At 45.6% G+C, this 123,739-nt stretch overlaps 6 protein-coding genes and 2 long non-coding RNA genes across 10 annotated transcripts; 5 read left to right on the top strand and 3 right to left on the bottom strand.

Annotated features, from left to right (window-relative positions):
* Window positions 1-9,129: 9,129 nt before the first annotated feature.
* Window positions 9,130-39,049, top strand: map4l (microtubule associated protein 4 like). The gene is made up of 16 exons (XM_084708449.1): window positions 9,130-9,307; window positions 15,039-15,152; window positions 15,432-15,515; window positions 15,807-16,022; window positions 17,905-19,188; window positions 29,077-29,582; window positions 29,961-30,137; window positions 30,441-30,528; window positions 30,639-30,701; window positions 30,825-31,078; window positions 32,385-32,435; window positions 33,587-33,679; window positions 34,330-34,411; window positions 34,588-34,694; window positions 34,891-35,065; window positions 35,293-39,049. Exons 1-16 carry the CDS (start codon window positions 9,130-9,132, stop codon window positions 35,295-35,297), a joined length of 3,477 nt encoding a protein of 1,158 aa, XP_084564575.1. The 3' UTR covers window positions 35,298-39,049.
* Window positions 39,050-39,883: 834 nt separating this feature from the next.
* LOC146271530 (uncharacterized) lies at window positions 39,884-44,612 on the top strand. 2 transcript variants are annotated; one of them, XR_014767088.1, is made up of 6 exons: window positions 39,884-39,898; window positions 40,373-40,514; window positions 40,667-40,780; window positions 42,629-42,702; window positions 43,720-43,843; window positions 44,226-44,612. It is a non-coding gene; the product is annotated as an uncharacterized LOC146271530 (long non-coding RNA). The 2 variants fall into 2 exon arrangements; XR_014767087.1 differs by lacking the exon at window positions 39,884-39,898 and having other exon boundaries at window positions 40,359-40,514.
* Window positions 44,198-55,486, bottom strand: LOC146271529 (myosin-7-like). Its single transcript, XM_084706648.1, has 39 exons — window positions 55,470-55,486; window positions 55,283-55,322; window positions 54,729-54,941; window positions 54,342-54,485; window positions 54,023-54,179; window positions 53,872-53,899; window positions 53,195-53,300; window positions 52,996-53,088; window positions 52,740-52,803; window positions 52,552-52,650; window positions 52,352-52,455; window positions 52,121-52,259; window positions 51,907-52,025; window positions 51,614-51,763; window positions 51,335-51,505; window positions 50,934-51,243; window positions 50,783-50,853; window positions 50,443-50,648; window positions 50,239-50,362; window positions 50,003-50,139; window positions 49,634-49,889; window positions 49,309-49,551; window positions 49,047-49,223; window positions 48,809-48,954; window positions 48,638-48,728; window positions 48,159-48,548; window positions 47,932-48,058; window positions 47,716-47,834; window positions 47,382-47,578; window positions 46,959-47,142; window positions 46,692-46,857; window positions 46,451-46,575; window positions 46,059-46,367; window positions 45,749-45,952; window positions 45,365-45,661; window positions 45,162-45,266; window positions 44,954-45,049; window positions 44,734-44,868; window positions 44,198-44,316 (listed from the first exon to the last, which is right to left on the bottom strand). The coding sequence occupies exons 3-39, from the start codon at window positions 54,927-54,929 to the stop codon at window positions 44,296-44,298; spliced, it is 5,811 nt and encodes a 1,936-aa protein (XP_084562774.1). The 5' UTR covers window positions 54,930-54,941; window positions 55,283-55,322; window positions 55,470-55,486; the 3' UTR covers window positions 44,198-44,295.
* LOC146271528 (uncharacterized) lies at window positions 49,954-66,492 on the top strand. Of its 2 annotated transcripts, none has more exons than XR_014767090.1 (4): window positions 49,954-50,606; window positions 59,096-59,240; window positions 65,117-65,268; window positions 65,478-66,492. It is a non-coding gene; the product is annotated as an uncharacterized LOC146271528 (long non-coding RNA). The 2 variants fall into 2 exon arrangements; XR_014767089.1 differs by lacking the exon at window positions 49,954-50,606 and adding an exon at window positions 57,587-57,733.
* myh7l (myosin heavy chain 7-like) lies at window positions 59,063-69,317 on the bottom strand. Its single transcript, XM_084706649.1, is given in 39 exon segments — window positions 59,063-59,199; window positions 59,522-59,656; window positions 59,751-59,846; window positions 59,925-59,989; window positions 59,992-60,028; window positions 60,116-60,412; window positions 60,506-60,709; window positions 60,798-61,106; window positions 61,212-61,336; window positions 61,533-61,698; window positions 61,800-61,983; window positions 62,096-62,292; window positions 62,387-62,505; window positions 62,580-62,706; window positions 62,809-63,198; window positions 63,283-63,373; window positions 63,470-63,615; window positions 63,701-63,877; window positions 63,963-64,205; window positions 64,289-64,544; window positions 64,658-64,794; window positions 64,901-65,024; window positions 65,105-65,310; window positions 65,393-65,469; window positions 65,766-66,075; window positions 66,178-66,348; window positions 66,437-66,586; window positions 66,668-66,786; window positions 66,876-67,014; window positions 67,190-67,293; window positions 67,406-67,504; window positions 67,605-67,668; window positions 67,759-67,851; window positions 67,975-68,080; window positions 68,225-68,252; window positions 68,337-68,493; window positions 68,630-68,773; window positions 68,893-69,100; window positions 69,257-69,317. Coding segments are annotated over 38 exon segments (5,814 nt in total). The 5' UTR covers window positions 69,094-69,100; window positions 69,257-69,317; the 3' UTR covers window positions 59,063-59,178.
* A 3,932-nt stretch (window positions 69,318-73,249) lies between these two features.
* fitm1l (fat storage inducing transmembrane protein 1, like) lies at window positions 73,250-75,430 on the top strand. The gene is made up of 2 exons (XM_084706812.1): window positions 73,250-74,142; window positions 74,567-75,430. Exons 1-2 carry the CDS (start codon window positions 73,961-73,963, stop codon window positions 75,231-75,233), a joined length of 849 nt encoding a protein of 282 aa, XP_084562938.1. The 5' UTR covers window positions 73,250-73,960; the 3' UTR covers window positions 75,234-75,430.
* A 209-nt stretch (window positions 75,431-75,639) lies between these two features.
* On the bottom strand, window positions 75,640-79,803 carry trnau1apb (tRNA selenocysteine 1 associated protein 1b). Its single transcript, XM_084706811.1, has 9 exons — window positions 79,630-79,803; window positions 79,097-79,194; window positions 78,835-78,934; window positions 78,297-78,349; window positions 78,012-78,143; window positions 77,426-77,545; window positions 76,844-77,105; window positions 76,569-76,611; window positions 75,640-76,285 (listed from the first exon to the last, which is right to left on the bottom strand). Exons 1-9 carry the CDS (start codon window positions 79,663-79,665, stop codon window positions 76,143-76,145), a joined length of 987 nt encoding a protein of 328 aa, XP_084562937.1. The 5' UTR covers window positions 79,666-79,803; the 3' UTR covers window positions 75,640-76,142.
* Window positions 79,804-80,429: 626 nt separating this feature from the next.
* xrn1 (5'-3' exoribonuclease 1) lies at window positions 80,430-95,109 on the top strand. Its single transcript, XM_084706809.1, is given in 42 exon segments — window positions 80,430-80,623; window positions 81,536-81,768; window positions 81,874-81,971; window positions 82,192-82,301; window positions 82,467-82,577; window positions 82,695-82,780; window positions 82,878-82,965; window positions 83,091-83,259; window positions 83,381-83,448; window positions 83,624-83,767; window positions 83,891-84,060; window positions 84,234-84,323; window positions 84,408-84,564; window positions 84,874-84,993; window positions 85,081-85,250; window positions 85,714-85,831; window positions 86,018-86,113; window positions 86,216-86,319; window positions 86,409-86,540; window positions 86,687-86,849; window positions 86,949-87,062; window positions 87,180-87,278; window positions 87,399-87,514; window positions 87,621-87,767; window positions 87,892-87,981; window positions 88,074-88,209; window positions 88,328-88,384; window positions 88,504-88,636; window positions 88,831-88,900; window positions 89,008-89,197; window positions 89,396-89,488; window positions 89,616-89,702; window positions 89,824-89,883; window positions 90,379-90,450; window positions 90,719-90,853; window positions 91,393-91,525; window positions 91,721-91,779; window positions 91,782-91,901; window positions 91,988-92,101; window positions 92,209-92,314; window positions 93,453-93,613; window positions 93,810-95,109. Coding segments are annotated over 42 exon segments (5,139 nt in total). The 5' UTR covers window positions 80,430-80,548; the 3' UTR covers window positions 94,155-95,109.
* Window positions 95,110-123,739: the final 28,630 nt, after the last annotated feature.

The following is a 123,739-nucleotide window of genomic DNA, read 5'->3' as shown; positions in this document are numbered from 1 at the left end:
ATTACAGTAAATAAAATGTAAAGACTGCCATGGGGAGTGTTACCTATAATGTAGATAATTTTGTTATAGATTTTTAACATATGCTGGTATCATGTTGCATAGAGATGTGTATAAATACAGAATAGATAAGACTTGTTTATCTACATTCGATAATGTACAGTGGATGAATATAGGTAAGGATAATGTCTACATGAGTTCTTTCATAATGTGACTTTGATCCATGTTGTGAAAAGTACTCTAGGTCCTAGGAGATGCATGAAGATACATACATGAATGTTGAATGCTCCTTAGTTCACTGGCGAGGAAAGAACTGAGCAGTGGCATCAGAGCTATTACAATAAAATGGACTATAAACGTCTGAGCCATGTGTAGTAGATGTACAGTAGGATGGATGGACTAAGTTTCAGCGCTCTGCGGACACGGACAGAGAAGGGACCAGCAGCACTCAGTTTTGCACTGCATGGACCCACTCTGAGTTTGGTTTGTCAAGGATTAAACACTCACCAAATCAAATGAGACCCATAATCTGTTCTAATCCTATAGAAAGCTCTACATAGAGCGTCTACAGAATCTGCTTGGTTGGCAGTCAGATGGGAGAACTCTGCCCGTTCGTGATTTTTGACGTTTTAAAAGCTCATTAACTGTTTGTTTATTGTGTTCAATTAGTATCGTCTGGGTCAAGGACACCCGTCTGAAGTTCAGTTGTTCTGAATGTTCAGTTGTTGTTAATGGCATCACCTGCATATGGTGGGGCACAGGGGCGTTGCTAGACATGAAGCTCCACTTAGGCACAGGCCCCTCATTACAGCTCCGCATCACTTTTTTTTTTCTTCCAAGCTTCCTGCATACAAGAAGTGTGCAACACAAGCCACGATACACACTTCCCTTGCTTAATCCACCATATAATTCAGAGGGGTACCCCCTCCTGAGTCCACCACTGCCCTAATACTTTTATGGCGTTGTCACAAAAAAAATGGTGTTATCTGGAGGTGCCTGAGTGAAGACTTAATAAGAGAAAAGCACATTCTCACTGAGCGCGTTACCCCCCGGCCGCTGCTACAACTGTGGGTATTCACATGGCCTGCATTGTCAAGAAACAGACCGCAGTGGACACAGCCTAAAGTACAAAAAGCAAAAGGTCTGTCCCTTTTTGGCATCTGATACTACAGTTCAACGGTCCCGAGTCAGTCATTCTAACACATATCTGTCCTTCTCCAGATGTACACAGACACAAACACTTTCAATCCCGAGTGTAGAATGGAATCTGTGAGGCGCTCGCTACGTGTTGGCTGTGCATAGTGCAATACAGTCTCTGCGTCAAAATCACAGATCCGAGCGTGGTGAAGGGGCGGGGTATCCGTCTGCGGTCGGCGAAGCGCACTGTACGAGAAGGTGGAGCACAGTCGAGCAGAGACATCAGCGACAACCTACTGTACAAACTGATCTAAAAAGAGACAGAAAAAGGTGAGTGCATTATCAAATGTGACTTTTTGGGCTTCTCCGAAGCATTAGGCGAAACCATTCTAAAGGGTGCAAATGCCCATTGTGTTTTCTATGTTGGTTATCTCTTTATCCCTGAAATGTAGCCGTTACATTTTTTATGAAATGATTCAAACGTTGAATGAAGCAACGAGAATAACACTATGCATAGAAAACGGATATAGTCCCACGCAGCGATAACGTTATTGTTGTCACATTCTGTGTAGACACTGATGTTTACATATCCACAGTGGGCGTGTAGGGGACCTCTAGAGATCCCACTACGACCAATGCAGTGAATTCTCTTTGTTATGGTGCCGCATTTTGAGCTGGATTGGGGATGCCGTCGGAGGAACCGGCGGCCAGGTGGACGCAGCAGAACTGATAGGCCGGGTCAAACAAATGTGGCATAGATCAGCGTGTCATAAAAACGGTGAATTTTACCGCCTCCATGTTTGTGAGATTGTTACGAGATTTGGCGTCTGGCCCATGCTTAATTTGAACACAGTTCATGCCTACAAAGACGGTGGCTGATGTGCAGTGATGTGGCCTCCCTCTCATTGCCGTTCAATGGATTAGGACACATTGTTCTTCTCTATCAATGAGAACCCCTCTCTCCCTCTCTCTGCCGACTGCGGTTTTATTATGTATTGTGTTGTACGGGCACGGAACAGCAGTATGAACTCTGGCCTGAGAACTGTCCGCTTTTATCCGTCAGCTGCTCCTTTCTCTCTCTAGCCATACTTGTTTGGTTGGGAATATAGCCCCCGCGAGATTACTGTCACACAAAGATGAATAATGAAACAGACAACCAGGCAGGCAGACAGACAGACAGACAGACAGACAGACACCATTAGAAATGAAATAATGCATTGCATATCATACATGACATGATGTCTCAGTGTCCTATAGACAGGCTCGTGGGATTATGTGCAATCCTACCCAGATTACAGCCATGCACCCAGAGGTGCTGGGAGAGCACAGCAGCCTGGGTTGCCATCATGACTCCCTCAATCTCTCCGACAACCACAGGCCAATCTCTGGGACACCCAACGCACATCTCAGTAACGATCCAATCAGACGCTTCAGGTACATGGTGACAAAGTGCTTCTTGACGTTTGCTTACCCTCTCTTGGGTTAGAGACAGAGGAACCTATTGTCCGGTTCTGGATCCAGGGGGGATTGAACCCGGTTCTCACCTATCAACAGATACTCCTAGATCTGAGGGAAGCTCATGGGCCTGCAAGTCATGCAGTAAGTACGGTCGGGCTAACTCTTTACAAGACCGTGCTTCCTATTCCATACCCCCCTCTACTACATCTTGAACTACCATACTGAGACTGGAATCCAGAGATCCATCCGTTTTCTTTGCTGCCAGTTTGGATGGCCAGGATACTGCTGAGGCTCAGTGAAGCAGCACTGGAGGAGACCTACACTGCTACCATCTATATTACATGACCTGTCACAGAGCAGTGCTTATGGCTCAAGGCTGACATTTACGCGGTCTATTTTCAGTCGGTTTCATTTTCATTCATAGTGAATCTGTTAAAGGTAAGAGTCTCAGGGCTGTTCCATTGTCTCGTCCCAGCCTCAGGGCAGCACTGTTCAGCCTCTCGGTAAACAGACTATTTCAATAAAGGTGAGAAAGGTAAGATAGAAATGTGAAGTGACACCGTAGGATCAGAGAGGGGCAATGAAGGCTGGACAGTGGTGTGGTGTGTTTGCGTGTGTGGCGGTGGCGTCAGGGCAGAGAGCGCTGGTGTGTTTTGATGGCTAGCCCTCCCTGTCAGAAACCATCTTCGTCTCCTCTAGAAGCAATGTTGGCGGTCTCGTCTGAGCCGTCCTCATCCCTCTCCTTCCTCGTCTCTGATCCTGAATCCTCACACCATGCCTCATCTTCCTCACCTCTCACCCTCTGTCCTCTCAACTGCCCTTATCGCTCTTCATCTTCCTCTTCCATAACTCCCTCCCCACTCTCTCTGTGACTGATAGCTAGACTTTGTTTGGAAATGTCTTAAGCGTTGTGCAAAGAAGTGTCATCGTATGTGAAATGGTAGGTTGAAGCCATGTAAATGAGCAGAGAAATGGTTTAGTCAGGGGAATCACAGTGGATGTCGGTTGGCTTTTCCACCCCCTCCAGGTCACAGACAGAACCTGGTTTCATGGCCGCCCCTGGAATTTACCAATGGCTACAATTTACATAGCAACACAAATTACAGAATTCTTGGGGAAGAACCAACAGAGCAAACAGTTGACATATTCACTTTCTTCATTCTCTCTTTTTCTTTCTCTTTCTCTTTCTCTCTTTATCTCTTTCTCTTTATCTCTGTCTCTCACTCTATCTCTGTCTCTCTCTTTTCTCTCTCTCTCTCACACACACACACACACACATTCAGGGACACTCCACGGGCCAGTTGATTTAGCTGAGTGTCCACACATCGGAGGTAAATACAGCGTCCATCACTCCTACTCTGACGGAGTGCTCTGACTAGGTACAACTGGGCCTGTCTTTGTGTCTCCGTGTGTGAGCTTGTGTTTGCGTCTTCACATAATGTGTGTGCGAGCCAGCTTGCGCGAGTACGTGTTCTTGCGTGTGTTCTTGCAGCTTGTGTGTGTGCTTTTGCACGTGTGTCTGTGTGTGTGAGCCTGCCTCTGAACCTGCCTCTCACTGTTGTGAGGCGGCCTCCTGAGAGGAGCAGAGGAGGCGACACAGCGTTCTGTCAGCAGTAACCAGAGCTGGTGCCTATCATGCAGGAGACACAGAGAAACGCAGTGTCATCATGGCTCCTGTTATGCCTACCGGCCACCATGTCTAAAACACATTGGAATATTAACACGTAACACACCCCACTCAGACCAAGCCACAGTCAGTGTTGTTTGGGGTTTCTTGTTTATTTATAATCGAGTCACAGAGTAAAATATAGTTATCTTTGAACATTTTAGTTCCCAGTCTTTCTCCCCACAAAATGAAGACGGCACTTTGGAGCACATTTTCCTGGCTAATCAGAACTGGCAACGCTGTGTCATGTAATGCATTATAGGCTCATCCCAGGCCCACCCTCACACCTCGTGTTAGACCTCAGACCGATTGTCTGGAGGACTTACTAAGACCATTGGCAGCCCACAGTTTATGTCGGTGTATAAACCTGCCTGCCAAGAGTCAAGAAGTCTGCCCACACATTTAAAGAAACAGTGCCTCGATTAAGAAGATGAACTGTTATCGAATCAAAAATGAGACTTGAAGAGTGAAGCTGTCATCCCTCATCTACAGAGCTAGACTAAAACACCACTGGACTCTCTCCCTCAACTCAGCTCTCTGCTCCTTTCATTAGCTCACACACACACACACACGCACACACCCCCCCTCACCCCCCCCTCCAACCCCCCCCCCCCCTCACACACACACACACACACACTCTAAACACTGCATATGAACTCTGAGCCTGAGGAATTAAACCGTCTGCGGAAATAGACCAGATGATAGTTTCTGATGAGCAAATATATCATATGACTGCTGTGGATTTGATATAGAATTCAGAGAGAAAGAGGTGAAGTATTGTTCTGTTCTGTGCCATGTTCTGTCTGTGTTGCAGTACATTGCGTCATGTTGCTTACTGTTACATTGTGTTATGTTGTGGCATGGTTCGTTGTTGAAGCCTACATATTGTGCTTCTAGACTAGACTCTAGGACAGCTGCACCATTGGCACTTACGTTTGGAGGGTTACTGGGTGCTCAAATCAATGTTTGTGTTGTACATGGATTAACATACAGGTTGGTTGGTGAAAGAGTCTTAGTGACTAAGACAGAAAATGACTTAAAATCTGTCTTTAATGTGGGCTCAATCAATGTATTCAACAGTCTACGATGAAACATACCAGCTACTACAGCAATAGAAAGAAGTGTAGCATTTATGGAGGTTCAAAGATCAGCTGTGATATAATATTATTGCTGTATATGACTCATTAATACCTCCTGCTCAAATGAACTGTTCAGGGGACGAAGGTCTGCAGGTAAACTGAGAACTAGCAACAGAGTGGCCTTGAGTCAGTGAAAGCAACGCTTTGGCTTTAAGAAAGAGAAAGATGATCAGATAGAGGGATTATTTTATTCAATAACCATCACATGCAGCATTTTGAATGCTGAACAGGCAGTTGGGAACATACGGTGAACAAATACAGTGGGAAGTTAGTGACAGTGTCGAGTAAGACATGACCCAGCTCAACCTCTCACCATCCATCCTTGTACGGGTTGCAGAGGTCAAAGGTACATTTCAAAAGAGAGGTTCGAGTTAAATCAGCTTATTAGTAGAGTGGTTTTAAGGTGGCTTGTAGAAACCAGCACAGGTAGGTCAAGAGACGTGGCCCATCTGTCCCACTCCCCCCTCCCTTCTGGGGCTGTTTTGGTTTTACAGTAAATCTGGGGATTCCCAGCCAGTTCCTGCTGAGCCATACTTATTGCGTGTGCATGTGCGCACGTACAGTATATATAAGAGGACAGTATACGCTGTGTGCACGTGGGTGTCTGCATGTAGCAGCAGGAGGTCTGTGGTATTGGGATGATTGGGTGACAGACGGTGGGTTGATGATTTCAAAAGTGGAGTACAGAAAGAGAGGACGCTGGGAAGTTGGAGTCCGGCGTTAATCCCCCATCATGCACCAGCTGGAGCACTCCAGCCCTCCATCGCAACATCAGCAGAATGATCCTCCTGTCGTTCTGTTCCCTCTCCGCGCACGTGTGGCGAACTTAAAGACCCCCAGGTCTGAGGACAACACCTTAGGAGAGAGAGAGTGGGGTGAGAGAGCGATGGATTGCTGGGTGCTGATTGAGAAGGCTGGTGGAAGGCTGGTAGCAGATCTCTAACAGGGCCATCTGAAGAATGTGATGAAATATCTGCTCCACTGGTCTGAGGAACTCCTGTTTGCGTGTTTAAATCGCTTTTTCCATTTTCAGAAGCTACATTTCTGGGCTGCTTTGAGCCATTTTACTCACACATGCATACACGCAGACATACACCCCCCCCCCCCCCCCCCTGCTGTTTCCAAGCCTGGATGCGTGTTATTTTGCCAGTTTTAGATGAGAGATTTGTGATGAGTTTTGTATGTGTCACGCAGTCTCTTTTGAGACCAGCCAGTGTCTGCATCAATGTGGTGCTAGTGTGTGTACTGTATGTAGGTGTGTTTGTGTGTGTGTCTAGAGTCTACTGTACTTGGTGTGGCTGCTCCCCACACAAGGGCTCCACACTCTCTAAACTCTCTAAACATCTCAATGGGAGCATGGAAATGTTGTTTGGTGTGTACATGTGTGTGTGTGCATCTGCGTGCGTGTCTGTGTGTGTGTATGGACAATGTTCACTTGTTTATATGGAGGAGGAGTTAGGGTTTATTGGAGGAGAGGACAGGATAGAGAATCACATATCTGTGTGTGTGTGTGTGTGTGTGTGTGTGTGCGTTCATGTGTATGTTGGCTGGGGAAGTCTCTGATAGAGCATTTGTTTGGACCAGCTGAATGTATGTGTGTGTATTGTGGCTGTGTTTCTCCCAAAGATAAACTCATTATGAAGACTGAATGGTGCATAGTGAACAGGGAATGTATTCCTTTATTGATGCTTGGATGCACGTTTGCAGACAAGAATGAATTGCTGCAGGCTAACAAAACAAGGGTTCCCTCAGCCAAGAAGTGAATTGGTTTTATCATACATTAAAATGATCCCTCTCTGTATTTCATCAAATTAATATCTCTGTCTAGACTTCCCAAAGCCTACTTGTGTACAAACACCTCATACATCAATCAACCTCATTGTCTGTCTACTGGCCAGAGCAGGTCCCTGTAAATATTTGAGGCTCCTCTTCTTCCCCCATCTGGGACACAGTGATTGGCTAAATTAGGGTAATGGTTTAGGTAATACGACCTATGGAGTCCCAGGTGTTTAGATTTGTGTGTGTGTGTGTGTTTGTTCTGACCTCTAGTCGTGACCTCTCTTACACCTCTACCTGCTGAGCTCAGCACGTATCCTGCTTCGGTCTGTAAAGCTGCTAGAACTCATACCAAACCTTGGGAGTTGGGGAGATTGTGTTGAGGTATTCTAGAGAAGTAACAGTTCCTCTCATTCCTAGTCGAGGATGAAAGGCCAATACAAGCACTAAAATGTAACACAGTTGTTCTGAGCTCTAAATATTCACTAGAATTCACAGAGTAGAACACTGGGAGCTGTTTACTTTCCCATGCCCAGTGTCGTGGGCACTTCTGTACTGAGCAGGTGAGGACAGGACAGTTGGCTCTTAGTCAGCTGCTACATGCACTGCAGCAACCTTTCATAACATGCCGCATGCAGGCAGACAGAGGAGGCCGAGGAGGCAGAGGAAGGATGGGTGCCAGGGGAGGCAGGGGGCCTGGGGAGGGATGAGTGCTAGGGGAGGCAGGGGAGGGAAAAGGACACAGAGGATTTAGAGTAGGTAGGGGAGGCAGGTGAGGCAGAGTTAGCAGAGAAGATGGAGGAGGCAGAGGAGGCAGGGGAGGCAGAGGAGGCAGGGGAGGCAGAGGAGGCAGGGGAGGCAGAGGAGGCAGGGGACGCAGAGGAGGCAGGTGAGGCAGAGGAGGCAGGGGAGACAGAGGAGGCAGGGGAGGCAGAGGAGGCAGGGGAGGCAGGTGAGGCAGAGGAGGCAGGGGAGGCAGAGGAGGCAGGGGAGGCAGAGGAGGCAGGGGAGGCAGGGGAGCAGGCATGCAGGAAGAACAGGCAGAAATGCAGAAAGGCCAGCAGAGGAAGTGAGCAGGCAGACAGCGTCAGGCTGACAAGCAGGCATAGATCAAGCAGGACTGGACGGTGCAAGCCAGTGTCTGTCCCAGAGATAAAGACATTATGTCAGAGGACAGCTTGTGCTTTACTGACCACTTCGCTCCGTCTTCCTGGAATCCCCGATTTTGTCCAGCATCGTTGGTAGGAGGGGGGTTGATCCATTCAAAACCCCATCCTTCACCACTCCCTACCCACACCATGTAACCCACCTCCGGGGATAAATGACCCTATCATCTCATACTTTCCTGGCAAACACACATCTAGTGTACTAAGTTAGTGCATTACACTATCGGTACATATGTTGTCATCCATTAGTGTAGAGATTAAGAGATCAGGGATTTTAGTGCCGCAATACAACATGATAGTCTATGGAGTTCATGGATTCAGGAGCCATATATTTTTGAAAATGGGGACGATATTGTATCATGGATAGCTAGAATATGTATACGGTCATAGAGTAGAGTAGGCAAGATATTTGTTAGGGGGTTGATTCATGTGGTTGAGCCCTGAGACAGAAGTGGTGCTCCGCATGCCTCACAGCGGCAGACTCCAGATCAGACAGCTGAACCCAGGTGGAACGAGCTGAGGGAGGCAGAGGAAGAGAAAGGCTCTCCTACGCTAAGGGATGGGGCCCGAATACCTGCCATCTCATCGTGAGAGGAGGGCCCGGATCTCTGAGAATGTCATCACGATCGCGGCAAAGGAGGGCGATGGGTACGGCATGAAGAGGGCTTGAGTACAAGCAGGATGTCGATGAACGAAACGGACGTTGTGTTTAACAAGGACGGGGATTGTAGTCATGTGATGGTGATGAAGGTGATGCTGATGTGGCCCCTCCCCCCCCCCGTGCAGGACCATGGACCTGAGCCTGCACGACGCTCTGAGGGACGGGGGGTCCCAGTCGGCTGCTGACGGCTTGCTGAAGAGGGACTTCATGTCCTCCCTGGAGAAGGAGAGCTATGACGACAAGGTGGGCGAGACGGTGGCCAAGTCTGACTATCGCCCCCTGGTGGACGGCAAGGACGGCAAACAGGGTGAGTTGGGGGAGGAGAGGAGAGGAAAGGGGAAGAAGAGAAGGGTACAGTGGGAGGAACATCGAGGGAGGAAGGGGGTTGGGGGAGGGGGGGCGAGTGGGGATTTGAGGTAGGAAGTTGGAGGAGGGGAAGAGGGGTCAAATAAAAAGGGAATTGCTGTGTGAGGCTATGCTGCATCATGCCCTGGGACTTTATGATGTTTAGAGTAGCTACAGTCTTTTGGAGTATACTCTGCAGTCTAGAAACAGTATGTACGTACGGTAATCACATATTTATGTGCCTTTACATAATGCCAAGCTGCAGTATTGCTGGGGGGGGGGAGTGGTGGTAAAGCTTGACTCCAAACCCAGGCACAGATAAACTCATCCCTTAGCTGTGGGGTGGAGACCAGGAGGATAAAACATATGTCAAAATGTACAATTTGTCTGTATAATAAAGGCTAGTATGAAGCGTAATGATCTTTCCTTGAATCAGACACACTTGGAAACTATCCAGCAGGGAAAGGGTTCTGTGTAAGAAAGCTTTTTAAAAGCTTTGCGTTTGCGTGTATTAAGGACGTGCTATGGGCAACACACAAACGGACTTTGTGATTTAAAGATCCACTATACTGTGTCCTACATACAGCAACAGCAAGACTGTTTATCTCTTTGGCCCTGGCCCTAATCCCTCTAAACATCAACAACAGACCTACATCATATAGCTTCATTATTAAAGGATCCAAAGTCCATACAAGTACTGTATAAAATATGGCACTGTTTGAGGTCACTGTTTTTACGTGGGTATGTATGAGTGTATACAGTCCAAGAATGAGTAAGTTAGGTACCAGCCCTGCAGGCTGGGAGGGGCTAAGGTAGAGCCTGAGTCAAAAACAGGAAGAGTGTCCCATGCTGGGTAACATGATGCTGTGTGACTCAGGTCTTTTCTCATGACCTCCCCTGTAACACTCTGACTCAGTAGAAATCTGCTCTGATGAATGTGTGTATGCGTGTGCATGTGTGCTGGGGCTTAGCTCCGTGAGGGTATATTGTGTGTGTGTGTGTGTAAGCTTGTTGCTGTTCTTTTGAGGAGCTGTTTTCTCAACCTTTGTCTTATCCTGGGTGGCAACTTCCCTGACTTTATCTGATCAAACTCTCCCAGTCTCCCAGAATGGCTCTGACTTTCCAGTCTGTTTCGATGTGAGTTTCTGCCAGGAAGGAGCTGTTGTGTTGTACGCCTGACAAGCCCTTCCCTCCGTGGGCGAAAAAAACACGTCACAACTGTTTATACTCACCCTTAATGGTTTATTGTGTTGCCCACACAACACAAGTCAAGCACGGCTGTTTTCACAGCCTCAGTCCTCCACTTAGCTGTGGATGTGCATAGTCATGGACTTCTAGCCTCCAGTAAACTGTACCTAATTAGCAGCGTACATGGTTGACAGAGGAGGAGGAGCAGAAAACTTTCAAACAAACATGTTTTGGCCGAATGCTTGATCCATCATGCCTCCTCACGGTAGACAAGCTGTCATTTGTCCTCCTAGCTAGCAGCACACTTCAGCTAGCGAGAGGTGATACTATTCTCTTGAATTAAACGATCTCTTGATCATTTCATGGTAGACTCCTGCCCTGCAATTCTGTGGAAGATCAGGTTATGCAGAATACGACTATAGTTGTTCTGCAGCAAAGAACTGTAGTATGAAAGCGTTCTGCAGTACTGTAGCATGTGACTGCAGCACAACAACATCAATACCAGCCAGCCAGCCAACTACTGCACTTGTGAGCTCATCAAAAACATAACACACAACAGAAGTGTTGGCAGGTGTCTGTGAGTGGAAGAGTGGATGTGTGTGTTTGTTTGTGTGTGTTTGTGTGTGTGTGTGTGTGTGCTATATTCAGCAGTTATATTGTATATCCTGCTTGGTATGATTGATGCCTGAGCATCTGACCGAGGGAGGGAGAGGGCTGTGGACAGCAGGAGGGAGGGAGAGGGCTGTGGACAGCAGGAGGGAGGGAGAGGGCTGTGGACAGCAGGAGGGAGGGAGAGGGCTGTGGACAGCAGGAGGGAGGGAGAGGGCTGTGGACAGCAGGAGGGAGGGAGAGGGCTGTGGACAGCAGGAGGGAGGGAGAGGGCTGTGGACAGCAGGAGGGAGGGAGAGGGCTGTGGACAGCAGGGTGGAGGGAGAGGGCTGTGGACAGCAGGAGGGAGGGAGAGGGCTGTGGACAGCAGGAGGGAGGGAGAGGGCCGTGGACAGCAGGAGGGAGGGAGAGGGCTGTGGACAGCAGGGTGGAGGGAAAGGGCTGTGGACAGCAGGAGGGAGGGAGAGGGCTGTGGACAGCAGGAGGGAGGGAGAGGGCTGTGGACAGCAGGGTGGAGGGAAAGGGCTCTGGACAGCAGGAGGGAGGGAGAGGGCTGTGGACAGCAGGAGGGAGGGAGAGGGCCGTGGACAGCAGGAGGGAGGGAGAAGGCTGTGGACAGCAGGAGGGAGGGAGAGGGCTGTGGACAGCAGGAGGGAGGGAGAAGGCTGTGGACAGCAGGAGGGAGGGAGAGGGCTGTGGACAGCAGGAGGGAGGGAAAGGGCTGTGGACAGCAGGAGGGAGGGAGAGGGCTGTGGACAGCAGGAGGGAGGGAGAAGGCTGTGGACAGCAGGAGGGAGGGAGAGGGCTGTGGACAGCAGGAGGGAGGGAGAGGGCTGTGGACAGCAGGAGGGAGGGAGAGGGCTGTGGACAGCAGGAGGGAGGGAGAGGGCTGTGGACAGCAGGAGGGAGGGAGAGGGCTGTGGACAGCAGGAGGGAGGGAGAGGGCTGTGGACAGCAGGAGGGAGGGAGAGGGCTGTGGACAGCAGGAGGGAGGAAGAGGGCTGTGGACAGCAGGAGGGAGGGAGAGGGCTGTGGACAGCAAACTAATGCTGTTAGTTAACTGTAAACTAAAACCCAGAGTTAACAGGGTAAACTAATGGTAATACCGTTAATTCATGCAGTGGCGGTCCTAGCACATTTGGCGCCCCGGGGAAGGGGCAAGGTTTACCTCACAATAGCGTCTTTGGGAGTTCTTACTGAAAGAAATGGTTACAATAATAAACAGCACACTGTTACCACAAACACCAATACATGAACACAAGTTACTTTTAGGGCCATCTTAATGGATTCATACCCCTCCTGAAGCCATCAGCTTTTGATTTCTTCTTTTCTTTGTCTTTTCTTCTTGTCTTTCTTCTTTTTCTTTGGGCTCAGACTCTGATGTTTCTGAGCGAAGTGAGCCGGAGCTCAGCTACAGAAACTTGCTGGGATACTGTCGGTGTCTCATGTGGCTCTTCAGCAAGTTGAGTTTTCAGTTTTAGCGCTGTCACATAAAATAGAGATGGCAAGATAATTATATCTGCTGTGAGTCATGAACTGTGAAACCATTAATGTATGCAATTAAGCTGAATTACCTTCTGAGGTATGTATGAACTTATGATGATTCATGCATTAGTTAAAGCATTAATGAACGTTCATTAATGCACCTTTATTGTAAAGTGTTCCCAAAGATAGATAACAAATCATGAAGGGCAGTTCCTCTCAAGCACAATACTGTCACGATACTGTCACGATACTGTCACGATACTGTCACGATACTGTCACGATACTGTCACGATAGTGTGTAGCATGTTCTGTCTGTCGACAACCCTCTATGTTGTCCTCTCCTGTGGGATTAGTTAGACCCTCTACTGTCCCTGTGGGATTCGATGGATATTGTGATCAGCCCAGGTACAAGATGTTATCACAAGATGCTGTCTCATCCATAATCTTCTCTCTGAACTCCAGGCCTTGCCTCCTTGGCCCTTCAAAGTCATTGTGACATTCAACATGAATCATTCACGACCGCCCCACCCACACCCCAGCCATTCTTTCCCTCCTCTCCTCTCCCACCTCCACTCTCTGTATGTCCTCTCTAACTATCTCTTACTCCTGCTCTTCCTACCATCCCTCTGCATCTCCTCCATTATCGCTAAGTGGTTGGCTGATATTTCTGGACCTTGTCAAAGCCATCAGTTGCAAGGCGATACTTTGATTTGACCTGACCTTCCCTGCCCTTGCCGAGAGACATGGAGGCTGTCTCATTAGGATGCCCATGATAAACAGCTGAAGGATATTAACCCCAAACAAGCACACATGGAGATAACATTTTACTGTACTCCACAGTATGAGTCACAAGTTTAAGGTTAATTATTGAGGTATTTTTAGTATTTAATGTGGGAACAGATTGCTACTGTGCCGTACTGAAGTATAAGAAATTAGAGGAGAGCAAGGAAGGGAAAGAAAAAAAGAGGGAGACAGACTGTCTCTGCACTCCTGGCATTGGTGGGGTGGCACCACAGGGGTGATAAACTGAGTGCAGATCAGCTCCACAGGGATAGGTTGATAATGACTTTATAGGAGTTAATTTCCCCCTAAATGACATTACTGGCCCCTCTGTAGCAGAGGTGGTTAGAAACATGATCCCAAAGGCCATGCTCGGAGGCAGAGTCAGTGTTTCCCCAGGCTTAACAGAGGGAGAGACATGGCTTCTGCATGAAGCAGAAGGTTGGCTCTCTGTCCGTCCGTCCGTCTGTCCGTCTGTCTGTCTGTCTGTCCGTCTGTCTGTCTGTCTGTCCGTCTGTCCGTCTGTCCGTCTGTCCGTCTGTCCGTCTGTCTGTCTGTCCGTCTCTCTGACAGACTAAATGATAGTTTTAGTAGTTGATAAACATGATTTACTATAGCCTTACTGTATGTAAAGAAGGAATTAAAAGAAAAAGATGCTTGGTTATATTGAGAATCACAGACTGTAGCAGTGCTCTTCACTTATTCTTACTTCCTGGATACTCTTTCGTCACCGTTAGTTTTCACCAGATTCTTGGTTGGATCCTGAGGCCTCCCCTTTATGCCAAGCAGAAAAGCTGTGGTTGGAAATGATCCAAATCCAAATCACAGTCTAGTTGTCCTATTGAATACATCAGATCAAATCTGTACTGTTTATGTGTGTGTGTGTGTGTGTGTGTGGGGGGGGGGGCAGGGGCTGGGGCAAACTCTCTGATTTTGGCCCATTGCTGTTAAAGCCTGAGGTTTTCATGTCAATCGTCCATGACATGACACCAACCATGGACAGGGTTGCCCGTGGAACCTCAAATGCTCTGGTCTGGTTGTGTAACCATGGTGACACCCCCCCCCCCCCCCCAGGTCTAGTTCTGTCCTCTTCTGTCACTGTCCCCGGAACCACCCCGCCACACACACACGCACGCACACACACTACACACTGAGGATGATTCTAAGGACAGTACCCCAGCTGCCTAAACACATTAAAACCCATTAGACCACTCTAGACGGTAGCCCAGACAAAGCCCCCCTCCCCTCTTCCCAGCTGCTCCTGTAGGATAGGTGTGATGTAACAGGACAGACAGGGAAGCCAAGTGCTTTTTGGATTTTTATCTGCTCATGCCCATGGTTGTGTGCATCTAACTTCCTTCTCTGCTAGCTGTCTCGTCTGGTGACATGCAGCGTCCAATCGAGTCAAATCAAATGACATTGCGCTTTCGTTTTTGTATAGCCCCATCTACACGCAATGTCATAAAGGGCTTTCCTGCTGTCCACCAGAGACGCAGAAACCTTAAGAGAAACAGCCGGAAGGAGGGCTGGTGGGAGGGGTCGGGGTCAGGGATGGGATTGGGGCAGAGAGAGAGAAAGGAGGAACAGTTGTAAGGAGACTGGGGTCCTGATGCGTCCGTGTGTTCTGGCAGGTTCTGGTCTGATGATGTCAGCAGGCCAGACGGGCATGCTGCGCCAGGAGCCCCAGGGAGAGAAACGGCCGTTTCCACCTAGCCAGTCAGCCTTCAGCTCAGACTACATGTCAGGTAAGCTGTCTGCCTGTCTGCTGCCTGCTGCCTGCTGTCTGCTGTCTGCCTGCCTGACGTCTGTCTGTCTGTCTGCTGTCGGTCTGTCTGTCTGTCTGTCTGTCTGCTGCCTGCCTGCCTGCCTGCCTGACGTCTGTCTGTCTGTCTGCTGTCGGTCTGTCTGTCTGTTGGTATGTTGGTCTGTCTGCCTACTGTACTTATCTGTTTATTCATTCGTCTAAAATTATCCACCTCCGCTCTTCCCTTCCTCCTCCCCTCTTCCCTCCCTCCCTCCTCTAGGTCCAGTCTCTATGATGGGCATGTCAGACCAGTGGGGGAACCAAAACAAGATGAAGGACAGCAACATGCCTGAGTCTCTCTTAGGTCTCTGTTCACAATGAATTGCGTTATGGGAACTGTAATCCTTTTCATTTTAAACATACTTTTACCAATACACCAATACAAACGTTGTTGAAAACGATTGACAAATAACAACATGCCGAGTGGATGTTGTTTGTCATTCTTGTGCACTAATGACAATGTATGAGTGCCTGTAAATAGATGGTTATTTCTGTGAGGCACAGTACAGTTTAGACAGGGTGCAAATGTACCATAGCGTTGGTAATCATGGTGGTAAATACATAGTTACATGATGTGACGTGTGTTTCTCTTCAGGTTTCTCCCAGCCAGGGGGGATGATGAACATGAACTTGGGAGGAGGAGGCATGTCTCCCTTCCAGACAGGCCTGTCCTCCAGCATGGCCGACACCCAGAAGACCTCACTTCCGTTCGGGTCTGAGCCCCCCAAACAGACCCCAGCTGCCCCCGCTTTCAAATCAAGCGACCCTTTCCCCTCTGGCCCCACCCACAACCCCTTGGATCAATTCTCAGGTATAGTAAGAGGTGGTCTCAAGCAGAGGAGCATAATCTCTAACTCATAAAAGAGCCTGTATATTTGGAAGTGTTAGTTTGTAGAGGGAAGCCAAATACTAGTCCAGAGGTTAGATTTTCGAAACGTGTTTTGTTTACACTCTAAAAATAGCCTCAAGCTTTGAATGCCAGCTAGTGGGTATTAGTTGGTACTTGCATAACTCAGTTACTATTTTAGAGAAGCGATCAATGGGGCAGAAAGCTTATGCGGCTTTATCATCCTCAACCTGCTTTCATCCTTAACACAAAGGGAGATGGAAACACAACTTTTATTGCCCAGGGGTGTCTACTACTGAAGACCCAACCCTGGTAGAGGCTCAGTCATGCAGCTTGTTTAAACACGTATTAGGTCGAGAAGTTCGGTCATACAAAATAGGGTCAGGTCTCAGAAAGTATACAGTATTTAAAATGTCACAAAGAAACAATTTTTGATCGACCCTTCTCCTTTGCTGAGGTTAGAAACCCTGGTTCACTGAGTAACAAACTGAGTTGTTCGTAAAGTGTGGGGGTATAAAAAGTATATAATCATCAGCTCCTATCACCAAATAAGCAGTTATATTTGACCATAAGGTTCGGCACAGTTATTGTGCAAATCTCAAAAGAACGGAATGGCATAAGACACTTCTCAAACGTCTTCCTCTGCATGGAACACAGAAGATGGCTGCCACAGTCTCCACTGCGGGACTGTTCATGGGAGCGTGATAATAATCGATGACCGAAATTGTAGAAAGTCAATAGAACATCAATCACTGAAGAGGAGGAAGCGCAGGGAGGCCATTTCAATGGAGAATTAAGAGGAGAAAATTCATCAGCATTAACGATTGGTAAAGGAGGAGATTAGAGGAGTGTCAGGGGTATTAGGGAGGAGAGAAGACAGGAAGAGTGGAGGCAATGTGAGGGGAGAGAACGATGTGGGAAATGAAAAGTTAATGTCTTAATGTCTTTTCCTCAGACAGAAATGCATGCAGGGACCTTTGTTGCTATGCCTGCACATTTAATGTCTGTTTGATGGCTTGTTTGTGTTTATTAAAGGTTGGGTGCATGCAGTAGGTTTTCTTTTTTTCCCCTGTATACAAAGATCGCTCGAATGTGTTTGAATGTGCCTTTCTCCATCACATGAACTGCTTGAAATTCATCGTTAATGTGTGTTACACCTGAGCTGTAACAGAGCTCAAACACTGGGGTGTGGTTGATTTAATTTGCTCTGCCCGCTTGGTGGGAAATGTTCATTTTAAACGGTTCCATTGGTTCCCTTCTGCCACAAGCAGGTAAATCAATCACACCTGAAGTGTGTCAGCCATTCAAAGCCATGTCTGGTCTATAGTGAGTATCTGTGTAGTCTGTCTCTCACTCATACTGAACATGAACTCCTCTGCTCATTGGCCCTTGTGAAGAAATGTTAAAAACTGGCCTTTGCCATGAACCCCCAAGCCAGAGAGAATCACACCTGATAGGCTGCCCGACAGACAGCAGTGCAAACTACAAATTGTCATTGGCCAGCATACATATTTACAATCAATACAACCAATGGTAACACATTAATTGTGCATACTAAACGCTCTGGCCTTTTAAATACTGTTGAGGAGCTGATATGCTCAAACTCACATTTCTACCCTAGTCTTTTGTTGTACTATACAGGTACACCACAATTAATTAATAAAATGTCATCTTTTTCAGTCTCTGGATTAAGTTCCATTACAGTAAGCATGACTTGACCGGAATGCATAGAAAAAGTCAACTTGATTTATTTCTAACATCCCCGTAGGGGTTTTAATTGACAAATAACTGGCTTTATAATGACCTGGTCAGTGACTCTCATTCCTCCTCTCTGCACACACTGAAGAGGGCTGCCCCCCATCGCAGTGGGCAGGTGAGTCCAGGCCCCTGGCCCCCCCAGCGCCCCCACTCTCCCCTGGAGACTCCGTGGATGAGAGCTCCCCCTCCTCCACCTCTGAGCCCCTCAGTCCCTCTGGGGAGGCTGTTGAAGAGAAGGGGGGTGGGGGGAAGCAGCAGCAGAAGAGGAAGAAGAAGAAGAGGAGGCCCCGGGACGAGGTCTACAACTTCCTGGACAGACAGGAAGCCCAGGGGGACGGCCAATCAGAGAGCGCTGCCTCTGACAACGCCGCCCTCAGCCCTGCCTCCTCGCCGCAAGAGGAGGAGCCCTGGGAGTGGGAGATCCGAGGGAGGGGGGGCGGTGGCGGGGGGAGGGTGAAGGGCAGGAAGAATAAGAGCAGGATGAAGCTGCCAGAGGAGTGGGGGGCGCCCCAGGAGCCTGCATCTCCTACCCCAGCCTCAGTGGCCCCTGGCTGGGCAACGGCTACTGACACTGGCCCCGTGGCAGCTTTGGCCCTGGAGGACAGCCTTTCTGACCAAGATAACCCCCAGACTGGCCCCTTTAGTCTCGCTGACCGTAAACCCAATGCTGCCCACCAGATAGATTCTTTCCACACCCTCTTGGGAAATTCCGACAGCCTTAGCCCCAGCCCTGGCATGCCCTCTGCCATGTCTAATCCCATCAAGCTTGATCAGGGTCCCACTGAACACACACCCGCCTCCCCACGCCCTTATGAGCCCATGTGTCTGGATGACTTCCCCATGGCCTCTGCTGTATCTAAGGAGGCTCCGCAGCCCCAGGGCCTGGCTGGGACCCTGGCTGACCATGGCCAAGAGACTGGGAAGGAACAGGCTGCCCCAGGCTCACCATGCCTCAGCCCAGTCTCGCAGACCTTTTCTTTCCTGGACTCTGTCCTCCAGACCACCCCTGACACCACCCCTATCTCCCAGGCAATGCCCCTCATGAACCTCTCCACCCCAGCCCCCCTCTCCCAGACCTCTGCACACCCCACCCAGACCTCCCCACCCGTCAACCCCATTTCCCCTACCCCGCAACACTCCTCCTCTGCAAACCTGACGTCATCCTTGTTAAGCTCCACCCCCTTGCCTGACACGCCCCTCCCCGCTACAGCCAGCTTCGGCCTGAACCCTGCGGCCCCGCCCTTTATCCCTTCAGCTCCGCCCTCTCTCCCTGCGGCCACCACCTCTATCCCTGCAGCCCCTCCCTCTCCCTCTCCCCCCGCCCTCACAGAGCACCAGGATCCCAGGGCGCCACAGCTCCCCCCACTGGAAGGTTGGTGACACTGACACTGAAGAGGGGACATGCTAGATAGACAGTATGGGGGTGGATGACTAGTGCATGGCTCTGCGGACTGACTACCCGGTCTGCTGTTTGCCTGGCCGTGTTTCTGTAAATGGCATTGTTAATAATGTTGTCATAACTACACGCCGAGACCTTTGTCTCATTCTGAATGTGTGTGTGTCTTGGCTGGGCCATCTTTCTGCCTGCCTGGCTCTCTGCAGCTCTGTGTTGGCAATCGATGACAATAATAATAACATTCTATGACTATTACGCTCAACCTGATCTGTCTGTCTGCTGCTGTCTGCAGTCTGATTACCTCAGCTCTCTCCTCCTTGTCCTGACTCTTTTAACGATCATTAACGCTGTAATATCAGGCATGTCCCTATACTATTTTGGAGGACTGTGGGATTTCTGACTGATTCTGTTTTGCTCAGTGAGAATGATGCCCAAATCCTAAATTACTCCCAAGCATCTCTCAACCTTTTTCTTGGCATCCCCTAACCCTAAACCCTGTCCCCTAACCCTGGGAAGTTGGTTTGCAGTGTGATTCTCTCTACCTCTCTGTTTGTCTCTGAGGGGACCTCTCTCTTCCTGCTCCACTAAAACAATTCTGTTTTGTTTTTTTCCTCCAATGGGCCTAAAGACTGACCTAGGAGTCACTAACTGTCTCTATGTCACACTACCTCAGACTGGTGTATGCTGATTGCCTTTCAGAACCATTTTGAATGTTCTCAAAATTGTCCTGGAATCCAGGAGGGTAGCAATCAGATGCTAAAGCTCATACACGACTCATATTTTGCTTTGGGACGTTGAAAGTTTCCAATAAGAATTCAGAAGCCTTATGTGTCATTTTTGTTGCTGCTTTAAGTGTGATGAAACAGTGACGTGACGAAAAACTTGTCTCTCTTGTGTTCCCCTCACATGTACTCTCCCTGATGACGTCAACTAAACACTGACTAGGTGAGTCCCATTTGTCAAAACCTTTGAATTCATTTGAATGAAGCTTTCATGATCATGGGGTTGTGTGTTGTTAATGTCAGCTAACTAGGGCGCTCATTCAGTCTTCTTCTCAGTCCAGCATTCTCTCAGTGGTGGAGGTGATGAGTGTTGGAAGGTTTAAATGAGCTGTCCTACTGATGATCTTGGATGACACAACAAGACACTCTACATGGGCTGCTTTAATAACCTATACAGTGTAAATCTATCTGTAGTGCCGTGTTGTTACACAGTGAGGTTCCAGTGGGTTTGTCGTCAGCTTGTGCTCTGCTCAGACCAGTCCGTCAGTGAGCAGTGTGTGTTCAGGAGTTAGATCCACATGACGGTCTGCTTCCAGGGGAGGAGAGGGACATCTGCTGGTGTCTCTGGATTTCCTCAACACCCTCCCTCCATCTGTACATCCATCCATCTGTACATCCATCACTCCCTCCCTCTCCCTCGATCACCATGTTTTTCTGCCCCCTATCGCCTCCAGCCTTTCCCCCTCCCTCCCAGCCTCCTTCAACCTTTCCCCCTCCTCCCTCTCTTTCACCCTCCCTCCCTCTCATCCTTTGGCTACTGCAATATTGATGGCTGGGACTTTTTCGCGGTTACGTAAGCAGGCAAAGTCTGTCTTTTTATAGCTGTCGATTTCTATGTGTGTGCGGTGTATACGTGCATGCACGCGTGTGTGTGTGTGCGTGCGTGTGTGTTAGAGTGTCCGCACGCGGGCTGGTGTGTGCGTGTGGGTAGAGCAGGGTGGTGTTAGTGAATGTGCAGCCGGGGTGGTCACATTGCGCTCTGCTCGCTGGTCCTGCTGCATAGTCATTATTCTGGTAGGGCGAACAGCGACCATCCTGCCACCAGACAAACAAAGGAGCCATCCACAGCAGCCTGTTAGGCTTACAGCCATCCATAGCAGCTCGCCTCGCTGCTAGGCATACGGTACTGACACCATCTATATACAGTGACAGACGCACATATAGACAGGCTCTCTCTCTCTCTCTCTCTCTCTCTCTCTCTCTCTCTCTCTCTCTCTCTCTCTCTCTCTCTCTCTCTCTCTCTTTCTCTCTCTCTGTCTCTGTCTCTGTTTCTGTCTCTCTCTGTTTCTCTGTTTCTCTGTCTGTCTCTCTGTCTCTCTGTCTCTCTGTCTCTCTGTCTCTCTGTCTCTCTGTCTGTCTGTCTGTCTGTCTGTCTCTCTCTCTCTATCTCTCACTCTCTCTCTCTGTATGTCTGTCTCTCTTCAATTAATTGTGTGTTAAGACGACCATATGCAGTACGTGTCCTGGTAAACAGGCGATCTTTACTGTGCATGTATATGCCGTTTAACACATTTTCACATTAAGTATATTCCCTGTGAGACCTGGAGCCACAGCCCTCAGGGGTCCAGGGGTATAGCAGCTTCAGTAAATACTTTATAGTGCTCTTAGTGCATTTCAATGTCAAGGTTAATGCCTCCCCATTGGCTAATCGAAAACCAGGAACTTGAATCTTTGTTGCTTTTAGATTATGTATTACAACTATGGATTCTTGGTATTTGAATGAGGATTACTTATTGATCCACTTCAGAAGATATTTGAGAGACTCAGTCAGGGTGTGGTGCTTGTGTAAGAGGATGAGGAATATTGAGGCGATTTCACAGCCATACTGTATGCAGTACCACTATCAACGCAAAAAAGATGCCTCATGCAATATATCTTCCTGTTTCATCAGGTACAGACTGATCATTGTGATATCCAGACCTGGGATTGAGTCTGAGATCTCATATTGGTAGCATATGTGCCCCGAGGCCAGACGTGAATAATGGATGAGATCAGGATTAGAAGTAGGCCACATCACAAGTGAAGGCTTTCTGATCTGTTTATGAAGCAGCTGTCTGTCTTCTACGGAGACTAGAAGGTCCACTCTCACCATCACCATGCTTTTTGGTTCTGGATGGTTATATTATCCTTTAAGTGAACTACAACTCCCACATCCTTGAAAAGAGATGAGTGTCTCTTTTGGTTTTTCCGTGTTGAAAAGGTTAATTTCCAAATAAATTAATGATTGGTCTTTGGGACTTGGAGACCTACATTAATATATTAGCTCTGGACTAAAACACTCATGAATGTTCTACCGAAGATGTTATTTTAGATTAGAGCGCCGCTCCCAGAAATAGCTGTCTGGAAAATGCTCATCGCCTGCAAGGGGGAGCTGCAAGGACAGACATGCCTCTCACCCACATCCTCCTCCCCCTCCTCTCGCCTCATGTTGATCCCTTCTGATGTCTCCTCTATATCATGTCTATCAAGACTCATTACAGCACATAAGCCCCTGTCAGTCTGTCAGCAGTCTCCACTCATCCCTCCAGCTCTCCACTCCGTCACCCTGTTTTCCTGTTAGGCCCTGATGTGGCATTGTGATTGGCTTTGGGGGTCATTATCGTGTATGCATCAGTCAGTCATCAGTAAGACACAGGGAGATATGGGGCAGGCTGTGGGGAAGAGAAGCTTCTATGTTGAATCTTTCCTTCATGAGTTCTCTCCATCGTTTGATGACCTGCTATCCTGTCCCCATACTTTCTGGTCTCTCTTCTTCCTTCATCTAGGTTATTCTCTTCTAATCTCCTCATCCATCCATCCCTTCCTCCTTCCCTGCCCTTTCTCAGTCCGTCCTTCACTTCATGTTGCAGCCTTTCTCCCAGACTCCCCGGGTCGCCACGGCGACGCATACCGTAATCATAGCTGCCTCCCTGACTGGGAGCTTGTTGCCATGGATATGGGAGACGGTGGTTTCCGTGGAAACGTAGACTCGGAGACTGGGGAGGGAGGAGAAAATGGGGTGTGTCTGTCAGGATGGTTGGATACCAGAAATAGAAACACTCTTGACAGTCTTCCTCCCCTCCTCCTCTCCTCCCCCCGTCTTCCCAGCACCAATGACAACCAGCTGTATCCACCTCTCTCTTCTCTCTCTCTCTCTCTCTCTCTCTCTCTCTCTCTCTCTCTCTCTCTCTCTCTCTCTCTCTCTCTCTCTTTCTCTCTCTTTGACCTTGTCCCCCTTAGCCTGTGTGGTCTAACCTCTTCTGAGGGTTGGTAGCTTTCCTTCCCCTCTCCTCATGCTCCACATTCTGTTACGGTTGGAGCTGGTTGGTCTTGTTAGTTGGATGACTGCTACAAAGTGCCTCCTATTGTAACTGCACCAAGCATCAACACAAGAGCTTGTCCACCATTACTAGAAACACTGAGCAGGGTGTCTTGCTAGATTGAAGTGAACCTGTCATCCATGAGAAGTATTCAGTGTGTGTTCCTCTGTGCGAGCGACCGAGTTTGTTGAGAGTTAAGCATGAGTTTGGGGTTGAGGCTCGGGTTGAATCATCAGTGGTTTATGTAGGTCGGTGTTGGATGGACAACACGGTCCATCACAGTTGCATAATGGCATTCATTCATGAGAAGCCAGCTTGTTCCTTTGGACTGACGTAACTAACGAACACAGATAAAGACAGGTTTTGGAGTGTAGTTGTGATGCCATTGACCCCTGGCCGTCTGTCTGACTCAGGCTGTCTCTCCAAATGCTGTGTAACCTCGAGATTTACCATCACACTGACACGCACCTGACCGAACATGACCCAGCACAGATCAGTTTCAACATTTGGTGCTTTGTGACCAACTCAAAGTTTTCCTGTTTTGGTTTGTTTTCATTGAACCTTTGTGTATCTATTTACAATGACAGCCTGTGTGACCAGGGTCATACAGCGCTTGAAGGTCATACAGGTGAACATGCGTCAAATATAGTGAGCAACAAATGACAGACTTTTCCTAACACCCTCAAGGCAGTCTGAGAGGAAAATCACGTTGAGTGGACCACCTGGAGACACCCCACACTGTACAGTGCCCCCTCCTTGCATAATTCATTCTCCCCTTGTTCTCTTTTTGCACTGTAAAGGGGGGCCTGTTTTGGGGGCGTTACGTAAGCGTCATTCATTTATGTTTAATGAGGTTTTATTTTGGCCCCATTCACAGGGGGATGTGGGGATATTACCAGGAGGGACTAAACGTCCGTCCGCTTGTCTGTCCTTCTGTCCGTCCGTCCGTCCGTCTGTCTGTCTGTCTGTCTGTCTGTCCGTCTGTCTGTGTCTGTCCGTCCGTCTGTCCGTCTGTCCATGCTCTAGTTAGGAGAGAGGACTGTCTGAGACTGGTACATATTGATGGCATGTCATCATACACACTCTCTGTCCCCAAGGCGTCTGATCGATAGCTTCCAAAACAGATGGCAGCACGTGGCGTGAGGAGGAGGGGAACACATTGTTCACGACTCAGAGAGCCAGCATGATAAACAAGGGAAGGCCAGGGCCGGGAGCCAGCGCCCACAGATATACACCGAGGGGGAGATAGGGGAGAGATAGGGGACAAAGGGGAGGTGGAAGGGGCGAGACAGGAGGCGGTAAGGGAAGATGGGGGGAGGGGGGAAGCATTGGGAGGTAAGAGTGACGGACGGCAGGGCGAGGCAAGCATGAGGAGGTGGTGTATGGGATGTGTGGGAAGTGGGCCAGGGGGTGTGGGGGGGGGGGGGGAGTGTGAGTGGGAGGGGGGGGGTTGGAGAGCAGGAGGTTGAGGAGGTTGAGGAGATGAGGTGGGGGGTGGGGGGGTGAGGAGAAGAGAGGAGAGCAGGAAAGGATGTGTTGGGCTGGGTAAAGGAGGTAGGGGGTGAAGGGGTCCTCTCAGAGTAGGTAAGGGGGTGGGAGTGAGGAGAGAAGCAGCAGGGGTGGGGAGGGGGGTGAAGAGGGAAGAGAAGCAGGTGGAGGTAGAGGAGAGGAGTAGGGGAGGGGCAGGGGTTGAGCAGAGGAGCAGGGAATGGTAGAGAAGAGTGAAAGCAAGGTGAGCCAGGGGGTAAACAGAGAGAGGATAAGCCCATTAATAGCAGCAAGCCAGCAGGAGAGCCCTGTATCTGTAATGGATGCTGCTGCACAGAGCACAGAGTCCTTCCTCTGGAATGGCAAACAGAAGCTCTGTTTCCCCCCAGAGCAGGTCTCAGTCTCTCACTGACTCACTACCCCCCCTCTCTGTCTACCCCCCACACCCCCCTTCTCCTCTCTCTTTCTTTCTTTATCTGTCTCTGGGTGTCAACAACTATACATGCCAATCCTGCCTTTCACATGAAAAGACTACACTGTGGTTTAAAGAGCAGCAACAGTGCCTGCGTGTATGTTTTTGTGTGTGTGTGTGTGTGTGTGTGTCTTTATGAGGGTGAGCTACTGCTGGAGGTTGGAACTGAGAATCTTCTGCAGCGAATAGGGATATGTTCTGGGCAGTCATGTGACCAAAGCTATTCTGTTAGGGCTGTGATGTCATGGAGGGGGGAGGGAGGGGGAGAGAGCAGCGTTCAGCTCAGCCCCTCTGCCTCATCTGATCCATTCAGAGCTCAGAGACACCGAGCGAAACACACATAGTCACCCAGCTTGCACACACACACGTCACACACACACACTTCACAGACATTCACACACACACCACACCCACCATATATCCAGGCCACCAGGAGAGGATCTATTTCTCGGCTGTGCAACCATTCAAGGAAGCAGAGAATCCTTCCACAGGAGGAAGAGGAGACAGACCAAGGAGAGGGGAGCAACTGAGAGGAAGAGAGGAGAGAGACTGAGTGGCGGAAGAGAGGGCAGATCCAGAGAGGGGGAGGAAGAGGGAGAGAGAGAGAGGTGAGGATGTCTTCTCTACCCAGTCATGCCCAGCAGGGTAACGTCAGCACTGGTGTTGTCCAGCAGCGCTGTGACTACAGCGATATGGCACTAGGCAAGGTGCCCTCCATGCCCACCCCCCCATGGCAGAGCAGGCAGCATGGCCAGACGGGCGGCTCTGACCTGGGTCCTGGAGACGCCATCCCAGGGGCGCCCCGGCTCACCGATGAGGACAAGCTGTGCCTCTTCGACCGACAGCCGGGGTTCAAGATAGAGGCGGAGCTTAAGGTGCCAGCGGGTCATGTGGGAGGGGGGTCGCTGGGCAGTGCCGGGCAGAGCCCCACCAGCCCCCTCTCCTCCTCGTCCTCGCTCCCTTCACCCGGGAGGACGCCCTCGCTCAGCGCCACCGACAGCCAGGCCAACCGAGCTGGGATGGCCGCCACCCAGACCCACACGGCCCCGTCTCACCTGCAGCCCCAGGGGCCGGCCAGTGAGCACTGTGTCTGGAACCCCTTCTTCTCTGGGCTGCAAGAACCAGGCCAGCACACCCAAGGAGCCCGCAGCACTCCACCTCCAGCCAAGGCTCGTCCCGGCCCAGGGCTACCAGGGCTGGACAAGGAAGGCTGCCCCCAGGGCGGGGGCAGGAACGGAGGCCTGGGGAGAAGCACGGCCGTGGTGATTTTCTCCGAGGACAGTGACGAGGAGGAGGAGGAAGAGGAGCCTTCCTCCTTCAGGGGCGTCCTGGATCACCGCGGGAGCGCCCCGGAGACCGCCCAGCGCACCGCGGTGAGACGCACCATGTCCGACTGCTCTCACCTGTCCGTGCCCTCCAGCCTGGACCTACCCGACGCCTACCCTGGGACACCCATCCTGCCCGGAGACAAGCCCTCTGGCATGACGACGGGGACGAGGCCTCCGCACGCCGCCGTCAGGCGCTCCCTCACCGTGGCGGACGACAGAGGGACGGGGCACGGCGCCATGACGCTGATGTCACCGCTCGGCCCCTCCCCCCCGCGCGCCCCAGCCTCGCCGCCGCCCAGGAGGCACGACGGGAGCTCAGAGGCCAGCATATTACTTCCTGTTCCTCTCAGTGGAGCCGCCTTCAATGGCTTCAGGCTGCCTAGCAACATTGAGGGTAGGTGACCAATCAATGTCGGCTTGGAGGCCAGGTGACCAATCACACTCAGGGCAGTCAAACGCAGAGGGTGCTGTACAAGGTTAATGACCGTTCGGTTCAGGGCTCGGAACATCAAACCAAATGGTTGTTGTTAGCTGCGAATTGCAGTGCTGTTTATGTGACCCAGTTGTACTGCCTGGTAGAGTTTATGGGACATTCTGTATTGACTAGTCTGGTTGAAGGGAACTGGTGCAATGTCAACTGTTGTTCTAGAACATGGAAAACAACTGCTGAACTAGGCTCGTAACGTGCTTCCGTGACCATGAATTTCCAAGAATATGTGTTCTAGTTGTGTCTTTTTACTTGTGACACTTTGACAGTGTTTACCTGCACCACAGAGTGTGCCACTTTGCTGAGAGAGATCCCCCTCAGAGAGGGGATGGAACTGGGATTGATTTGAAATTGAGTGTGTCCTCAACCACAGAGCAGCAGGTGGGCAGGTGACAGCTGTTTTCATATACTATTAGGTTCTATCTATCCACCATAGAAGTATATAAGCATATATATATATATATATATATATATATACATATATGTTTACACACATATATGTATAGATATGTGTAGATGTGTTTCCACACACACACACACACATCCAAACAGTGTGGAGCCTGAGGGACATTGATGGTCCTGCACACACATCTTCCTGCCAGAGCAACAGGGAGCGTCAGAATGAGCAGCTGCTGCTCCTGCAGCACATCTTTCCCCCCTAGATGAAGGTCACAGGATAGAATCCTTAACTCTCTCTCTCTATCTGTCTTTTTCTATCTGTCATTCTCTATATCTATCTATCTATCTATCTATCTATCTATCTATCTATCTATCTATCTATCTATGATATGATGTAATGGTCAGAAAAACTATATTATGTTTGCATGCAGAGGGAGCGATATACAAATAATTGTGTGTGTGTGTGTGTGGTTGCTTGTGTGTGTGCCTATGCTTTTTGGATGCCTGCAGTTGTATTACCAGCACCAGCTCCATGTCCCAGTGTTAGTCAAACAGTCATTTATGTGACAGCGCTTACTTAACTACACACACTCCGTGTGCATACGCACATACACACACACACACACACACACAATCCACATCTGCAGTTGTGGAGTGTATGAGTTACTAGAGCAGAGACCTTCGAGGACCAGCAAGGCCATTCTGCCAGAGGTGGATGACTCATGCTTTAGTGCCATTGTGATGGCTGAGCGGAGGCTACAGCAGAACCAGCTCAGTGAATAGCCTTCTTGCTATGCATCATTTCAACATATTGCTCTTCGGTTTTGCCCCTTTCAGCCAATTGTGCTGTTTTCTACGATGAATAATTTGTTCTATTTTCCTCGAGGTGTCTGATTTGTCATTGGAAAGCCGCGTTGGTCTGCCTCCCTCCCTCTCTCTCCAACTCTCTTTCTCTCACCCTCCCCATTCTCGTTCAACCTCTCTCTCTCTCTCTCTCTCTCTCTCTCTCTCTCTCTCCCTCTCTGTCTCTCACTCCCTCTCTCTCCTCCCTCTCTTTCCGTTCTTGGTGTTTCCGATCATCTGTTTTTCCCTGTCTGTGTGGAGGGCACAGCCTATGCCAGGCTGGGTTACATAAGGTTCGGGCCAACAATGTCCCGTTCTGTCTGCGCAGGGCGACCAATGCCGCTCTCTGTGCCCCAGTCCTCACCACCATCTCTCCTCTCCTCCCCCAAGACCTCACTGTGTCACTGGCAAAACTCAGGGAGCCTTCCCCTCTCTCTCTCTCTCTCTCTCTCTCTCTCTCTCTCTCTCTCTCTCTCTCTCTCTCTCTCTCTCTCTCTCTCTCTCTCTCTCTCTCTCTCTCTCTCTCTCTCTCTCTCTCTCTCTCTTTCTCTCAGTCATTGTTCAAAGGCTCTCTGTATCTGTGACTCTTAGTGCAGGGTTTGTTAAGTGTGGGCAATGTATGTGTATGTTGGTGGCCGGAGTGTTTGAGTTTGAGCACAGCAAGTTTTGGCGGAGTGACCAGGAGTCAGGGTTAAGGTCATAACCAGTTGAAACCAGTCTCCTGCATGAGGTAACAATTGTGCTGTATTTGCGTTTGTCTCTGTAGTGAAAGCCGATAACAAGGAGAAGATGGAGAAGGCAGACCTTTTCCCCAAGGTGGACAAGACTGAGAGCAAGACTGAGAGCAAGACTGAAAACAAGACTGAGAACAAGACTGAGAACAAGACTGAAAACAAGACTGAGAACAAGACTGAGAACAAGACTGAAAACAAGACTGAGATCAAGACTGAAAACAAGCAGGACAAACAAATGGACCACCTTGACAAGAAAGAGAAAGAAGATCCACTCAAGAAGGTTGACAGCTCCGACAAGACCCAGAAGTCCCAGAGCATCCTCAAGGAGGAGAAGTTCGACAAAGCTGAGAAAGCGGAGAAAGCGGACAAGCCAGAGAAGACCGACAAGGACGAGAAGATGGAGAAAAAGGAGCAGGCAGAGAAAGTAACAGACAAGACGGGGAAAGCTGACAAGGAAGAGAAGGCTGGCAAAGGGACAGCTAAATCCCCAAGCACCAACGGGAGCAAACACCTGGCCAGTCCTGACAGTAAGACCAAGGTAGGCTTGGGAACAGGAGGGCGAGGCTCGGATCAGACAATGTTCCCATTCAATTCGATGCAAGCTGCTTCTGCCACTGTTACTTCTGTCTCCGGTGTGTGTGTGTGTGTGTGTGTGTGTGAGAGAGAGAGAGAGAGAGAGAGAGAGAGAGAGAGAGAGAGGGAGAATGAAAAAGAGTTTTGAGCATTTTCCCTATGTTAGCGGCCGCTCTGCTGATGTTCTTGAGTTGACTTGAGGATTTTATGATTTGTATCATTTGACGGTTCCCCTGATTCTTGACTGGACACCCCGCTGCCTGCCCACGCTCCCATGGTCATCTGTGTTTGCTTTTGGCTTCTTCTTTCTTTCCCCGTCTCGTGTTCTCAACCTCATACCCAGCCTGCTGCAGGGTCAACCAAGCCAAACTCAGCCAAAACACGGCCCACCTCCCTGTCCACTGACGAAGCGGCCAATAAAAAAACCCCAGTTAACAAGGCACCCACTCCCACGGCTGGGGCCAAGCGGCCTACCAGCCGAACCCCCACAAGCTCCACCCCCAGGGACACCAAGTCCAAGGTGAGTCAGTGCCCTCCTCGCCATAGAGGTGCCACGGCCATCAAAGGCATTGGTTGGCTCTTCCCTCTAGAAACCGACCCATCAGGTGATCCGACCTCCCCTGACTATTGGCTAGCTTGTGCTTTTACCTTTCCTATTCTCTTGCCCACACCTCTCTCTTCCTCCATCCCTAGGTCTCTCCCCTTTTCCTATATCCTTTCATCTCTTGCATGCTTGATCTCTCTGTCCTCCACAGCCACTCTCTCCCTCCATTTGGCTCCCTGCCTTCCATCGTCTTCTCACTCTTCTTTTCTCCATCTTCAGACAGAGAACGGCACAGCCGAACGTCGTCCCCCTGTGCCAAAGGCCACACCCTCCGCCAGAGCATCAACCAATAAGAATGGCTCACCAGGTAAGAATGGCTCACCAAGTACAAGAAAACCTGCTGGTACAACAATCATGCACCAATGATGCGTCCATGTGCAAAGTGAATACATCTGTATATTGTATTGTTCTCCATAGCTAATAAGACTGAGAACAAGACAGGGGAAGCTAAGAAAGCCAGCACACCCAAGCCTGCATCAGGTAACAACCACAGCCACCACATTGTCCTCGGTTCAGTTCCTTTCCACGTAGCTTGTAGCTTTGTACAAACTCTCAGACTTTCTTCTCTCCCTAATGGCTCTCTGCCTCTCTCCGTCCATTCAGCCACTCGCCCCCGGGCCCCCCGCACCCCCGCAGCCCCTCCCACCCCCCCTGTCTCTAACGGGGAGGCCAAGGAGCCCCGCAGGCGCATCACCAAGCCCCCCGTGCCCAAACAGACCGTCCCAGAGAAGAAGCCCCCAGTCCCCCGCGCCCCCAGAACCAACCGCCCTCTCAATGCACCCACCCCAGACCTGAAGAATGTGCGCTCCAAGATCGGCTCCACAGACAACATGAAGTACCAGCCTGGAGGAGGACGGGTAAGAGGGCACACAGCTGGGGAGGGGGCAGACATGGCCACACAGAGCACGATGCTACTGTGGCTGGGAGCTATGGAGTGAATCTGACCAATTACATTCCTGAATGATCCAAAACGATTTGAAATTGACAAGTGATTTGTCTCACAGTTAGCCGTGGGGGAACTGGTTATTTGGTTTAATAGCACTGTTTGAAATTCTCATGTTAAACATTTGTAAGATAGTCACGGACCCAGTTTGGTCTATTGTTAATCAATGTATTTGAACCAGGTCTTGTATTGCAAAGCGTGCCAGTTCGGTGGGTATAAAGCCTAAGTTTGCTTCAGAAGCCACCAGTAAACAGCCTTGTCCTATTCTCCACACTTACTGTATGTCAACCAGTGCTATTTCAGTATGGCACATTGTTATTAAGGAAATCAAGAACCAAGCACATCTCATTATCTGCAGCTCCTTCCCTCCTCACAGCTGCTACCAGGGAAGCATGCTTATCTTAGCTCACCCTTCAGCCCATCACGAGCGGCATTACTCTCTTACTCTCTCATTACTGCATGCCTTCATGCTTCTCCAAAGAGCGTTTCTATCAGTTATTCTTTCTGTTATTCTATCTGTTTTTTGTTGTCAGTCTAACTCACCCTCAATCTCTCTGTATCTGTCCATTCCCAAGTCAATCTACCTCCCTTTCTTTATTTCTCTCCATCCACTGCGGACCCTCCTCTACCTTCCTCTCTCCGTCTCTCTATATCTCCATCACAGACACCCTCCATGCCGGTCACTCTCTCTCTGGCTCCTCTCTCATCTCTCTATATCAGAGCTGACAGCTGCCTCCACACATCTAGCAGCCTGGCACCAGCTGGCGTTACCTATATCCACCAGCCAAGTGGGGGAAAACGAATTGAATTTATACAAATCATCACATCTGCTGTCTGCCAATGGCTTGGTCAACACTGGGCTGTAGACTGGTTTTCTCCCGTAGGTTGTGACAGTGTCCTTCTACCCAAGGTTGTCTGTCACCGTGAGGAATGTGAGAGGGAGTCACACAGGCAGACGGCAGATACATATCGCCTCGCCCAGTTTGCACACCAAGCCCTTGCGCCGTCCTGAACAGGTGTCACATAGGCGTTCACCTCCCTTCATCCGCCTCAGTATTCCTGATAACACATCAGGGGCACTGACCCACACCTTCCATTACCCTGAGTCCTGATTGGTGCTACTGAGCCATACATTCCATCATCCTGGTTCCTGATTGGTGCTAGTGAGCCGAGCAGCCCTATGTCCTGGTATTGACCCAGGGGTGGTTGTCTCCTCCCAGGTCTCCTCCAGCCAAGGCAAGACTGATGCCAAACAGACCGGCCAGGCCAAAGTGAGTCCCTCCCATCATCACTACCACCACGTCCTCCCCCCCCACACTCCTCCACCATCTGATTCACCCTAACTGGCACCCATCCACTGTCTTCACTGTCTCTTTTCACTGATAAATGTACTGACAGTGACACGCGCACAAAGACACAACACACACACACCTCACGCATCTACAGACAGACAGATGGACAGATGGACAGACTGCAGACCGACAGACTGAATTTCTTTTAAGGGCTTTATTTACACCTGTCGCTCCTTCTAGCCTTGTTAGAATGCTTTGATTTGAAATACAGCCCTCCTATACTGTAGCAGAACTGTTGTCACCTTGTTTTGGACGTTGTCACCTGGAGACCTGTCATTTCCCCTGCACTTCATTCCCTATGTGTGAATGAAGCCAAGCAGGACAAGAATGCTTCTGCAGAGAGACTGTGGGCAGTAGCTATAGACGCAGCATGGCATTAAAGCAGAGTGGCCAGTGGTTGTCTTTTAACATCTGTGATACATAAAACACATTTAAATGTGTGAGTTCAACCTGTTGGCTGTATGTGTGTGTATCTGTGCATACATGTGTGTGTGTGCGTGTGTGTGTTTGTGTGTGTGCGCTGAAGGGCAGTGTTAGTAGTGAGGCAGACGAATCTTGGCTGGGTCCGTGCGTTGTGGTGAGCAGCACGATGACTCATCCTCTCTGATGATGATACCTGCGTCATCATAGAGCCATAAACCCATTTACCCAGCAGGCCTCTCTGCCTACAGATCTAAACTCAGACACTCCATTGTGACTCCAAGGCTTTTTGTATGTATGTGTTTTGTATGTATGTAATGTAACACCATTACAATGTGACGGTGATAATGAACTCAGAAATTGAAAAATGCACTTGCATGCAAGCCTGTGTGTGTGTTTTGGTATTTATCGGAACCTTTGGTACAGATAATTGGCAATAGTCTCAAAGCCATTCATGAAAGCCAATTATATGTTAACACTTAGACTGCCTACTCCAGCTTTAAGTGTTGATGCTCCTCACCGAGTGCTACAGTGTTAACCTCCTCAGAGGCCTCTCACTCTTTCTTGCTGGCTGCTGCACCCCCCCCCCCCCCTCACTAACGCTCGTCTCTGGTGACCACCTGTCCCTGTGCTGCTGTGCTGTCTCGTAGGTTCAGATAGTCCACAAAAAACTGGACTTCAGCCACATCACCTCGCGCTGCGGCTCCAAAGACAATATCAAGCATGTCCCTGGAGGAGGCAACGTAAGTAGCTACGACACCCGCCCCGAGTCTCAACATCAAACCTCCGCCCCCGGCATCCGCCCCCTCACCCCCACCCACCCACACCCTCCCCCCACCCCCACCCCCAGCGCATCTGACTGACTGGAAAGACTGAGGCCAGATGGAAGTTTCGCCGAGCAACCTGCTTGATAGGTTGGGTGGAATGTCGGCCATGTTGTTTTTACCCATTCAGTCCTGAATGTCTGGGGGCTAAGAGGTTAATGTTGGAGTCAGGGATGGTGTTCCATTGTGGCTGTTTGCTCCATAATCATATACCATTGGACTTTACCATTTGCCATAGACACTGTACACGGTCACTGTACTGCAGGTGTACATGCAAGCTGTCTCCAACTAAAACTAACTGGGCTGAAGAATCTAGCTTTCTACCTGTCTTGTATTCACTCTTTTGCATTGCACGACAGTCAAACGTTTTTGGTGAATACCAAACCAAAACACGTTTTTATTGCAAACCTAACCTTGTCCACGTTAAGTATCCGTGCTTAACAAGTGAAAGTAAGTGTGTCTATAAGAGCTGGAGGTTATTAAAGCATTTTCCATGGTCCATTCTCCACCACAGCTTATAGTATGTGTGGCTGAGTTTTTTGTTTTTGTGTGTGTGTGCTATCTCCAAGGTCCAGATCCTGAGTAAGAAGGTGGATCTTAGCAAGGTGACTTCCAAGTGTGGCTCCAAGGATAACATCAAGCACAAGCCAGGTGAGACTATTAGCAACCTGATGGATGACATCCCTCTTTGCAAGACGCACTGTTTGAGGTGAAAGATTCATTTCAAATAAACTTGTACTCTGTTCTCCTTTTTTCTTTCCTGTTCTGTTCTGTTCTCTTCATTTCCGTTCTACTTTGTCTTTTCTGTTAACCCTCACTTTCCCCAGGAGGTGGCGATGTGAAAATCGAGTCCAACAAGGTGAACAGCAAGACCAAGTCCAAGATTGGCTCTTTGGAGAACGTTGGCGAAGAGATAGGAAATGGAGACAACAAGGTGGATGTTGATTCAATCCAATATATTCATTTATCATCCAAGTAAAAAAAGCCATGTCACTCATGCGATACTCATAGTGGTCGCAGGTACAGCTGGGTCTGTGAGAGGCATGCCCAGTGCCTTGAGAGGTTTTGTCCACTAGAGGTCATGATTGCCTCGGTGTGTTCCTCTCTCTGAAAGACTTCTCTTTCCGCAGGCTGAGGAGGTGCAGGAGAAAGCCGCGGGGAAAACATCCCCTCCCGGTGGTGCTCCAGCTGCACCTCCAGGAAGCATGACCAAGGAGAACGGCCTGAAGCAGGCTACACCTACTCCTTTTGCTGGGGAGGGGCTGAGGGACCCCCTGGGCATGGACAAACGCATCCCCGAGACAAGTTCGTACCTCTTCAATCTCAACCCCCCCTGCTGCAATTGTGTAAAACAGCCTGCATGCTGTGCTTTGAGTGCGAGGGAATGAATATGTCTTGCTATTTGTGTGTATGGACCTTTGTGGGTTGTTTAATCTCTTCTGTCTTTTTGTCTCTCTCTTCTGTCTTCTTCTATATCTCTGCTTTTTTTGTCTCTACCTCTCTGTTTTTTCCTCTCCTCCTGCTCCCTGCAGATTGAGTCTCCCTTTCTGAGCTTTGGCCAGAATGCACAGGCTCGCTTCCACCCACGGCGCAGACATCATCTCCCTGCCCACCCCTCACCCCCATCGCAGCACCTCTCTCAGTGTTACTCTGGGGTCCGCCAGCCTCCTCTCCCAGCCCACCAGACCCCCGTGCCCCCCCCAGCCCAGTCCCTCCTTCTCCCCCAAACCCGGCCAAGAGGCAGCCGCGAGGCAAACGACTGGATGCTCGCAGAACGAGGACTCAAGCACATTCCAGCTCCCAGGTCCTGCTTTTACCTCAACCATACACAGTGTCTCTTCTCACCACTCTCTCTCCCTCGTGGTATCTCTCTGTCCTAGTCTCTCCAGCTTAGTAGTGAGTGTAGAACCCACCCTGAGAGAGCAGCCACAGGTGTCTCCTGTGATGGTGTTCAGTGTGGTTCTGCCCCCCCCCCCTGGATGGCCCTGGCTAAATGTTGCAGTGATGAGTGGAGTAGAGGACCTCGGAGTGAACCCACTAGCCTAGACGCTCACTGACATGTCAGCGCAGAGACAAGGGAATCCCTGCCTGCATTAGTTCTAGCCTCAGCACTACCCACAACTGTGTATATTCAATGACTACATCCACCACACTCACAGTTTGTCACCGTACTGTAATGTCTAGCTCACCATAGACTCACAGCCAGCCAATGCTATCTAATTAACTGGTCTAGACCTACTGGTAAAGATCTGCCCTACTTATCCCTTCTAATGAGCGTCGTAACACTGTCCCTATGGGGACCCCAGAGGTTTCCTGAGATGTAGTGTAAACGGTCCATAATACTGTATATGGCTATTAGAGATGCACCCCTCCTTGTGAGCATGTGGGACTGTCATGTGATCCCAATGACAGGGGCTGCGAAGCCACGCCCCTGTACTCTTAGCCAATAATATGTTGTCTCGATACCCTCTGTAAACTCGTGACCCTACCCCCCCCCCAACCCCCCAACACCACCCCCCGCACACACACCGAAACAGGACTCACAACAATATGAACCTTGTAGGCTGTTTAACCAGTAAAATATTAAACATCTCTCTCTTAAAGAAAAAAAGAAAAAAAACTGTATTGTGTTTTACGTAATTTATTGTATAACAATGGGCTGTGTCGTTATGTTGTTCCATCGTCAATATACCCTTTCCCTCTTAATGTTTCACGTCTCTCAGAGAGCAATACAGCCGTCCTCGCTGAGGGTTCAAGATCCTTTGCTACTCATGCACACATTCATTACAGTCTGGTACAGTCACAGACAGAGACAAAGAGAGAGAGAGAGAGAGAGAGAGAGAGAGAGAGAGAGAGAGAGAGAGAGAGAGAGATGGACCTCCATGGTTACTAGACTGAGACTGGATGCCTAGAACTAGCAGAAATCAGAGTAAGGAAAGGCCTCCTCTTGGTTGATTAGTGTGGCTGGGATATCCCCGTATTAATGACCTATTCCTATATTCCGAGAGTGATCAAGACTGTAAAATTTGACCAAACTTTGCGAAAAGTTATTTGTAACTAATGTGTGGTAAAGGATTCAAATACAATAGAGAGACAAATTGAGGTTTTAAATTGAATCCCAGTTAAAAACTGGGATTCTTAATATAACACTGGAACTTTTGTAGCTGTCTTAACTACTGAGCTGTCTTAAATAGGATGCAATTCAACTGGCTGCTAATCTTTTTTCCCAACATTTATGTCGACAGTATTATGCCAGGATAGGGCACCACTGATTAAGCAAACATTCTTTTCTATTTAACCAATGAGTTATAAGTCATCCTCACTAACTAGCTGTAGGTTTTCTGACACAGAAGCAGGGTAGTTCAAACTGGATTTTGAATGACAGGGTGTACAATAATATGTGTGTGTGAGTGGAAAATAGGGTCGCAAATTGATGATGCAATTGTGTCACGATAAGCCGAAAGGCCCAAAGCCCATGTTGAGCTCTGACCACTCCTGCTGTTAAGCATGTTAAGAGGCACTCGGTTGCCTTTGAAGCACTGAAAGTTGGGCTCATGAAGAGGAAGACTATGTATCTCGCCTCTCCAGCCAGTGGGCTATGAAAAACAATATAGCATGGTATGGTGTAGCTGTGGTATTACTGTCTATCCAGAGCAGGAAGTGAACCGCGCCCTGAATCTCTGCTGTCCAACTCTGATACATGTGCTGGTGGCTGTGTTGTTGCACACTGTGATAATAGAATGCTGTATAATTGATAGAATAATATTATGCCCAATGATGTGCAGTGACAGAAAGAGTGAGTGATGGTAACTCTGTTTTGTATCCATTTCTCACAACGCAATAGTGATCCTCTATGGAAGTCCTAGATAATCAATTAGCAAGTGATTGACATGTCAAGAATAAAAACCAAGCACCTTATGAGGATACTGCACGATATTGTGCCCCGAACACCCCGTTTTGCCCCCATCCCCCCTCCACTGTCTCCGGTAATAAACCCAGAAGGGAGAGATGAACGTAGAAGATTTAAGCACTTTGTGTATATGGAGTATTGGTGATCAAACTCTTGAGTAGAAGTGAACTGTCAGTGTGATTGGACGATCAGATCTGTTCTTCTTGGTGGCTTCTTCTCTTTGGTCATCTTTGTAGTCAGTGATGGTATAGAGCTTGCTTGAGTTTGGTGGTCAACTGTCGTGTTGACGGTCAACTGTTGTGTTTGATGGTCAACTCACTTGCAGTCAGCTCTCCGTGTACCTGTTTGGAGTCACTTTGGTTAATAGACTGCTCATCCCCTCCAGCATTTCCCAACTACCTGGACCCACTTCACCATCCCCTGCCCACACCTGCCTCTAGTCTCCATACAGTCAATTGTAAATAGACACCTCACATGTTTTTATTGCAAAAAGGTATAAAAACAATGTTGCTGTCAGGGTTTTGTGGATTTGAGGGCAGCTTTCACGTTCATGAGCCCATTAACGGAGGGTATTTGTTTCTTTTCGGAGTCTGCCTTTTTTTTAAAGGGCTGAAGTACAAGAATGTTTTTAAAATGTAATGTATTAAAGATGCAAGATTATGAACATATGTATGAAGATTTTGTTCAGTTTTAGAGACCACGTTAAGAAATGACTTATTAAATCCAATGGGACTGACTGAGGTGTGTCAAGTCCTGTATGGGGACAGCGGACGAGACTAAGAATAGTCCGGATTCAGAGATGGTCGGTCTAAGAAAGCACTCTCTAGTTAGACTATAAATTTTACAAAACTAAACTGCTTGACAAAACTAAAACACTGATAATGGTTGCATACACTACAGTATACCGTCTTTTATTAAATATGTATCACGTTCTTGGTCAGCAGAGTGGCTATGAACAGAAACAGGGCCCAGGAATTGCGAGGTCAAAGGTCAAAAGTTGTGCTTTCACATGCGGCACCTGACACACCGCCCCCTAAATGTGGTGTAGACATCCCTGCCTTCCTACCATTTGAGACTAACAGTATCTGTCTTTTGGCATGTGGTGTACAGTAGTGCTCCTACACAGCAACTAGGAGCCTGTAGCTGTGTCTCTACTCAAGCAGAGGCTTGTCTGCAGCAGTGTGTATTCCATAAGGCACACCATAAGAGCATGTAGGAGACAATGGATCGTAGAGACATCTGTCATAGATAGAATTCATTGTTTTTCCCCCTTTGAATTGAGATGTAATGAATATTTGGTATGAAAGAGATGTTCATTGTGATTAATTGTTAACTAGTGATGTGAATATTAATCCTGAAATAAAACGAAAATCCAAACATATATGTGTTTTTTGTTCTGTGATTCTGTTCTCTGTTATTATTGTGAACAACATGAACAATTCCATGAGTCCATGAGAGTGTCCATGAGGTTCCACCTTGTCATACTCGTGCTGTTCTACGAATAGAGGGGAACATGCAGGAGATGCATTGATGCAGCTGCTTTAATCATACCAACCGGGCTACTCTGAGGTGAGCTCTATCCTGTCTGCTGTACCCAGACACACCCTGACTAGAATTTTGTTGACAGGCATTGTTTTCTTCTCTTTATCCTTCAAGACAAAGACAACTCTGTGTGACAAATTCCCGCCGGTTGCCAAATAACTGAGGAGAGCCGACTGTGTTGCAGAACAAAGTTCATTGTCAACCCACTGCCACGTGAAGGCACAAGTGACCATAACACCCCAAATGTCAGGACTGTAACTGAAGTCGCCTCAGTCTTTTCCCACCATAGTGTTAATAGTGCTCACATGTCCTGCTGCCTGACAGGGAGCACCTGCTGCCTGCTTTCAGACTCCCATCCTCACTCAGCTGTCCTTCAACATCGCACAGTATATGAGCCCAGGAAGGTCACTAACGGTTTTCATAGTGAAAGAAAGTGCATGATAAAGTTATTGATTGACTTCTTTACTTGCTGTTGGATTTCGTCTTCAAATATGATTCCTGACTTACTGTTATAGACAGCTGAAAGCCTTTAGGAGGCAGTTAGGTACATGAACTTGAATCTGTGAGATAGGATATTCTGACCAAGGTTACCACTTGATGAGATTATCAACCTGGCCCTAACAGTGGTATCTTCTGGGGGATTAGGCCTGAGTGGAGTCAAGATAGCACACCAGCACATGTAACTGGTGAGTTACCAGGAAACAAACTATATTACTAAACACATACTGAAATTATGCTGTTTTATGTTACATTTGTGAATGAAGTAGCCAGGCTACAGTACATCTAAAAACAGAATGGTAGCCATGTAGTCAAGACCAACCCAACCACTCACAGTGCTAGCTTCCTGTTTATTACATTACGTTGAGACCTTGTCCTTGTCAAACATTCTCAGCTCTTTTCTTAGCCATAAGGACAAGCTATTCTAGGCCCAACTCTTGGTGAAATGTTTCCATTCCCAGCTGTTGATAGTCCTTGTCTATGACTTTTATCACCTGGTATGGGTCAGAAACAGTGTGAGATATCTTGCCTCAATTAAGTGGGAAACTGGAGCAGGCTAAGGTTTCAGAGAAGGCTATTGTTAGGCTATATGTTTTTACGTAAGGGGTTCAAAGGTCATAGTGCCAGTTCTCTCCTTGTGTTTCTCTTCTCTTTACCATCAGTCCGACATTAAGCTGAGGCTGCTGGATCTGAAGGGTCTCCTGGGTTCTCTCTCAGGACCTTCACAGAAAGACTTTCTCACCGAAGATGATCCTTTGAACGGGCTACTCATCAAGAATCAGGAAGCTGTAGTTGACAGATAAGGTTGAAGATTTAGCCTTTTTGAAGAGTGGTTTTGTTACATTCACACAAAGCTTTTGATGCTCTGTATGTCATTGGAATATTGCTTGGATAAGTGTGTGTGCACTGGAAAGAGGCCTGGGGTGTTTCTCACATTCATCCTGTTTTGTCTCCAGCATATCTGCTGCAAAGACCCCATTGTGGAACGCAGCGACTCTTGATGGAACAGGGAAGGAGGTCTGCCAGGGAGTCAAAGGCGACTACCCGCTGTAAAGAATAAAGAACACAATGTAAGTTCACCATTTCGCAATCGTATAGTAAATATAATATGTATAATTGTTCTTTATTAGCTAATATAGTTTAAGGGTTTGTGTTCAGGTTGGCAGTTGTTAAATCATTAACTCATTGGGTCAATGAATTATGAACCCAAAATAAGACTCTGAAACAAAATCACGAACAATACATTAACTTTAAGTTAATTCTCATGAAACGATGTACCGAACAGGCTGAAAACCTAATGGCCTTTTAGGCCAAAGACTGCCTGGGTTTAATGGGATAAAAACAAACATGTATTTGCCCAGGGCCATCAGGCCAATGAGGCCATTTTTTATTTTGAACCCTCTACGGTGACCTCAATTGTATGCAGCATGGAAATACACTGACACACTAGTAGGGCCTGAAATGTTATGTTAATAGTTCTATATAAAAAAAGTGAATTTTGTGAATCTATTCCTAAAATAATAATCTTTTTTTAAAGAATCATCCATGTCTGCTTTCAAACTCTGAATATACTATGTTTGACTACCCACGATGTTTGGGGCTATCTCGTGGTTATGATTAGTGACCTATGCACTTTTGTAAAACTCTCTCTTGGAAGTCGCTTTGGATAAAAGCGTCTGCTAAATGCATAAATGTAAATGTAAATACTAACCTTGGAGCCCACAACACAGCTTGTTGACCTGAGACTCAGCCTTTCTTCATTTAGTATTTATTTACAATATTTACCGATTCCCATGACAGAATTGTTGGTCTTTTTTTGTTCAGCCTCTACCTCATTTTCAAGCTCTCCAGCCTGAAATGTTGTTATTTATGAATCACCAGAGGGGAGATTCAAACATCATTGCACAGCTATGGCTGCAGAGATAAGTAGGACTAAGACACTCATGCTGAGCTCTACAGTTTTACTCTGAGTAACAATAGTAAAAACGAAATCAGTTTCATATATTTTATAAAACATTTTGTATTAGGCCACTCAGGTTACAGCACATCTTTCCTTGATATGAAGCTTTTTGAACCTTTTTGGAGAACGTGGTTGATTGACACGCAAAACATCACACTAAAGTTCACACAAGGTTTCTCAAGGGATGTCATGCAGGGTGAATGTCAGAGGGACAATGGGACCACAAAAGGCTACAGCTGTCCATAGACAATCAAGGCTAGGTCAAGGTCACAGTACCTTTCATAGTCACCCTCTGTGGCTCTGTCCAATAAAGGCTGTGCCCTCAGCCTGGTCTGGTTGACATGGCATGAGTTAATTTTTCTTTTATCGCTGGTATCAGTGATGTTAAAGATAACCCTGTGACATTCCTGCTGGGTTGCTGGCTCAACTTACGGGCTTCTCAGTATCTGAACAACTGAAAACAGGTGGATCCCAATGCCCGTGAACTTCCAGCAAATGACTGAAGTTCCTCCATGAAGCCTGCCAAGTTACTTCCTCGATTTGTAGCTTGGTCCTGTAATTTTGTGTGGGGTAAAAAATGACACGTAATTCTACACAATACAAAATGAGCACATATAGAATACTAAACTGTTTGGTTAGAAGCAAGTCAGGAGAGTAACAGGGGACACGGTCAGCTGTAATAAGCACGGCTGAAGGACACCTACCTTGACTAATACTGCACCAGGAACGGTACTGGGACTATTGTTGGAGGTCCATGTTAGTCCTTTTGATGCAGTCATGCTTGTTGATTCAGCTCCACTTTTAATGTTCGGAAGAAAAGCTCATTATACACAGCTAATGTTGTTAGCCCAATTGTTTTCATTCAGGGCTGTGGACAATGAAAAGCTTGTCCAATATTGTGAAGATTTGTTGGTGTGAATTCCATATGAAGGCCATGTTCTCTCTTTTGTTTAAACAGATTAATCAGATGATGGCAGATGATCTGGAGGACAGCTGTCTACTCCAGACATGTTCTCTTGTGAACACATCAAGGTAAGGATGTTTGCCTTGACCTCAACATGAAAACATACTTGAATGACCGTTTTAATTCCAAAAGACTTGATTGGGTTAGTATAGGGTTAGGGATAGCTTATTTTCCAAATAAGTTATTAATTTCAATCTAGATAAGATAATACCAGGTGCATTGTTTTTGTAATGCTTAGATGTGCAGAATGAAACCTAATGTTAACATACACAATGGATGGGAGACTCACAAACTCATCATAAAGATGGTGAGGTAGCAAAAGCATGTAATGTACTATCAGCAGTATAGTGGTGGTATAGTGGACATTGTGCTAGTACAAATTGAAGGGCGGTAACATGTTGCCAATGATAACACACAGTCATGAGAGCGCAAGGTTACGGTTATATTCAAGTTCTTCATCTGAGAGCAGACCACAATGTCATCTCTGTTCACTCACTATTTTGAACTTGTTTCATCTCCATGTTATTACATTTCTCCTCTCTAATACGTGCCCTCTGAGCTAATAGTCTTTAATTAGATCTGTTGTGAGGGTTGAACCTTCCATCAAAAGTGGCTCCATTCTCAGCTGTGCTTTTCGTCCTTTGATCAGGGATCTGTCCTCTGTGTTGTCCGTCATGCGCCGCAACCTGACTCCTGTGGTCTGAAACAGGCTTCTATTATTAGTCCTGTTTGTTCTCGAGCAATTCCATGAGAACGTCCCGTCAGCGTCATTGCCTTTCATGTCTAGATTCCAATTTCATGTTCAAGATGACTTTTTCTAAGGTCATGTTTTTTTATGAGACGTATTCACATGAACATGTGAAATGTCTGTATGTTTCATATGTTTGAGATTTGATTGTGTAGTCAATTTCCTCTTTGGGATTACAAAAGCTGCCTGTGTCACCCATGTACTTTCTTTTTCATTGTCTCATTGACATAAATAGATGATTTTTACATTCATTGTAATTCCTAGATACTGTCCCGTTCATTACTATGAATAGTAATTTATGTGACTAACATGGGTGCCACATTGTTCCTCCCTTCAGGCCTGGACCACAAGGTGACTGAGGACCTGAGGGAGGGCTCCAAACATGAGCCAGCAGAGGAGAGAAGGAGAGACAGATTAAGGGATGACCATCCTCTGCACAAGTGCTCAGAAAGAACAGAACGGTGAGATGGTTTCATGTAAAAAGAAAATCCTAAATCATTTTTAACATGCTTCATCAGGTAGACATTTTAAAAAAAAGTCACAGTTCTGTCCTGAATGGAGGATAATCAAATCAAATCAAATGTATTTGTATAGCCCTTTTTACACGCAAGCATGTCACAGAAGGCTTCACATACGCCCATAGAACTGCCCCTCAACCAACCCTAAACCCTCAATGATACTTTTTAAATATTTACAGTTAGTAAATATATATAGTTATGTTTATCATAATTCTCATTCAATTGATAAATTATTGAAGGACTGCTAGATATGCTTTAGAGGACCATAAACCATTTAAAGAATAATGACACTTGAAAGCTGATGCAATTATACTTTATTCTACAGTTACTTGAATTCTTTAGAGAAAGGTAAGGAGAAGAAGACACAGAAGGTCTCAGAAGGTCTCGGATGTGCTTCACTCTTCATCATGTCCCTTCTGCAAAGACACAAAGACAGGGAAGGCAAGTCATTGGTAAGAAAGGGTTATAAGACAATGTATGTAGAAAATGTATTAAAAGACATCCTGGATTTTCTTATGTTAGGATCAAGAAGTCAGCAATGGGATACAGGCTATTCTTTATGTTTATAGTAATGTGTTGGCATGTTCCTATGGGCTTGTCCACAAGTCAGCAATTGCACTTCATCAACTAATCAGTTCACAACTTATATAAGCAGAATGCAGTAAATGATGATATTCTCTAATGGACAAATAAATGGATGTTTTAGAATGTTTCTGGTCTCATTTATTTGGCAAGGACTCTTGATGAATAAAATATGTCATGTTATTGTACTGAAAACACACTGGGGCATCAATGGAGTTTACTGACAATTCACTAAAAGAAGTTCCACTGACCTTGGGTCCCACATCCCGGCTCTTGGCACGCAGCTTGTTGACCTGAGACTCAGCAATGTCAGCTCTCTCCTCAGCTTCGTCCAGCTCGTGCTGGATCTTCCGGAACTTGCCCAGATGATTGTTAGCCTGCTCCTCCTGTTCAACACAAAATGCTTCATTGCAAATAGAGCACACAAAGAAAGACACATCTTGAATGTCTGAAGTCCTGTGTGACACTTACAGACTCCTCTGCAGCTCTCTTGTAGGCTTTGACTTTCAGTTGCAGCTTGTCCACAAGGTCCTGCAGGCGGGCCATGTTCTTACGGTCTTCCTCAGTCTGTGAGCACATATAGAATACATCATGAATTAGCAATACTCTCCAGAAAACTAAATGCTCAAACACCATGCAAGGCTGTGCCAGTCCAAGTAATAGAAGTGCAAAAGTTCACCTGGTATGTGAGTTCCTTGATACGTCTCTCATATTTACGGATTCCCTTGATTGCCTCAGTGCTCTTTTTTTGTTCAGACTCCACTTCATTTTCCAGTTCCCTCACCTGTGAGTAATTTCATTGAGTTGCGAATTAATATTTGGTGGGATGAATATGGTATTTGTGACCAGGTGTGTGTAAAAGGTAGTAACTAAGTAACTTACCCTGGCCTCTAGCTTCTGCATCTGCTTCTTCCCTCCCTTCATTGCGATCTGTTCGGCCTCGTCCAGACGGTGCTGCAGGTCCTTGATGGTCTGCTCCATGTTTTTCTTCATCCTCTCCAGGTGAGAGCTGGTGTCCTGCTCCTTCTTCAGCTCCTCAGCCATCATGGCGGCATCCGTGATGGCCTTCTTGGCCTTCTCTTCAGCATTTCTGCACTCCTGTACCGCCTCCTCCACCTCAGTCTGAAGCTGGGATGTATCGCTCTCCAGCTTCTTCTTCTGGTTCAGCAGGCTGGTATTCTACCGAGGTGTTTGCAATAAATATGAGTTAAATATCATTCAAACAATATTGTAACTGCTGCTGGCGCCTTATCATCTTTTACACACCTGTGAGTGCAGTAGCTGCACCCTCTCACTGAGATCCAGCAGCTCTTGCTCAGCAAGCTTGCGACCTCTCTCAGTCTGCTCAAGGCTTGACCTCAGTTCCTCCAGCTCAGCCTGCATCAAATTGTTGCGTCTCTCCACAATGGCCATGTTCTCTTTGAGATCATCATTTGCTCGGAGAGAATCATCAAGTTGGATTTGAGCATCCTAGACGACCCAAGGATGAACACATTGGTAAGGTACGGACACAATCCTTTCAGTCTTATCCATCTGATCACCTCGTGAGACTCAGGTGTTTTTTTTTCTGATTTACCTTGAGGTGAGCATGAACGGACTTGAGCTGTTTCTGGGCCTCAGCTGCCTGTCTGTTGGACTGGCTGAGCTGGATCTCCATCTCATTGAGGTCTCCCTCCATCTTCTTCTTCAGTCTCATGGCCTCATTCCTGCTGCGACACTCTGCTTCCAGGGCACTCTGCAGGGTATCAATGGTCCTCTGCAGATTTCTCTTGGTCTGCTCCATCTCCTCATCCTTTTCAGCCAGCTTGCGCTCAATGTCAGCCTTCACTTGGTTAAACTCAAGCTGGGCCCTTAAAATCTTTCCTTCTTCGTGTTCAAGAGAAGCCTGGGAGATATGTTTGAGAGGTTTTAGTTTCCATATACATTCAAATAAATGAACATATGATAAATGCAATCTAGTGTTCCTACCTCAGCTTCCTCCAAAGCTGATTGGATCTCACTTTTCTCCTGTTCCAGCTGTTTCCTGAGTTTCTCCAGTTCATGAATGCTCTTTCCTCCCTCACCAAGTTGCTCAGTAAGGTCAGATATCTCCTCTGACATGTAAAGATGATGCATTGTCATGTACTTGGTACGGATAACAAACAACAAACACATGACATTTCAAACCACCTCTGTCACATTTGTAGAGTCCTGAACAGAAAAATCCTACCTTGAAGATTCTTGTTCTCCCTTTTCATGGTTTCCAGATGATCCAGAGCTTCCTCATAAGAGTTCTTCAGCTTGAAGAGCTCAGTGCTCAAAGACCTAGCCTCCTTCTGGGAGCTCTCCAACTCACACTGAGACTCCTCATACTTCTGCTTCCACTCTGACAGCACCTAGAGTCAGTAGGTCCAACACATTATGCATGGAAGATCAAGCCTTGTTTCTATTTTAAAAAGGTATCATGTCAGGATCAATACCAGAAAATATGATTTACTTTATCAAAGTTTCTTTGCTTCTTGTCTAAGGCATTAGCAGCAGCATTAGATCTTTCCACATCCACCATGAGATCTTCAATCTCATTCTGGAGTCTGTGTTTGGTCTTCTCCAGGGAGGAACATTTGGCATTCACTGCCTCTACAGCCTCCTCAGCATCTTGTAGACGTTGAGCCAGCTTCTTCCTGGATGGAAATTAGATGTTACTGACTGGAATGATTTATTTACACTGTGTTCTGTTAACACCATAATGTACCATTAATAGCTGCACAGTCATCTAACAGAGAAACCTTTTGTTCGTCTTACATTTTAGAAGAAACATAACCCAAACAAAAAGCTTATCTGCTAAACAAATAAACAATGATCATGGGAGATTTCTTACATTTTTTTCATTATTTCAATGTGACAAATTCAAATGTCTTACTTGGCTTCCTCCAGCTCCTCTGTCCTCTGGATGGCATCAGTTTCATACTTGGTCCTCCACTGAGCCACCTCAGAGTTAGCCTTGGACATGCCACGTTGCAGCTCTGCCTTGGCCTCCTGTTCCTCCTCATACTGCTCCCTCAGCAGGTCGGAGTCATGGCGGGCAGACTGCACTGCGTGAGCCAGGGCATTCTTTGCCTGGAAAACAATAATTTTCCAATATGAATGTACAGATTCATCTAATCTATGAATGTAGCTTATTATGTACTACTTTTAGGCAATTCATATATTTAGCACTTCTGATACAGTAACTTAAGTCAGTATTTATCTGTCACCTTTGTTTCCTCTTCCAGCTGTCTTTTGAGGTCTTCAATTTGCTGAGTGAAAGATAGCTTGCCTCTTGTCAACTGAGAAACAAGAGAGTCTTTCTCCTCTAGCTGTCTGGAAAGCTCACCTAGAAGGTTAGAGCAATTGTGACATTTACTCAGTCTGAAGGCAGGAACAAACTGCACATGACATTTGTTTTCTTTGATAAGGGCCAACAAATGTACCATTTTCTGTTTGCAGCCTAGATTTTTGCATGCTGAAATCATTGATGCTGCGCTGGTTCTCTTCATATTTGGACTTGTATTCACTCATCTGGTCCTCCAGAGTTCTGCAAGCCTTCTCTAAATTAGTCTGAAAAAGGACATGTTACAAATTAAATATTGATTTCACAGAAGATATTTTGAAACACCTTATGCAATAAAAACTTTGTACAAAACCAATGTGGTCATACCTTAGACTTAACAATATGTTCCATGTTGGAAACCACATCATCAAGCTCCAGCCTGACCTCACTCTTCTCCTTCTCCAGTTTCTGCTTCACTCTCTGCAGGTTATCTATCTGCTCTCCCAGGTCAGCCATGCTGTCAGCTTGTTTCTTCCTCAGTGTGGCAGCCGTGGACTCATGCTGCAGAGTGGCCTCTTCGAGGTCTCTGCGGAGTTTTTGGAACTCGGCCTCCCTCTTCTTGTTCATCTCAATCTGAGCCGTTGTTGCTCCACCAGCCTCCTCCAGCCTCTCACTGATCTCCTCGAGCTCTCTGGCCAGGTCTGCCCTCTGCTTCTCCACCTTGGCCCGGGCAGCTCTCTCTGCCTCAAGCTCCTCTTCCAGCTCTTCAATGCGGGCCTAAAGAGAAATATCCATAATTTTGCCTGGAATTATGTACATTTTATTGAACACACTTAAGACCTTTTGTTTTCAAAGTGATTAATTACCTGAAACTCTTTCAGTTTCTTTTGAAGCTGGATTCCGACTACTTGCTCATCTTCTATTTTACTGTTGAGTTGACTGACTTCAAAGTCTTTTCTGTGGGGGAGGGGATTTATTATATTTAAAGAAATTGGGGGTTGAAATGTTGGTGAAATGTTTGAATATAAATTGCATACTTTTTAAGACGTTCTTCAAGTTGTTGTTTATCATTCTCCAGGTCCATTAGGCTTTCCTGGGTCAACTTCAAGTCCCCCTCTAGCTTTCTCTTAGCTCTCTCAAGGTCCATACGAACCTTCTTCTCTTGCTCCAGAGAACCTTCAAGCTGAGGAAGATTAAAAGTGGCTCAGAAACATAGAATAGGATGTCTATGAATGCATGTTTTTGATGTTTCTAAATTGACATGACAGGACTCACATCATCAACTTGTTGCTCCAGCTTAGCCTTGGCCTTGGTCAGAGTGTTGACTTTGTCTTCTTCACTCTGCAGGTCGTCCAGTGTTTGCTGATGAGCTTCCTGCAAAGCTTTCTTCTCCTTAGTCAGCTTGGCGATGATTTCTTCCAGAGCAGCCATTTCCTCAGTCAGATTCTTCACCTGTAAACAAAGATGTTGAGCAACCAGAAGATGGAGACATGTTTTTGTTTTCAAAACCACGCAACAAATCAAAGATTGATCTGACCTTGTTCTCAGTGGCATGTTTCTCCTTCTCCACTTTGGCCAAGGTAAGTTCCAGATCATCAATGTCCTTCTTCAACTCAGAACATTCATCCTCCAGCTTCCTCTTCTTAGCAGTGAGCTCTGCATTCATCTCCTCCTCATCCTCAAGTCTCTCTGTCAGCTCTTTAGCTTTGGCCTCCATCTGTATCTTGTTCTTAATCAGCCCCTCACATCTCTCCTCAGCATCACCAAGGTTGTCTTGCTCCTGCCAAACAATTTGTAAATATTTAATACTAGACTCATAAAAACACCAGAACAATTTAGAAATGAAGCCTGTTCAAGCTTACCGCCTGGACTTGCAGCTGTAGGTCATTCTTCTCTTGGAGAAGAGAGACCATTTTTTCCTCAAGTTCCTTCCTGCGGGTCTCTGACTTTGCATAGGCCTCTTTCAGCTTCAGGAACTCGTCCTTCATGTTGGCCATCTCCTTTTCTGACTCAGCTGATTTCAGCAGAGGCTTGATCTTGAAGAAGAGCTTCATCCAGGGCCAATTCTTGACCCCCATGAAGGCTCGCACATTCCATTGGATGACAAGCAATGCATCCCTGTAAAAATGTATATTCAATGATATAGATGTATATTCAATGATATAGACATAAAACATAGCACCCTTAGGTAAGTCAATCTGTTGCAAAGGTTTGTTCATCATTTGTCTGACCTGCGCTCGACAATCTTTTGGAATTCAATTCTTGCAAGTAGACCTCGAGATCTTGACTGGACTCCAGTGATGATGAGTGACAAACGGTCGTCTCGCATCTCCTCCAGAGTCCCCAGAAGTCCAGCCTTAAAGAACACCTTGAAGAGATTTCCAAGACAGAATATTAACAACAGTAAATTAACATACTTTAAAAGATTCCTTTTAGAGATTATTATTTTGAAATTAATTTGTTTTACCTTAGTGTGTCCAAACTTGTATTGACTGTGGTCTATATCCAGAGATCCCAGAAGTTTCTCTGCTCCTTTTTTGCTGTCAATGAACTGACCCTCAGGGATAGCAGCAGGATTCAGGATACGGTATCTGTCATACATGAAGCATCTGTTAGTCCTAATCTTTAAACTCCTTGTTTCAAAAGAGCAATTGCAAAAGGCAATCTAAACCTCTGTTTGAAGTCTCCATAGAGGATCCTGTTGGGGAAGCCCTTTCTGCAGATCCTGATGCCTTCCAGGACACCGTTACAGCGCAGCTGGTGCATCACCAGAGGATTCTCCATGGCCCCAGGAGTCTTGGTCTCATTGGGGATGATGCAGCGCACAAAGTGAGGGTGAGTCGACCTCAAGTTGGTCATCAGCTTGTTGAGGTTCTCCTGTAGTAACAATAATGTTCTGTCTTAGACTTAAAATGAACATATTTCACAATACAATAGCAATCCATTGCCCCTTTGTAGGCCCCTTCCTAATATGTTGTGGTTTTAGATTAGCAATATCATGTTGTACTCACCCTGTGCAAGGCAGACACTGTCTGAAATGAGGAACCCTTTTTCTTACTTCCCTTGCCCTTTCCAGCATCACCTGTCATGGATGACGTATCATGTCATGAAAATGCAGTCAAGTTTTACAGACAATGTGGCAATTATGTGGTTGTGACTTACTTGCTTCTGATCCAGCATAATTTGCAAAAAGGACCCCAAGCAACTTGACAGTAGATTTTTGGTACAGTCCAACAACGGTCTCATTAAGAGGATCCTTGTTCTTCACCAGCCAGTTACCGATGTTGTAATCAACAGTGCCAGCATAGTGAACCAGGGAGAAATGGGCCTCTGGTCTCCCCTTGATAATCCTGGGCTTCTGGAAGTTGTTGGATTTGCCCAGGTGGTTGTCATAAAGTTTGGCTTTGAAGGTAGCATCACTGGCCTTGGGGAACATGCACTCCTCTTCAAGGATGGACATGATACCCATGGGCTGAAATAGAAAGATGAATTGTTCACACAATTAATTAATACTAAACACACTCAGACTGTTTACATTGTCTTGTACACGCCAAAAATCTCACCTTCTCAATAAGGTCAATGCAAGCCTGCAAGTCCATACCAAAGTCAATGAATGTCCACTCAATTCCCTCTTTCTTGTACTCTTCCTGCTCCAGCACAAACATGTGGTGGTTGAAAAACTGTTGCAGTTTCTCATTGGTGAAGTTGATGCAGAGTTGCTCAAAGGTGTTGAACTGCAAAAGGAAGTACATATTAAGTATAACAAACATCACGTACGTAATAACTATATTTATGAGGCAAAACATACAGTATTATAAGACATTCAGGTTGCTAGAACTTACATCAAAAATCTCAAAACCAGCAATGTCCAGCACACCAATAAAATACTGGCGTGGCTGCCTGGTGTCCAGGGATTGGTTTATCCTCACCACCATCCAGAGGAACATCTTCTCATACACTGACTTGGACAGTGCACCGATGGAGTAGTTCACCTTTGAAGGACATACAAATATCACAGAACCTTTTTTAGATTACATGTATCCATATTTATCCCTAAAGAGATATTTAGAACTAATTATGAAAGGTCATGACGAGAGCAAGTCAAAAGATTTTTGATTCCTTTTTTCAGGATTACCTGTTGGACACTCTGTCCCTTGGTGACCCACTCATTCCCTACTTTGACCCTTGGATGACAGAGACCCTTAATGAGGTCAGCAGAGTTGAGGCCCATCAGATATGCAACTTTGTCAGCATCTGGAGACAGACAATACAATTCACAGTGAAGTCTGCCTTGCCTCTGGAAGTTATGACATGGTCCACTCTGAAATGTATCAAGGAACATCTCTCACCCTCTGTGCCATCAGCCTCTGCCTGTTCCTCACGCTGCTTCTGCTTGAACTTCATGTTTCCATAGTGCATAATGGCACCAGTCATCTTGTAGATGCCATTCTTCTCTTCTTGAGTGAACCCCAGCACATCAAAGGCATCCTGTGAAAGACACAGTGTCAATTATACCAACAAAGCATTGCTAACAGCTTCTAACATCAGTTTCTAACATCATTTCTAACAACTTAACTTACATCAGTGGCTATTAGCTCCTCTGCGTCATTGATGGATTGTACAGTGGTCTCTCCTTGGGATATGAAACCATAGTCGTACGGGTTGTTGGTGATGAGTAGCATCTCTGCAAAACAAAACCAAAAGGTCCCATTTTCATCTGAATGCTATAACAAAGTTGCTATTTAAGTTTTTTTTATACCTTGTAGTATTCACAATTTACCTAGCAATTCTGGCTTTTTTTGGGACAGGATCTGGTAGAAAATGTGGTAGTCTCTCTCAGCCTTGAGCTGGAAAGTCACACGGGACTTCTCCAACAGATCTGGTGTGGCAACATATGTAAATGTTAAAGACTGTTCTCCATCAGAGACTGAAAGGTATGAAACTTAATGGAAGCATGTGCACCCTTACATGTCTCAATATCAGCAGAAGCCAGCTTTCCACTTGCTGCAAAATGGATTCTGATGAACTTTCCCTAAAAAGTAACAGTCAACTATATTAATTTGGGCAATATGAATCAGACTTTTGGGCAAACATGATTGAACAAATATGATTGAACTTATCTCTGTTCTATTTTGTCAGCATCAATCAGAATGCCTGATAGACAGTTCAAAATCTTTATAATTATCATTTATGTCAATGATCAACTTCCCAATCAGAAACTTACAAATCTCGAAGAGTTGTCATTCCTGATGGTCTTGGCGTTACCAAAGGCCTCCAGAGCTGGGTTGGCCTGAATGATTTGATCCTCCAGGGTCCCCTGAAACAAATAGAAGATGGCAACATGTGATTGCAATCCTCCAAGTAGGCTACAGTGTTTTTAGATAGCAAATGATGTGTGCTCTATTAGAGTTTCTGATGGAAACCTTTTTCTCAGATCCAGTATCCTTCTTCCCTCCTGCAGCTGCAATGCTGGCAAAGTATTGAATGACTCTCTTGGTGTTGACAGTTTTCCCAGCACCGGATTCTCCACTGAGGACACAAATACATTTAAGGTTACTTAAAGAAGAAAATAAATAATGCTCATTTAAAATGCCAGGCATTAACACCATTTTACATTTAGTCAACACCAAAATAAAAGAGATGCACATAGATGCTCAAAACAAACCTGTTGAGTTATTGAGTATTTCCAGAACTACTGAACGGTACTCACGCTACAATCTGCTGTTTTGATGTTTACACCTGACATATACAAGTACATCCTCTATGTAAACGGTAGCACTAATAGTCACTGTATTTGTACCCTTCATCACAAAAAATGTTGCAGATCACTTATTGATGCTCATCCTTCAAGGTATCTGTTTTGGTTTGTGTAGTCAAAAGTTTTTTTCCGTATAAACATACACAGTATTTTTATCAGTTTTATATATCACATCTCCATCCATACATTAACTAGGATGGTTACTGGCTGAAACCAATGGTAAAAACTGAGTTACATTTAGTCATTTAGCAGACGCTCTTAGTTACAGTTACAGTAAAAAAAAAAGTAATACCTACAGGAGGAGAGATTATAGTGGGGGGAGGGGGGGAATAAATGACTCACGTGATGAGAATGGATTGGTTCTCCCTGTCTGAAAGTAAAATATGGAGCTGGTCAAATACCAATTAATAATACCAGGCTCACTTTAGTTATACTACTGTTGAAAAATAAGCAATTTGGTAGCATGATTATCCTTGGTAGCACATTTTCTTACCTGTCAGCATGTACTGATAAGCATTGTCAGAGATGGAGAAGATGTGAGGAGGAGCTTCAGCCCTCTTCTTTCCTCTGTAGGCTTCCACCACCTCCTGGTTGTAGACTGGCAGCCATTTGTAGGGGTTGACAGTCACGCAGAACAGCCCAGAGTAGGTCTGCAGAAAATAGGGAAAAGTTCAACACTATTGTTGGGGATGAACTGATGTTGCATTGTCTTTCAAGGATGTCATTTTTGGGGGGTAAGACTCAACAGCTATGTTATTCTAATTCACAGTGTGTGGAGTATCAGAAAATACAGTCAGTGTTTCGATACTCACGTAGATCATCCATGCTGCATAACGCTCTTTGAGGTTAAACAGCACAGCAGGCTCATGGAGGAAGGTGAACATGGCCATGTCTTCAATTTTATCAAACTTTGGCGGATTTTGAGGATGGACATCACACTCCTTCACGGTCACAGTCTGCAAATGTATTCAAAAGATCATTGTTAAGGGCACTTGCCTAACCCTTAAGTATAAATTAATTAGTGCTGTTGGCCAATTAAAGTCTTGAAGATTTAGATCCAGGTAAAAGTTATTGACATTTATTGCAGTTTATTTAAAGAGGATGCACGAGTGACGATCATTTTAGTTTGAGTGTCATCTATTACCACTAGATGTCCTGGTTGACCAGTTACAAGGAAGATGTTCTCCGAGCTGACTAACCTTCCCCCTCTCAGTTTGAGCAGTGGCTTGGTCTCCCTCTCGGCTTGTGATGGATGCTTTGACATACTCCTCTTCAGCATCGGGCACAAAGCATTCCTTCTTCATGTCAAAGGGTCGGGTCTGGGCCTCCAGACGCTCCCTGTCCGATTTCCTCAGGAAAGGAGCGGCCGTGCCAAACTGTGCCATGTGCGCGTCACCCATGGTTCACTGTGCCTTGGGAAAGGAAATGACATGACTCATTTTATATGAACCTATTCACTCTGACCTAGGGAGTCTACATATTGATACAATGTTGATATTTTAAATGGTATCAATTTAAATTGTTATCGTATCAATTTCAAATGTCAATGTATAGCATCTTCTGTAACATCAGTGAATACAGATTTTCTTTTGGGTTGTGTATTGTCCCTAATTCTATTAGATATTGTCTCTATTCAGCTTCAATTTCTACAAAAAATATCAGTAACTCAAAATGGATTGCAGTGATGTCAAACCAAAGAATCCAATCAATAAAACATTATTTTAGTCAATTTTGTGATTTCATGATGCCTTACCTTATCAACCCCTGTAGAAAAGAATGAGGGTATGCTGGTCCTGTTCAGAAAGAAAAGCGATGAGATATTGAATGTATTTTAAATATGGTCAAATACGTATTTCTTTATCCAATGACTGTATCTTTAAAATAACACATAGTCCCAAGCACTTTCAGTTTCAGTCCAGAGCTTTGTTCTTTTGTCTTACCTTGAGATAGAATAGTGACCTATTGGGGCTCCAACCATGTGTCCTCTTTATAAATGAAGCACTTCTTCCAAATATGGAGGTGCATCTCTGTGACCAGGAATGCCATTGTGTCTGTATATGGAGGGGCTTCATGAGTGGTGGAAGCAATTTAGAAATCAGCTGGGATAGTCTTATCAATGATGGAGTCTCTGGTTTGTCCATATTAGGAGTTCCAGGGAGTGTTGTGATTAATCATTGTTATCCTCAAGCAGTGAATGGAAGACAACCCCATCTTTAAATAGACAAATGGGGATTCCTTTGTCATCACTCTCAAAATGTACTCACAAGAGACACAATTTTACTACTTGAAGGCCCATGTTCTCTGACCATGTAGTGAGGGTATTGCCTCTAAATAATGTATTGGGACGCCATTTAGATGATGCAGTTATTCTAAGAAAGACGATATAGTTTTATTGTTATCCATGATCCAAAAAAAAAAAAGTGTGATATTAACAAATGCAGTATGTACAAAGTAATATTAAGTGATAAAAATAATATTTCAAATAATATTTGGCCAGGTTTTACCATGCCACAAGTATATCTGTTTATACTGATGTTTAAAAAAGATATACTAGATGTATTTAGGAGTAGGATACCATGCCATTCTCAATCACCCAGTAGGCTTAAGAGGAGTTAATGCGTGACATTGGTAACATATTGTGTTTGGTCATCATAGCCTGGACTTTACAGTCACATAAACGACATTCTCAAATACCCAAATGGACGGTCTAAATAAAGAACATTTAGACAGTGAGATTAACCAGGCGGCAAATGTCAAGAAAAAAAGACATAGGTCTGCCACAGGTGACGTGCTTTAGATTCGCAGAAAGATAATATTGATGATGCACAGTGGAAGGCCATTGGGTGGAACCAATGTGTGGCCAAGGTCATCACAGACCCATTCTCCATTATCACCCAGCAGCCAGTGAAAGCTGCCCCCTTAGCTGCCGTCTAGTTGACATGGCATTGTGTCTTTGAGGACAAAGATAACCCTGTGAAATTCCTACAGACGGCCTCATACTGATGGAATAGGACAGGCTGTGAGGGACAGAGGGCTTTCCTAGACCAGACATGCTAATGTTTAGGATCTACCCACCGTAGCCCACAGAGGTTTCTTATTCACATAAATAAAGAAAGGGTGACAGGTATATTCCCTCACCCATCAGAATGGGGAATACCAGCAATACAGTGGCGTCAACACTGAGCTGTGGAGCATCAAGTGGCTAGTATTCCTTCTGGCCCGTCCTCAGAATATGTCCTGTCAATATCTGATAAGGTGTCAAAGACCAAAGAAATATGACTTTTAAAGGAAAGAAACGTAAAAAAGTTCCATCTAAGCCATTTGCACTGCTTTGAAACATCTGATAAATGCTTTTAACCACTACATTTGAATATATCAATCATTATGAGAAGTGGTCTTAGGCTAATATGTACAGCCCAAAAGGTCAATAGATAACAGGAGAGTCAAGTGCTGATGACAAGTGTGGAGATCATTTCCATTCTGATAGCTACCCCAACCCTAAACATGACAGCTGGCGTCAGGGTGACAAAATGAAGTGAGAAATGCCATGCCACTGCTAAAGACCCAGGGAAGATAACACTAATATAGCATGCTGCCGAATGTCAAACCTGCACTTGTCATAAGAAACACAAGAAGACACGTAAATCGAAGTCAGATATTGGTTAGTGTCAAATGGGGTATCGCTGATGATCACAGTTACATCACTGATGATCACAGTTACATTGGAATATGCACCACACATTGCAGCTAGTGTTGCCCTTTTCCTGGACTACTTCATTATTATGTTCCTTAGGACATTAATTGTAAATACTGTAGTACATAAGATTTGTCTATACATTGTTACATGTTTTTAATGGTATGTTTCTTATTTTGTCCTTTTTTATAGATTATATTTTTCTTTAATTCTTTCCGAAAAATATTGTCAATTTGCAACCATTTTGAAGGGTGCCAAAGTTGAACTTTAACAAAGGTTGGAACTGATCAAAGTTCCACTTATCAAACCAAATACATGTTTTAATATGGGATAATACTGTTAATCCTTTAACTGATCCGTAAAGTCATTGTTGAAGGATACCTGTGTGTCCACTGGAGGTGTGGATGACGACTAGACATGTAAGAAGAGCAGAGACAGGATTCACACCATGGCAGGATGGGTCTTTTATTAGAATCCTGATTGTCTCTCCCCACTCCCTCAAACCTTGAGGTAAGAACTGATGTCTTCCTCACTGAAACAACTGTTTTCCTTTACTACTGTAAGTTTTTTTTCGATTATTATGTAATTTAATATTCACAGTCACAAAGAGAAATTAAGACAAAATGAATTATGGTGAAGCAATTGATTGGCCATTACAAATGATCCTCCACACTAAGACTATGAGAGAGTGTATTTTAGTAATGATCTATTAGATGATCAAGTGAATTGCACGATCTATCCTGGTCAAAGTACTTACTACATGTTTGAAACATACAATTTTGGGCAAACACATGTATAAAGAAACTGGTACTGAGTTTGTTTTGTTGTGTGTGCATTACAATTTTCTTACATAAAGTGTCTACTTCTTTGGATCTCTATTTGGATGATCAATGACACTGATGATCTATGAAAATTAAAATGTCATAAAAGTATTACATCTACACAGACTTCAGAGGAATATGTGTGTGCATGTGGTTGATTGGCAGAGGGATTTATGACAGCCAGCTGCTTGTGATTATCTGTGGACTGGCTTTGTATGCTGTTGTATTGTGTGACCTTGACACCCCAACTCTTTCGCTTTTCTGAATGCTCTATTTTGAGAACAAAAGATTTGTTTGGTCTCTTTCTATTTTGGCAATCATCACCTCGCATTTCAAACACTTAAGCCCGCCCACCCTAGTTCATGGCTTCCATGGGGTTCTCTGTCCACCGCCAAGCCCTTCTCATGTTCCCTATTCCTGCATGCTCAGTTTATGTCTCTGTGCCACCGTCGGAGGGCATGCTTGACCCTCAGGATTCCTCAGATAACCCTATCACTACCCGTCAACACTCTGATAGTCATGAATATAGACATGTAGCTGAGACTACAGTGTGCAAATGAATCTGTGTGGTTCTGTTTCTGTACGGGTGTAACTGTTACAACTGTCTAACCCCAACCCCATACTTCAAGAGCACAATTTGACACTGCATTTGTTTTTTATGTATTTCTTGCAGTGATACTCATGGTATTTTTTTATTTGATTACTTATTTTCAAAATATCCTTGTATTGCTAATCAGTCTTTTTAATAATCATTAGTTTTGTATTGAATCGATTTCTCCCTAAACTATTTAACCGTTTTACTAAACCACCACTGTATGACAACAGAGTGCAATTTTGCCATCATAATGGCTATAGTAGCTGTCATAAAATGTTTTATGGTAAATACTTTTTAGTATATTTTTTATTGGATGTCTATGTTTTTTAGTAGTAGATAAGATATTTAACACGGGCTACTTTTTAAAGTAAACCACATCTATGAAATTGCTGTGAAACAAGGCTGGAGACCGAATATTCAGACTGGTGGATGACATTTTATTTCACACAATTATAGGATGTGAACAGGATGTGAACAGTGATGGAAGAGGGGAATCCACAGCACACAGCAGAATAGGATTTTCAGAAGGGTCCAAAACTTCACTCCTCATCAAACCCTTTCTGTGATGACCAGGGATATTGGAAGGGAAAGAGAGAAGATAGTAAGTGCCAGCTTGCAAGCTAAGTATATTACAATTAGTATGTTCGAATAGTTAACTGTTTAGGTGTCACAGAAAAAAACACACATTAGTCATGCAGCAAATGTATCACAGCATAGAGTAAAATAAAGATAGGAATAATAAGCTGCTTGTAGAGAGATAACTATGTAGTATAAAGGACACACAATTATTTGTGAAACATTTGAGGCAGTTGACAGAGGGCAGCATGAACAAGTAGCAGATGCCACGGATTCACCCCCGTGCTGTGTGCAGCTGTTGCTAACCTTGGAACCAGCATCCCTGCTCTTAGCACGCAGCTTGTTGACCTGAGACTCAGCAATGTCAGCTCTCTCCTCGGCTTCTTCCAGCTCGTGCTGGATCTTCCGGAACTTGCCCAGATGATTGTTAGCCTGCTCCTCCTGTCACAGGCAAGCCAATAATACCAACAACCCTTACTACCAAACCAGGGAGAGACAACTTTACTTTGTACGTTCACAGGATGTGAACACTTACAGCCTCCTCTGCAGCTCTCTTGTAGGCTTTGACTTTCAGTTGCAACTTGTCCACAAGGTCCTGCAGGCGGGCCATGTTCTTACGGTCTTCCTCAGTCTGTGAAGTAATTGCACTCATTTTACATTCTTTCTTGGGACTTTATGCCAATATATCACACTGTATATGTGCATTTACCTGATAGGTTAGCTCCTTGATACGGCGCTCGTATTTCCGGATGCCCTTCACAGACTCACTGCCCCTTTTTGCTCCGCTTCAACCTCCATCTCTAGCTCCCTCACCTGGCCAATACAACCAAGAGTTACAGCAATAAAAGGCCCAGCCCAAAAAATGTTGATTCAAAAGTTTTGATGATGACAGGAACTTACCCTGGCCTCCAGCTTCTGCATCTGCTTCTTCCCTCCCTTCATTGCGATCTGTTCGGCCTCGTCCAGACGGTGCTGCAGGTCCTTGATGGTCTGCTCCATGTTTTTCTTCATCCTCTCCAGGTGAGAGCTGGTGTCCTGCTCCTTCTTCAGCTCCTCAGCCATCATGGCGGCGTCCGTGATGGCCTTCTTGGCCTTCTCTTCAGCATTTCTGCACTCCTGTACCGCCTCCTCCACCTCAGTCTGAAGCTGGGATGTATCGCTCTCCAGCTTCTTCTTCTGGTTCAGCAGGCTGGTATTCTATTCATACACATAGGTAGATGTAGATTTGAAACATCTGAAAAATGTGAACATGAAATTGAAGAAATTCCTTAATTGCATTATCCACCTTACTTGTGAGTGCAGCAGCTGGACCCTTTCAGAGACATCCAGCAGCTCTTGCTCAGCAAGCTTACGACCTCTCTCAGTCTGCTCTACCAAGGATCTCAACTCCTCCAATTCAGCCTGCATTAGATTGTTGCGTCTCTCCACAATAGCAGCGTTCTCTTTGAGATCCTCATTGGCTCGAAAAGTGTCATCAAGCTGCAGCTGAGCATCCTGAAAGATCAGAAAAATCCAAAAGATGTATTGCTGTTAAGATGTCTTCTCAGTTCAGCCAAATATGTTGACTCTTGTGATCCTTTACCTTTACATGAGCTTGAACAGTCTTGAGCTGTTTCTGGGCCTCAGCTGCCTGTCTGTTGGACTGGCTGAGCTGGATCTCCATCTCATTGAGGTCTCCCTCCATCTTCTTCTTCAGTCTCATGGCCTCATTCCTGCTTCTGGTCTCTGCTTCCACAGCACTCTGCAGGATATCGATGGTCCTCTGCAGATTTCTCTTGGTCTGCTCCATCTCCTCATCCTTTTCAGCCAGCTTGCGCTCAATGTCAGCCTTCACTTGGTTAAACTCAAGCTGGGCCCTTAAAATCTTTCCTTCCTCATGCTCTAGGGAGCCCTGGAATTTATATATGCAATGAAAGTTGAAATATAAAAAACTGTTAAACAACCAATCAAGAATAGGTGGAACAACTCCTGGCTGTGAGAAATAGTTCAAACTTACCTCTGCTTCCTCTAAAGCAGATTGAATATCTGCCTTCTCCTGCTCCAACTGTTTACGGATCTTCTCCAACTCATGAATGGTCTTTGCTCCCTCGCCAAGCTGTTCAGTCAAATCAGTAATCTCCTCTGGCAAAAACATTTAAAAGTTGCACTCAATTGATAATACCCAAAGTCAAAGTTAACAAAATATATGTCCCTTTGATAGATTATTAATTACATGATTTAGATCTTTATAAAGGGAAGTATTTGTCACGCAGTACATTATTTGTTCCCTTCCTGATCTCCATATATCTAATTTGTACAGACCTGAACTGACACTTACCTTGAAGATTCTTGTTCTCCCTTTTCATGGTTTCCAGATGATCCAGAGCTTCCTCATAAGAGTTCTTCAGCTTGAAGAGTTCAGTGCTCAGAGACCTAGCCTCCTTCTGGGAGCTCTCCAACTCACACTGAGACTCCTCATACTTCTGCTTCCACTCTGACAGCACCTAGAGTCAGTAGGTCCAACACATTATGCATGGAAGATCAAGCCTTGTTTCTATTCTAAAAAGGTATCATGTCAGGATCAATACCAGAAAATATGATTTACTTTATCAAAGTTTCTTTGCTTCTTGTCTAAGGCATTAGCAGCAGCATTAGATCTTTCCACATCCACCATGAGATCTTCAATCTCATTCTGGAGTCTGTGTTTGGTCTTCTCCAGGGAGGAACATTTGGCATTCACTGCCTCTACAGCCTCCTCAGCATCTTGTAGACGCTGAGCCAGCTTCTTCCTGATTCCAATGAAAAGGGACACCAATTGTAACTAAGAAATGCACAAAAAAGGAATAGTTGGTATGGCACTTCAGACTTTTCCACAAAATTGAAATGAACGATTATCTTTACTTGGCCTCTTCCAGCTCGTCAGTCCTCTGGATGGCATCAGTCTCATACTTGGTCCTCCACTGAGCCACCTCAGAGTTAGCCTTGGACATGCCACGTTGCAGCTCTGCCTTGGCCTCCTGTTCCTCCTCATACTGCTCCCTCAGCAGGTCAGAGTCATGGCGGGCAGATTGTATTGCATGAGCCAGGGCATTCTTTGCCTAGTAGGAGTAGAAAGAGAGCAATAGTTGTCATGGGCATTACGTTAAACACATGCTCTACAGAATATATTACATTCATCAGGAATTGTTGTACCTTCACTTCCTCTTCAAGTTGTCTTTTTAGATCTTCAAGTTGTTGACTATAAGACGTTTTTCCTCTCGTGAGCTGTGAAATGAGAGATTCCTTTTCTTCCACTTGTCTGTTTAGCTCACCTGAAACATTTGTAAACTGTGTCACCTACCAATATAATGTGAAGATGTGTAAACATGACTTTGTATCTACATACCATTCTCTGCTAGAAGTTTAGCTCTCTGAGTTGTGAAGTCATTAAGGGATCTTTGGAATTCATCGCACTTGTGTCTATATTCATTAGCTTGATCCTCCATGGTTCTGCTAAGTTTCTCCAAGTTGGTCTTCAAAATGAAAAGCATATAAAAACCTTTGGCCACCGTTCTCACAAGCATAAAGGTTCGAGATCTCAAGCACTGCTGTACATTTAGCCGTGACGTATTTACCTTCGACTTCACTAGCTGTTCCATGCTGGAGGCCACATCGTCCAGCTCCAGCCTGAGCTCACTCTTCTCCTTCTCCAGTTTCTGCTTCACTCTCTGCAGGTTATCTATCTGCTCTCCCAGGTCAGCCATGCTGTCAGCTTGTTTCTTCCTCAGTGTGGCAGCCGTGGACTCATGCTGCAGAGTGGCCTCTTCGAGGTCTCTGCGGAGTTTCTGGAACTCGGCCTCCCTCTTCTTGTTCATCTCAATCTGAGCCGTTGTTGATCCTCCAGCCTCCTCCAGCCTCTCACTGATCTCCTCGAGCTCTCTGGCCAGGTCTGCCCTCTGCTTCTCCACCTTGGCCCGGGCAGCTCTTTCTGCCTCAAGCTCCTCTTCCAATTCCTCTACACGAGCCTGTAGCACCGTAGGACGTTTCGTTGCAGTAAAACAAACACACACTTAGCATACTGACATTAAACATGGATGAAGACCTTTTACCTGCAGCTCCTTGATCTTCTTCTGCAGCTGTATTATCATGGACTGTCCATCCTCAATCTTACTATTGAGCTGGATGACCTCAAAGTCCTTCCTGAAAAGGATTTTATTTCAGTTGTTAAAATGTTCATGCGTAAATCAAGATGCAAATAGTGTTACTGAATGTGTTTCAATGCGAAACAAATCATACTTCTTAAGGCGTTCCTCTAATTGCTGTTTATCATTCTCCAGGTCCATTACGCTCTCCTGGCTTAACTTCAAATCACCCTCCAGCTTCCTCTTGGATCTCTCAAGGTCCATACGAACCTTCTTCTCTTGTTCTAGCGACCCCTCAAGCTGCATCGGGGAATGAACAAAATATCTTAGTTAACAATGTCTGTATACATTTTGATGACTTGCTATTCTCTTCTTCGGGGCTTACATCATCAACTTGTTGCTCCAGCTTAGTCTTGGCCTTGGTCAGAGTGTTGACTTTGTCTTCTTCACTCTGCAGGTCGTCCAGTGTTTGCTGATGAGCTTCCTGCAAAGCTTTCTTCTCCTTAGTCAGCTTGGCGATGATTTCTTCCAGAGCAGCCATTTCCTCAGTCATATTTTTCACCTGTAAACAAAGATGTTGAGCAACCAGAAGATGGTGACATGTTTTTGTTTTCAAAACCACTCGACAAATTAAAGATTGATCTGACCTTGTTCTCAGTGGCATGTTTCTCCTTCTCCACTTTGGCCAAGGTAAGCTCCAGATCATCAATGTCCTTCTTCAACTCAGAACATTCATCCTCCAGCTTCCTCTTTTTAGCAGTGAGCTCTGCATTCATCTCCTCCTCATCCTCAAGTCTCTCTGTCAGCTCTTTGGCTTTGGCCTCCATCTGTATCTTGTTCTTAATCAGCCCCTCACATCTCTCCTCAGCATCACCGAGGTTGTCTTGCTCCTGCCAAACAATTTGTAAATATTTAATACTAGTCTCATAAAAAACACCAGAAAAATTAAGAAATTAAGCCTGTTCAAGCTTACCGCCTGGACTTGCAGCTGTAGGTCATTCTTCTCTTGGAGAAGAGAGACCATTTTTTCCTCAAGTTCCTTCCTGCGGGTCTCTGACTTTGCATAGGCCTCTTTCAGCTTCAGGAACTCGTCCTTCATGTTGGCCATCTCCTTTTCTGACTCAGCTGATTTCAGCAGAGGCTTGATCTTGAAGAAGAGCTTCATCCAGGGCCAATTCTTGACCCCCATAAAGGCTCGCACATTCCATTGGATGACAAGCAATGCATCCCTGTAAAAATGTATATTCAATGATATAGATGTATATTCAATGATATAGACATAAAACATAGCACCCTTAGGTAAGTCAATCTGTTGCAAAGGTTTGTTCATCATTTGTCTGACCTGCGCTCGACAATCTTTTGGAATTCAATTCTTGCAAGTAGACCTCGAGCTCTTGACTGGACTCCAGTGATGATGAGTGACAAACGGTCGTCTCGCATCTCCTCCAGAGTCCCCAAAAGTCCAGCCTTAAAGAACACCTTGAAGAGATTTCCAAGAGAGCATATGCAAATTAACATACTTTAAAAGATCCCTGTTTAAGACACCTCATTTTTACTGTTATTATTTTGAAATTGATTTTTTTACCTTAGTATGTCCAAACTTGTATTGACTGTGGTCTATATCCAGAGATCCCAGAAGTTTCTCTGCTCCTTTTTTGCTGTCAATGAACTGACCCTCAGGGATAGCAGTAGGATTCAGGATACGGTATCTGTCATACATGAAGCATCTGTTAGTCCTAATCTTTAAACTCCTTGTTTCAAAAGAGCAATTGCAAAAGGCAATCTAAACCTCTGTTTGAAGTCTCCATAGAGGATCCTGTTGGGGAAGCCCTTTCTGCAGATCCTGATGCCTTCCAGGACACCGTTACAGCGCAGCTGGTGCATCACCAGAGGATTCTCCATGGCCCCAGGAGTCTTGGTCTCATTGGGGATGATGCAGCGCACAAAGTGAGGGTGAGTCGACCTCAAGTTGGTCATCAGCTTGTTGAGGTTCTCCTGTGGTAGAAATGAAATAATGTGTTTACCATGATGAATTTATTCACTGTTTGAAATGTTTTATTAAAAAACGCTGACCCACCCTGTGGAGAGCTGACACAGTTTGGAAAGTAGAACCTTTTTTCTTCTTCTCCTTCTTTCCACCACTCTCTACGGGAACTGAGAAGGAAATACAACAAGAAAAATGGACTCCCTTGAAATTGCTACTGGATAACAGAGTGGGATAAATTAAAATGACATAACTATTGTGTAATAACATATCAATATTAATTCATTTGCATGAAGTGTTTGTGGTATAGGTAATTTCAAAAGTGTGAGAAGGCACCGAATGGGGGGAGTACGGCAAACAGAAGAGAAAGAAAAACACAACACACAACAATACACAATGCATGCCCTAGCACATGTCCAGATTGGTTCAGACCAGTACAATTGTTGCTACAGAACATTCATTGTACCTGCATCTGATCCAGCATAATTGGCAAATAGGACTGGCAATAACTTCAGTGATGACTTCTGGTAAAGTCCAACAACAGTCTCATTCAGAGGGTCCTTGTTCTTCACCAACCAGTTTCCGATGTTGTAATCAACAGTGCCAGCATAGTGAACCAGGGCAAAATGAGCCTCTGGTTTACCCTTGATAATCCTGGGCTTCTGAAAGTTGTTGGATTTGCCCAAGTGGTTGTCATAAAGTTTGGCTTTGAAGGAAGTATCACTGGCCTTGGGAAACATGCACTCCTCTTCAAGGATGGACATGATACCCATGGGCTGAAATGAAGGATTTATTGGATTTGCTTGAAGTGTAATTATAGATGAATATTTAGATTCAGAGCATATGTCACCTGAGTTCTGAAATATTATATTACTAACCTTTTCAATGAGATCAATGCAAGCCTGCAAGTCCATACCAAAGTCAATGAATATCCACTCAATTCCCTCTTTCTTGTACTCTTCCTGCTCCAGCACAAACATGTGGTGGTTGAAAAACTGTTGCAGTTTCTCATTGGTGAAGTTGATGCAGAGCTGTTCAAAGGTGTTGAACTGTGGGGGGGTAGACGTTACAGAAACTCACATACAGTTGTCTATACATTTTGCAGTTCCAGAATATATTAATTGTCAAGAGACTCACATCGAATATCTCAAATCCAGCTATGTCCAGTACTCCAATAAAGTACTGGCGGGGTTGCTTGGTCTCCAGTGATTGGTTTATCCTCACCACCATCCAAAGGAACATCCTCTCATACACAGCTTTAGACAGGGCACCAATGGCAGAATACACCTGTCACACCAAGCACAAAGGATCACATCACTATGTCTGAATCTGTCCAGAGAAATAATGTGTGTTTCTAGAATAACTCACCTGTGCGACACTCTGTCCCTTGGTGACCCACTCATTCCCTACTTTGACCCTTGGATGACAGAGACCCTTAATGAGGTCAGCAGAGTTGAGGCCCATCAGATATGCAACTTTGTCAGCATCTGGAGAAGGGGATCAACTTTTGTAACTGCATTAAATAGTCTTACAACAGACCGACACCACGGCCAGTACGCTCTAAATGAGCACTTACCCTCAGTTCCATCAGCCTCTGCCTGTTCCTCACGTTGTTTCTGCTTGTATTTCATGTTGCCAAGGTGCATGATAGCTCCCGTCAGTTTGTACACTGAGTTTTTCTCCTCTTGAGTAAAGCCCAGCACATCGAAGGCACTCTGTAAATTTGAACAATCAGTCAAGAAATCCATGATAAATATCTTATATTTTAGCTTCATCATCATCATCATCATCCCAAAGCCACAAAATCGGAAAACAATTTTTTTTCATCATCATTTTTTTCTTTTCACTGTACAATAAAATGCTATATATTTAATTGAATAAACGGCTCACATCTGTTGCCATTAGTTCGTCAGCATCGTCAATAGAGGCCACAGTGGTCTCCCCCTGAGAGATGAAGGCGTAGTCATAGGGGTTAGCTGCCACCAGCAGCATCTCTGGAGGGTAGACAGGTTGAGACAGACATGTGTTAACAGATTAACAAGCTATTACATCCTTTCACTCCACACATGGTAAGCAGCAAGCAGTGGTGCTGTCACTCATACTGACCCAGGAGCTCAGGCTTCTTGTTAGACAAAATCTGGTAGAAGATGTGATAGTCTCTCTCAGCCTTGAGCTGAAAGGTGACACGAGACTTCTCGAGCAAATCTGAAGAGAATGACACAGACAAGAAAATTCAGCTGGCCCTAATAAAGAGAAATGCATTGTTTTGAAACGTGTGAGATTTTGTCGGTAATGTTGTCCTTACATGTCTCAATGTCAGCTGAAGCTAACTTTCCTCGGGTGTCAAAATGAATTCGGATGAATTTACCCTGTAAAATAAGAGGTTTATAAAGATTCATCTGGATAAGGATTTGTATTTATTTATCAACAATCAACTTCAATATCTATCTGAAACATACAAATCTCGAGGAGTTGTCATTCCTGATGGTCTTGGCGTTACCAAAAGCCTCGAGAGCTGGGTTAGCCTGAATGATTTGATCCTCCAGGGTCCCCTGTCATTGATACATGTCAGAGACCTTGCTTAAACATCTCTTAAATATGTTGAATGGGTGTGTCTGGAGTATGCACAAACACAGCACCTCCACTGTATGTGAAACCAGGAAGTGGCTAAAGACCTTGTTTTGAGCTGCTTGATCTTTCTTCCCACCAGACGCTGCAATGCTTGCAAAGTACTGGATGACTCTCTTTGTGTTCACAGTCTTTCCTGCACCAGATTCTCCACTGGAAACACACAATACAGCCAGCGGTCTTTAGTGAACTCAGCCTTGCATTCTTCAAACGTTCAAATCTAACAGCAGAATAACCCAACTATCAAAGTATGCATGTGATATCGTTAATAGCCACATGGAAAGAGTTAGAACTTACGTGATCAAAATAGACTGGTTCTCTCTGTCTGTAATTGATGTAGGACACAATAATCATATTAGACAGCGAACTTCACACCTTCCTTGAATTAAAACGTCTAAATCAAGTTTACCTTTCAGCATGTACTGATAGGCGTTGTCAGAGATGGAGAAGATGTGAGGAGGAGCTTCACTCCTCTTCTTTCCTCTGTAGGCTTCCACCACCTCCTGGTTGTAGACTGGTAGCCATTTGTAGGGGTTGACAGTCACGCAGAACAGCCCAGAGTAGGTCTGCCAACAAATATATAACGTTTTACTCCCCATTATAGAAATAAAAAGTGCTAATGCTATGCCATGTGTCAACCACAGCAAAGGGATACTAAACACAGCAAGTATAGTTGTGAAACGACATGATGTTTCCTCTCACATAGATCATCCATGCTGCATATCGCTCTTTGAGGTTGAACAGAACAGCAGGCTCGTGGAGGAAGGTCAGCATGGCCATGTCTTCAATCTTGTCAAATTTGGGAGGATTCCGTTGCAGGATCTGAGATTCCTTAACGGTCAACGTCTGGGTGGGAGAGATGACAGTGTTACCAAGCCATTACATTTGCAACTGTCAATGACATACACAAACACAACCGAATCAAATTGTTTGGATGGTACAGACAACTGCTCTGAAACACTAACCTTCCCATTCTGGGTATCCACAGTGACCTTCTCTCCTTCTCGGCTGGTGATGGAAGCCTTGACAAACTCCTCCACGGGGTCGGGCACAAAGCATTCCTTCTTCATGTCAAAGAGTTGAGTCTGGGCCTCCAAGCGCTCCATGTCAGACTTCCGCAGGTAAGGGGCTGCCGCCCCGAACACGGCCATCATCGCGTCACCCATAGTTGCACTGACGGGACACGGGGATGTCAAATAACCGTTGTCCTTTCCTCCATTCAGTTGTCTGTCTCGTGTTTTACATGCACATGATTATAACACAAATGATTATGAACACCAGGAGTGTACATAATCCTCCCTTTCATAGTCAACGTTCAGAAGAGGTTACCTGTAGTCTCAAGACTGCTCGGAAGTGGAGGTGGAACTTCAGCAGCAGTGTACAATATTTTGCCACTCCTGGAGAAAGATGGTTAGAGTTAAGACTGTCAGGAAAGACACATTTAGGTGTTAGAGAAAAGGTGAAGGTGCCTTTGTGCAACACATGAAAGAGAATAATTAACAGCAAAATAAAGAAGAGAAAGAACACAGTTACTGTACTTTTCACATGCGCTAATTGTATGTCACTGTTGATAAGAAAGCGTCTAACTAAATAAAATATCATAGAACAATGAACCAGTGGGGAGAACTTACACTAAAGCCAGAGCAGGATCCTGCTGCTGTGCGGCACTGTATCTAAGGTAACCAACCCACAGATCAAATATATAACCTGCAGGCCCTGCCCTAAAAGGTCAAAAACACAGCCAACTTGTGACCGCACTTACTCTCAAGCATTCACAGCCAAACACGAGCATACCGATTATCTCAAAATACCACTTCTGATACACGAGTGACAGATTTGATAGTTGTATGTGTCCTGCACCCTGTCCCCCAAACGCATATCTTAGGTCTGGTGGGTGACTTTTTGGGAACACATCCAGGAATCTTACATTTCTATTCTGTGAGTCACACTCAAACGAGCCCTCTGTCTCTCATTCTCCCACACTAGATTGTTCTCTCCCCCTGAAGCACTGCATTGCTCTAATGTATCCACCACTCTGTCTTATCTCCACATGACCTTAGTGACACGGGTCAATGCAGAACAGAAAAGGTGAACACAAAGAATGTTTATTCTGCCCAAACCCTGTCTTCGTCCATCCATCTGTTTGTTTGTCCTGCCTGCTCTGCTTGTGGTTGTCCAAGAAGATTAGGTCATGTTCATGTTCGTATAAACGCCTGGCTGATCCACAACATATCTTCCATTGAAGAGACTAGACTTAAACATGGCGGCTCTTATCTTGTTGTGTCTAGTCTATTATTTATAACTGTGAATTGTTGAATTCCAGGTGGTCCATGAGACACTTGACAGCTAAGATAACTGGGCTAAGTGGCTGAGCGATAGTTTCAAATGAGCACATGGGTCATTATGGCACACTTACCACAGCAGGCATGCAGTCTTCATGAGCCTGCCCTGGAGCATGTGTCTTACCGTCATGTGAGCTGCAGCCATGTGTTTGTCATGACTGACCCATCTGCACACTATGCAGGCATGGGCATACTTCATACCACAGTCTTACCTATTGAAATAGGGAGGGATAAAAGCTATTAAAGAGGATTTTGGTCCGGGATTCCTTTACCATAGGTTGCCCAGTGCCAAATCTCATCCACTCCACCACATTTCTCAGGGTGACTGATAAAACAGCTATGGTATTTCCATTGTTTCTTGAATACTTTTAACTTTTGTTCTGGTTGGGATTTTGGAATGGATTCAGAGGTCAACAGCAACAACAGGCAGGGCACCATGGGTCAGGGAGTTGGCAAGTTTGACAGGCCAGAGTCCAATACTCCCCAGATGCTTTTCATTGGCCTGTCAACAGCCATGCACTTCACCATGGTCGCTATCAGCAACGTTTCACCCCTGATAAGGACTGGAGACATGTCAGTGTGGAGCAGCTTATAAATCAACCAACCCCAATTCCTCAACCCATTTCCACAGACACCGAGATGAGAGGCTTCTGTCTCCACGATCCCTCCTGTTCTCCTCTTTTTCTGCCCTCACTATCTTCCTGGCACATTTCTCGCTTGGCCTCTCCTCTGAGAGGACGTCAGCACCTCCATTGGAGGACCAAGAAAAAGACAATGAGGCTCCAATGCAGCTGTTTGTGTCCCATTTGTCATAGCCTTAAGACGGGGATTAGAGGTAAGACCCACAGCTGACTGTTGGTTCACCGGCAGACAGAGGGGCTTATGTTGAACCAAAGGACAGGGGAATGGAGGGTTCCCAGTGAAGTATTTTAGACAGTTAGGAGTGTTACTGATCAAACGGTACAATAGCACATACACATGTGTAAGCTGATATTCTGTTAAGACTTATTGGTAACTTTAATGCCAATGTCTCATCCAGTCATGTGTAATGATGATCTGTTATTGTGTAACGCCGCTAAAAATAAACATTTCCAATGCTTCATTCTTATGATGGCATGTCTGTTTGGTTGTGGCCATTTGTTCATATATCGCATATCTTAAAAATAAAATGCCAGTTGAGAGTGGCAAGACAGATCTGAGGTGAAATATGAGGGGAGCATCCACAAGTCTTGAGTCAACATGTAGGTAGACACAGCAGGCAGTCTGTCTCCATGGTGACATGCTGGACATTCTCCTCGACTTAAAGTGACTGGAATTCCAATGTTTTCTCAGCTCTGCTTTGTACTGTGAGATTGGGTGGGGAATCTATTTCTGTCAAACAGACAGGGCATTTCTGGACAAAAGGACATCCAAGATGCAAGATGAAAAGTATTATCTCTGAATACCTTACATGCCATTGTGTCGGGCTCCAGAGTGCTAATGTATACCACATCTTATTGGATCACATGAAAATCTGTGCCGGCAACTCAAGCTTGAAGTTAAGCCATTCAAGACGTGTTAGCACCACAATGGCAGCTTTTGACCACACGGTGGCAGTAATGCCACACCAGTCCACAAATGAGCCACCCTATCCATAGTCTTCAATCAGAATCAGACAGTCAGTCACTCTCACACCTGCAGTCTCAACAGGGTGACTTGACTTTTTCTTCTACCAGTAGGTGACACCAAAGCTCTATAAATGTGGATTGCTTGAGCGGACTGTCAGGTCTGTGAGATCTCAGTACAAATTGATGTGTTTGATCACACATTATCCTTGGTGAAGCACTGAAGGTTAAAAAGATCAGACCCCTTTAACTCGGTCCTTGAGTCATCAATTATTCTGTGAGATACATGTTTTATTTAGGTAACAAGTTACTTTTGGAAGGTAGCACTGTTTGCACAATGTAAAATAATACATATATACAATCATTACAAACTCTGAATTCGCTAAATGCAAAATGCTCTTCATGAAAATCCATGGTTAATGCTCTTCCTTGTGCCCACACAGTGTTACATTAAACAGCTCTCACATGAGATAATAATACATTGTCAGTAATTTAAGACAAAGGATTCTTATGGTGCGTTTGAAATTAGGTCATGGTTTATTTCAGACTTTCAAACCTCAGCCTTGCACATATTTATTAATGAGCACAGACATGGACACTAGTCCTGTCTGAAATACAAGAGCGAGAAATGGTAGACGTGGTAGAGGTGATGACAGAGGGAGCCAGAGAGAAGGGCGGCACAGAAAGAAAGCAGAGAAAAGCAGGGCAGCAATGGGCAGCAAAGAGAAGAACAGGGAAATACCTGGAAAGAGTGCGTGTAAAGTCGAGAGAAACGGGACAGCAAAAGAAGAATGGAGAGTGTTTGAGGAAAACAGAAAGAGCGTGAGAAAGACAGTGAGCTGAAAGAGCGAGGGCAGTTTGAACAGAGAGGGAAAAGAGAGAGGCTTCCTGATTGACAGAGACAGGCCTCCACACTGACAGCTGAGTCTAAGAATGGAGAGAGCAACAGTGGGTGGGACGATGAGGGGGTAAAGTACAGAGGTTACAACTATAAATACACACACACACACCAGAAGAGACCTATTTATTTAGCCTTCCCCTGGCATTTAGACAGTAGAGGGGAGCAGAACACTCACGCTGTACATCCATTCAATACTGTTGACTAACAAAGTTGTTTGTGGTCATTTGAACTGATACCTTCAATAACTTAAATCTTGCGACATATCTTGGACACTGTATGAGATTTCTCTCTGGCGCCGTAAGTGCTCAGTCAACATAACATCTCTCTTTCGTGCTCATCTTCATAAGCCCTTGTAATCAGGTTCACACATTAGTTGCTGTGTCATTCGCTTCTGCATTCTCTGGCCAATGAACTTTGGTAATAGCAATGTGACACCCGCAATGGGGGATGTATGGCAGGGAGCGAACATATGTCTGCATGTGTTTGAGGGGGGTGGAGAGAGAGCAGGGAGAAGGGGAAACTCCACACTCACAACAGTTAGTGTCTGCAGTAACGGTTGCATGACCAGTGGGAGAAAGAGAGAGGGGGAAGAAGTGTGGCCATTTTAGATGACCACATTTCTATCTGCGGTTCAGGGACAAGCTAGGCAGTGACCTCAACAAAAGCCACAGAACAGGGGACACGAGTCAAGTCGCCAGAAAGGAACATCATACTTTTCTGCAGGACCTTCAACCAGATATAACTCAACTGATATGAAGAGATTGCTGCAACAACGTAAGCAGCAGGGCTTTTGAGGGACATAGACAGTGTATTGGATACAGGAAGTACATCTAACTGGAATATACAGTATGCATTCACATCAGTGATTCTACATTTGGAGTTTCTGAAATGCAAGTGATCAAAAACTGAAATTCACAAGCCAGTGTGCGAGGACACATCTTCGTAAGAAGTACTTCTTGGATTACACCCCTGCATTCCAAGATTTGTGGCACAAGAAAATAGCTCTCAATATTGAATTATAAAATGCTGGATTGGTGACTGACATTACCTGGGTAATCTATACAGGCTCAATAGTCCACACCCTTTCTGGATAACTGACTGTGCTCCTTCTGTAAGGAAAGTCCACAGAGGCTTTGTTCCCCTTTTCTCCCTCTTTGGTTCCATCCTGATCCAGGTTTGATTCCAGATGTTTCTGAACACCATACTGGTGGTGGTGACAGACCTGGCAGCAGGGTTGCTAGGCAACGTCTCTGTCCGCCGTCACTTCCACCTGCTGCTCACTGGTTGCCTGGTGATGTTTGGCCCCGCCCTCAGTCTCTGGGTGTCCCAATACAGCGTATTTGCCAAGCGCACCCACTTCCTCTACAGGTGAGGCCCACTTCCTGTAAACCTTGGGATCAGATTCACACCACCCCAAAACAATCCTAAACTATCTGAGGGAGACAGGAATAACTACTGTAGCACTTGGATTGTACAGTTGGAACTGCTTTCTTGATTTTAATGAGAATAATGTAACATCTCCTGTAGGGGACTGGCAGTAAGGCCAAGAAGTAAGGTTTAGGAGGGACCCTCACTAGTCAGAGTAAACACACCTGGGGGGCTCGGCTCAAACCTGGACACCCAGGGGTACTCGTAGAATTCAGGCAGAAATTATTGTTCTGGTTCTGTAAATACCAGAATACAGTTTGTTGTATGTGTCTATGGTACCAACCGTTTGATAGATGTTTACTTCTTGTATCAGAATATGTTCAGTTTGTCTACTGTTCCCAGCTGCTACTCTTTCTTTCTCCAGGGGCTTCCTGAGGTCTGGCTGGGGCTGGACCTGTGTCTTTGTCGGCTCCTTTGTCTTTCTCCTGTCCTTCTCTGTGCGACGATCCCTCGCTCTCTCCCTGCGCCACCTATCCAGGCTGGCGGTGGCAGGGGGCTTGTGGGTAGGATTCCGCCAGCTGCTGGGATTATTGGAGAACGCCACAGGGAGCTGCTACGAGCCCCTGGCTTCCTCTCCGGAGGGCCAGGGAGGAAGCGCCAACGGCCAGCCTCTGCTGCTGCTCCGGGAGGGGGAGAGCAAGGCGGTGTGCGTGGGCTCGGGGATGCTGTGGCGGGGGTACGAGGTCTCGGAGGACACCTTCTTGCTCTGCCTCTGCTGCCTTATCTTGGCAGAGGAAACAGCTGTGTTTGGGCCTTATCTGACTCTGGGTGGGGCATCTGGGGCGCCACTGCGTCTGCTCTTTCTGTTTTGCGTGCTACTGTTGTCACTCTGGATCTTCTTGTTGCTCTGCCTGCTAGCGTACTTCCCCCAGTTCCCCACACAGTTGCTGGGGGGTGCTCTGGGCTGCCTGACCTGGCGAGGGCTCTACCAGGGCTGGTATCGGATGGGGCCTAGCTGGTACTGTCCCGGGAGGCCCGGAGTGGGACTGCTTACCACCAAGGCTGGGCCCAAAGATGGAGGCACCAGCTAAAATCTCTTAACCCCATAACCTGTGCTGTGCTATGTAACCTGTGGTTATATAAGGATAAGAGACTTTAGATGTGAGGAACACTACCGTTTGATGATAATGCATATCCATATGGATGATAGACCATCATCATATGCAGAAACTCAAGGATTTATAACGACACATATGAATGTGACATTAAAAACCTACACTTTAAACTTGATGGTAATGCTTGCAAATATTACTCTGGCATCTCAGATTTTGAAGAGGGAAGCAGCATCTCTGATTCAGAACAGGAATTGTTTGGGATATTCAGTTCAGTATCAGAAACCCAGAAAAAAAAAAAAAAAGGTATTTCCAGTCTATTCTAAACAAAAGACAAGGTTCATTACAACATTAAATTAAATGACAACAAAAAACTTCTCAAATGTGCTTTTTCCAAAATAAGCTTTTATTAAAATGACGTCAAATGTCCCCAACATGACAAACAGCTAAAGAACATCAGGAAACAGTCGACAGCGAGAACACAAACATAACTGATTACATGAATTGAAAACGCCCCTCCCAAACAGAATATCCAATGAAAGAGTCATCACATGACCAGTCATATACATAAGACATTTGTTTGTCCAGGGAGCACAAACCAGAAAACTCCCCTTTTGAAATACACTTCAAATCCAGAAAGATCATTCACATTTGCAATGTATAGCTTAAGTGAACATCTGAGATATTCATAAAAATAAAAAAAACCAAGGGAAGATTCTGATAAACAAAAATACGGTTCCAACAACTGGCTGCGTCAGCAATTGCTACCGTGTACAACATACAAAAAAGGCGTTTATTTGTGAGTCACTCATCCTAGAAAAAAGACATTTAATTTGATGGCGATTTAAAGTGTAAATCACCAGGCTGGCAAGAGGAAGGAAGTGTGGATCATGAGGAGGAGAAAGGAAGGATGCTGGAGGTGATGGAGTCCAGCGGCTGCCAGTGACAGTTCATGAGAGCATCGTAGAGCTCTTCGCTGCGCTCCATGTAGTCCTTGTTCATGGACGCCACGTCCAGGGGGGGGTTGGGCTCTGCAAGGGGAAGCAGAACATGTCACACTTTAGAGAAGATTTCCATCACAGGAGACGAGCGGTCTCACAAGTGGGGAAATTGTACAGAAGGTCAGTTCTGCCACTCGCCCTGATAGGCTGGAATAAGTCACCTAAAAGCTGGTGACACACATTATTTCTAAGCGGGTGTAGAGACAGAGCCCAGATTGGATAGTGAGGAGTTGGAAACACGAGAAGTGTCATGTAGCGGGTTAGTGTGTCGTGTAGTCAGGCTGGTGGTGCAGGGGACACACAAGGCGTTTACCTTCTGCCGTCTCTTCCTCTACCTCCTCAGACTCCTGGGTTTGCTAGGAGAGAACAGGAAACAGTTCAGAAGTCTGCGGACCAACAGCGTGGGGGTCATAATGACTTGGTCTTGTTGAGTCGGTTGTGCATTTGTAATACGTGTAGAGTGAATAACACAAAATCTCCCTTCCGAGTGAGGCCCAATTTGGCTTAAAAATCCAAAACAACAACACCTGTGCATGTGACAAACTCAATCAAATCCACAACTTTCCTCAAATGTGTGCATGATCTCACCTCGGCCGCCCCAGTCATGTCAGTGGGCATGGGAGGCATGCCCATGGGAGGGGGGGGTCCCATCATGCCATGGGGCCCAGGGGGAGGGTATCCATAGGGTCCATAGTTGTAGTTGTAGCCATTGTTGTAGTTGTTGTAGTTGTTGTACTGGTCGTAGCCCCACTGGGGGTAGTAGTTCTGACCGGACTGTTGGTAGTACTGCTGCTGCTGGTAATTGTTATGGTAACCCTGGTTCTGACTGTGGTAATTATTCATCTTTTGGCTAGACGGGACAAAACCCAGGGAGAACAGATTTCAATGGAGGCTAGAATACTGGAGGCAGTTTAACTGGATGCAGAACTGAACATTACTGGCCACAAAGCCAGGCTGGCCTGTCATGAACATATCATTAGCAGATGAAACTGCTCTGCAAACGTCACAATGACCATGCACCTAATCAAGCGTGCTCTGTTTCTTGGAGAACAGACAAATTAGCAGAGATTGTGTATAGAACCCCATGCTTTGTACCAAAACATATCTTATTTGAGATCAAGTCTAGAATGTTCCGATGGGGCTGTAGTGGTGCAGGACACATCCTCCTACCTCTTGTTGACGGCGATGCTGAGTCTGATGGGCTTGCCTCCCAGGCCAGAGGAGTTCTGGCACTCCTCTATAGACTTCTTCTGCTCATTCTCGTCCCCAAACTTCACAAAGCCGTAGCCCCTGAGGGAGCAGGCACAGCGCTGAGTTTCTAGGCGTAACCTCCCATCTCCACACTCGCCATTATCATACGCATTCAAATAGGGAATACAAAATTAAACAAATATGGTATGGTAGAACTGAAACTTGGTTTTTTTACTTTTAATATGAGGTAGCATCACTTGAATTGTGAGTTGCTCTTGCTTTCCCTATATGGGGAAAACAATCATTTTAGCGCAAAAGGTCAGGAACAAGGCGGTGATATTGTCTTTGGAATGAAGACCAGAGGTGAACTCATACAATGACGCACCAGCACATCCCCACATACTGTTCCGCAAACCACTGACATCAATATATGAAAACGTCATGGTGCAACAGCGAATTGTAAACCCAAATTATGTTTCAAAGACAAAGGGTTTCCATGAAGCTGACTCAGACCCTGTGTGGTCCAGGCGTTTTGTAGGTGCAGACTACTCCAAGGTGCCCTTACCTGGAGTTGCCAAACTGGTCTGTGACTACTTTGGCTCCCTTGCAGGATGGGTACTTCTTGGAGAAGAACTGATGAAGCTGGTAGTCGTCCACCTCCGAAGACAAATCTCCCACAAAGACCGAAAACTCTGGGCTGAAAACGAGCGAAAAGAACATCAATAAAAAGTCGAGATAACACTTTATATCAGTGTATTGCTACTTCCTAACGATCCATCAGTACTATTACAACCACTACAGAAGCAAGTTAAACTGCCAATGAGAGAGAGAGAGAGAGAGGGCTGCTTACCCTGCCTCTGGCCTCTTCCCATAGGTCGCATAGTTTAACTTAAACTTCCTGGGCTGTATAGGAGAAGAAAGAGATTGTTAATGCCATCGCAGGGACACGTGCATGTAGTAAGGACTTATATTGCTGGAGAATAGAGAGTAGTATTATTTTTGTTGTTATATGGTGCTTGTTTACATACCTCCACCACCCCGTACAGCCTTTATCCCAATCCTCAGTTAGTTCCTAACAGAGTTTATTCACCAGCTTCAAACAAAATCATTTTACAAACAAGCCTCAACCACCTTAATTATCAGATGAGGGAGATAACGGAGCTTAGTAACTTGGCTGTCAGGACCGTAAGTAACACTGGCCCATAATACAGGACGGTTCTCGTTTTAACAACGCAAGGTGGAGGCCAATGCTAGTGAAGCTCCGCTGTCAACAAAATAATTATTTGACAAAGTAGGAAACAAAAGGTGGCTGGTTGTTCCACTTGTATTTCATTTTATTGAAAGGAATACTATTCAACGATAAAGCTCCTTGTTATGATCATGCTCACCGGATTTGATGCAGGAACAAGCTTCCCATTCAGTCTGTGGACGCATCTGTCAACACTCGGCTCGTCGGACATCTCTACGAAGCAGTACCCAGCTGAACCACTGCAGGAGACGGACATAGGCAAATTAGACAAAATCACAAACACTTTAGTTCAAAAATAATAAAGTTCAGACAGAAGGAAATGGATAATGCTGAAACCAACACAATGCTCACCAGATCCATTCAGGACTCCTCACAACCAGGTACAGTACAAGATAACTTACCCAGTTACCCTGTGTGTAATTATTTTTACGCCATACGCAGTTTCTCCCATAGTGCTGAAGGCTGCTTTTATGAAATTCTCGTCCATGTATGGGTCCAGCTGCAAACAAAACGAGATGTTCATCAGCCAATATGACAATGGAGCAATTTGTGGAGTCTGATGACCTGGTGGCGGAGGTGAGCCACTGATTGGTATGGCCGCGGCCATTATAAATACAGACGTTCAAAAGGCGGCGGCGATGCATGTTCAGGAAGTAGGTTGGCCAAACCGTTCTAGTCTAGCTAGGCTTACATAACGCTAACAGTTGTGAAACCCCAAATACATACTGAGTGCACACTATTCACCACACCGCTGAAATTAATGTATTTCATGTATTAAAATTCAACACTGGGTGATTTCACATGATACAGTACTGTAGGCAAGTTAGCAAAAACTTAGTGGCCCAGAGATAGCTAGCTGTAGCACTTTACAGTAAGACGACGATCGTTAAGCGACCAAACCTGTACCGTAATTAACAGATATGGTTTAACTTACATCACCCATCCAAAGGCTTGTCATTCTATTGAACATCGTGTCGGTATTTTGAAGGATCCGGTTTAAAAAAACAAAACAATCTTTAATAGGGCGCAACGCGAGCTCGTGGATGACCGAATGGCTGCCCGCCTGGCTAGAGTTGGCTTCCTTGTTGTGCGCATAGGTTGTGCGTCTCTCAACCGACGCACTGCAGTTGCCAGATTACTTCCCCTTTTAACGGTGCTCATAACCCCCATATAAGGGTTGCCACTGACCACTATCAGAAGAGATTACCTAATAATGTATTCATATTATATTTGTATAACAACTTGAAGCTCTTTATCTATCTTTACTTACCAGAAAGAGCGCAGTAATTACTTTATCATACTGTGTTCACTGGTTTGATCGTGTCTACGTTACCTATTTAGCTAAATTCACACAAGGGAGGAAATGTCATGTCAATGTGCCAGTTGTTTGGAAGGCTTTTTAAATGTTTTAAATGTCTAAAAAAAGAAAAGAAAACTTTAATGAATTTAAACTCCAGTGTGTTTTGAATCCAATCTCAAAATCAGACACAATTAAGAACAGAGTTGCATCAACGTGTATTCAAGAAAGTGGAAGACAACGCTCGGATTCGAATTAAACAACATTAGTCTACGCATTTATCCCATTATATGCTAAAAGGTTCATTTATTTTGCCACTCAGAAGTCATATTTGTGTTTGGTTATTAGCTTCCGTCACGTATTTCTCGCGTCGTCCCGCGCGGACTGGTTTAGCTACTGATTGGACAGTGACGAGCAGACTGTTGTCACAGGCTAGTAGCTACACTACTTCAGAGACAGACTCCATATCCTAAGCAACTTCTCATGTTACTTTAGATATCTCTTCACATTACCTAACTGTTTTAATTTGATTTCAAGGGAAGAGTTTGAGGTGACGATGGGAGTGCCGAAATTTTACCGATGGATTTCGGAGCGATACCCATGCCTGAGCGAAGTTGTCAAGGAACACCAGGTATTGATGCTAACAAGCTAAATATAGCAGGCCGAGTTACAACAGCTTCACTGCCGCTCCACGTAATATGTTAGCCACCTAGCCAGGTCAGCTATCCTGGCTTGCTTTTAGTTACATCGTAGTCTGCTAAATAAACACGTCAATGTCTTGTCTATATCTGGAGATGGCTAGTGCCACTGTATCTTGCCAATGTTACTATCCGAGTCTAGCTAGCGTACGTAATATGGCATTTTTTGTGTTCTTTGCTGTTTTGTTGTTAGCGTAGCTAACTGGCCAAGTAGCTCACTAGTGGTAGTACTGGCTCAGTTGAGTTTGCTTTGTTCTGTTCATCAAGCTGGTACTTTCCAAGGTACAAAAAAATCACAGCCAACTGCTTGTCAGAACAGAATGTGCTTCTTTTTACGGCTACATCGCAGCCAAAACACGTTAACATGAATAATGTTGTGAAGTACCATGTAACTAGAGCGAGCCTGGTTCAATGTAGACTTTGTCTACCTGATGTTGTTGAGTTGCGTTTTTATAACGCTAGTAGTCGATTATAGACAGCTGAAACACACCTTTGACCCAAAATAACATGCCTCTGTCAGAGCGTGAGCTCTTACTAACATTAATAGTAGTGTAAATTCATATACACATGTAATTGTAACGGTACATTTCCCGAGAATTATGACCTACAGTACCTTTGCTAACCTTAGCCAGCAAGCGAGGGTTAACATCTATAGTTATTATTAGCTTAGTAATAACTTACTGGGTTAACTGCCCAACATTTTGGCTACAGCTAAAATTAACACGAAATCTATACGTTCCACACATTATCTAGTAGTTATTTTTGTTGCTTAAATAACAAGAAGGTGAGAAGAATATCGTAAATGACCTTTGACTTATTCCTCCCTACCCTCTTGTGTAATTCAGATTCCAGAATTTGACAACCTGTATCTGGACATGAATGGTATTATCCATCAGTGTTCCCACCCCAACGATGAGGACGTCCACTTTCGGATCTCAGAAGAGAAGATCTTTGCAGACATCTTCCACTATTTAGAGGTGCTGTTTCGTATTATCAAGCCCAGGAAGGTGTTTTTCATGGCCGTGGATGGGGTAGCTCCTCGTGCCAAGATGAACCAGCAGAGAGGTCGCAGGTTTAGGTGAGCCCTCACGGATGAAAGACTGGATCATTTCTTCAATGCTGTGTTTGTATTTGCTCCTGGGCAGAAAAGTAAACTTCCGTCCTGTTTGTTTTTGTTGGACAGGTCGGCCAAAGAAGCAGAGGACAAGATTAAAAAAGCTCTGGAGAAAGGGGAAGTCCTTCCGACTGAGGCTCGCTTTGACTCCAACTGTATTACCCCAGGTACCGGAACCATTTTGATTTGTCATCTTCCCTTCATCCAGCAATCCATCCACCCACCCACATACTGACCTGCCTTCCCCCCAAAAGCATCTATCCATCCAAACACGCAATGACGCATTTCTTTTTCCTATCTCCTCCCACCCACCCACCCACCTCAACCCTCATCCACACATCCATGCATCTGTCCTTGACTAATAGCCTCGTCTCTGCTGCCCTTTAGGAACTGACTTCATGGCCCGACTACAGGAGCACCTCAAGTATTTTGTCAACAACAAAGTGTCCACAGACCACAACTGGCAGGGTGTAAACGTCTACCTGTCTGGCCACGAGGTGGGGGTCGCTCACGTGTTTGGTCACTATACCCATTCACTTGATCCATTATTCCATTTTGATGTACTTCCATTAGTGCTGTGTAGGAATGAGACGTGCAAGTGTTTGATCGCAACTGGAGAAGTCCTGACCGTGACTGTGTTTTGTGTCTGCGTATCCCCCCAGACCCCTGGAGAGGGAGAGCACAAAATCATGGAATTCATCCGCTCAGAGAACTCCAAGCCGGGACACAACCCTAATACGCGCCACTGCCTCTATGGCTTGGACGCTGACCTGGTGGGTGGTAGTGAATGCGTCATTTATTTTCAGGAGTTTGTGTGGTTGATTATTTGTGTGTTCATAAATATGAAATGACGTTTGTTTTCTTCCCCTGATGCTGATCTTCTGACCTAGATGATGTTGGGCCTCACCAGTCACGAGCCTCACTTCTCACTCCTCAGAGAGGAGGTCCGCTTCGGAGGAAAAAAGAACCAAAAGAGGTGCGTGTGTGTGTGCGATGTGTGTGCGTGTGCTCAAGTTAGAATTTATGACAACCTATTCCCTTTTATGTCTTAATTCTTTCTTCTCCTACCGTAGGATAACCGCCCCAGAGGAGACCACCTTTCATCTGCTACACTTGTCCCTCATGAGGGAATACATCGACTACGAGTTCTCAGACCTGAGGGTGAGCCACACACTGCAGTAACTGTGTACGCGTGCACGCGCTTGATCGATGCTGGGTTGCATCACGGTTTGCGCCTGTGTTATATATATATATATCTCTCTCTCCCCCCCCCCCCCCCCCTTCAGAAAAAGATCTCATTTGAGTACGACCTGGAGCGGATCATCGATGACTGGGTCCTCATGGGCTTCCTGGTGGGCAACGACTTCATCCCTCACCTTCCTCATCTTCACATCAACCACGACGCCCTGCCGCTCCTCTATAGGACCTACATCAGCGTGCTGCCGTCGCTGGGGGGTGAGGGCACACACACACACGTCTCCATCAAACCTACCAACCATGTGTGTTGAAAGCACTACACAGAATCTCATGCTCAGTGTCGTCCTCATCTAACTGTGTTATTGGTTGCGTCCCTCAGGCTACCTCAACGAGAATGGTCATCTGAACATGGGCAACTTTGAGAAGTACCTGGAGAAACTCTCCGAGGTGAGGTCCCCTTCCTGGAGACGTCACGGAACTGACCAGGCTGGTGACGTCTGTGTAGAGAAGGACAGAATGACCAAACAAGGAAATGTTTAGGGAGGCATTTTGTTGTTGTCGATAGAATCTCAATGGGACCCCTCTGTTCTCTGTTCTGCTCCGACCTTTCTCCTCCCACCAGTTTGACCGGGACCACTTCAACGAGGTGTTCGTGGACCTCAAGTGGTTTGAGAGCAAGGTGGGGAACAAGTATCTGAACGAGGCGGCGGGGCTGGCTGCTGAGGAGGAGGCAGCGATGAGCAAGGACAAAAAGAAGAAGGACAAGGTGAGGGCAACTCACACACACACACACATTTTTACAAAGTAAACCCACAGACATTCGTACAAAACCACAAAATGCTCCGTGTGCCAAAGACTTGCGTGTTTACGCCCGTGTGTGTGTGAGCAGGAGAGCGCCATGTGTCTGGCGGCTCTAGACGAGGTCGGGGGAAGGGGCGTAGCTCCCGGCCGCTCCGCCGCGGAGGAGGAAGGCGAGGAGGAAGACATGTTTGAGGCAGAGTTCCGCCAGTACAAACGCACCTACTACATGACCAAGATGGGTGTCGACGTGGTCTCGGAGTGAGTCTATAGATAACGCCATGGCTATGCCCTTACGCCATGCCCCTTGAGCGAGGCACTCAATCACCCCCCCCCCCCCCACGTTGTCCGAGGTTTCACCACTCCCACTTAAAAAGCTGGGATTGTGCGATTCGATTCCAACAGTGTTCCCTTACGCACCTATTCCTTTTCAGTGAGTTCCTGGCCGGTCAAGCACGGTGTTATGTGGAAGGAATCCAGTGGATTCTTCACTACTACTACCACGGAGTGCAGTCCTGGAGCTGGTACGTGTGGTGGCAGTGTCAGGGGTCACTGTTTTGTAACGTGTGTGTGTGTGTGGCTGACCATCCGTCTGTGTGGGGCTGCAGGTACTACCCACACCACTACGCCCCCTTCCTGTCTGACGTGCGGAACATCGCGGAGCTCCAGTTGACCTTTGACATGGGCCAGCCCTTCATGCCCTTCCAACAGCTGCTGGGAGTCCTGCCTGCTGCCAGCAAGGACCTGCTGCCTGAGTGCTATAGGGTAACACTCTCTGTCTCTCTCTCTCTGTCTCTCTCTCTCTGTCTCTCTCTCTCTGTCTCTCTCTCTGTCTGTCTCTCTCTGTCTCTCTCTGTCTCACTCAGTCTCTCTGTCTCTCTCTCTCTGTCTCTCTCTCTGTCTGTCTCTCTCTGTCTCACTCAGTCTCTCTGTCTCTCTGTCTCTCTGTCTCACTTTACTCTAACCCTTGCCTGTTGTGCCGGTCACCCAGTAAGAGAACGCTGCATGTCTAAACTCGTGCACAGTGGGGAGGAAGCGTCTTTGTTCACGTCCTGCTGGCCTGTTTGTCCGTAGCACCTGATGACCTCAGAGAGCTCCTCCATCATCGAGTACTACCCTCTGGACTTCAAGACGGACCTCAACGGCAAGCAGCAGGAGTGGGAGGCTGTGGTGCTCATCCCCTTCATAGATGAGGTACACTCACACTCACACAAACACACACACCTTTGTAGTCATACAAAGGGATTAAGGACAGGCTGTTGACCCTGTGTTGTGTTTCAGAGGTGCTTGCTGGCAGCAATGGAGCCGTACAATGATAAGATGAGCAAGGCAGAGAAAGCCAGGAACCGCCACACGGAGTGTGCAGTGTACACCTACGACTCTGAGCTGGACTACCCTTACGCCTCCCCCCTGCTCGAGCTCTTCCCCAACATAGCACACTGCCACGTCAGGTAACTGTCCTCACCCACCCACCCACTCTGCCTCACTCCCCCTCTCAGTCTCACTAACCCTTTCACTCAACCTCACCCACTCTGTCTCACTAACCCTTTCACTCACCCTCTCACCCACTCTGTCTCACTAACCCTTTCACTCACCCTCTCACCCACTCAGTCTCACTAACCCTTTCACTCACCCTCTCACCCACTCAGTCTCACTAACCCTTTCACTCACCCTCTCACCCACTCAGTCTCACTAACCCTTTCACTCACCCTCTCACCCACTCAGTCTCACTAACCCTTTCACTCACCCTCTCACCCACTCAGTCTCTCACCTCTGACACATGCTCTCACCTTTCCAAAACCACCCCCGCACACTTGCACACACGCTCACGCTGTCTTAACAGCACCACGCGCACACAGCCGAGGTCCTGCGGCGCTAACGCTAACGCTCCGTGTCGCTGCTGTTGTTGGGCAGGCAGACGCCCATCCCCATGGAGGCGTGGCACGTGCCGCTAGACCACGTGGGGCGCAGCATCGACAGAGGGGCGCTCTACTTCTGTGGCTTCCCCACCCTGCAGCACATCCGCCACAAGGTACGCCCCGCTGCGTGTGTCTGGGGGGGGTTACGGGCTTGTTCCATACGCTGTGATGTCACTCTGTCCCTGTGTCTCTCTCTCTCTCTCTCTCTCTCTCTCTCTCTCTCTCTCTCTCTCTCTCTCTCTCTCTCTCTCTCTCTCTCTCTCTCTCCCTCGCTCGCTCTCTCTATGGCGGTCTCTCAGTTCTATAAGAAGAAGAATGGAGTGGTGGTATTCCAGCAGAGTAGTAGAGGAGAGAACATCATGCTGGAGATCCTGCCCAGCCAGGAGGGGGAGCCGGTGAGCACACACACACACACACACACACAGAGTCTCTCTCTCAAGGACCCGTGGTGAAGGCCATACACAGGCTGTTAGATTTGACTGTGACCCCCCCCCCAGGTGTGTGACAATGTAGCGGCCCAGGTTCTGGGACGGTCGATCTTCGTCAACTGGCCCCATCTAGAGGAGGCCAGGGTCATTGCAGTGTGTGACGGAGAGACCAAGTAAGACTGGGCTCCAACCAACATTTCAATATAAAACGCCCTTCTTTGTCCACACTTGTGAGTGGTCCTTGACGTGTGTCCATCTGTAGGTTCTGTCTAGAGGAGCCTGCGGGGGTGCAGCGCCTGTACGAGGAGGGCACTGCCCCACCCACCAAGGTCATCTACCTCAGTGACAAGGAGCAGAAGGACTGGGTGAAGGACGTCCAGGGCATCACAGAACAGTAAGACACACACCTACCTATCCAAACAGCAACAGGGGTTTCAAAGTGCTGGCTTATCTAGTGCCTAGATCTACCAACTATGTTCATTTCCGACGACATAAAGTGTCTCTCCTCCTTCACCCCCCCCCCCCCCCCCCACCCTCCAGTTTTAACAAGCGCAAGGGCATCGTGGTGAATGAGACGTTTGTGCTGCTGTACGTCCAGCAGCTGACAGGCAGGAAGTACATCCCTGGTCAGTGTGGGGAGGTGCACCTGGAGAAGCAGTGGGCCAAGCAGGCCCTGCCCTTCGCCTACCAGACAGTGGTCAAGGTACACCCACACACCCTCGCCTGCTCGGGTCATGGCGCAGCCCTGTGTAATGTTCATCTTTTCACTCAAGCTTCCTTCCCCTCATCCTCTCTCTTCCAGGATATCAAGGCCTTTGACTCCTCTCATTCTCGCTTCAAGACCCTGGAAGAGCTGTTTCCCCCGACAACCTCTGTGTTTATGGTCGGGAGCCCTTACTACGGAGCCATGGGAGAGGTCTGCATCACTTCCTGGTTCCTCAGTACTTCCTGGTTGGCTCAGAAGAGAACCACCAGTGTGTGTATATCCAGTCTCAGAATCCCCACTCACTACTGTTCCCCTTTGGCCACTCAGGTGCAGGAGTCCAGTGATGTCATCAAAGAAGGACGGGTGCGGGTGGTATTTACTGTACCTCACGAACCTCAGCTAGAAGCATTGATACAGAACCAGCATGTAAGTAGCACACACATACACACACACACACACACACACACACAGAGGCATACCTAACTGCAGGCACACACACGGGGTCATCCACTGTGAGCTGTCTCTCCCTGCCTCTCTCTCTAACAGAGATACTGCGTGAAGTACAGTCCTGGCTACTTTGTGGCCTCCCGCCTGGGAGTCACCAGCTACCTCGTCTCCCGCTTCTCAGGAAGCATCTTCATCGGCCGCGGCTCCAAGAAGAAGTGAGTTGTTCGTCCAATCGGCACGGGTTGGACTCGTGACCCATGTCTCCCATGTCTGCAGCCAGCTGACGCCCAGTGCCTCTGTCCCCCCCTCTCTGTTTCCCAGCCCGCACGGGGAGCAGAAGGCCAACGTGGGGCTGAACCTGAAGTTCAACAAGAAAAACGAGGAGGTTCCCGGCTACACCAAGAGAACGGAGAAGGAGTGGCTGTACTCTCCTGCCGTGGAGGAACTCCTGTCTGAATACCTGGACAGGTACACACACACACACACACACAGCGCCTTGCTCTGGTTTGGAGGGGGGGGGTCCTTATGGCGTGGCTTTGACCCCAAGAGCTTTGCCCGTTTCTACAAGCCTGGTGTTTGTCTCCCCCTGCAGATTCTCAGAGGTGTTTGACCTGGTGTCCAGGAACAGCCACGACGATGTGTTCTACGAAGATGACATCTGGCCAGGGGAGGACCAGAATGGGTACAGGACGTCATAGTCACTAAAACACACACACACACACACGTGTATCAGAGCAGCCAGTGATGGTGTTGGCCGCCATGTTGTGTCCGCAGGGCGGAGAAGGTCCAGGAGATCACTTCCTGGTTGAAGTCAAACCCTGTCAGCTCTGTGTCCCGCTCGTCATGTGACCTGCAGGTCCTGGACACGGGCATTGTGGAGAAGATTGAGGAGGAGGTGGAGAAGGCAAAGGTGAAGCGCACACAGCCATCCTACATAGACACAACCGCATCTACATATATGTTTGATGGTCATTTACCCCTGTCTCTTTCTCTCTCTGTCTGTCTCTGTCTCTGTGTCTCTCTCTCAGGTGAAGAAGAGCAGCAAGAAAGTGCGTGTGACAGTGAAGCCACATTTACTGTTCAGAGTGAGTGGAACACTGTCTGGTCCTGCATTCATCTGGGAGGGAACGCCATTCCAATGTGTTTACAAACATGGATTTATAAATTGTCTGTCTTTCTTTGTGTGTGTGTGTGTGTCCCGTAGCCTCTAGAGCAGCAGCATGGCGTGGTTCCTGACCCAGATGCAGAGTACCATCTGTTTGACCGCGTGGTCAACGTCAGAGAGAGCTTCTCTGTCCCTCTGGGCCTCCGAGGAACTGTTATTGGCATCAAGGGAGGTGAGTGGACGACTCACCCACACGCACACATCTGTCACCAGCACACACGCATACCTGTCACACATGCACACAAACACTCACACGTCACCCATACACACAAACACTCACACGTCACACATGCACACGCACACCTGTCACCCATACAGACCATCTCCTGCAGACTTGCGCTGTTTCTAAAGTGTTCTTCTGCACAGCGGAGCGTGAAGCGGAGGTCCTGTACGAGGTGATGTTTGATGAGGAGTTTGCTGGAGGACTCACCATCAGGTAATACCTCACCTCAACATGATGGCTGGACGGAAGCAGAGGGGCTCCGTGTTTGACCTCTGGAGCACAGGGCTCAGTGTTCTGACGTGTGTGTGTGTGTCTCCCAGGTGTGCGGTGGGGCGGGGCTACAGGCTGCCGCCCTCGGCCCTCATGAACCTGAGCCACGGCGTGAGGGTGGAGCAAGGCTCTCACAAGCTCACTGCCATCGTCAAGCCCCAGCCCTCCTCCTCTCACGCTCACAAAGCCCAGCTGGCCGGCCTGAACCACTCCCCGCGCTCTCCGTTTGTACCCACTCAGGTACGGCCACACCCCCTAGTACACACTCAGGTACGGCCACACCCCCTAGTACACACTCAGGTACGGCCACACCCCCTAGTACCCACACAGGTGTGGCCACACCCCCTAGTACCCACTCAGGTACGGTCACACCCCCTGTTGTTGTGTTCCTCATCCTTTATCTCTCTCTCCTCTCTCTGTCCTCCCCCTGTCGCTCAGCAGCAAAATGGCAGACAGAACTTCCTCAGGAATGAATCTCAGGGAAACAAGAATTCGCCGCATAAAGCCCTCAGCCACAAACACCAACCCAAGGTACATTGTCTGCCTGTCTGTAGGCAACTAAGGAAGTGACCAAGTTGTGATGAAGTAATGAACACAATTTGAAACCTAAACCTAAAGAAGTCAACAAACCAACCCCACTCTCTCCTGGTGCGTGTAGGGTAAGGATGAGGAGTTCAGCAATGTGTGGCAGGCTCTGCAGAGCACTGGGCCTCCACACAAACCTCCAGCTCACTGGCAGAACAATGTAAGTCCAGAAAGTGTGTGTGTGTGTGTGTGTGTGTGTGTGTGTGTGTGTGTGTGTCACGCTTGCTTATTTGCCTGATCTGACCCATCCCTCACGTCTCATATCTGTCACTCACACCCAGGAAGGACAGTTCCAGCAGGGCCTAAATCAACAGCAGCAGCAGCAGCCCCACAACAAACCTGTGAGTGTCTCTCATCACCTAGCCGGCCTTCTAACACAACTAGCCCTCCCAAAGAGACAGCAATGTCTTTCAACTCACTGGAGGAGAGGAAAGGAGTGTTCAAAGTGTGGCTGTGCTGTGATGGTTTCTCTGATTCTGACACCTCAGCAATGTTTCCTGGTTAGGCTCCTCCCCCTCTAGACACCACACCCCCCAGCTGTAGGCCCCCAGAAGCCCCCCAGTCTTACTCGTCCGCACGTAACCGGACTGTAGACCAGGAGAAACGCGTCAATAAATGAGCTTCCTATGAACATCCACTGGTGCAGGGTTTCTTATTGGATTTAGGAGTATGTCAGCGTACTGTCACAAGGCACTTCAGATAACCAGTCCGTCCTGTGTGTGTGTGTGTGCGCAGGTTTTTTTATTTTCATGTGAAAGACAGGCTGACACGTTGTGTGTGAGAGAGTAGCTGTTTGTGTGTGTTTGTGTGTGTGTCCTAACTGTGTCATTTGACAGGGTCCTGCTGGCAGTATCCGACTCCTGAAGAGAAATGAAGACGTCAACTCTGTGTTTGGTGCTCAGAACAAGGTACTGTGCAGAACTGCCTGCATGTCAGAGGACCCACACTGATGGCATGCAGCTATATTACATTTAGTCATTTAACAGACACTCTTATCCAGAGCGACTTACAGTAAGTACAGGGACATTCTCCCTGAGGCAAGTAGGGTGACCGGCAACCTTCTGATTAATAGCCTGATTTTCTAACCGCTTAGCCGTCTGACTCCTCATATGTATGGTTATATCATAGTTCAGTGTCCTCTCTGCCCATATACCAAAGCATGTTTCTCTCCCTCAGCCCTCCACAGAGTTTGAGGAGTTGATTGCCAACCTGAAGATCTCCAAGGGCAACGAGCACACTCCTCCCCCTCTTCCCAAGCCGGAGCCAATCAACCAATCAGACGGCCCGCTGTCTCCCCAGTCATTTGCTATGGTACGTGTAAATCGGACTGGAGGATGGATTAGGCTACATTTATCAGTGGTCCCCGAATCACTGACAGACGGCAGACATTACTTGCACACAGGAATAACAAACCACCTTCTTACAAGCCTCAGGACTTTGCACAGTTGGACCACACCATAGCTAAAAGAATAGAATTGACCGCAGTCCAGGGTGTGACATTTCTTAATGTGAGAAACCACTTTTGGGAGACATTTGAAACATGCACAGTGTTATTTATGAGGCAAACACCCACACACCCAGGACATTGAAGCAGCTTGAAGGTCAAATACTGTAGGCCTCTCCTGACAGCCTGTCTAACACGTGCCTCCCTGAGCTGTGGTGGGTCAGGCCTGTGGTCTGGCTCATCATCTGCCTGTGGTGGAGGGAGTCTGACTGTGGACAGCCTCAGCCCAGGACCCTGATTCATTTGTGGCAGCTTATTGGCCAGTGACAAAGTTGATCTAATTGTCACTGGCTGTAAGTTATGGCTGTGTCGCTATATGATTGGTTGGTTGTTTTCCTCTGCGCAGAAGGGGACTTTGGTCCTGAAGGAAATGCTGAAGATTGACAGCTCTGGGACAGGAAGTCCCGCCCAGGAGCCTGCTGGCTCCGCCCCCTTGGGCAGCCAGCAGCACAACAAGAAGCGAGCCACCAAGAAGCTGGGTGAGGACCCTGGTGTTAGAGTAGCAGTATGTTCACACCCACAGGGGGGAGGGGAGGGGCATACATCCTTGCTGTCAGTCTTGTATGGATATCACACATGAGCAGCCCTGGTTTCTGCTACTGGTGAGGGAAGTTAGTCATCACACCATGTTTTTTCTCTTTCCTTACCTGTTCTCTCTGTCCGTCCCCCACCAGCTGCGAGGATGAACGCCCCCCAGGGGGACTCCATGTTGCCCCCAGGGACAGGAGGAGGGGGGGGCTGGTGCCCCCCATGGCCCCCGCTGCCATGGTTCCCAGTGTAGCCTCAGAGCTGGCCAGGATCTGTGTGGGTCTGGGCATGGCTCCACCAGACTTCACTGTCCTCCGCAACAGACAGGTCAGAGGCAGCCACACACACACACACACACACACACGAGTGTGTATGAATCCACAAAGGGTGCTGAGCTGTGCTGCTTCCTGCAGGGTCTGGTGGTGTGCCAGGTGAAGCTGTCTACTGGTCTCATGGTCCACGGCCCTCAGTGCCAGTCGGAGAGCGATGCCAAAGAGAAGGCTGCCCTGTTCGCCCTGCAGCGCCTGGTCAGTTCTGGCTCTGCCTGTCTTCCGTACAGAACCGAAGGACTTTTTTTTTTAGTATTGCGGTTGAAATCTCTTCATCTCGTGCGCGTTTTGTCCTGTGTTGGTAGAACTCTGTGGGCTCTGGGTTCCCCCTGCCCCCTCCCCTGTTCCCTGGCATCGGGCAGATTAGACCCCCCTCTCTGGGTCACATGCCTCCTGTCTTCAATCAAGCAGGTGAGAGCTCTGGGCGACGGGTAGAGATGACATTGGGGGAGGAAAAGGGTTTCTGAACGTTCACCCCTCCCTCCTGCTCCTATGTCTCTCTCTATCACCCCTCCCTCCTGCTCCTATGTCTCTCTGTATCACCCCTCCCTCCTGCTCCTATGTCTCTCTCTGTATCACCCCTCCCTCCTGCTCCTATGTCTCTCTCTCTATCACCCCTCCCTCCTGCTCCTATGTCTCTCTCTCTGTATCACCCCTCCGTCCTGCTCATATGTCTCTCTCTCTATCACCCCTCCCTCCTGCTCCTATGTCTCTCTCTCTGTATCACCCCTCCCTCCCGCTCCTATGTCTCTCTGTATCACCCCTCCCTCCTGCTCCTATGTCTCTCTCTCTATCACCCCTCCCTCCTGCTCCTATGTCTCTCTCTCTATCACCCCTCCCTCCTGCTCCTATGTCTCTCTCTCTATCACCCCTCCCTCCTGCTCCTATGTCTCTCTCTCTATCACCCCTCCCTCCTGCTCCTATGTCTCTCTCTCTATCACCCCTCCCTCCTGCTCCTATGTCTCTCTGTATCACCCCTCCCTCCTGCTCCTATGTCTCTCTGTATCACCCCTCCCTCCTGCTCCTATGTCTCTCTGTATCACCCCTCCCTCCTGCTCCTATGTCTCTCTCTCTATCACCCCTCCCTCCTGCTCCTATGTCTCTCTCTCTATCACCCCTCCCTCCTGCTCCTATGTCTCTCTGTATCACCCCTCCCTCCTGCTCCTATGTCTCTCTCTCTATCACCCCTCCCTCCTGCTCCTATGTCTCTCTCTCTATCACCCCTCCCTCCTGCTCCTATGTCTCTCTCTCTATCACCCCTCCCTCCTGCTCCTATGTCTCTCTCTCTATCACCCCTCCCTCCTGCTCCTATGTCTCTCTCTCTATCACCCCTCCCTCCTGCTCCTATGTCTCTCTGTATCACCCCTCCCTCCTGCTCCTATGTCTCTCTGTATCACCCCTCCCTCCTGCTCCTATGTCTCTCTGTATCACCCCTCCCTCCTGCTCCTATGTCTCTCTCTCTATCACCCCTCCCTCCTGCTCCTATGTCTCTCTGTATCACCCCTCCCTCCTGCTCCTATGTCTCTCTCTGTATCACCCCTCCCTCTAGGTGCTCTCCTGATGCCCCCGCAGGGCTACGGCCCCCTCCACTGGGGGATGCCCATGCCCCCCCACCAGGGCCAGCCCTTCTACGGGGGCACCTTCCCCGGTGCCAGGCCCCAGGCCCCGGCCATGCCCATCGGGTCGCACAACCAGTTTGTCCCTCTGCAGGTGAGACGTCGAAAGGCCAATGGGCATGCTTCATGGTTGAACACCAAACAGGGCTTTTTACACCATCACAGTGTTCAATCAATCAATCTTTATTTATAAAGCACAACTAAACACAACTTTCGTTGACCAATGTGCTATACAGAGTGCTAAAGGTTACCATGGTAACTCTCCTTTGACCCCCCCCCTCCCCCCTCAGGTGACTAAGAAGAGGGTGTCTTCCGGGAGGAAGAGCCAGGAGCCGCGGGAGTTCTACAGCGCCGCCCACACAGTGGCCAGGAACCAGAACCAAAACCCGGCCCAACCACAGCCCCCCTCCCCGGCCACCACGCCCTCCAAGACTCCGCCTCCGTCCAGCCAAACCCCCCCAGACATGCCCATGTCGGCGTCCAGGTCCCCCTCCACCCCCCAGGCGTCGCGCCAGAACCCCTCCACCCCCGGCTCGGGACACGCCCCCGGCTCGGGACACACCCCCGGCTCCGCCTCCAAAAGGAAACACAGGAAGCTGGCGGTGAACTTTGAGGCGGCCAAAGTCACAGAGTGACTCGGCTACTCCTGGGGTTTTGTGTCGTTGGTTTTTATAAATCTGGTGTTTTTGTTTTGGGGCCTGCGAGGAGCAGGTGTTTTCAGTGCACTACCGTCTCCAGCCTCTTCTGTACTGACTGAGGGACGTGGTTGTAGTTTAAGACAAAGCCCCAGTACTTCCCTATGGGGAGGAGGGGAAAGAGGGGATGGTAACGGTGGCAATAAGGACTAGGCCCAGACTGGGCCAGGTGTTTATTTGTGTTGGTGTGTTGGTTTGTCCCATGGACACTGTGTGTGCGTGCGTGTGTGTGTGCGTGTGTGTGGGGCATGGTCTCCTCATGCAGATGGCATTCAGACACATGGGCTTCGTTTCAGCTGGCCAATTCTAGTAAGACCTTGTAACCAAGGAGCAAACCTATTTTTTATCTACACCTCTTATGTTCCATATAATTGTTGTCAAATGTTTGGGTCTTTTTATGATGAGTTTTAAAAAAAGATGCAGTTTTATGGTTTTGAATTGGCAACAAAGTTGAAATCCACCAGTGCAGTAACATCATGCCATCAACTACCTACATGTTGATCTACACCAGTCTAATGAGCAAAACTCTGACGTTGGACATGCACATTATCATTGTTTTTAAATACCTGCCAAACACGCTCACTCGTTGTTTTGTTGCATTTAAATCAACAATTGGTTTACTGCCACCGATAAATGTAAACCCCAGAATCAATGGACTTTCAAATAGTAAATATCTCATCACATGAATTTACTATTATTTCCTGTGAAGTCTACCATTGACTCATAGCATCTTAAATATGAGCCTTTACATCAAACAGGCAGGAGAAGATTTTAATTTTACTTTTTTTTTTACCCTATTTTCTACATTAATTGTTTTTTCTCAGACATGTGACCACGAGACTTTTGTATTCTGCTGCAATTTCAATAAAAGCCTTAAAACATGGTTCAATAAAAACAGGTTCTGGGACCATATATTTAAACCAGCCTTGGATGCTCTGGGAAAATAATATTTACAGACAATTTTTTATTTGACACACAACCTTACTCACCACACGAAGCCTGAAGTAGTAGTGTATGGTGGACTCACTGTGTGCACAGGAGAGAAGGCTCCAACTGACGTTTCCTCAATGAGAATCTCAATGTTGAATAGAATGACCCGGAAAGCAGTCAGTCAGCCACATTCTTGTCATACACGCATGCTTGTTGGTGCGTGCATACGCGTACTCCACATGCCAACCATGGTTAACACAACCCACCTTGCTCAGAAATACTACCCATATTTTTCAAGTCTTATCTATTTGGCTTTCAACAGCAGCTGTCTGTACTCTGTTCCTCTCTGTTCCTCTCTTTGTATATGTACACATCCCTCTGTTCTCCTGACAGCCCCCTCTGATTGAATCGTTTCCATCCTGTCAACATATCTGATTGGTCTGAAATTTGGGTTTGAAAAGCTAAAGCTGTTTCATATCTTTAATCAGTTTTGGATGACCCACTATCACACACACCACATTGACTTCAGCTTGTTCTGTTTAGTGGTCATTATACAACAGCCGGCTTCTCTCTCTAGAGTATTTGTTGGAGGACTAAATGACAGGCAGTACATGAAGACCATGAGGGGCTGTCAGGGAATAGGAATTCAGTAAACGTCCAGCGACTCTAGTCTCGGAACTGTAAGATCTATGAACCATATGAAGTGTTGTAGTGAGTGGGGCTGGGTTTTGACTGCGTTAGTGTGGACTGTGAGTGCATCTGAGTGCTCCGTCTACAGGTGGAGCTAGTCCATGCGTGTCTCTATGGTGCTGTGACTTAGGGGGCCCTGCTCCCAGCCCCAGTGAGACCCAGTGTGAGGGCTGTGTGAGGCTGACAGCTGGCCCGTTTGACAGGGGCAGACTGGGGGTCTGGCCCTGCCAGCTCCCAGGGCCTGTCATGCACACACACACAAACACACACACATATGCAAATACACCCAGGCATACAAATGCACGCATAGACACACTCAAAGAAAGTCAACTCACACACATGCATGCAAATATCTTTTGCGCACGCACACACACACACACACACAGAAACATGCACATACGCAGCCTTCAAGTCAAGCTAATGAGCCCCTGGAAAGCTGAAGAAAGTGTCCGAGCTGTCTGGCCGTTCTGTTGCTGTCTCTGGGTTGGTGAGAGGGAGGACAGGGGGCATACAGGGAGGAGGACTTTATATGGCTGCTCTGCTCTGTTCTGCCTGTTCATCTTTAGTGATGGTCTTGCAAGGTCTTTGGAATCAGTACATGATGATTTAGTGCTGCGTTCCAGCTTGTTAAGATAGCAAAACTACCCATTTTACTGCATTTCTCAACAGGGTTTTAATAGTCCTGTTGGCTTTCATTTTGTATAGCTTTATCCAGGACTGTTGACTCATGCACTAATACTGCACTTTGCAAGCACACTCAGTTGTACTTACACGGTATAAAATATTTTAAATGTAACACAAGAACACATTTCAGCCTGGGTCTCTGAGTCCAGTGTCTGAATGTTGAGATCCACGGGTGTCTTGTTGAATGCTTAATCTTTTATCACAATGGTGTTATAATAATAACAAATATAATCCCTTATATGGCAGTAACACAGTGATTTCAAGTACCATTTCACAGTATTGTTTTATCTGTCAGTTCTGGATTTGAGATATAATAGTAGTCAGAAGGGGGAGCTGCAATGCAAGCAGAGATTCTCCTAAGCTGTTGGCTCCACATTACACAGAAGCATACCTTCCCAACTGGGTAATTCTTGTTTTTCCATGCGATAATGACTTAAACATATAAACACTCATTTCAATTTGTACATAGTGTGCTAGGCTACCACATGCCTATCAAAATGTCCTGACTTCAGATAACATCATATATTCTTCAGTCAGTTCCACAGCAAAATGAACCTCTATTAAAACCCTCTTTGGGGGAAACACTGTCATCTATCAACCACAATGAGAAGTGTTGAATAGTTTCCTGTGTCAGAATACCACAGTCTAACAGTGTCTGCTGAAAAACCCGATATCCAAAGACTAAAAAGTGTTTTATATGTTTAGGCAGGGCTGTAAGTGATGGAAACATTTGAAGAGCAGTTTCCATAACTAGCACCATGATTTCCACTGACTTTCAGGGCAATCCAGTTTAATAGCTGCAGCAGTAATTGAGTCAGTATGGTAGGTGTTAAGTGTTAATGTGTCTTAATTACACTCATGACTCTGAGGGCCCTTTATGTCTGGAGAAAAGGTGGCCTAATAATTCCACACATTTCGTTATTAAATGGTAATTAAAGATTTAATTTCGCAGCAAGGAAGGGATATAGTATTTCATAATGAGTTCTTTATGACATGTAAAACAGTTGAATTTGAGATGTAATGTTTTTGTAATGAACAGAATATTTGAAATCTTCCTTTCTTGCACTTCCCGTCCCAGTTTGCTACACAGAAACAGTGAAAGGTTTGGCTTTTACAAAACGTCTGATAAGATCCTTATCAGTGATTAAGATTGCCTGCCCTTTCATCATTAATAAGTGCTAAATTTCTTAATAAGTCCTTAGTTTCTTATTAGGTTTAGAGATTATCACAGTTCATTGCTTCTCTGTGACAAGCATTACAAAAGGATTATTGTACCAGTACTTCCCACATGTAGTGTATGATACTGTTTAATCTGGATACTGTGCATAGGCTGCTGCAGAAAAGCATCCTATATATATATATATAAATGCAATACCTCATGAATACAGATTATATGTGCTCAGTATGTAATTCAGACCTAAGAAATGGAGCATTCTGGAGAGATCTGATGACAGATATTGTACATAGTGGTGACCTTTCTAACTTGGCACCACACCTCTATATGAAGGGTTTCACCTCATACTTATGACAATCATTATGATGAGCCTCATAGCAACGACCTTTTCAACTTCTCTGTCAGACGCTACAAAGCTGAATCGAGTGAGTTCCATCAGTTTGTTGTGCGACAGACATTTAAGGTAAACAGTCGGGGTGGTTGCACAGAGACATAGCCCTAGGAGGAGGCCAACCAGAGCAGGTTTGGGTGTCAACTTTAAGAGCAGTTTCAACGGCACAGATACTATTTCGTTTATATGAGAACAAACTGTGTTTATTGAAAACAAAAACACTTTCGCCATGTAGGATTGTGGGATGCAGTTTTCAAAGACTCCCTCACATTCTGTGCATAGATGCATCCTGCTCGACTGTCATCTAGCCTGGTGAACAGAAATGAATGTTGAGCAGGGAGCTGTGACCTTTAAAGAAAAAACCCCACAATGGCATATGCTTAGTTCAACCACTCCATCGCTACACTGCTGCCTGTAACCCAAGATGGGTTCATACAGTAGACAGGATAAAAAGGTTCTCACTGTGGCTTGTGCTGTCTGTCTGATTTAGATAGACCAAAGAGTCGAAGGCTCCCTCTGCACTGCTGCATGATACTTCCAATCCCAGCCATCCCATTTGCATTTCAGCATTCATGTCAGGTGCCAAACAACCGACTCAAGGCCTCGCACTGAGCCGGGTTCTAAGATGGAGGTTTTATTGATTGACACAGAGCACAGTTACATAACCACCCATGTCCCCAGACAGTTATCAGAAAACTTTGCTTTACATCTTTCCCATGTAACTTGTGAACTTCTCACGGCACACGCCTATCTCACCAGGGGGCACGCCCCAGCTCCACCTCAACACCAGACTGTAAAGACCTTAAGCAAGCGAAACACATTTATCTTCACACGCCTACATGCTAGTAACGGGTCTTTATGTAAACACAAACTGTCAGTGGAATGAATGATTTTGGGCAGAGTGCCATGGGTTGACCTCTATCTGTGGTTGGTGGAACACACCCCGATGACTCAATTGCTGTCTGATGAACCCTCTGCGGTTCATTCCTGAAGAAGGGTGTGTCCGATTGACCCAAAGTTCACACACATGCACACACGTGCATACTTACGCACCGGCACAAACATGTACAACTGCATAAGGGCACGTGGCTGTCTGCAAACATGTGTGGACGCTGCACTCACACCTCACACACGCATTTTGCCAAGATGCTTTTCGTGTGTGTGGTAGTGCCATTAACAGCACATCCTAATATTACCTTGTGTGCACTGATTGTCGGCGACATAATGATTTGATCAATCACGGTTCTTCAGATGCTGACATACATTAGAGCTGGCCTACAGTTCCCAAGAGGCCACTCGGCTGGGGATATCACCATAGATAATGTTTAATTATGCTAATTAAATTGCATTTATTCTGAATGTAATGGCAACGTGCATGGGACAAATGAATATTTATTGGATGGAAAGCTGATTATGATATGAATGTGCTGCTTAAGGTAAAGTTATGATGAGACCCAGACGAGCGTGTGCAGGAATGACTAGACTGGAGGGAGGGGAGGTGGATCAACATGTCTGGGTCTGAGATCAGCAAAACTGGGACACTGAAACACACGTGGGGTGTGCTTGATTAACCTTAAACAGCAATGTCAAAAAAGGACTGCTGAGAAGTGTTCCATCCACCTACCACAATGAGAAAAGTCAAGTTCATTAGCAGAATGGGCTACATAACAAGTTTGAAGACCCCCCCCCCCTGATTGCAGAATTACACGGAGTGTTGCATTTCTTTCCAATCGTTGTTATGATGATTTGAAACGTCTATAGAGAAGATCCTAGATAAGCCACCAACCAAAACAAGGGTCAACCTACCCAGGACGAGGGATTCAAAATGCTGTAACTGGAACACACATGGAGCATACCTGGAACAAACTGCCCCCTAAACTATCCAGGAGCACCAAAAGATGTCCCTGCTGTTTGACCCTGGTGTAGGTATGTAGGGATGCCTGCGTGGTCGCAGTGAATCCTTCTATTATACACCTGACTTGAGGAGGATTCAATTGCATCTAGACAACGAGCAGCAACGACCACTGTAACAGAGAGATATCAAACACTTATCTGGAAAATACAGATGGATGCTCCTTAACCCCACTCCTTTCTTGATCTCCATCTTCCTCGCCCTCCCTCACACACACACACACACACACACACCACACACACACACACACACACACACACCACACACACACACACACACACACACACACACACACACACACACACACACACACACACACAACACACACACACACCACACACACACACACACTTGATCTCTTTTACCATGTAAGTGGTGGGTTAAATTTCATAGACCATTTCTCACTGTCAGTAATGCACATCACCGCCCATGAGAGGGGTGGGGTGAGTAGACTGTGATGGGTAATTTGATTAGTCCTAATCCCTTTAAACCAAGAGGAAATTTGATTAAAAGTTGCCCCTTACATCTTTAAATGACACCACTATTGCGTTGAAACTGTGTAGCACGTCACCGTTTCCTGCAGTACTTAGAAAGTGCTCCCTTTGATCGTGTTATAAACACCACAGGTTCGTTTTCAACTCCATGTTCCTTTAGCCATCGCCACAGGAATGCACGAGGGGGACTGTGGAGGGGGCATCAGCACGTTCAGCTGACTAAGCAGGCAAGGATGCACTCCAGGCTTGGCTGGTTTGCTGTAGACTGTTTGGAACTGTTTCTTGTCAGTCAATACCTTAGTTCAGGGGTCCTAAAACTTTTTTCTGCGAGGGCCAGATAATTTTTCCTTTCTTTAATGTGGAGCCGGGTCGGTCTGTAACAGAAAATGACATGGGCCGGAGTGACTACCAGTATTATTAGTGGAGATTTTATTTAGACGGTATGTCAAATGTACCATTCTGTTGGTGGGTGAATCTAACAAATAATTTGTGCACGTTAATAATTTGTTTTCAAAATATGTCTCTGGAATTGTTCAGAGGCCGGTCCAAATGTGTGGGTGGGCCATATTCGGCCCGCGGGCCGTAGTTTGGGGACCCCTGCCTTAGTTGAAAGGGACTTCATAAAACAAGAATATTTTCCTTTTTCCAGATAAGTAAAAATCAATATCAATTCAATAAAAATTGAATATTGTTCTATGCAAGCCATGTACTAACACAAAGAGGTTGTATAAATAAAGTACATTAATACATTAATGATTCATAAAAGAGGCCCAGTATCTGTGTCTCATTGGAACTAAAACAAACTCATTTTGCTTGAGATTCTAAGGCCAAGGCTGAGGTAATATTTGATAAGCAATAAATTATGTTTCTGAAAGGACATCTTCTGATAGAGTCAGGTGTTATAAAGTTACCCAAAACAAAACAAAAATCTAACACTGCCTGATGCAACTGAGATTTAGAATTTTTCAGGTGAAGTGCAATATCAGCACTCAAGCGAGTACCATCAGGAAGGAGTGAACATTACATTCACCTAGAGACTATGTGTAACACAACCCCAGTATTCTCCCAGCCAGACAAATAGCTCACATTTCATATGGTCATATTTTGAAAAATGGGAAAACTGTGTTTGCATGTGTTTATGTGTCTGTGCATGTGTGTGTGGGTTCGTGTGTGTGTATTAGTATATATAAGAAAGGGAGAAAGATTAGAGAGAGAAATATATAATGTAAGTTTAATTGTTTTTAATATCTGTTATCCATTAGATTTGTATCTGTTTCCATTTAAAACAATCCAACTAGAAAGAGCAGTACTGTTCACATTGCCACATTCATCTGAGTCAGCAGATACCACTGGTTGCAGTGGGCTGTGGACTAAAAGAAAACCTGAGCATGTTTCTAAATAACTACCGGAAGTCAAACGGCAAGAAATGACTTAATGAATACATTTATGAAGAATTAATGAATAATTGAATGACAATCGATAGTATAGAACACAAGTGGGTCTTCTTGTGAAGGGTTATGCCTCCAACAGGTTTTTCCTTCACAAAGCCCAGCTCTCCCAGTGTTCTGGCAGCGCCCCTCTCCAAGAAACACCACACCTTGTTTTCCAAACCAACCACCATCGTTCTCTGACCCTTTATTGTTGCCTGAATATAGCCATTGTTCTTTAATTGACAACAGATTCCAAGTGATTTTCATTGGCATTCATCTATTTTCCTCCAATCCCCTCATTGTTCTTAACAAACAGGCAGAAATGGGTGCATTTTTCACAGACTATCCTTGGGGCTAAGAGCAAACAACTCTTTAAGCAAGAAACAGATATGAAATGATGAAGGAGAAAGTGGCCTCCAGATGGTAATAAATCTACGGTTCGGTACCAAGGGCTAAATATAGTTTGGATCAATTCATAAGGCCCCATTGAAACAAACCAATCTGCAACTGAAAACAGCTATGCTATCAGATGTTTCAGTGGCATGCTGTCTAAATATAGTCCTGAACTGAGTGAGCTGTAGAGGCAAGTCAGGTTTCACGTAGCTTTTGGTAACAAAGAATGATGCAGTGGGGGAATTATAAGGATAACTTATTGTCGTTCCAAAAATGTGGTACATGAACTGGAACAAAATTAGGTACTGAGGTCTGGTTAAAACCACTTCCAAATAAATAACTAAACTACTCATTGTTAATAATTACTATAAATACAGATAACCAATCACACACACAGATACACATAGATACATACTAAAATAACCTGAGAAATTAGCAACATAGTAAAACAATTCAGTGTTACTTTAGGTCCAAAGTTTAGTTTGTCAGTTCTGGAGTGAGCAGAGTTAATAGGTCTGACATCTTCTGGGAAGAAGCTTTAACCTGGTTGTTCTGGTTGTGATGCTGCGCAGCCTCCTGCCTGAGGGAAGAGGGGTAAACAGGCTACTGGCAGGGTGGGAAAAGTCATTCATAATGCTGGTAGCCCCAGTCCTGCATCTGTTGATGTATGTGTCACCGATTGCCGGGAGATTACATCCAATCATTTTCTCTGCAGTCTTAACAACACATTGCAGGGCCTTCCTATCAGTAACAGAGCAGTTTCCATAGCACACTGTCACACACAAGGTGAGAATGCTCTCTACCACACACCTATAAAAAGACGTAAGGACTGTAGTTCCCAAACCAGCATCCTCAGAAAGAAAATTATGCATTGCATAGTTAAAATATTTTTGAGTGAAGTTTAGGGTACGCTTTGTGATTGGATCAGATACAAACATCAAATACTTAAAATGAATTATCTCAGCATTTTGAACCATAGGAAAGAGAGGGCTGCATGATGATTGAACAGTTCTTAAAATCAGAACTAGAAAATAAGTTGCTGTACCAAGATATGGTATTTAGCCTAAAAGTGTAAAGCTGTTTGCCATCGAAATTACTTTGCTTATGAGGTTTCTGCCAAAAGATATCCCTAAATGATATTCCTAAAAGTTTAAAGTCAGTTAGTCTACACTAATCAAATGATAAACTATTCCAAGCAAAGAATGCCACATTACTAATTGAATGTGTCAGAAAGTCTTGAAAGTGATTTATCTTTCTTGTCAATCAGATCATTCCGGTTAAGAATCCACAGTACTTCACTGCCGTCCTAATGAGAGCATCTGTAGATGAGAGTAGGCTCAGATCTAATCACAGAGGAAATGGGGTTTGTGACTGATCCTGTCATTTACACCACAAACACACACACATCACTTACCCACTGACGACCAAGAGATAAAGAGAGGAAACCAATGACCGAGTTTCTAAACTAGAAATCTTTAGTGTTCAAAAATGGTTTGGTTGAAATTCTTTATTCAAGTCAAAGTAGTGCCACGGCGTGTGAGCAGCATATTAAAGTCATATTTAACCAGAAAATGATAAACTGCCTGGGCAAATATTACACTGAAATGAAGGTCTTGTTATCGGTTCACTCTTTGGCATATAATCAGCCACCATGGGCACAAATTGTCTTGTCATGAAGGCTTGCGAGGCTAATGGATGTGATTATTGAAACCTCACACTTATCATGGACGAGTCTGAGATGGCTGTGCTACACTGCAGCAGATTCTATATCGAGTACCTCTGAACCTGTTTCAGTTTAGAGATCTATAAAATGAGTCTTACTCTTCTCAATCCTTGGGAGGTCATTTTATTCCCTTATTCATTTCACCGCCCACACACACGCACACACACACGCACACACACCGAGGAGTCTAATAAAGAGGTATGTATTGTATGTCGTAAGATGAACACACTCAAGGGACTTGAGGGTATATGAATGCAATAGGATGGGCCTTCCTGATCCCAGTCCCCTGCATCACTGGCCCCTCGGGGGGGGGGGGGGGGGGAGGACACTACCCAGAGATGTCAGGCAGACAGTGAAGAGACAGCACTTGTCAACAGCAGACTTGGACAGAATGCCGAGCAGATGTGGTGAGTAAGAAGCAGGTCTCAGTTGAAACACTGAAACGGGATCCGTGGAAGAAAATGAAAAAAAAAGAAGCAAATTCAGAACTACTCTCAGGGATGGCAGGATTCATATGTTCTGTCCTAATGCTTCATCTGTCAGTTTGAGAGAGGGCAGAGGAGAGCAGAGGAGAGACACGAGGGGAGGGGTGAGGAGAGGAGAAAGAAGGGGAGAATGGAGTCGAGCGAGGGGATGAGAAAAGTGAGGCGGCTGGAAGGGAAAAGAATAAAGGAGAAGTAACAAGCTCATTTCAGGACAGTAGATATGAGAGGCCACTGAAAGTAGAGAACGTAAAGACGATAGCAGACATTCCAACAGCCTCCCATCTGTTCCCAGTCTCCGTTGGCAGCTATGTGTATGCCTTAGTCTGACTGGGTCAGCCAGACTGCAGAGAGGACAGCTTCTCCACTCCGCTGAGATGATTTACGTCCACATGCATGAGCCAGAGAAGCGCCCCTGACGCCAGAGCAGAACACAAACCAGCTGTTCTCTATAGGCAGACCCTGACTCGAGCCCAATCAATGACTACAACAACCAAGTTTTACTACTGAGACAGAGATGAGGGGGAGAGAGAGAGAGAGGAGGGAGAGAGAGAGAGAGAGAGAGAGAGAGAGAAAGAGAGAGAGAAAGAGAGAGAGAAAGAGAGAGAGAGAGATGGAGTGTCTGCTTACGCTGCATCTTATGTAACTCTCCAAGGCATCTGGAGAGGTAACCCTGATTGCAAGTTTACGATGGGCCTTCAGTCCTTTCCCACATCAGCTGTGCTGTTCTTTTCTCTGTCGTCAGTGGGAGCAGTGAGACCCTGACCTGGGTCAAACACACACACACATCACACATAGATCAAACTGGGTATGGGAAATAATTCAAATGTGTTTCAGACTTCTTCCCAAAGTTTTTCAATAATGAAAATGAAACACATGGTATTTGGCGTCCAAGTTCATCATGATCAGAGAGTCCCTACTACAAACACGGAGTGCACACATTGACTCGAGACGTCTTGCTGACATTATTGTGCCACATCATAGCTGTATATTACTGGCAAGTGATGCCTTCCCAATGCTGAACCATAAATGATTTGCCAAAGTGCTTGCTTGCTGAGGAGTCTCTTGTATTGCTTCTAGCCAGAAGTGTCTGAGCACAGACCCATGGCCTTGACATGGTGTGCTCCCTCAGAAGAGGATGAAAGGCAGACAGCTCTAAGAGACCACAGCTGTGCTACAAGGGTTTGGTCATGCCTCGATCACCTGACACAGGCCTCCTCTTCAGCATACCCCTCTGACAAGGTCAGCTCTTCAGCAGTTTTGCAGCTTGTGTGTCGGACCCTTGTTGTTGCCCAAAACACACACACACACACACACACATACACACCACACCCCCACACACAAAACACACACCCACGCACACACATACACACCACACTCCCACACACAAAACACACACACACACGCACACACATACACGCCACCCCACCCCCCCCCCCCCCCCACACACACACAGTCCTCCTGAGACCATTCCTCTTTTTACCTTTTCCATTTAACACACATCTCAGGAACATCAACAAGCTGTGAACTCCGACCCACTTGTCAATTAGCTGGGAATATGTGTGCACAATGCCAACAACACCTTGATGACAGCTGTTTTGCCAACACGGAAAATGTGATAGAAGAGAACAGGATTAGTTATGGAATGGTGTCAGAGTAAGTGAGTGAAGCTATAACCCAAATGTTCTAATACTTAAGATGTAAGGCAGATGTCGGTTAATTATCATGTTTTGTTACCAACCAAACACACAATCCCTTTAAAAAAGTACAATTTGTGTTTGATCTCCTTGTGGTCTCGCCACTCCTCTCATCTATTACCTCACAGGTATGTAGCTCAAGCAACACTCTGTTGACAGCTGGGAAATGGAGTAGAATTAGGCAACACATTCAGCAGTACAAATACCTTGTCGAGACTCATAAAACCGTTTGTACAGGGCGGAATCAAGTGCTCGAAGGCATCGGAAGGTAACAGACACCAGGAATGTTTATCTGCCACAGTTTTGCGAAATATGGTTTAGAATTTGGAAGCTAATTAACAGGTTTACAGAGAGGAGGTAAATGAAAGGCTGATTTTGTCTTTGGAGGTGACTGGAGTGTAGGGAGATGGCACTTTTCCTTCCTTCTGATCTACAAAGCAGGGTCACCTCACCAAAAGGCACACCAACCCATTTGACAATGTTGTTTCAGCTTTGAACTTCAAACTCAAGTTTTAGTTGAGTGGATTTTCATTTGTTTTGGTCCCTCTCATTTATAGTTTTTGTTTATTCGACCTTTGACAACAGCTATTTTGTTCTTGTCTTTTTATCTGTAATTAATTTAATGTCCGAAATTACAAAATACATTATCAACTAAATAACAAGCATGAACATAAATTGAAATGATATATTCTAAAAGAATGTATAATGAAATCTGAAAACAAAACATTCTATTTGTGAAATGCTCAAATGGTTTCCCCTTCATTAATCCACAGTGTTTTCAGGAAAATTATTTGATTAAACGTTGGCAAAATGCATCTCAAATGTCCAAGAAACAGGAATGCCGGTTTTGGACAGTTCCTGGCAATCAAATTTAATGCTGCATTTCTATATATCTCTTCCTAAATGTCAAAGCAATGAACAGGGACAAATTGCCCAGTGGTCATGAAACAAGATTAAACAGCACAAATTATAGATCCTTGAGAAGACTGTAAGCCTACATGACTTTTGTTATTATTTTGCTTCCCATATGCAATCATTTACCCATACATTACGTTTTGGCTGAAGCATGACAAATAACAGGGAATGCCATTATATAGATTTGTTGAAAAACTGATGCTCTGTTGTGAATGTTCACTTAATGGACATGGTTGTAGGTCAAAGCAGAGCTATGGCGCCGGCATTTGCAGGGCATGAATGCACATGTGACACACATTCAGAACTGTGGAGATGTTTTCATTTTTTCCTGTTTAAATTCTCATTTTCTCAAGCATTTTCTCTGAACATTTAGTTTTGCCCTCCCCCAAAAAATACACATTTTTAAATGTCACTTAGAGACTGTCCAGAAACACTGTGCGTGTGGTGTAACTCTGACACTTTTTCCTCCCACAGAGCCACATCTGATTGCTTCAGCATGTTAAGTCGAGCGAGTGCCATTTTAGTTAATTCTCAGTCTCAAATAAACTACCCACCCAAGTGTAATACACAGCACCACGGGAGTTAAACGATGCCTGTAAAAACCTCAACTGTGAGAATGCTGTCATACAAATGTGTACATCTCAAGAGCGAACAGAATTCATGTCCAATTTGCTGTTGTCCAATCGTCACACTCTGGCTTAGAGAAAGAATCTTGGAGAAATGCAAACAAGTTTTTTGAGAATATTCTGGGACATTTTGCTTTGCTTTTTTTAATGAGCACATTTAATAGTTAATTGGTAGATTAGACTGTGAGCCGGAGGACTGGAAATGTGCTGACCCGCTGTGTTGTTTGGTTTTCAAAAACAAAGGCCAGACACTCAAGCTTCTGTGTTTAGGTCTGAGGCAAATTCTAAGCTACAGTTTCAACTGTTAAAATGTATCTTTAGACCATTGCAATGACTTAACAAGCCTCATGAAGTGTCATAGCTGACCATATCCAGCAACTGGTGATAATAAAATATACTTTTTCATACAACTGAAAGACAGACTTTCCCATTTCAAATGTTTTGGTCGTTTTAATTATAATCTTTCTTTAGTCAGAACGTTGACCCATAGCATCTCAAATAAGAAAGGGCAAAATTCCAAAAGGTTCTCAGACCGTTGAAGGGCGCCTCGATCAAGCAAGTTTTCAATTAGGCCGGAACCACCTCACACAGTTGGAGACTCAATATGACGACTAAGCCAGAATGACCCTGAACTCCTATGGAGTGTCACTGTCTGTGTGGATTCAACCCTGATATTAACCTCCAGTCATTCAACAAACTCACAAGACCTAACCCTAGAGGCCCTGCTTTCAGAAAAAAGTAACTCTTCTTGCGTTAAGAAAACCCCTCAGGAGTTGCAGACGTGCACATGTGGAATACATTCATCGTACAAGAATCCCGTAGACGGCGTTGCGTTCAACATCACAATTTCTTTAACCAGTAAAGGATGCTCCTAACCCAGAACCATCTCAAAACACTTTCATGGAAAAGGAATGAGAACAAGATAGCTCAGGACTGTTAGCTCGGCTTACGACATCTCCATTCACCCTCCTGAAAGCCCCTCTGATATCTCTCTTTGCATACAGTAAATGGTTGTAGGCTGCTGTAGTGTGGAGTGGCTTATGGGGGTTTAAAGTCTCTCATCGCAGCTGGGGACTACTTCAGAGCTCCACTTAACCTCCATTGATTCATCAGCAGGGAGCGTCAGAGCAGCAGGTCAAACCTCCACAGTCGTTGGTTCCTCGTGTCCTCTCTCCTCCTGCCTGGCAGAGAGGGATCGAGGAGACTCCCGAGAGGGAGCCATTGCTCACAATGGCAGTGGTTTCAACGTACATGCTGGGTAATGGCAGCAGGAAGACGGTCATTTCTCAGTCGCCCAAGATGGTGTTTACTCTCAAATGAGGTTTCTCAGTGGGCTAGAGAACTGGAGAACAAAGCTAACTGATTGGGCACACTTACTGGGCTTCCACTGAGGATTACACAGGGAGTTTAATCTAAATTTGTCAGTAGAGATTGAAGCCAACCTGCATATACTCAGTGTAGCCCGTTTCAGCCGTGCAGGAATACATATTTAGCTGATTCTATTTGGTGTGTTTTATATTTTATGATTTGTGGGAAAACTGAAAATGGGTTCAGAATCATGTCTACTGTTCAACTAAATACAGGGTATGTGTTAAAGGAGGTGCATCAGAGACATGGTCTGAGTGAAAGCTTCCAAGGCACTGTTGCTGAACAGGAAACAACAGGGAATGGATTATCCAAGTGAGAAACACTGTGCATGTGTGTGTGGTTGTGTGTGTGTGTGTGTGTGTGTGCACAAGCATCAACCTCATGCCTCATGCCATCCAACCAGTAGAACAATCGACCCTGAACCGACCCCTTGCTGAGGAAATGGGACATTCCACAACTTGGTTTGTGCCATGAAGGAAATGGAACAATATACCCCCAGAATAACAGGGGTGAACATCACACAAATGGAAGTTCTCTCGGTGTCTCGAAGACAAGGAATGATCCATGTTTTCCTGGGTCATTCCATGAAAACAATTAGGTAAAATTAGGTTAAAAAAACGACTCTATCCCATACACATACAGTCAGTCAAAACAGAAGAAGTACGTCATGAAGTAAATACACAATTTATGCGCATTATACACACGGCTATAAACATTTATATTTACCTGCTACACAGGTACAGTATATGGCGGAATACTGTACTTTGTTTAGCAAAAAAAGGTGACCTGATTTGAATGGGCTATTAGTGACCTGGCATGCCCAGACATTACTGTAAAAGATTGAGCTTAGATGAAGTTAGACAATTCAGCCTAAGGGGTTAAATTGTATGACAAACGTTTGGAATAAACCATCGAGTCTCTCTTCTTTGTATTTAGCATTTTCTAACATAGATTTTCTAACATAGATTGAATAGTTCCTTGGATTTTGTTTCATGAGAAGGTTTACTAAACTCACAGTAGAATAAACAAGAGAGCTATTGGTTGCATGCTGCTTTCATTGTAAACAGTCCAACCACCCATATCTGCTCTTCTCAATCCACCTCATGGACAGTTATGTTACACTCCAAAAGACACACCATCTCATCTTCAAAACCCCAGGGGAGAGCAACTTTAAACTCCAGCATCTCTCACACAAACAAATTGTGATTGACGACAACATAGCAGGGGTTATGGCAGTCAATCAACAACCACCCCCAGAACTCCCCAATACAAAAACAGACTACTTTATTGCGTTTACACGACAACATCTAAACAAATCCTTTCACAGCTCATCTTACACTACACTACCCTCTTCTCCTGCCCCCTGTGCCGGCATGGCCGAGCACCATGTCAGTCTCCTCTGTTGTCCACTGGTTTGGCACTACACGGCAGCTGAACCCTCTCATTCCATTTGAGCGTAGCCTAGAGTCTTTCATATCAATATGTCTGCAAAGCCACAGAGAAATCACTTCAAATGAAAAAAGGTCTAGGTGGGTTTTGTGTATTGTGCTTTAGCGTGGGTGTTTGGTGTCACAGCAGAGTTGCAATGCAGAGACAGCAGGGAAGTTCTGGAGTGTGACTGCTGCCTACTTGTTCTCCACTATCTCCTACTACGTCAGTTTCCTAATTTTCTCTTTCCTACTGTGCAGTTTTCTGTAAAGTTTCTGTGAAGTTTCTATGTATTTTCTCCAAGTAGACATCATTTTCTGCATTCACTTTGCAATCTTTATCTCCTCTCTGACTGAAAGCTATTTCACTACCTGTACCACAGCACAGGGACTTGTTGTCTTATTTTACCAGGCTCTATATCTTCTTCACTGAGAGCCATTCATCTAGTAAATGCTACTGTGCCTGAAGACAACTTGTGTAACGTGAAGACTTGTGGCCCACTAATAAAGAGTCCCTTGGCCGGAGCTTCTAGATTGATTAGATCCAGCGTGTCCACTCCTGCAGTGCAGGAGAGGACTTGGGGATATGATGACTTCCTGACTGCCTGACCATCACTCAGACTCCTTTTAACCCCTCCTGTGAAGTGATGTCCAATTACCTGCTCATGTTCTGGGCACCTGTGAGATGCCCAGCACGTGATGAATCAAGCTATTGCTGGAGTGGCAGGATGACAGATGGGAGGTGATGGGAGAATGCTCCTGTAGCTGTGGTCAGCAGGGTTTAGACGTGCCTGTGTTCTCAACAAAAACGCTGCAAATGTAACCAGGTAATGAGGTTTGTTTGCGCTCAAGGCTCTGTTGAGTGATTTCATTTAATATCAGATGCAAGTACTTCACACCATTGGTGCAAAGCCTCTAAGGATGAACTTGTGTATTATTAATTGTATTAATCTTGCTTTTTGCAGTTCTTTCCTCTGTTCAACAAAAAAAGGATGCTCATCTCTTTATCGCTCTGACCCCCAACCTTTTTTAAAAGCTGTATTGCATTTCTTGGTCCACTTGGAATGTACAACAACTGGCTTGACTCCTGCTGGAAACACCAAGTACTGTCAATGCAGGATAAACTCTCCAGCAACGCCTTCAGCCAAGCCCCCACCCACCCGAGCCCTCCTCCACACACATACACACAAGCACATACACACAAGCACATACACACAAGCGCATACACACAAGCACACACCCACTCATACACAGACAGACACAGATCTGCCTCGGGGGGATAGTTGTGTCTGACAGCCGGCAGAATGAAAGCATTGTGATGGATGAACGTGTATGGGAGCCCCATCCAGCCTCCAGGCGGATGGAGGTGTCCGACACAGGATCTCGTAGGCCGTAAAATGGCTTTCTAAAACCAGGAAATGCAACCCTGTGGAGTTGCGTCTGCCATCCCTCCGACAGTCATCATTACAACACATGAAATCATGGATTCAGCTGGCCGACACACCCACTTAGAAGAGGGAGGGAGGGGAGGGGAGGACGAAAAGAGTGACAGAAAGAAAAAGGGAGGGAGGAAAGAACTAAGGAGGGAAGGGAGGGGAGAGGGAAGGGCATGACTCATTCATAAGCCTGTGTTTAGTGTTTTTACACTGGCAGGCTCATTTGGCGTCCTTTGTGACATGGTAAATGTCTTTCCTGATGGACTGTACAGTATGCACTGGCCGGTCATTGGGAATCAACTTGTAATGCCTATCCTTGCTGAATCTAACAAAGCTTGAAAGATGACTTTCACTGAGGACCAGTTCTGTCAATTTGTGTTGAATGAACATGCTTAGAAATATTCTGTTTTATAGAGAAGGAAAGGAGCCTGTGTATGCAAGGTTCTTGCTAGAAATACTAATAATCAGTGCCCAGTGTGTATGCATAGTGATGACTAACTCTCGGATTAAGCAATCACACACCAAAACTCAAGCACAATCACACACAGACAAAAGTATACAAACACACAACATGTCATAAAAGAGGGTGTAACAGAGCTGCTGTTTGCGTTGAAAGTGAGGCAGCCACACCTCAGCCGAGCTGTGTAATTAAGGATTAGATTCAGTTCACCACAGTCATATCTCCTGTTCTGTATGTACAGTAGGCCTACATGAAAATGGTCAGGCAGTCATAAAATAATGAGTTTACTTAATGTTTTCCATGGCCATGAATTATATTGTGTGTATACACGTTGTATACTGTGTGTGTGTGTGTCTGGGAGATTAGTTATTAATTATTGGAAATCTTAAATATGTGTGTCTATTATAGGGACTGAATGGATTCTTAGAAAGCTATTGTACGATGGTGCATACCTCACATTACAAACCACCTGCACTCTAGGCTGCTCAGTCTTTTTTCATTTTTAAGTGTACCTAAAAAATGAATGTGCATTGGAAAATTGTGATAAATAAACTATGACTTCTTAAACATGTTGGTGCTATGACCATTTCCATCATTTGGTTCTGGAAAAATAAGTTATAATATTTAATTTAATTTAAACGTAAACTTAAAAACCACTATGTTATGATTTTGACACTTAATTTTTTTCATCCATTAAAAAAAACAATAAATAAATAAATACAGATGATACGGAACGGCAAGCATTCTTTATGGACTTTGCAATTCCACAGACTTGGGTGTCATGAACACTGAACTGGGTTATGTGTTATGAGACATATTATGCGGTAACATTGTAACAGAAAAACAACTATTTTGGCATTCCTGAAAATGAGACCAACAGGCAGTAACAGGCAGGAAAGGAAAATTATGTTTCTTGGAAAGCTCCAAGAAATCTTGTTGATGAATTTATTCAGTGTCCCTGCTTAGATGGAAGTTGGTGTGTGCTAGTAAAAAAACAGTTTCTATGAAATGCAGTCAGGTAGCTTCAAGGAAACATGCCTTATTCTACAAACCCAATAATCATGCAAGATCCAGCACGTTTGCCTTGGCAAGTTACGCAATGCTTGTGATGCAATCCACTCTCTTATGTTTCTCCTTTAAGCTTGATCGACTGGCCTATACCTGGTGACCTTGCAATGTTAGCAAGAGAAATCAAGCAAATTCAATCATTTATTATGTACAGCATCTATAAGTAATTCAAATGCTCCTATCCTCTCTATTGGCTGTGATTTTAAACAGATGGTGTTTTGTCCGCTGGATGTTTGGGAATAATCATGTTTACTTGGAAACATCTCTACTTCAGAGGTCAAAACTACCTTAACTACAAACCCTTGTAGTTTTGCCTTTGTCTGCTAATGACGGCTGTTTCCGGCATTAATTACGAATCAATAATGCAAAGACCCACAGAGCACTCCATCCTGCAACTTTATTTCCTTGTGGTCTTTGAGCTAATGACTTAGGGTTAATTGGCTTGTCGTCACTAGGGAGTTCAGCAGAGGAAGCGCCTCTTTCCTTTTGAGCTTTTAGAGAAGTTTTAACAGGATAATCGTTTTGTATTTGGAGCAGTGCCCTCTTTAGCACACAACAAATCTATAGAGGAGCTGTTTACTCAAGTCATGTGAAAGGAGAGTTTGTTTGGAGGCAGTCCTATGGCTGTGCCATGGCGTTTCCAATGTAGCAAGGCACTTAGCCATGCTTCCTTTGGAAACACAGCAGCAGATGGATGGCCTAAGTTTTCGGGTCGGGGGAGAGTAGATTGAATGAGAAGTTGAAACCCATTAGTGACACTTGCTGTTACAGCAGAGATATATGATGTTAGCATGGAAGAGAAGCTGTTATACTATAACTGTTGTAATGGCAATATGTATCATCATGATGTCTCTATGACTACATTTATTTAACTATTAGCTCCTGTGGATAAATGAAAAGAGGTTGCTGTGGTTATTAACTTTAACAGGGAGCTCAGACATACTATAGACCTATTTTCCTTATTGTTTATATTCTATAGTTAAATAACTTATTAAAAAGAGTGCTGTTTTTTATAAAGAATAGGTTTTGGAATTTGTGACCAGCATCAAACCAAATTCAATACCCCCAAAATAAATAGCTGTTTGAAATGTAATCATTGCAACATTCATAAATTCTGAGCTAACTTACTCCCCCTTTTGCCAATATTAGGAAATTCAATATCTTCTAAATCCATAGGATGATGGATGGCCCATACATCAACCGCTCTGCAATATTGTTGTGTGATCACTGTTGCGTAATCATCTCGATCATTTAAAACAAATTGTCCTCGTCCAATCAATATAGAACCAGATGTATGAGGGGAAGAATGTATCCCCCCATGGATTTTGCAATAAGCAATACATTTCCAGGTAAGATGGCAACGGCTGTGCATTTTTCTCTGAAGATAAACGCCTTGGCGCTATGCCAGTGGACTCGATGGTGATTACATGGGGGAGGTAGAGGATGTCTTGTGTATGTGGCCAGATGTCCTTAGAAGATGATGGAAGGACAATCCTGGATTCAGACACACATTACCGCTGACATGAGACGAACGAGAAGCGAAGACACCGGCATTCCAGGAGAATGGACGCTTATCAGAGGAATTTCACAAGGGCAAGATGTACAGTCTTGTCTTTCTGTTGCAAGATTGGCAGCAATGTTGTGAAATGCACGTTCGCAGACACACAGCAAAGACAATACAAGTGTGGTGCCATTCAATGTAAGACTCCACGCGTCTTTGACATCATTATAAAGAGATTTCATTTCACAGTGTGTGTGTGTGTGTGTTGGATGTGTTTAACAATCAGAGCCCACGAGTGGGAAGCCATGTGTTAAAGATGTTTCACTGTATTGATGTCCTTACAACATCCTCACAGGCTTACCCTAATTCACAGTTGTAAAAATGGGAGTTTGGAAAATCTCTCATCGGTCATTGAACAGAACGACGTAAACCATGGGGAAACACCAGAAAAGTTGTCAAGTTTTGGGGAGTTTTCCAAGACAAGACACATTGCTTGGTTAGACAGAAATGCCACACAACTGATGAATGGTAATGTTTGCTGTTTGCTTTATTTGGATGGACATGTAGCATTCAGTGACACATTCATCAAATCATGTCATGAACCCTTGGATTCCTATCACTATCCAAAACAAATGACACTCCATGGAAACATCCATCACTGAGGGATAAGGTGACAGTTGTCCCCCTCTCTAGGACTGGCATGATCAGACATGAGGCGATCTTTTAGACAACATTCACTGGTATCCATCACAGTTTGAAAACAGTTGTTTCCTGTTTGAAATGTCAATGGCATTAATTTGATTTCATGAGTAGTATAGTCAGTAATCCTACATAAAATGATGAGCAATGACCACCACACGGAATGTAGGAAAAAGCCCTTGTCCACGTGATTTAATAAGATCATCTCACAAAATATGTTAACTGTACAATGTTGTTGATGTGAAAACGCATATTGACACAGTAGGTATTACTGATGTTCAGTCATAAACCAAATGGTTTCATGTATGTAAATCAAACCAACTATTGTATATAGCAATTCAACTGGAAGTTATGGATTACCAAAAACTGTATTGTATCAAAAATGCCCCTGACTTTGAGGAAGAGTATTTTCAACAGAAGCTCCAATAATGTACACAGATGTGCCTCATTTCCATCTCATTTGAACATCTCATTTCAATCTGTGCTGTTCTGATTGGTCACCTGCTGTTTGTGAATGGGACCTCAGACAGAGAAATGTCATTCATGTGTTTTGCTCAGATTAAGGGCTCCATTATCATCACAGGCTTGCTTTTATATCCCCAGGCAAATAACTGTGGAGGTCATGGAGTTAATAACAAAAAACTGTATGTTTTTATGCATAATACTCAAAGAAATCTTTATATACCTGGGGAAGTGTTTTTGTAATTGGTTTCTCTGAAGTGTAGTATCGGTCTGAACCTGATAAATGCAACACTAAGATTCCATGAAGCAGAGAAAATGTGAATGTGATTAAAATAAAGGGTTCCACACGGTGTGTAAACTCATAAACATGGATTGGTTGAAAAATCTGCAAGTCATATTTAAACTAAAGGCAAACTGAACATTGACAGGGTGTTCATTTTGTACTTGATTATTTTACTGCTATAACTGCTTGAGAGTAAAATCAAAAAATCCTAGAGTAATATATTTTTGGAGACAAGACAAGCCCAGCGAGACAGAAGCAAGCTGTTTCTCCAATGGGCTTTCTTTTCCATTGACACGGACAACTTGCATGCTTTATCATGCATGTATAGAAAGGGAAGTATTAAAACTGTAAGTCAAACTGAGTCAATAACCGAGGTTACTGGTGATCCATTACTGTGCTCTATCTTCAAGCCTTTTGGCAGCAAAGAGAATGGGAGAATAAACATGTGTTCAATTACAGTTTACCACTCCATATGTTTTTGTATCCAGCATTGATTCTCTCCTTAAACTCAGAAGAGAAAATGGTAGGGGAGTAGCTCAATAGCTAAATAAGTCACAGAAATCATTTCTTGAAGTCACTATTGCTTCAAGACCAGCAGGCATCCATTAGAGAACGTATGCCCATGTACAGCAGGACACCACTTATTTGCTTCTAGGATTTAAAGCAAACAGGATGGACTTCCTCTCTGAGTGCTGTAGTGTGACAAAGCCCTGCAGCAATCTGCCTGGGACATGCCCTGGTAAGGAGGGGTTGAGGGTAAAAGTTAGAGAGCCTGTTTGGTCAAGAAAAAACCTTTGAGACTGTTTTAATACAGTAGATCATAGAAAAGTATCTGAGATGTGTAATTGCGGGAATATATTTAGCTCTGTTACAGTTACTAGTGTTAGTATAACTGTCTAAACACACAACACTATACAACACTCTAGGATGTGCAGTTCAGCAGTACATTAAGGTTATGCGCATACAACATATATTCACAAACACTTCTATTTAGACTGTTGAGGAGAGGCGGTTAAGTGGCAGACACTGGTACAGTAAAATCGAAGGAGGCGTCTTTGTTTCCATAGAGATAACTATACTCCTTCAAGTAACATTTCAACATTGTTGCATAAACGCTTTGTTTGTTCCAATCAATTTACCACAGGCCTGAGAATTGTAATAAATCTGCAGCGTCATTTACATAATTCCATGCTAACTGTGCTGCCAAGAAAACACACTCTGAATGTTAAAGGGCTCAGAGGATAACCTTGATGTTCTCCTTCCACTGGGTGGTCAGACGATGATGATGCTAGAACGCTTTTGATCAAGATGAATAATCCAGCTGGTGGTTTATTCCATTTCTTTCTTTTTTTCCCCGGCCAAGGTTTTTCAATCTCTTCAAACATTTTTCAGATGAGCTGAACATAACCAGTGTGAGTGATCAAGCTAAATTGCCTAAGAGGCCATTAATAGTTTATAGGCCAAGTTGATGAAAGACAGGCAGAAGGGAAGGAGGGGGGAAAATAATTAAATCAGATCTCCCTGCCTGTCTGTGGGACAACGTGACTCTACTGGCATGGTGGGACATAAAGATTAGCATTATCATTTTCATTACCTTGCTGATTGTTTGTGGGGCCTCCCTCGTCTTTGAAACCTTTGACAATTTCCATTATCGTGAAGTTCCAACACAGGGGGTCAACCGATCGCATTTTCTAGCTGTACATTTCTATGTCTGCATGGTTTGACTTGGTTAATTTGATTTGACTGGGGCTGAAGTACACTCTTTTGAAGTCTGTTGGGTAATTGCACATTATGTATTAATTTTAAGGTGTCATTCTGCTTCGACTTGACAGATTGTTCCTTCTTTCATGTGCGTAGATGAGTGCTTTTGAAAACCTGTGGCTTACTACTGTTTGGCCAGCGTACTGATAATTGCATTGACCTTGTTGCCATAGCAATCTGTTGTTCATTATTGAATGGTGGTTTGCATTTTACTATTATGGCTTTATAGTTCTTCATCATCTGAATGTGAGGCATGGTTTGCCAGACAACGTTTTGAGCCAGCATGGTGGTTAACATGCTAAAGCAAAGCTCACTACAAACTGCTCTGGTTTCTAAATAAGCTCTAATGAGGCACTTACTGATTGGACTGTGGCACGCTTGCTCATTAAACAGAATCACCATGGAGACAGTGTCTGCAGAGATAGTGGTATATGATATGGAGGCGCCATATGCAATACACGGCCATTCATGTAGAAATAATGCAAGTAAGCCTATATTTAGAGGAAAAAAAACACAAATAATCACACAAATATTGCATAAATACGGTAGCATATCAGCAGCTGTTCTTTAAAACAACATACAGCAATACTTATGAAACCCTTATTCTACGGCCACATATTGTGTAGTGTTCATAGACTTCATATTTTTAGTGCAGTCATAGACTTCATATTTCACGGTGTATTCGCTTTAAGGAAAGGACTATGAAGAGAGAATTGGAGTAGGAAAATAGGAAACTAGGATGTGACATGAGGTAAATGCTAGTGTTAGTGGTTAATACCAATATATGGCAGTGTGCCCTGTTTAGTGGGCCAGGTTCTGCCTTCTCAGTATGGCTCTGGTGCACAGAGACTTTCCATATCCCACACCAGCTGAGAGGCGGATTAAAGAGGCCCTGCCTGCTGCCTCCCCTTATAAACCACGACTAGAGAGAAGTTGCAATAAAAGGGCAATCAAAATGTCAACGTGGGTTATGCAATAAAATAGAAATCAATGTATTCTTTTCCATTTCTCTCTCTTTGTACTACATTTTGCCTGGTTTGTTGTGTTTAGCCAGGTTCTGGATGTAACAGTGCGTTCTCTACAGAGCTTTCAGTATTAAAACCACATCTCTCATCTCTCGGCGCACTCACAATCAGTAAAGGCAGCCATTTATGAGTGCTGCAGCAACAATGTAGATCTAATTTTACAATGACTCCCATGAACACTGCTGCTCCAAATGCTCCTTCTCTTCAAAACATTATGACAACCAGATCAGGTCATGGAAAAATGTGTGTGTGTGTGTGTGTGTGACGTCCAAGGGCAGACTTGCATGCAAGTGAGTGGGTCTGAAAGCAGATTGTGTGTGAGGGAGGGAAAGGGCTGTGCTTCAACATCTGCAAGTCCCCTCCCACACCAAGGGAATTCCTTCAGAAATGTACACTATTTCTCTGAGGGAGGGTCTTGTGTGTGAGTGTGGAGGGTGGGGACAGACAGATGGACCAGCCCGACTGAATCATCCCAGAAACCTCCAATATACTGTTGTTTCCTCGGATACACTGCTGAAAGGAAATGAGTTTTTGGAATGAGGACACAAGGACTGGTTTTCATTTTGATTTGTTATGAGTCATGACAAAGATATCAGGTCCAGAAATGAGCTGTAAACAGGAGAGGAGTTCACTTGTCTCACATGACAAATGTATATGTGCAAAGCAGTAGCTTGTGAAATTAGTCTGTAATGATACCTTACCACTGCACGCATACATGCAATAGTAAATTGTGTCCATCAACATATTATCTCTGAAGATTGTAGATATAGAACTAGACTTGTAATACATGTGTTTCTACTGAAAGAAGAAATATATATTCCACGTAGAGGACAGAGAGTAGTAACAAGGAACAAGCTGTTTCAGTTAAGCGAGGAAGGAATGCTGGGATTGATCTTTCCCCTGTTAACATCTGTTACTTTGTTTATTCAACTCAAACACTGTTAGCTGACTAACAATATACAGCACAAAGCTGTCGGGATGGCCGGCTCATTATCAAAATGCGATGAGAACTTTCTGATATTTACAGTAATGGATGCTGGTTATCAGTTTGGTGTGGTATATTTAGTTCCGACACATTTCTTTTTCCTAAAGAATGCTCTTTTTATCTGACGGTTAAAACAAGCAAGTACTTGCAGGAGATGTTATGTGGGTGATATACTTCATAGAGGAATATTTCTTGGAATTCTTCCTTTCTCAGGGAAGTGCACTCATAAACATGAACTACTGGGAAGACCTCACTAAAAGAATAATGAAAGGTCAACAAGCTTACCAGGAAAGACATAATGATCCGACCTGTCACTACCTGTCTGTCTCTCAAAATTACATCCCTGTGTGTTTGGCTTTAACGCAATTCAAAGTCTCAGCTCTCTTTAACATCTCTACTTTCACGGGATTCAAGGGATTCAACTGATTCAACTGATAAGAAGTCTGACAGAAATGTGTCATTCCTTATTCCAATTAAAGAATCTTCTAGCTCCAACCAGGTGGTGAGCTGAACTATCCCGAACCAGGGCCTCAGTCTAGGTGTGTTTATCTGTGCTGATGAAGTGTGACACTATCTGGTTCAACCGAGGTCACGTTCCTTCTCTGACCCCGTCTGTCAGAGTTTGACCTTTGGCCTTGGTGTTAGAGCCAGGCCACATCTGTTTTGAAGGCACTACGTTGCCACAGTGACGCTATGAGAGAGGGGACGTGCAGCTTGTAATTCACACCGCGGCAGAACAAGGCTGCTGTGAAGCAGCTTTTGGAAAGCTGCGCTCTTTTCTCTTTCTTGCCATTTCAGGATGAAACACTGAATTTGAATAGAGTTTGACAGGGTACTGGAGAGAGGATCTGATTTGAAAACTCTTAGGGGACAACTGCAACAGAAGGGGCTGACTTCATAGAGAATCATTGGAAGGGGTCAGTCAGAGACAGAATCTACATGCAAACGATTGATAGTAGTCATCACTGGGAGATCATCATTCAGTGATACAGCCGTCAGTGTCGGATGGGATTTGTCCATAGCCTGTAAGCATGACTACATACTAGTAGCTACGGTAGCTATCAGAACAATGTATGGCTTTACAGTGGTAATCCTGCTCCCAAACAAAAGAGTACTGTGAAGTTGGCTAAATGTATTTGACTGAAAACACATTTCCTTACAGAAAGAATCTCTTAAATCCCTGTCGGCTTTCAAAGTAGTCAGCGTAGCTTGACAGGAACACAGATAAATAGAGATTCATATTTGACCCATTTATTTTTGCTTTTTTTCTCGTCCAATCGTTCTTTGCCAGCTGCAGCAGCCAGTGGTTTTAAAAGACAAGTCCCAAGTCTCCATCTGCTCTGAAACTGTAACCAAACTAATTGGGGAGGAGTTTCAACACGACCATATGTTTTTCCCACTCGAATACAGCACCATCACTTTACAAAGAGACAAGAAAATTGGGAACATTTCTTTCATCAGCATTATGCAATGAAGCGCATGGTATTCATGAGAGGGTTACTTGACCCTAGTAGTGTAGGAGTGGCTGCTTGTTTCCCAATAACTAAAAACTGTCGGGGCAGGAGCACTCCATTGCATGTATGCAGAGTGTGAATAGGCTGAGCGAAGGATGTAGGGATGAAAGAAAAAAAAGACATGTTGGGTGTGTGGGTGAGCCCAGGGTGTTTTGGGGCATACACTGTTCGAACTTGTCAAGTTCTTATGAAACACACACTCCTGACCCGTATCGCTGTCCTTTCTCTGAGAACCCATGGCAGGAGTTCCGTGAAACGGATGCTGTTGGTCTTCACCTGAACTTCTGAGGAAACCTGATTGTGCAGTGAAGTACACTGTATACATCACAGTGGTTCTAATAGGGGCTATCAAATGACAACATCACAAGTAGAGAAAGTCCTTGATGTTACACCGCTGGTCTGTGCATGCTGCAGGTCGATGCAGTACTCTGTGGTTGTTTGTTTTGCAGAGGAATGTCATGCCAAATGCATACTCAGCGGAGTGCAGTGACAAACAGCGAAGGACGGGTATCGAGAAGTCTACTGGTATTGACATCAAAACGCATGAACTTGTTCAGCATTTGGATTTTGAACAAAGCAAATCCATGAATAGACTACAGTGCGAGAAGCACTGTGACGGAATGATGCTATCACCTAGGAAACATCCAGCAACATTATCTGGAGCTCACAGGTGAATAATACAGCCGTCCATGCCAGGACTGTATGATACTTGACCTGACCTGCTTTTGTGATTGGTAACTGGTCTTCAAGTGGTTTACCTGTCCTCAAATGATGAAGGAGTGGCCTGCAGGTACTTGTCTGTGTCCCTGTGATTTGGTTGGTCGTGTGTGAAGTGTGATTGGGGGCTCTTCATTGTGTAGCTCATCTGTGGTGCTATTTGACACCGATATCAAACTAGCTGCATTGCCACTGTAAATTGTGAACTCAGCTCCATTCTTTTTGGGGGAAAAAGGTCCCTTGGTTGTTGTTGATATGCAGGCTGTTGATATGCATTGCTAAACAGTTCAATGCATTGGGTGTACAAACCATTAATGTATGTGTTACTGAAATAAATAATTAGGCAAGAAGTGCAAGAAGTATTTTGTTATGTTTGTCTCATCCCAAATGGATCAAAACAATGCCACCTAATCGCATGAATGCATCATTGGCCGGGTAGTTTCTCAAACACAACATTTGTGAACTGTGGAACTATTCATACTACAGCACCTTAAGCAATGTTCTATTGGGCGGGGTTGTAACAGTGACTCAGAGAGGGAGTGAGGAACTTCCCAGAGTGACACCTGAGTAATTACATCCAGATCAGAAAGGGATTCTTTTTCCTTACACACACGTGTTTTTATTTAGGCTACGGGCTGAAAAGTAAACCGTGTTAATAAGATAATACAGGTTCTCCTCACCCAAATGGGGAACACACTTTGTTTTGTATCCCTGGACAACAATGTAGCATGTACAAGTGTTCAGAACATTGATATCAATCATCATTGATATATTCTTCATGTCACAATTACATTACTTAATTAATATGTGATAATCCTACTATTTCAATATGGGGTTGTTGTTGCAGTAATATGTTCTATTTGTTTTGCACAGCTCACATGTTGCTAGAAAGTAGTGCAAAGGGAGCGTGTTCTCGCTGCCACCACCCACATCTTAAAGTGCTACTGGTCCTTAGAGATGTATTATATTGACCATATGATGTCAGCATTAAACACCATGAACATGTTTCCTCATAGCTGTACATTTATTGGCTTTTTACTTATGTCACCCTGCTCCCCTTGGATATAGGATCGTTTTTATGAAAGACCTGGAAACTTGTTACGTTGTTAACGTTTCCTTTGAACTATTTTCCAACACATGGAACATGGTTCAAAGGGATGGTTTTGTGCAACAACAAAAAAGCTGAAAGCGGCGAGCCTGCTTTAAATGGCTCTTTTTTCTGAGTACTTTGTCCCATGCTAAGTAGATCAAAAAAGACAATTTCCTCCAACCTGGCAC

This window comes from Hypomesus nipponensis, chromosome 10 (assembly GCF_054491055.1).
Source record: "Hypomesus nipponensis isolate SF chromosome 10, ASM5449105v1, whole genome shotgun sequence".
In the NCBI taxonomy this organism is placed as follows: Eukaryota; Metazoa; Chordata; class Actinopteri; order Osmeriformes; family Osmeridae; genus Hypomesus; species Hypomesus nipponensis.
Note: the sequence above shows the minus strand (reverse complement) of the source record. Positions and strands in the feature narration are given on the sequence as shown.

Bases quoted from the DNA above. Each gene is read 5' to 3' on its own strand.
- map4l (XM_084708449.1), top strand. From the start codon at position 9,130: ATGGACCTGAGCCTGCACGACGCTCTGAGGGACGGGGGGTCCCAGTCG. The intron at 15,516-15,806 runs GTCTCTGTTCAC...GTTTCTCTTCAG, and splicing joins CATGCCTGAGTCTCTCTTAG to GTTTCTCCCAGCCAGGGGGG. The intron at 30,138-30,440 runs GTGAGTCAGTGC...CTCCATCTTCAG, and splicing joins CCAGGGACACCAAGTCCAAG to ACAGAGAACGGCACAGCCGA.
- LOC146271529 (XM_084706648.1), bottom strand. From the start codon at position 54,929: ATGGGTGACGCGCACATGGCACAGTTTGGCACGGCCGCTCCTTTCCTG. The intron at 52,651-52,739 runs GTAAGGGTGCAC...TTGCCACACCAG, and splicing joins TTCTGCTGATATTGAGACAT to ATCTGTTGGAGAAGTCCCGT. The intron at 49,890-50,002 runs GTCAGACAAATG...ACATTTTTACAG, and splicing joins CAAAAGATTGTCGAGCGCAG to GGATGCATTGCTTGTCATCC.
- fitm1l (XM_084706812.1), top strand. From the start codon at position 73,961: ATGTTTCTGAACACCATACTGGTGGTGGTGACAGACCTGGCAGCAGGG. The intron at 74,143-74,566 runs GTGAGGCCCACT...TTCTTTCTCCAG, and splicing joins CGCACCCACTTCCTCTACAG to GGGCTTCCTGAGGTCTGGCT.
- trnau1apb (XM_084706811.1), bottom strand. From the start codon at position 79,665: ATGTTCAATAGAATGACAAGCCTTTGGATGGGTGAT. The intron at 78,144-78,296 runs GTAAGCAGCCCT...GCTCGTTTTCAG, and splicing joins GGGAAGAGGCCAGAGGCAGG to CCCAGAGTTTTCGGTCTTTG. The intron at 76,612-76,843 runs GTGAGATCATGC...GTTCTCTCCTAG, and splicing joins ACATGACTGGGGCGGCCGAG to CAAACCCAGGAGTCTGAGGA.